This window comes from Colletotrichum fioriniae (assembly GCF_027942845.1).
Source record: "Colletotrichum fioriniae strain IMI 355084 chromosome Unknown scaffold_1, whole genome shotgun sequence".
NCBI lineage: Eukaryota > Fungi > Ascomycota > Sordariomycetes > Glomerellales > Glomerellaceae > Colletotrichum > Colletotrichum fioriniae.
In genome coordinates, this window is record NW_027076837.1 from 2,268,789 (window position 1) to 2,390,684 (window position 121,896).

General features: G+C 53.3%; 27 protein-coding genes and 1 non-coding gene across 28 annotated transcripts in view; 16 read left to right on the plus strand and 12 right to left on the minus strand.

The window, feature by feature from the left end:
• N0V96_000594 (uncharacterized protein) overlaps positions 1-257 on the plus strand; it is a gene marked incomplete at both ends in the record, with an annotated part of 2,395 nt that extends 2,138 nt beyond the window's left edge. Inside the window, one exon of the mRNA XM_065755984.1 lies at positions 1-257. This exon is cut by the window's left edge and continues 1,068 nt beyond it. Coding sequence (XP_065615224.1) covers positions 1-257 — 257 coding nt within the window.
• Positions 258-1,298: 1,041 nt separating this feature from the next.
• On the plus strand, positions 1,299-3,452 carry GUP1 (glycerol transporter; the record flags this gene model as incomplete). The annotated part of the gene is made up of 6 exons (XM_065755985.1): positions 1,299-1,557; positions 1,623-1,690; positions 1,763-2,341; positions 2,395-3,161; positions 3,224-3,255; positions 3,346-3,452. The coding sequence occupies 6 exons, from the start codon at positions 1,299-1,301 to the stop codon at positions 3,450-3,452; spliced, it is 1,812 nt and encodes a 603-aa protein (XP_065615225.1).
• Positions 3,453-3,859: 407 nt separating this feature from the next.
• N0V96_000596 (uncharacterized protein) lies at positions 3,860-4,929 on the minus strand (the record flags this gene model as incomplete). Its single annotated transcript, XM_053199231.1, has 3 exons — positions 3,860-4,477; positions 4,556-4,657; positions 4,822-4,929. 3 exons carry the CDS (start codon positions 4,927-4,929, stop codon positions 3,860-3,862), a joined length of 828 nt encoding a protein of 275 aa, XP_053043330.1.
• Positions 4,930-12,256: 7,327 nt separating this feature from the next.
• Positions 12,257-13,371, plus strand: N0V96_000597 (uncharacterized protein; the record flags this gene model as incomplete). Its single annotated transcript, XM_053199232.2, has 2 exons — positions 12,257-13,270; positions 13,327-13,371. The coding sequence occupies 2 exons, from the start codon at positions 12,257-12,259 to the stop codon at positions 13,369-13,371; spliced, it is 1,059 nt and encodes a 352-aa protein (XP_053043331.1).
• Positions 13,372-16,886: 3,515 nt separating this feature from the next.
• On the minus strand, positions 16,887-18,493 carry N0V96_000598 (uncharacterized protein; the record flags this gene model as incomplete). Its single annotated transcript, XM_053199234.2, has 2 exons — positions 16,887-18,035; positions 18,101-18,493. 2 exons carry the CDS (start codon positions 18,491-18,493, stop codon positions 16,887-16,889), a joined length of 1,542 nt encoding a protein of 513 aa, XP_053043333.2.
• A 663-nt stretch (positions 18,494-19,156) lies between these two features.
• Positions 19,157-20,603, plus strand: MTM1 (Carrier protein, mitochondrial; the record flags this gene model as incomplete). The annotated part of the gene is made up of 2 exons (XM_053199235.2): positions 19,157-19,397; positions 19,459-20,603. 2 exons carry the CDS (start codon positions 19,157-19,159, stop codon positions 20,601-20,603), a joined length of 1,386 nt encoding a protein of 461 aa, XP_053043334.2.
• Positions 20,604-21,507: 904 nt separating this feature from the next.
• On the plus strand, positions 21,508-22,706 carry UNG1 (uracil DNA glycosylase; the record flags this gene model as incomplete). The annotated part of the gene is made up of 2 exons (XM_065755986.1): positions 21,508-21,896; positions 21,998-22,706. The coding sequence occupies 2 exons, from the start codon at positions 21,508-21,510 to the stop codon at positions 22,704-22,706; spliced, it is 1,098 nt and encodes a 365-aa protein (XP_065615226.1).
• A 1,679-nt stretch (positions 22,707-24,385) lies between these two features.
• Positions 24,386-26,449, minus strand: N0V96_000601 (uncharacterized protein; the record flags this gene model as incomplete). The annotated part of the gene is made up of 8 exons (XM_053197699.2): positions 24,386-24,891; positions 24,958-25,270; positions 25,330-25,607; positions 25,662-25,672; positions 25,725-25,828; positions 25,888-26,028; positions 26,109-26,176; positions 26,236-26,449. The coding sequence occupies 8 exons, from the start codon at positions 26,447-26,449 to the stop codon at positions 24,386-24,388; spliced, it is 1,635 nt and encodes a 544-aa protein (XP_053044922.2).
• A 2,554-nt stretch (positions 26,450-29,003) lies between these two features.
• Positions 29,004-33,881, minus strand: VPS8 (Vacuolar protein sorting-associated protein 8; the record flags this gene model as incomplete). The annotated part of the gene is made up of 2 exons (XM_065755987.1): positions 29,004-33,530; positions 33,585-33,881. 2 exons carry the CDS (start codon positions 33,879-33,881, stop codon positions 29,004-29,006), a joined length of 4,824 nt encoding a protein of 1,607 aa, XP_065615227.1.
• A 685-nt stretch (positions 33,882-34,566) lies between these two features.
• On the plus strand, positions 34,567-35,631 carry N0V96_000603 (uncharacterized protein; the record flags this gene model as incomplete). The annotated part of the gene is made up of 1 exon (XM_053197697.2): positions 34,567-35,631. The coding sequence occupies one exon, from the start codon at positions 34,567-34,569 to the stop codon at positions 35,629-35,631; it is 1,065 nt and encodes a 354-aa protein (XP_053044920.2).
• Positions 35,632-36,269: 638 nt separating this feature from the next.
• N0V96_000604 (uncharacterized protein) lies at positions 36,270-37,753 on the minus strand (the record flags this gene model as incomplete). The annotated part of the gene is made up of 2 exons (XM_053197696.2): positions 36,270-37,410; positions 37,470-37,753. 2 exons carry the CDS (start codon positions 37,751-37,753, stop codon positions 36,270-36,272), a joined length of 1,425 nt encoding a protein of 474 aa, XP_053044919.2.
• A 9,774-nt stretch (positions 37,754-47,527) lies between these two features.
• On the plus strand, positions 47,528-49,189 carry CYP3 (Peptidyl-prolyl cis-trans isomerase H; the record flags this gene model as incomplete). The annotated part of the gene is made up of 5 exons (XM_053197695.1): positions 47,528-47,565; positions 47,963-47,988; positions 48,492-48,637; positions 48,763-48,900; positions 48,989-49,189. The coding sequence occupies 5 exons, from the start codon at positions 47,528-47,530 to the stop codon at positions 49,187-49,189; spliced, it is 549 nt and encodes a 182-aa protein (XP_053044918.1).
• Positions 49,190-51,799: 2,610 nt separating this feature from the next.
• N0V96_000606 (uncharacterized protein) lies at positions 51,800-53,065 on the minus strand (the record flags this gene model as incomplete). Its single annotated transcript, XM_053197694.2, has 1 exon — positions 51,800-53,065. The coding sequence occupies one exon, from the start codon at positions 53,063-53,065 to the stop codon at positions 51,800-51,802; it is 1,266 nt and encodes a 421-aa protein (XP_053044917.2).
• A 4,647-nt stretch (positions 53,066-57,712) lies between these two features.
• Positions 57,713-60,626, minus strand: N0V96_000607 (uncharacterized protein; the record flags this gene model as incomplete). Its single annotated transcript, XM_053197693.2, has 3 exons — positions 57,713-59,883; positions 59,934-60,137; positions 60,191-60,626. The coding sequence occupies 3 exons, from the start codon at positions 60,624-60,626 to the stop codon at positions 57,713-57,715; spliced, it is 2,811 nt and encodes a 936-aa protein (XP_053044916.2).
• A 2,836-nt stretch (positions 60,627-63,462) lies between these two features.
• Positions 63,463-66,292, minus strand: MRD1 (Multiple RNA-binding domain-containing protein 1; the record flags this gene model as incomplete). Its single annotated transcript, XM_053197692.2, has 3 exons — positions 63,463-64,965; positions 65,178-65,969; positions 66,032-66,292. The coding sequence occupies 3 exons, from the start codon at positions 66,290-66,292 to the stop codon at positions 63,463-63,465; spliced, it is 2,556 nt and encodes an 851-aa protein (XP_053044915.2).
• Positions 66,293-66,966: 674 nt separating this feature from the next.
• Positions 66,967-67,714, plus strand: DYN2 (Dynein light chain; the record flags this gene model as incomplete). The annotated part of the gene is made up of 7 exons (XM_053197691.1): positions 66,967-67,015; positions 67,102-67,124; positions 67,180-67,213; positions 67,282-67,316; positions 67,383-67,409; positions 67,477-67,546; positions 67,650-67,714. The coding sequence occupies 7 exons, from the start codon at positions 66,967-66,969 to the stop codon at positions 67,712-67,714; spliced, it is 303 nt and encodes a 100-aa protein (XP_053044914.1).
• A 13,365-nt stretch (positions 67,715-81,079) lies between these two features.
• On the plus strand, positions 81,080-83,488 carry N0V96_000610 (uncharacterized protein; the record flags this gene model as incomplete). The annotated part of the gene is made up of 3 exons (XM_053197690.2): positions 81,080-81,256; positions 81,492-81,766; positions 81,823-83,488. The coding sequence occupies 3 exons, from the start codon at positions 81,080-81,082 to the stop codon at positions 83,486-83,488; spliced, it is 2,118 nt and encodes a 705-aa protein (XP_053044913.1).
• A 2,969-nt stretch (positions 83,489-86,457) lies between these two features.
• N0V96_000611 (uncharacterized protein) lies at positions 86,458-87,366 on the plus strand (the record flags this gene model as incomplete). The annotated part of the gene is made up of 1 exon (XM_053197689.1): positions 86,458-87,366. The coding sequence occupies one exon, from the start codon at positions 86,458-86,460 to the stop codon at positions 87,364-87,366; it is 909 nt and encodes a 302-aa protein (XP_053044912.1).
• Positions 87,367-88,548: 1,182 nt separating this feature from the next.
• rrg1 (Protein-lysine N-methyltransferase rrg1) lies at positions 88,549-89,698 on the plus strand (the record flags this gene model as incomplete). Its single annotated transcript, XM_053197688.2, has 3 exons — positions 88,549-88,837; positions 88,899-89,350; positions 89,402-89,698. The coding sequence occupies 3 exons, from the start codon at positions 88,549-88,551 to the stop codon at positions 89,696-89,698; spliced, it is 1,038 nt and encodes a 345-aa protein (XP_053044911.1).
• A 538-nt stretch (positions 89,699-90,236) lies between these two features.
• N0V96_000613 (uncharacterized protein) lies at positions 90,237-91,937 on the plus strand (the record flags this gene model as incomplete). Its single annotated transcript, XM_065755988.1, has 3 exons — positions 90,237-90,415; positions 90,535-90,606; positions 90,665-91,937. The coding sequence occupies 3 exons, from the start codon at positions 90,237-90,239 to the stop codon at positions 91,935-91,937; spliced, it is 1,524 nt and encodes a 507-aa protein (XP_065615228.1).
• Positions 91,938-92,644: 707 nt separating this feature from the next.
• On the minus strand, positions 92,645-95,054 carry N0V96_000614 (uncharacterized protein; the record flags this gene model as incomplete). The annotated part of the gene is made up of 7 exons (XM_065755989.1): positions 92,645-93,692; positions 93,749-94,151; positions 94,205-94,361; positions 94,416-94,517; positions 94,574-94,672; positions 94,727-94,943; positions 95,002-95,054. 7 exons carry the CDS (start codon positions 95,052-95,054, stop codon positions 92,645-92,647), a joined length of 2,079 nt encoding a protein of 692 aa, XP_065615229.1.
• A 6,310-nt stretch (positions 95,055-101,364) lies between these two features.
• Positions 101,365-101,779, minus strand: RPB10 (DNA-directed RNA polymerase II subunit L; the record flags this gene model as incomplete). The annotated part of the gene is made up of 4 exons (XM_053197684.2): positions 101,365-101,413; positions 101,477-101,563; positions 101,626-101,684; positions 101,744-101,779. 4 exons carry the CDS (start codon positions 101,777-101,779, stop codon positions 101,365-101,367), a joined length of 231 nt encoding a protein of 76 aa, XP_053044907.1.
• Positions 101,780-102,312: 533 nt separating this feature from the next.
• On the plus strand, positions 102,313-105,299 carry NAN1 (NET1-associated nuclear protein 1; the record flags this gene model as incomplete). Its single annotated transcript, XM_053197683.2, has 3 exons — positions 102,313-102,647; positions 102,711-103,480; positions 103,537-105,299. The coding sequence occupies 3 exons, from the start codon at positions 102,313-102,315 to the stop codon at positions 105,297-105,299; spliced, it is 2,868 nt and encodes a 955-aa protein (XP_053044906.2).
• A 1,072-nt stretch (positions 105,300-106,371) lies between these two features.
• Positions 106,372-107,653, plus strand: N0V96_000617 (uncharacterized protein; the record flags this gene model as incomplete). The annotated part of the gene is made up of 2 exons (XM_053197682.2): positions 106,372-106,571; positions 106,657-107,653. 2 exons carry the CDS (start codon positions 106,372-106,374, stop codon positions 107,651-107,653), a joined length of 1,197 nt encoding a protein of 398 aa, XP_053044905.2.
• A 404-nt stretch (positions 107,654-108,057) lies between these two features.
• Positions 108,058-108,548, minus strand: N0V96_000618 (uncharacterized protein; the record flags this gene model as incomplete). The annotated part of the gene is made up of 4 exons (XM_053197681.1): positions 108,058-108,130; positions 108,222-108,292; positions 108,360-108,431; positions 108,540-108,548. 4 exons carry the CDS (start codon positions 108,546-108,548, stop codon positions 108,058-108,060), a joined length of 225 nt encoding a protein of 74 aa, XP_053044904.1.
• Positions 108,549-109,372: 824 nt separating this feature from the next.
• N0V96_000619 (uncharacterized protein) lies at positions 109,373-110,427 on the plus strand (the record flags this gene model as incomplete). Its single annotated transcript, XM_053197680.2, has 3 exons — positions 109,373-109,487; positions 109,565-109,697; positions 109,878-110,427. The coding sequence occupies 3 exons, from the start codon at positions 109,373-109,375 to the stop codon at positions 110,425-110,427; spliced, it is 798 nt and encodes a 265-aa protein (XP_053044903.2).
• A 603-nt stretch (positions 110,428-111,030) lies between these two features.
• On the plus strand, positions 111,031-112,580 carry N0V96_000620 (uncharacterized protein; the record flags this gene model as incomplete). Its single annotated transcript, XM_065755990.1, has 2 exons — positions 111,031-111,037; positions 111,148-112,580. The coding sequence occupies 2 exons, from the start codon at positions 111,031-111,033 to the stop codon at positions 112,578-112,580; spliced, it is 1,440 nt and encodes a 479-aa protein (XP_065615230.1).
• An 8,056-nt stretch (positions 112,581-120,636) lies between these two features.
• N0V96_000621 lies at positions 120,637-120,723 on the minus strand. The gene has a single exon. It is a non-coding gene; the product is annotated as a tRNA-Glu (tRNA).
• Positions 120,724-121,896: the final 1,173 nt, after the last annotated feature.

Here is a 121,896-nt window from a genome sequence, read left to right on the forward strand (position 1 = left end):
CGTACTCAGCGCCGGTCAAGTGGCCGCGCGGCGGGCCCGTGTATAACATGATTGCGGGGTTGATTACGCGGGAGAATATTGAGAATTTGGGCTTCATGGAGTGGGACAATGCAAAGAGGTGGCTTGAGGAAGGCTTCGGTGAGGATGCGAGCCCCAGAGCGTTCCGAAAGCTGATTTGTACCGCCTCCTGGGTCGTTCTCAGTCAACGGTTTGGGGTGAAGAGGGCGTCCATGGAACAGTGGTCAGCGACTGCGTGATCGGATGCTCCATGAGGAGTTTGGGGCTTTTAAAATTCCGTGGTATGAGATACTCTCAGGTACCTTGCCCCGAACCAGATACGATATACGATGAAGGAGTTTGGATTGGGAACGCACAACAAGTACTACAGAATAAGATTGGCTCTTGAAAAATAGTCCAGGACAATGTATTGATGCATTGAAAATCCTTGGCTGCATGTGTACGCTTTAGACCTGCTTCGTTGGGGTCCCTGTCTGGCCTCTGATCTGGAGACATCCGGACCGTTGGCAGATTGTCTCCAACAGCAACGTTGGCTTATTTTATCCTCTTGCTGCAACCAACCCATGAGATGCAAGCACTCTCAGCAATCGACGTATGCTACACGTATAACCGAGCTGGGTCGTCGTGTCGTCGGGTTCAGATTTGCAACGATTTGGTACCATTGGCCAGACTGGTCTGAAGCAAAACTGGCAAGGAACCGAGGCGCCCATCTCTCCCCCCCCAGGTGCCACAATAGGGGTTCTGTCGATCGGCTCCCCGGCCAATTGGGTGCGCAAGCTGAAGCTCCGTTGGGTCCAAAAGTGCCCCGAAGCCCCGGCTTTGCGGGCAGTGTCACCTAGCCGTTTTTACACGCGGGCGGGGGGTAAAGAGGTACCCATGTATCCACCGCAGGGAACGCGTGCCGCCGCCTGTCTGAAGCTTAGCCCTTCCAGGTTCCAATCCCTCTTAAGGCGGTTTTGCGTCACAAAAATAACACCCCAAACTAAAGGTCCCCGGTCTTGTCTGGACACATGGGACGGAAGTTGCGACCACGAGACTCGATCTCCAATTTCCCACAACCCCCAACCCTTTCCCGCTTACTCGAATCAACATTCCGAATTGTCGAAACTTGCAACTCGGCACAGCTCTCGAGAGCTTTTTCTTCTACTTACACTCATTGACGACATGTTCTAGAAACTCTCAAACCCGAAGCTCTCTCCCTTTCCGCCTCTTCGGCTTCTTCTACACGCACACGTGCGCAAAGCTCCTCGAGGAGCTTTGCATCCCCGAGCTAGCTCGCCATGGCTGCCATTCTCAAGTTCTTGAGGAGCATCTACGACCTCGACAACCTCGACACCCGCTTCACGAGCTCCTCTTCCGTTCCATACAAGACCATCGTCGAGGCCCGAACCGACCCCGCGCAGAGCAAGGAGCCGCCCAATAAGGTCCAGAGCCGCTCCCAACCGTCGAAATGGGGGACACCGGAATACCTCCTCTACATCTTTCTGCTTTCATTCATCGTGCCATACATGTTTTGGATCGCGTATGATGTATCAAGACGTACGTATGGTCCTCTCCCTCCGAAGTTGAAGCTTCCGCTGATGCTCAATGCTTCCATACTCTAGCTTCTGACCCTCGATACCACAACTACGAACGCTTCCTCCGCGATGGGTGGATACCGGGTCGCAAGATCGTAAGCTTCACATAATGCGCAAAAATTACCCACCTGCACGACTCCCGCTCACCCTCCGACTTCTCTTTCTAGGACGTATCCGATTCGCAATACCATACGTTCCGCGAGAACCTCCCGTTCATGGCCCTCCTCCTGGCCTTCCACCCCCTCCTCCGCAAGCTCTGGAACACAGTCTTCCCGATCCCCTCGGACCTGCACAAAAAGTCAGTCACCGAACAGGGCGACGCCCGCCTCGAGCAGCGCGCCTCCTTCGACTACCGCTTCGCCCTCGTCTTCCTCGTCGCCCTGCACGGCTTCTCCGCCCTGAAGGTGCTCGCGATCCTCCACATCAACTACCAGCTCGCGACCCGGCTCCCGCGTCGCTACGTCCCCGCTGCGACCTGGACGTTCAACATCTGCATGCTCTTCGCCAATGAGCTGTGCGAGGGATACCGCTTCGCCGCCATTGCGCGACACATCACCCCACCGCCCACGACGAAGAACTTGCTCGATGAAGACCCCTTTCTCGTGAGGTGGGGTACTTGGATGGACCGTCACGGCGGTCTCATGAGCCGCTGGGAGATTCTCTTCAATATCACCGTCCTGCGGCTCATCAGCTTCAACTTGGACTACTACTTTAGCCTTGATCAACGCAGCGGAAGTCCCCTAGAGGTAAGATCGAAGCTCTGTTATGCCATCCCCTCGACATCACTGACGTCCCCAAGAAGAAGCAACTCGACCCCTCCAACCTCTCCGAACGAGACCGCCTCGCCATCTCCGCCGCGCCCAAGGACTACTCCTTCCGCAACTACGTCGCCTACGCAATCTACGCGCCCCTCTACCTCGTCGGCCCCATCATGTGCTACAACGACTTCATCTCCCAGCTCCGCCACCGCCCGGCCTCGATCGAGACCCCGCGCACGATCCGCTACGCCGTCCGCTTCCTCCTCGGCCTCCTCGCCATGGAGGTCGTCCTGCACTACGACTACGTCTGTGCAATCTCCCACGCGGGGCCCGACTGGTCCACCTACACGCCCGCCCAGCTCTCCCTCCTTTCCTTCTTCAACCTCCACATCATCTGGCTCAAGCTCCTCCTCCCCTGGCGCCTCTTCCGCCTCTGGGCCCTCATCGACGGCGTCGACGCCCCCGAGAACATGCTCCGTTGCGTCTCCAACAACTGGTCCCCCAAATCCTTTTGGAAGGCCTGGCATCGCTCCTACAACCGCTGGCTCATCCGGTACATCTACATCCCCCTCGGCGGCGCAAACTTCCGCTCCTGGGCCACCACCGTCCGCTCCATCGCCACGTACCTGCTGGTCTTTACCTTTGTCGCCCTCTGGCACGATATCCGTCTGCGCCTGCTCATCTGGGGCTGGCTCATTGTGCTCTTCCTCCTCCCCGAGTTCTCGCGCAGCTCCTGTTTCCCGCGCGCAAGTGGGAGGGCAGGCCGGATACGTACCGGCGCATCTGCGCTGTGGGAGCTGTTGCGAATGTGCTCATGATGATGATTGCCAACCTTGTTGGTTTCGCTGTGGGACTCGATGGTTTGCAGAGCATTCTCTCTGGTATTCTGCATGACTGGTCAGGTAAGTTCAATAATAACAAACCCACTCCCGAGGGATTCAGCTCTATCCCCTTGTCCATGAGAGCGCACATGCTAATCCTGATCTTCTTAGGTGCACTGTTCTTTTTGAGTGCGTTTGCCTCTTTGTACATGGGTGTTCAGGTCATGTTTGAAATCAGAGAGGCCGAGATGCGAAGAGGCATTTCATTAAAGTGTTGACGGGTGTTCACCGTCGTTGTCACCAAAACGTTTGTAGCAAAATTACCTGTTTGAATAGCGATCTAGATGTTGGGTATTATGATACTAGACAATTATTGTGCTGTACTATTACTTGATGCAAATCGCTCTCTCTTCCCTCTTTGCGCCTCTCAACGTTGTGATGCTATTCTTGGCAAGGAGGGGACAAAAATTAGTTGAGGTCCCTCCGGGGTATAATAACAATGCAGTGCCTGCTCCCAAATCCGTGTCCAGACTCCTTCTCCTCCTCTCTCTCCCTCCTTATACATACATATATACATACATATACGTCTCCATGTTTGCGTGTTCCGTCGATTAAAATGGGTGAGCGCTTAGGCTCCTTTTATCCTCCTCCCTTTCGCTCCCTCTTCCCGACTTTATTCTCGCTCTCAGTGCTTGGAGGTGATGGTGCCCAGCTCCGTATCGTAGTTGCGGAAGCGCTGCTGGGCAAACTTGCCGTCCATGCCCAACTTCTTCTCCGTGATCCACTCCCTCAACCAGATGAGGCCCTTTGCAATGAGATAAAATACGATACCGGCCACCGCGATACCGATGATGTACGCGGCCACCTTGCCGCTGCCGTTCTTGTCGATATTGAGGAAGTCGTAGGTGTAGAAGCCCTGGGTGTAGTAGGTGACGTAGGCAAGCGCGAGGTACAGGGCGAGAACGATGATGAGCCACAGCATGTGCACCCACTCGAGCTGGGCGGCGCTGGTGCGCGGGATGACGATCTCAAAGAGGGCGAAAGCCGAGTTGAGGCCGTGCTGGGAGATGTTGCTAAAGGCCTCGAACTGTTCGGTGTACCAGGGGGCGGAGTAGATGATGGCCCAGTAGACGATGGTGACAATGAAGGGGTAGGTGACGATGGTGCTATAGTAGAAGGCGTGCAGGGCCTGAAGGGGTCGCGGGAAGCGGTCGAGCAGTGGGGTTCCAGAGTGCGCGTACGTGAAGGTGTGGATGGCCGAGATGAGGAAGTAAAATGCGAGTCCCCAGTAGGTCAGAACAGTCTACAGTGAGGTTTCTTGAAGTCAGTCTTGCTACCCGTTCACCATGTTGGTGCACAATGATATTCGAGGTTTGCTTACGAAGTAGGAAAAGCTCTGGCCGACGACCTTGCACCCGCCATCTTCAGCGTGTGTACAGGTCCAACCGATGACGAAGAAGCGGACGACAAAGATGTACAAACTCTGCGAGAAAAAAAAGCGTGTTAGTTCCTATAAGCAATTCACTGTTTGGTGGTGATTAAATGGGCAATTGCGCGTTGAGAGGATGGTGACGACATTGACAGACACCCCAATGCACGAAGGATCTTCGAGCGCAACATAGGACAGTAGAGGAAGACAAGACTCACAATCAGCGCTCGGCACGCGGCCAACAGATAGGGAGAAAGTAGCCATGAGGTCTCGAAGCGGTGAGAAGGATCCCAAAGATCCCTCCCGAAGCGGAATGCAGCGAACATCGTGATCTGCCGGGGGGTGATTGATGCCGGCTGGGATTGAGGGGGGGAAAGGGGGAGTGGTGAAGCCCTCTACCCTCTCAATTTTCCTTCACGATGATGAAGTTTTGGAGTTGAGCTAGAAGGACGGGGCAATTGCTCGAGGACCCAAGAGGATTTTGAACGTGGGCCTTGGCTTTCGGCGCGGGTCGTTGGTTCGCAAGGATGGTCTCCGCTGGCTGAGAAATCGCAATTACTTTTTGCTGCTGGGGGAACCTGGCCCTTGGTGGCAGAGCGCGCCGAGTCTCACGGGATGTCGCGTGCCGGATGTTGATGCGGGAGACCGTACGGATATGGATACAGAGTAACAACTGTTGATGATATTCGCGGCAGTGAACGGCTGGATGCTATCTGCCGTATCTTCTGTTCTTGTTGTTGTTGTTCTTCCTGTCGATGCCACATTACGACCTCACCCAAAGAAGGATGAACTGATTCGACCACCTGTACTGTGTAGCAGTCGTAAGCTATGTCGCGAGGCCCAATGTGTAAGCTGGGCCGCGGAATGCGACCATAAAGGTCCACCAAGGCTGTACACAGGTACCAACGGCTCCACGATAGGTATGGCCGATGCCGACACCTCTTTTTTTGGTTCTTCTATCCGCTTTTTGTGGCCTAAGAACCTGGTCACCAAAGAGGGTCTTGACCGTTGCTGCAGCTAGCCGGAGATGATGTGGGGGGTTCATGTACGATGTCAACGGGAGCATAAGGGGGGAAACCATGGGTTTTCATGAATTTTTCGAGTTCGGCCGAGAGCGTCAGAAAAGAAGATTTCGCCCGCGACATGGTCACGTCTTCTCACAAGCGTCTCCCTTCCCAAACTTGGGGTTCGACTGTAGCGAGTAAGACCGTCAGCCGAGAATAGCTGACCCGTATTTGCTGAGCAGACACGTCAAGAATGCCACCGTGTGTTTGGGTTATGTTGTGTGGCTGACGCCAAGTTAGCTGATCTAATATGATGGTGCTCTACTAAGAAATGGCTCTTCATCATCAGCCATAATTGATGATAGCAGGAGCCTTCATTAGTGAGTATGTATCCGGACGGGCGCAAACTCCTCCTCCCGCCAAATCAGTGAGCGGGAATCCTTGAATAATCAGCTGAGAGAGAGCCCATAGCCCACTGTGGCTCGGCTGGCGCGACTGCTTCTTGGTTTGTGACCACTGCGTGTCCGTAGTTCTCACCCCGTTCCTATTGTCGTTCCCCTGGTACAAGATGCATGCTGCGGGGTGAGGCTCATGCAGAGCAGAAGTAGATGCTTCTCAACTTTGGTAAGCAGATTGTAGATCGATCTCCAGATGAACCGACCGTCGATCGACAAGTGTCCCAGACTTCCAGAGCCGAAGGTGGCACAAGGGGCACCACATGAACGGAGGTATGACGGGATCGAAACCAGGACATGCCTTGCAGCCGCGCTTGTCGTGCGAGATGGGCTGAATCGTGGATGCCCGTCATTTCCGCGCTTGCGTTGCGAAGGAGAAGCGCGATGCAAATACGGCCGCCACTTTCCGACCCTTGAGGGAGCCACTGCGAAGCCAATATTTGTCCATGGTGAAATTTTACCGCGAGGGGTTGAGATGGAGAGGAGATCGATGGCTCAATCCCACAGGAGCCACAATGGTTATCGTGACGTGAGTGACCCCTTGGCGACGGTAATACGGAAAGAAACTTGTCAAAGTCCCACATGAGCCCCCCGGAAGGTTGTGGCTAATCACATCGTCATGCCCGTCATCTATCGAACTCTCCGTCGTCTGCCCTGTAGGCCCTCAGGATGGCCACACGGTCGTATCCCCATTGCTAAGGTAGAGGTGGGTTGGCAATGTTCGCCAAAACCAATACTTCGCCAAACCGACTTGAACCGTTACCAATTGTAGTCGTATAAGCCACCGAGCGAGATGTGGTAATCTGGTTCGTCCCGTATCATTGGGTCAGGAGAAGTCGTCAGCGGGCCGTTTTGGGCTTTTATTGGAGTTGGGTAGGCCACAACGGACCGCATGGCATCAGCCGTTGGGTCGTGTCTGTAAAATAACCGGACCAAGACGCGTTGGAGTAGGATCGATAGTCAATATTAACATTGAACGTCGCGTTTCTTTGGGCCGAGGCCTTCGGCCTAGGATAGCCCCCCATCATCCACTCCGTCGTCACTCCATTAGAAGCGCAGTGGTTGCTCGCACAGACTAGCTCTGTAGTCAGCGTCAGGGGCTTTTGGGCCGAACCCGATGAGGCTTCTCGGTTCATCTCGTCTTTTCTTGTCCCTCGTCTCTTCTCGCCTTCCCCTGTTCCAGCCATGTCAAGGGTGTCGCAACTAATCTTGAACAGCGGTCAGTGACTGGGGAAATTCAAGTCAAGGACCCCAAATGAACGTTGCAAATCAGGTCAAATATTCCAGTCGATCGATAAAGAGGTTGCCAGGAAGAGCCAAGGGCTGCAAGCGGGCTCCATGGTCGGGAGACGAGGCCGATCGATCGGCTCAGTGAGCCTATGTCCACAGATGGAGATGAGGCCGGAGAGGCGAGCCGTTGATACAACCTCGTGTCAAGCAACAGCCACAAGATGGTGGGTGTCAAGTGTCGACACGGTCGGCGGTTTGAGACTCAGGTCTAGCTTTCGCCGCTTCAAGCATCGTAGGCCGTGCGATCAAAGACCAACTAGGAGCTGATGCCCGCGACAGGCGTTAGAGGAATAACGAGTGTGAGAGCAGAGTGCACCGTAAGTATTTAGGGCATCGACATAGCACACAACGTTTTGCGAATCGTGCCACCATTGACAGACAACACTGACACCAAATCTGCAATGCTTCTCGGATGCCGGCCCATGATATATCATGAGTGGCGAACTCAATGATTTTTGCCGTCTACGCCGTGGACGCAACCTTCAGACAATGGCACACCTCATGTCAACTTGAACGGAGGCTGCTGGCATCTGTACCGCAGTAGACTATACTTGTCGCGCTGTTTTTGGTATTTGCCTGGCGGATATGACCTGGGCTTGGCTAAAAACAGGCGAAGCAAATAATTGCATCGCCAGGACTTCTTCAGGCCCTGTTGTCGTTGACAAAAGAACCAAGAGGCACCTTTGGATGGCAAGGTTGCAGTACGAAGTGCCATAACCATTGAATGTGGGCCCTCAATGGCGCGTCAAATGGAACATGTAACGGCACTTGAGCAGTGGGAGGGCGGCCTTCGCAGGCTGTGTCCCCAAAGTGTACAGATACCCCCTCTCCTATGAATCAATTTCATCGTGCGAATGCGAGTTATTAATTGGCGGGCCGGAGGATGACTTCTGGAATGGGCTGGATAACGGGTGACGACGACCAACTTACCCAAAGCATCCGTATTCGGCCATGAAAGGAAGTTGTGTCAGCAGTCGAACAATACCGTGGTAAGACGACGTCCCAGGCTGGCTGTCAAGAGCAGGGGGTTGGATCCCAATCGAGACTCGGTCCTGCATCGTGGAGATAGTCTCGTAGCCCTAGGACAAGGCACCTTGTCTCCCGTTGGTTGTCGGTAGAAAGGTGTGAGTTGGATTTGATTGATAGTTTGGAAAAGCATCGTGTACTGTATGTACTAGGCAGTGCGAGGTGCCAGTCAGCGCAGGCCGCAGGCCGCAGACAGTAAAAGTTTGGCTGGTACTTTCTGCCGTGTTTGGTGGCTGACGAAACATCTGCCCGCTTGCCTTGGCGTGCATATACTAGCCGCAATGACTGCGTCGGTGGATGGCGGCTGATTTGTTTCTTTTGGGGGATGAATGCTGGGACGGCCAATCTTGTCAGCAGTCTGGAGGGGATGATTTGACTCTGATGCTACAGAAGCAAGCAGAAGATGCTTTCGACGGGCATGCTATCGTCATCGGCTGCAGTGTTAGCATCAGTGTGTCGAGTGCGTCCCGGTCCTAGACCATACGTAAGGTAGGGGGCGGAAAGGGAAGTGGGTGAAGACATCTGCTCGGTAGGAGGGCACCTATTATCAGACCGACAGTCAATCAATCAACGCGCAGGTGGACACCATCGAATAATGTCCAAGCGACGGAGTCGGTCACAGCTCCCGTAATCTGGCAACCCAGTCAGTAAGTCTAGTGGCGTCAAAGCAAAATGGACCTACTCTCTGCACAAGGAAGAAGAGCAATGAGACTGTGCTTCCCTCTTCATCGAGTGCCACACCTAAGATTTCTGTTGGTATCATGGAGATGCGCCTCACCATCCGTACAGATTATCCGTACTTGGTACTGGAGTTTAGAGGGCCAGAGGTCGAGAGCCGGAGACCGCTTTTCGCCGGAAGAGAGGGGTGGCAGTTGGGAGTATTGGAGGATTGAGGGGTGGAGAGAGAAAGGCTAGGTACGGATACTGCGTAGGTTGAAGGCAGGGTCCGGGGTGAGTGGGGGCTGTACTATCTCCCCTGAGCCCGAGCGGGCAGCGCAAAGACGATTTCGAATTCAAGCAGCGAGAGCTCTGGGTGCCAAGGTTAGTCTGAGCCTGGGTTCGGGTTCAGGCTAAGGTCTTGGTGAGTACATGCTTCATAGGGAACATGGTGCCTTTGAGATGGTGGTGATGGTGGTGGTGAGCATGGTGAAATCTTCCATGGTGAGGTTGGGGTTGAGATGTGTGCTCCGTAAGGTAAGTAAGGTACGGAGTACGTATTTGGTAGTCCACGGGTTCGTACTCCGTAGGGGACCCTGCGAGTGAGTCCCTGTCTTGGGAGGAGCCTCGGGTGGTTCTGGGCCCTTTCCCTTTTGCAGCTTGCCATGTTCTTCCCCGTTTTGCTCAGGGGTTCGAGGAAAGAAGCAGTGCTAAGGCAGAAAAGAGCAAGGGCGGCAGGGGTCCATGGGAAACGATTCAACTTTCAAGGGGGAGGAAGGAGGGACGGGCGGGTACTGCTGGGTCCTTCCTTTCTTCCTTCTGCTGGGGCCGACCTGAGGCGTCCTTTTTTTTCTTCCTTTTTTTTTTCCTCTCAAAATGACCTGGAGCAATGTGATGGCTGCGGAGAGAGGAGGGCGGGGAGCAAAGCAATAGAACGATTCGATTGATTGCTTGGAATGACTAAGTACAATGAATCTCGGAAGAGGCGATGAAGAATCGGACGAGGGTCTCCGGCTAGGTACTCGAAGACTTTTTTTTGGTGAGTAATACTCCGTACCTAGGTAATGGAAGAGATTTCATCAAAGGAGAAGAAAGCAAAAGTGGCATTCCACAAGAACCAAAGTCGAGTGTCATAACTGCAAGGGCGAAGAAGCACCGCCGCTTGTAGACACGAGACTCGAATGAGAGGAAAAGGGAGAAAGAGAGAGTACGAAATACACGTACGAGTACTTTACCTTGGGGCAAGGAATATACTTGGATTGAAGTATCTTCTCTCAGAGCTCCCCCCATGGTTCAGGTACTCCGTAATGGTCCCATGGCAGCGGCGGTCGCAGGTGTCAGTTAAGCCTGCCCGATTCCACGTCCTTGTCAATGTCAAAGGACTGTCACTGGATGTCAAGGTCAATGTGTCAGTGCTGTTCAACCAACAGCAACAGCATCTGCTTTCTTTTCTCACTCGATCCTGGAGCCCTGCCAGAAACAATACAGATGTACGGAGTACTGCGGGAGACACACGCGCACGCACACGCACTCGCACTCGCCCCAAGCTGCAGTTTTGTTTCTGGGCGAGGTACACAAGGTAGCCTTACGGTCGAGAACTCAAAGTATCTTTTCCTACCTTACCGAGGTACGGATACCTCACAGACATCTTCTCGGAGCATACATCTAAAATACCATTTCGACTAGAGGTACAGGCAGAGGCAGGAGACTACTTGGAGATACTTGCCTTACCTAAGATAATATGCCCTGGGCTCACCCTTTCCCCTGCCAAAAAAGGCACTGGCACCATCTTGCATCTGCACCTCACGCCGCGCGCCGCGTACCTTGCCTTGCACCACTCGCTCAGTTTTGGACCACAAAGTAGCAGCAAATGTACCTCAAGTACGAAGCAAGAGGTATCTACAAGATGGTGGTGAAAAAAAGGAGCAGGGCGACCACCACCCACCTTGCCCGCCTGCTTGGTCTTGCCTTTCCTTGCGTTAGCGTAGTCGCCGGCATTCGAGCCACTCATCCCTCCACCTTCGTTCAATCAATTCAATTTAGTGGAGGGTGGGTGGATGGATGTACGTCTGTCCAGGTCCAGGTCCAGGTCCAGGTTCAGGCCCAGGGCACCCCCATCTCATCCCATCCCATCCCACACCATCCCATCTCATGGTCAATCGCCGCGCAAGTCACTCCCTCTCACACACACCACACTCTCTCTCACTCGCGAACTGCATTTCCGGGCTTTCTTTACCATCCCAGCGTGAGGCGCATTACATCCCTACTACCAACAGAGCTTCTTTGCCCTTTTCCCTCCTCTCTCGACTTCTTCCTCCATCCCGTTACTCTTTCCGAGGCCACGAAGTAGACTTGAGATCCAACTATCTATCTGTCTGTGCCACTCACTAAGGTACCTTACTCCGTACACTTGAGCCTGCCTCAACCGTCCAGTCCCTCCTCTTCAGACTTCAAACTCACCCTCGCCTCATCCATCTCCGCCCTGGAATGCTATCCTCTGCCCCTCTCGCCATTCTTGTACGAATACACGACTGTGCATACGACGGGAGCCTTGACTCTTGAGCCTTCTTCCCGGCCCCGATCCCGCCGTCATCGCTTGGCCTTCCCGGTTCTTCTTTTTCGCTTCTCGTTGTCCTGAGCCTAACCCTTTTACTCATAATCCTAATATTATCCCACTTCACACTATAATCTATACCTTACCCTGTCTGGCCTTACCTTGCCTCCGACATCCCTCCTTGCTCGCCCGCTCGCCCTTTTTCATCATTGCGACAACCCCGGATCTATTCTTGCTCGCTCCTCTCTTTCTCAACCCCCCCTCCCTCACCTTCCAGGGGCTGTCCTGCCTGTCATGTCAATCTGCGACTGCTAAACACGTCCTTTTTCTCCCCTTCGACGCGGCTGCTTGTTGCAACATCTCGACTCTTTGCCATTCTCATCCAACCAGCGCCAGCCATTGGCACACCCAACACTTCGTACAACAACAACCACCACTACCACCAACACTTGTGAGACCAGCAGTGACAGTTGTGGTCTCCCGCTCAGCGCCCGTGTCGCACAGCGTCCTACGTTATATCTCCGACTCTGCTATTCGACCTCCCACATCACACGACTCCGACCGAACCACCAGACCCGTACTGTCGAGCGGCTGTGGCAGTTGTCGCACGCCAATGGTCTCTGCCGCTCGCCTATAGCCTCTCCAGACACAGCTTCTTCTATACGCCATGGCTACATCAACAGGCTTCCCACGCATGTCCTTCGGGGCCAACAACAACCTCGACTTGAGCTTGGACCTTCCGATTGTTCTCTTTCCCCCGTCAGACGACCTGCCTTCTCCCATTTATGAAAGTGACGATGAGGATGCTCAGCGAACACCAACTACGGCTACCGTGCCCCAGATCCCAGACCGCAGCATACGCCGAACAAATAACGAGTCACCGACACTGGGCAGCCCCAAGGTCCCTCGCCATCCCATCCCCTCAATGCAGGCCGCCTTCGCCGAGTCGTTCCTCGAAGTCGCCGATGGCAATCCTACCCAGAAACCGAAACTTAAAACTGCTGATGCAAAGATTCGTCGCGAGGAGCTCATTAGCCAAGAACGCGAAGATGACCTACCCGATATGTTCTGGCGCTTTCGCCCCGGCCAGCAGCAGCACGAGCTCCTGAAGCTCATGGCGCAGATATCATTTGGCGTTTACTTGCTACTCCACGGCATGGCCAACAGCGCCGCCCAGGTCGTCAGTATCCTGCAGGGACACATCGATGAGGTGGACGAGTTTCTCGAGGTGGTCATGGAGGACTTTGAGCAGGCGACCAACGATTTGAAGGAGAGGATCGACTACCTTCGTTTGCCCATGGAGAACCTCGAAGTCTTTGAGAAGCTGCTCGAGGACCGCAATTTCCGCCTCGAGATCGTCCAAGGCAACGAAAAAATTGAGCATATCGTAGCTCGCACCAACATCCAGCTCGAACAGTACGACAAAGATGTGCAGCATGGCCTCGCTGCAACAAAGGAGTTTGCTGTTTATCTGGCTCACCAAAACGCGGGCAGTTGGCGTCAAGATCGTCCAGACGTGGTGGACATCTACGCCGCAATGAAGGGCAATACTGAGGGCTGGTACAATGCATTCGTGGAGTTGCAAGCTCAAGGCAAGGAGTTGAATACCTTGGTCGTTAAGCTGGGAAAGATGGTGGCTGAAATGAGCAAAAAGGCCGGTGAAGTGAGTCGAAGAACTTGGGTAAGTCGGACCAATCGCCCTCTGGTATGTCCAGAACTAATGCTTCTACAGGCCAGCATTCCGCCGTTCAGCCTACCGCTGCAAGGCGCCCGAGTAGATGATGCCCCGTCGAATTCACCACCAGCTTCACCTCCCAGAGACCCGAGGCGCTCCACGCTGCGCGCGAACAGTGTGAGCGGCTCTGTCTCCACTGGAGGGAGGTCGAGTTCCAATTTGGCCTATTTTGACATCCCAATGCAGATACCGTCGCCAGTAGCTTCCCCTGATCAGCGATCGGTCAAAACCCATAGAACATCGCACTCAAACAACACCATGCAGTCTTTCCACACCTCTCACTCCCACAACACGATTCACTCACAAACGACCACCAAGTCTCATAAAACCACACTCTCTCATAACACCAATCACTCTCACGAGACGGCTCGTACAAGCCATACCACCCGCACAAATCAGAGCTCGCATTCTATCGCGCCGAAGCTCACTCTGGAGACTCCCGACGGCCCAATAACTGAGCCAGTCAGCGCTGAGGAGGAGGTGGAGGTGACTCTGGACGACGGACCGCTATATATACTCCAGCCAAGGACGTACACCCCACAGCCACCAGAGGAACGCATGCCTTCACCCGCCCCGACCGAATCATCAAGCAGATATCAGCCCCAGCGCGAGGCGCCTCTCCCAACGAAAAAGACTTCGCTTCGCCAGAGAGTCTCTTTGAAGACGACTCCTCCAGAGTCAATCCAAATTCCACCCCCGTCATCGGACCTTCATCACACTGCGCGAGAGTCTCCTCGGGAGCGCCAGGCTCCAGATTCCGCCTATGGTTCTGACTATGACCAGCGGCAGCGTTACCATGCAGCGAACGAGCTCTCACCGCCTGTACAGCAGCCGCCGGTGCTACCTTCCCCAAGGTCGGAGCACCAATATTACCGCCCGGTGCAAGCGAGTCCACACTCCCCACTACAGCAAAGGCCGCTCACTGCTGGTGCGCAGCCCAGATCTCCTTATGGTCACCAGTCTGGGTACTATCCCACCCATCAGAGGAACGCACCGTCCCGACTAGGAGGCGCAAGCATGTTGAGCAACGTCACAACCATGACCTACGACTCTCAGATGACGGCAAGCGGAGAAAAACGATTGAAGAAAAAACGCAGCGCTTTTGGCTGGCTGAAAAAGGCATTTTCGCTCGATGAAGAAGAGCAACGAGCATACGAAGCGCGGAGGCAGCAGCAAACGCCCAATATGTACTACGACGGCAGAAGCCCCAAGTTCTTAGACGGCAAAAGAGTGGCACCGCCACGTACTGCAGACAGCGTCTATCGCCAAGGAGGCAGCGTATATCGTCAACAATAAGTCGGTGGTGTCAAAGAAGGTTGTCATCGGCCGAAGCCCCGAAAAGACATACATGTGGCCCGTCGTCTGTAAGACTGAGAACCATGCCGAGGATGGAGCACTGTTCAAGTTCGCCAATTTGCGACTCACGCCCAGTATTAGGCAGAAAAAGTGCGATATGATACCCTCGGGCGACCATTTCTTGATATTACATCATTGTAATCATGCTACTCAACAACCACTGTTGATACATGCTTTGCGATGTACATTTTTGGCTTACGGGGTTTCCGTGAGCACATAACCATCTCCTCGTTATTTTATGTTATTTGGAACAGATACTCGCAACCTTGCGAAGGGAGGAAATTAGCATTAGTGCCCTGCCAGGCGTCGAGGCGTTTTAGTCATTCATGTAGCGACTTACCATTTTCCCGATGCATTTTCAAGCCAAACTTATTTTTATACGCCCGATGGAGGGCAGTAATATACGATTCTACGAGGATCCAAGACGAAATAGCGGGCCAAACCTCAACCCAACTCTAAATGAAAGCATCACCCCGCAATGTTGTGGCATGCCACACCTGTTTACTGCGGTCTACGCCCTTGTGTACGCCCTATGCCATAAGGCTAACATCCTTGTACGATTGGCCAAGTGCTTTCTAGGTCGGTTTCTCGTGGGTAGAGCTCTGATCGATCCGCAGATCCTAGATTGCTCGTTTTCGTTAACTTCGTACGACGGTTTCTGTACAGCCAAGACTGGGTGGGATCCGGTTTATGTCCTTGTATCAAATAGTATAGAGAGCCACGACGAGGTCCTAAGAGACTAAGGAATATGCTAGCCCTGGTCTTTGACATCTCTTGAACTGTTAGTCTATCTACTTACCCTCAATCTCATCATCATCATCACCCTCCTGCTTTTGCTCGTCTACAAACAGCAAACAAGAAAGAAGAATCGGTAGATTCCCCACCCGCCATGACAACGCCATCATCTAAAACATGGTTCATCACGGGCTGCACGAGCGGTTTCGGCGAGGCCCTCGTGCGGAAGCTGCTGGCGGAGGGGGATAATGTCATTGCCACGGGCCGTGGCGGGGCGGAGGCTAGGCTTGCGCATCTGCGAGATACGACGACGACGACGACAGGAACGGAAACGGGAAAGGGAGCGGGAGAGGCAGCGGTGTCTGAGGCGGAGATTCGGGCTAAAGCGGCTAAGGCGTGGGGGTATTTTAAGGGAGGGGTCGATGTTGTTGTGAATAATGCTGGGTATATCGTCTCTGGGCTTGTGGAGGAGTTGACGTGAGCTTCACCTACCCCTTTAATATCCCCCTATACACGTTTCGTTTTTTTCTTCTCTCTCTCTAGAGTCGCTGGTAATATGGACGAACGAGGGTAGACAACAGGACATGGAAGCGAGCTTCAGGACAAACTTTCACGGTCCGCTCAACATTACGCGCGCATTCCTGCCGATGATGAGGGAGAAGGGAACGGGTACGCTGGTTTATATCAGTTCGTAGGCGGCGTGGCACGTTGAAGTTGGTGCCGGGGCGTATAGCGCCAGTAAATTTGCGCTCGAAGGTTTGTCTTTTGACAGCTCCCTCACTTACACCGTGTACACTTTGAACAGCAGTCTGTTTTTTCTTGAGCTTGGTATCGTCTATGATGTCTTCTTCTTCTTCTGCTCCTCCTTCTCCTTAAAACAGGAAAACGAAGAAGAGCAAAGGGAAAAACTAACACTACAAAAAGGCGCCGTTGAGACTCTCTCCAAGGAACTATCCATCCTCGCTCCAAACATAAAACTCACCATCATCGAACCGGGGTTCTTCCGCACAAAGGTTTTCAACAAGATATCCAACGTGCCCGCCCGTATTCCCGAGTTTGCGGGATTGAACGCTGCGATCAGAGGGGGCGCCGAGGCGCTTCCGGGGACGGAGCCGGGGGACCCGGAGAAGGCTGTTGCGAGGATCGCGGAGCTGGTGCGGGGTGACGGGATGGTGAAGGACGGAAACGGGGTCGGTGGTGGTAGTAGTAGTAGAGAGGTGCCGTTGAGGGTCGTGTTGGGGAGCGACGGATGGGAGAGGATTCGGGATAAGTGAGTGTGTGGGTGTTTTGGAGGGGTTAAGGGCTTGGGAGGATATTGCGAGGAGCATGGATTTGTCAAGAACATCACTGGCGGTCTTTCAGTAGAAAGGAGTTTGGTGCCCACAAGGAAAGTACATGGGAAGACCGGGAATTCGGCCTTTAGGATTCTATTCCTCTTGTCTATTCAAGGCCCGGGAAAATGCAAAAGACGTCACTCCCCGACGCCGTAGCTCTTTACTCTACTAAAGAAGAAGGGCTTGTCGTTCTTCAACGCAAACTCGCCCAAGTCGTCCGTCAGCTTGTTGTAGCTGTAAAAGCCCTTCCAGACGAGCTTGGTGTTGCGCGCGCCGCCCTTGCCGGCGTTGCGCATCTCTAGATACATCCTGTACGTGTACTTTGCCCCGACCCCCTCCGTCTCGACGGCCACGTCGCCCTCGATTTCGCCGAGGGGCCTGTCCGGGTGATCGAGCGCCGAGGACAGCCGCCACCGCCCGCGGAGGCCGTGCTGCATGACGACGGACGGCAGATGCGCCGTGCCGCCGCCGCTGTTGCGCCGGTGTAGCTCGAGCAGGTCCTTTGTCATGTAGTGCACGACGTGGGCGGGCTCGTCGGTGGTAAGCAGGCTGATGGCGGTGCCGTCGCGGAAGAAGCGGAGGTAGCGGTAGTAGGTCACAATGTGGACGGGGCTGTTCCAGGTGATTTGGTTAGCGTTGGCCTGGCCCGGTCGGATGTAGTTCACGGTGCTGATGTAGCATCCGTTGAAGCGGATCCGCGGCCTGTGGCGGAACATTTTCCGCCAGGACGAGTCGTAGAGTTCCGGGAGGAGGGCGAGGGTTGTGGTCTCGCCCTCTTCCCTGCGGCGCCGCGCGAGCTCCTCCATGGTTACGTAGTCGAGGTCGCCGCTATTGTCTTCCTCTTCCTCCAGCGGTTCCCAGGAGACGCCGCGTTGCCAGTGGTAGTGCATGCCAGCGAAGCCGAATTCTGGGCCGAGGGCGACACGGCGCCAGATCTGCTGCTCCGTGGCGACGACGTAGGCGAAGCGTTTGCAGATGAGGGACAGCCGTACAAAGTCACCGACGTCGAGGACGGCCACGTCTTTGAAGATGTGGACGAGGATCTCCTCGGGCATGCCGGCAATGGGGCAGGGCGGCGCCGGGTCACCTTCCACCGGCGGGGGCGCGGCCGATACGGCGAGACCTGAGAAGCCGGCAATCAGCTCGCTCATGGTCTGCGTCTCTACTGGCTTGCTTGCTGTGGTTGTGGCGGCGGCGGCAGGGCCAGATGCTGAGGGCTGTGGCGCTTTCGCGGCACCGGCGGGGAAGTGCTTCTTCCGGTACGCCAGGTCGACTCTATTATCCATCTACAAAGGAAGCTTCAGCATGATGATAGTGGAAGAGACGTATTAGGAAAGCACTGGCTGCTCACTCTGAATGCCTTGCGATACAACTTGAGACTGTCCCCTAAGCTGCCGATTGCCTCCTTTTCCACAGCTTCTTCAAAGTGATCCAGGGCAGATACCAGTTCTCTGGCCTTGTTGGGATCAGACTGGCCATCCAGGGTCGGACCGGAAGCGGGCGGTGCTGGTTCATCGAAAACGAGAGATTGTGCGTATTCCTCATCCTCTTCTATTTGAGACCTCTTGGCAACTATGCTTTTGGGAATCTCTGTAGGTACCGATTGCTTGGATGACGAAGATGCCTCCCTTTTCGACTGAGGTGCTCGAGCTTCCGGGACTACTTTTTTGTGCTTCAGCTCAGTCTGCCATTGCTGCCGAAAAGACTCCAGCTCGGAATCGAGCTGTGGAGGTTCGCCTGCCATGTCTGATAGCTATGATGCTCAAAAATTATGAGCCTGCGAAGCTGGGGAAGTGCTATGACAGTGACATTGATTATTTCTTTGACAATCGAGGTGAGTGATGGCGTTGTTTGGTGATTTCAAAATTCCGAATATCTTAAAGGATCGAAGCTGCAGTATGAGATGTAGTTAAAGTCGACCACTCATCATCGACAATGCTGCTGTAAGCAGGCACGGAAAGCACGCCGAACTGGAGTCAGACGGCGTGTGAGGTGCCACCTGAGGTCCACCGTGCCTGGTGCTTATCGGTGACATTTTGTGGCGCACCGATGGATCCACCAGAGTTCCAACCAATTGGGTCAGAGGGTCGGTCCGTGACATCACCTTAAACGGTTTGGGCTCGGCTCGGCCAGCAAGGTGCCCCGGCGCCACCCATTTCATTATCTCCGGCAAATTTTTGGGGGGAGAAATGGAAGGGACCAGAGTCGGAGCGCGCACCCGATTTCGCAGTCATGACGAGGCGACTCTCCCGGTCTAGCGAACGGGGTAAGGCTAATTAATTCTCACCCTGCCTCTTTTTTCGACTTCGTGAAAGCTTATACCCTTTCCTCACCCCCTCATCCGTCGAACCGTTCGTCATCTTCCACTTTGGCCAGCTTCTTACTGCACCGCATTCCTACCGACCGGATGACCGCACCATCTTTCCCAAGCTCCGACTTCCCCGACGATGCAAGCTGGTCCGCAATGACTACCATCCACCAGGCCAACCGAGGCCAGGACCACGATAGATTCGACCCCGATGACTCCTTCCCGATGGCGCGAATAGCTCAGCCCCCGACCAACGGTAGCGGAGGAAGCGACGATGATATTACGGCGCCGCAGAAGATGATCTCGGCCATGTCGGGCAGTCTTTTGACATCGCTTCTCGGTAAGCCAACTATGGCGCGAAATGAGATATGAGCTTCCCATACGCTGACATGCATGTGCAGTGACGCCCCTCGACGTTGTCCGAATCCGATGGCAGTCGCAAAATGTCACTCCGCCGACGGTAGACTTCTCACGGTTGGCCATGACGACCGACACACTCAAGACTTTCAACACATCAAACCTCGGAGTCACCGCATGCTGCCGGGAGGTCTTCTTCATGAACAACAACTCCGAACTATGTCTCGCGATGCCGAGAGCGGCAGAGGGCGCGGGAGCATCTGCTGCTGCTGCATGCTCTGTCGAGGAGGTTGAGCGCAAGACAATCAGCTCTACCATGGACGGTCTGAAGAAGATTGCGCGAAATGAAGGATTCACTAGTCTATGGAGGGGTTTGTCTCCGACATTGCTAATGACGATCCCGGGAAACATCATCTACTTTACTGGCTACGACTGGATGAGATACAACAGAAAGAGTCCAATCGCGCAAAGGCTCAACGACGACACCGCCCCGTTGATTGCCGGTTCCGCGGCTCGCGTTCTGGCCGCAGCTGCCGTCAGCCCGATCGAGCTCTTCCGTACAAGAATGCAAGCGTCGGCCGGCAACTCTACGACTGGCCATCTCGCAAACACGTTCCGCGACATCAAGGATATGGTCCACAGCAGCGGGTATACTTCTCTGTGGAGGGGCCTGACCTTGACACTGTGGAGGGATGTGCCCTTCTCAGGCCTGTACTGGTGGGGATACGAGACGATCCGGGGTAGATTGACAGATTTTCGAGAGACCCGCCGCGGCCGGACTTTGGATACTAGAGGCTCACGAACGCAATCGCGCCGCCGGTCTCAGAGCCACGAAAACCACACGGAAACCATGACGGACAGCTTCATTGCCGGTGCCGTCTCTGGCGGATTCGCATCGATAGTGACGATGCCGTTTGACGTGGGCAAGACCAGGACGCAAGTGTACAGAGAAGCGCCCCGTCAAGCAGGCGAGGCCAACGCGGCCAAGGCCGCTGCCGCTGAACAGGGCTCTATGGTGCGCCTGCTCTGGCATATTTTCACGACGGAGGGCATTGGCGGCCTATGGAAAGGATGGATCCCCAGAACGCTCAAGGTGGCACCGGCGTGCGCCATCATGATCAGCAGTTACGAAGTCGGAAAGCGGGTATTCAGGGGCGTGAACGAGAAGTCTAGGAGGGACGCGGACTAATATTGGAGCATCATCACTACTCATTCCATTTCCAGCATTATTGGGCGTTCAGCGGGCTGCTATCTATTGACGACGGGAAGGAAAAGAACCCGGGCCTGGAGTTTGCATGCCGAGCGGCATACGTCGCGGTTGGTTTAGACATTGGGGAAAACAAAAAATCGTGTAATTCTAGTTGAAGTGTAATGATACCTCGTCCACAAGGTGGTTTTACTTTCATGTCATACTTCAGTCATGGCTGATCCCAACCTCGTGGTGACAGGATGAATTGCCCAATAATGGACTGGTATTAACCTTGAGGTAAGGTAAGGTACCTACCTACCTACCTTAAGGTAAGCCAAAGAGATCTTGATGAAGTCACCACTTCGTCCCAAATAGCCGACGGGAGCTCTCAGGGGCAGTTGGAACCGCTAAGCAGCCGGGGCCGCTGCAGGGCTGCAGCTCCCAGGCAGCTCCCCGGCCCCTACCAGCCACTAAAAGCCTTCAGGACGCGCCAGAACAGCGGGTCAATCAACTCGCGTTAATGACTTTTTCCAATTGGTAGCGCGTCACCACGCGACGGTTCGCAGACTGGGTGTTCGAGCTTTAAGGCCAATGGAGGGCTAAGAGAAATCTCATTCTTGACTACACTCCATATTCAGTCTCTCTTCTTCCCCCACTCCAAACCTCTTTGTTAGCCCATTGTATTACACCCATTTAACGTGAACAAGATCGACCCAAATCTGAATTTTGTACCAGCTTGATGACGATTTGAATTTTCTTGTCTGATCCACAACTCCCCATCACAATTGATCCTCTACGCCTCGCCAGGGCAGCAACCTACGCCGTTCTACGTCCGCGGCCAGGTCAACGGCCTGCCAACGTCATCGTCTCCCTCTCGTACAGCCTGCCCTCTCCACACGCCAGCATGTCCACACTCAAGCGCAAGGCCGGCACGCTGTCCGCCTCCGACAGCAAGAAGCCCAAGCAAGATGGGAGCATTATGTCCTTCTTTGGGGCCCCGAAGCCGGCGGCCGGCAATAAGGGAGCTGGTTCCACCGCAGCAGGTGCCGCCGGTGCTGCAGCCGGTCCCGAGGCGCCTGCGGTCAAGTTCGACAAGGCCAAGTGGGTTGCCGGACTGACGGCCGAGCAGAAGGAGCTGCTGCAGCTCGAGATCAGCTCGCTTCACGAGAGCTGGCTGGCCCTTCTCAAGGACGAGGTCACCAGCAAGGAGTTTCTGGACCTCAAGCGCTTCCTGAACAGGGAGTCGGATGCCGGGAAGAAGTGGTTCCCCCCCAAAGAGGATGTGTACTCTTGGTATGTCCCACTCTGATTCTTGCATCGTGAACCCTCAGCAAAAGTCATCCTTTTCTAACCGTAAGCTTTTACCAGGTCCCGTCACACCCCTTTCAACACAGTCAAGGTCGTCATCCTCGGCCAAGACCCCTACCACAACGTAAACCAAGCCCACGGCCTCGCCTTCTCCGTCCGCCCGCCCACCCCGGCGCCCCCTCCCTCAAGAACATGTACATCGCCCTAAAGAAGGACTACCCTTCCTTCTCCCCGCCCCCGAACAAGGGCGGCCTCTTGACCCCCTGGGCCGACCGCGGCGTCCTCCTCCTCAACACGTGCCTGACGGTGCGGGCCCACGAGGCAAACTCCCACGCCAATCGCGGCTGGGAGCGCTTCACGCAAAAGGTTATCGACCTCGTCGCCGCCAAGCGCTCGCGCGGCGTCGTCTTCATGGCCTGGGGCACTCCCGCCGGCAAACGCGTCGTCAAGGTCGACGCCAAGAAGCACCTTGTCCTCAAGAGCGTGCACCCGAGCCCGCTCAGCGCGTCGAGGGGGTTCTTTGACTGCGGGCACTTCAAAAAGGCAAACGAGTGGCTCGTCACCCGGTACGGCGCTGGCGCCGAGATCGACTGGGACTTGAGCGGGGCGACGAAGAAGGTCGAGGCCAAGGTTGTTGCGCCGCCGGAGACCAAGGCCACCAAGACGATTGACGTTGACGAGGACGAAGAGGCCGAGATGGCCATGGCTGCGGCTGCGGCTGAGGCTGAGGCTGAGAAGGAGAATGAGAAGGCCAAGGCTTCGTCCAAGGATGATACCGAGGAAGATGAGGAGTAATGTGGATCTACGAGACGGATGGAACAAACGACACGGGGTCACAGGCTACGTAACGGGCAAGGCGGGCGTTTGGTAAAATCACGGTTTGGAATGAAAACGAGAAAAACGCCCCTTGCCTTTCGAGCCTATCTTCTAGGAAAAGGGTTTGAACGATTTGATGAAACTTTGTACACCAGGGCACTAGATGATACAGCCTGATACAGGTACATGAGGGACCCACGCTTTAGATGCGAACACGCTGGGTCAGATGATGGAATTAGCTACTTGGGACTCGTTGATGCAACATGTATTTAATGCAGACGATGGAAAAATGAGAGGTCCTTCTGAAGTGTGCATGTTTTTTTCTAGACCTGTGAAAAGGTGACCGGTTCTCGAAAGCACACTGTTGACAGAACGAGGTCGAGATTGTCAGGAAAAATAAATGAGCTTCAACAGAATCCTTGTGGTTTCTGACATGGCGTGTAATTGTCTCTTGGAATTGAAAGCTTTCATAGCCCGATGCTCGAGCATTTCAGCAATCGGGACTTGGTTCTCGTTCAAGTCCAACGTGGACCACGACAGACGTACGACCGACGTTAAGCTGTCTAGGTTCCTTTGGCTTGACGCCTCCAAGTTGTGCAAAAAAAAGAAAGAGAGAGAGAGAGTGAACGGGTTTCCGTACGGAAACATGTTTATGTTCGAAAACATGAAAACATGTCAAGAAAACATGTAGTTAAGCACAAAAACATACAACAAAGCATGGAAACATACCAACAAAACACCAAGCAAAGCATGAAAACACATGTCAGAAACCAATTTTAAACAACCTATACAGCATTTCCATACTCAAGAGAACAGTGAAGAAAACGTGTTTTCGTACGAGAACATGAGAACAAGTCAAGAAAAAGGGTGTTTTCGTACGGAAACGTGAGAACATATCGAGGAAACATGCCTCCAAATACACAAAACATAGCAAAGCAACATGAACACATCTAAGGAAATATCGAGACACCCAAGAAAACAGCCAACAAAACATGCAAACACATTTCAAAAGCATGTTCTCGTACGGAAACATGGGCTCGCGTGAAGAAAACATGCCTCTAAGCAAGAAAGCATGCAGTAAAGCATAAAAACATCCTTGAAACCATAAAAACACGCAAGAAAACCAGCCAAGGAATCATGGAAACATCAAATACAACAAGTCAAACAAGGAAACATGAAAACATGCTAGCATTGCAAGAGGGCGGATTGCAGGCCCTTGGCCACACTCTCACTTACACACATGTACCAGACCGGTTCGGTATTGGCAAATTCCTTCACCGCAAACTACTCACTCCCATGCATCTTTTTCTTGAACGAAAATCGAGCCGGGTAGTTAAGCACCACGGTGTAAGTGTATGTTGCGATATGACCCTTTGATGCAATTGGAAAATAATGACGGGCTCTCCATGGCAAAAAGCAGAAAGCGCTTGAACAATCAATAGTGACTCTGATCCATGCTCAAAGGCTCTGTCTTTTTTGGCTTATATACGGTATTTGTATGTACAATGAATTGCAAAAGATATGTTCAAGAAATAATGGCATAGAAGACGAAGAGTGGCAGCAAAGCGCCGAGCCATGATGCACAAAGCCCAAAGCGTTGTCAGGCCTTCAATAATCCATCTTGTCAATCAGCTGCCAGGGTTGGCCGTCCTACTCCCTTAAGCCAGAAGCTCAAGGGCGTCAAAGCTGACACCGGGGCTAAGGTACTTCTCGCCGGAGCTGCCGCTGATGATGTTGATGGTGAGGATCTGCCACTCGCTCGTGCTCTGGATCCAGGCGGACTGCGGCACAGCGAAGGTAAGCTTGACGTTGTTGCCGCGGTACGTGCCGACGGTCAGCGAGCGGGTGCTGGCCTGGTTGGTGGCCGCGGGCAGGGCCGAGGCCCACGAGTTGACGTTGATGGCCGGGCGGCCGCCGATGTAGCCCTCCGTGATGCCGATGCGGACGGTGTGGCCGGCCGCGAGCTGGGCGGTGGTGAGCTTGAAGTAGATGAGGTAGCCGCTGTTGACCTCCTTCCACATGTAACCGGGGAAGCGGTTGGCGCTGTGGGTGCCGACGATGAAGTTTCCGGCGTTCCAGGTGGAGATGCGGGTGTCGGAGGGGTGCATGTAAGTGGGCTTCATGGGGGTATCCTCAAAGTTCAGGAAGCCCTTGGGGGTTCCATCTATGCCACAAGTCAGCGTTTGTGTTCTTCATGTCTTGAAATGTTATGATAGGAGATCAAACTGACCCCACTCGCCGATGCGCCAAATGACAGCGTCATCCTGAGGATCAACACAGGTGATGGTGTTGACGGCAGTCCCGGCGCCAGCCTTGATGGTGACGGAGGAGGTGGCGACCTCGAGCTCATCCTTGTAGACGGTCAGGGTGTAGGTGCCGGGGATGATCTTGGTGATGGACCAGACGCCACCAGAGCCGGCGGTGCCCCAGTACTGGGCGGCGGAGTTGGACAGCCCGACGACGTATGTCTTGCCGGACTTCATGTTGGAGAGGCCGACACCGGAAGCGTAGCCGCGACCAGAGGCGGGCACCCAGCCATCGAGCTAAATTTGAGTTAGATTGAGTATGCTACGTGGCTGTTAAATAGGGATTGTCTGCTTACGCCGAGGTCATCGAACCAGGACCAGTCGGCCTTGCGAGCGAAGAGGTTGCTGTTGGGGTCCTCGCCGGCGGTGAAAGCCAGGACGGAGGGGCCCTGGAGACCGGTGCGCATGGGGTCGGTGTGGCCCATGTTGTAGTAGTAGATGTCGTACAAGTCCTCACCAGTCGGGTCCGCACGACGGACGAGAGAGCGGAAGAAGGGACCGCCGCTGGCCTTTTCGTGGTTGCTTCTGATCATGAACAGACCGACGCCAGTCTTCTTGCGGCCAACGTAGTCGACTGCTAGGGGTCAGTCTTATTACACACAAAGTTTGAATTGGGGTGAACGCATACAGTCCATGACTCTGCTACTTGTCAGTCAAGTTCCTTTGAGAAAAGTGTATTCTTGTAACTTACCGGCCGTAATTGGAGCCTTGGTAGTGCTTGCTCTTGGTCAAGCCGGCGCTGTTGACATTGATGTCCTGGGCCTCGATGATGGTGCTGCTGGCATCATAGAAGTCCTTTTTCGTACTTTGTCAGCTGACCATCATGGAAATTCAATCGTTTTGAGAGCACATACACTCTCGGCAGAGTCATGGGAGAAGATTCCTCCTGGGATGCGAACGATGTAGCGCATGGCCGAGACGGAGTCGTCTGCCTTGTTCGTGAAGAGGTAGACATTGTTGTTTCCGTAGCGGACAAAGATCCAGTGCTTGAGAGTCTGTGGATGTTTGTGAGTATACGATGCTTCGAGGTTATAGTGGGAAGGACCCAAAAGGGGTATGAGGAGGGAAGACGTACGCCGTGGACGACCGAGACCTTGATGACGTTGCTATAGCTCGTGATGCTGACCGTGCTGGTACCGAGTCCTTTTCTCATGTTAGCCCTGTTAAATGCCGTTAGAAGAAGGCGGAATCCGTAAACCAACCTGATTCAACGTGGGTGTTCTTGCCGCCCCAGCCGTTGTACTCGACGCCCTTGTAGTTGAGCGAAGATATATCACCGCAGCATTTAGTCACCTTGATGACGAGGTCAGAGCCGCTGTCAATGACATACTCGGAGCCATTGTCCGTCCAGCCAAAGGCCGCCAAAACGACCGCCGGCAGGAAGAAGAGCGAGCACAGAAGCGAAACGAACAACATGGTTGCTGTTGGTCACCCGGTGTTACAGAAAACTCGCAGCAGCAGTGCGAGTCTTGGCAGTAAAAAGGAGTGACAGAGGGAAACGGAGAGGACGGCAGATGCGTAGCTTCCCTTTCCTCTTCCCAGAGAGGGCGGAAACTTGGGAGACCATCTCATTATATTGGCGAACCTGACGTCCGCCCTGCCTGCCATCCTTCTCCTTTCTTTCCGCTCCGCTCCCAAGACTAACGTCCACACGGTCAACAAGCCTAAAAGGAACTTAGACATTCCCGTCCCGGCCGACAAACCGTGCTGCGGAACTGCCCTTGACAAACCTTCCCCCTCTCTCAAGCAGCAAGCTTAATCACTTGAAGAAACCTCTATGGTGGGAATAGATTGAGGGTTGCGATGTAAGCGGAGGAGGGTGCGTGCTCAAGCTGGTACCCCCATGCCGCCCATCCAGGACCATGGGCCGCTCGGCGCTCATGGCCCTACCGGGTGCTTCGTCCGTGATCCTTGGGTCCCACTCCTTATATCCGGGCATTGAACCCCCCGGCCGGACAGGAATCCTCCGGTTAGGAACTTGGGAAAGAAGAAGGTTCTTCTTTTCTGCCCACCGTCCACGTAAGTCCCCTCCCACGTGCGGCGTGCCTCCTGCTTGTCTGCTCCTTTTTTCGTTCGAAGGGGTTGAATCGTGGAACAATATCGGCCGGGGTATTCCACTGGGCAGTTCCCACGGCCCACGGGCTAGTGCCACTGGTGGAAATGCGCGTAAAAGCACCGCTGCGAAAAGCCCCCCCCCCGCCATCGGAATAGTCGGCCCTCTCAGGACCCTGGTTGACTCGCTCGAGGTGACATTCGCGATATTGCTTTATTGGCATGGCCTTTTCCATAACCCGCACCGCAATCTTCTTTGGCTTTGCGCTTCTTTGCACCGCCTTACGATAGTCGTTGGCTCATGGGCACATCATACATGGGAGCTGGAACATACCATTGACTGCATCGGGCTGCATGTTGCATTCACATGCCGATCCCAAAGGCTTGACTTGGAGCTGCCGGCTTTCATACCCTCGCTGACAAGCGCCCTCTCGCGGCATACGCCGTTGATCGCGTTGGCAGTCAGCAGCCTGATTAACAGGGATGTCATACACGCACGCTTCGCAACACTGCAATCAACCCTTTCTTGGGGTCCTACCATAATCCGTCAGCTCCTCTCCCCTATCCAAGGCAAGAAAAGGACGACCTGAATATCAAACATTGTACCCATCTGGTCAACAAGCGCTTGACACTGCCTAAGGGAGCCGGAGCTGCCCGCCAGAGAAATGCAAAGTCAGGAAAGACCATCACAAAAGCACCGAGAACGAGAGACTTCCGTGTGCGATACTGCAAGAGGAAAGTCCGGATCGGCGCAAGGGTCTTGGTGGGCCTCTAACGACTCACGAGGAACACATGGTGACATGGTAAATGGTGCCCGCTCCGCTATCCTGCTTCCAAGTCCCGAAAGGAGAACCACGAGATGGGCAGGTTATTGCGGCAATTCTTGTACGCCGCCCACTAAAATCTTCATGGCTATTAAATGGGGTCTCGCCAGAGCGGTTTTACCCAGTCTTTAAACTCGGTATAACAGAACGCTCGCTATTGACGTGTCCTCGATTAATTAGACGACCTTTCTTCTGTGAGAGCTGGAGCTATTCGAAGCAATTGAGTCCTCCCATTTTCACAACAATGATACCAGAATACCTACTAGGTAATTATCAAACAGACTCATGCCTGGTAGTCAAGAAGATGAACCGTCGCAAACTCCAATTGCGCCATAACAGACCAATCGATAGACATGCCTTCATAATTACACCACGATGCATAACCTGCTTGAATAGGAAAGGCCTGTGTTTCAAAAGCAAACAACACGGTCCGGTCCTCATAAGACGCTCTGGAGCGCCCGCTCCGCGAGCGCGGGATCAAGACACCTAGGTACTTGCATTTCGAGTAAACGTTGTGGACTGCAGTTCTCTTCAACCAGGAGATTTACAGAGTGAGCATTCTGTAAATGAGAGCAAGGTGGCGGGAGAGTCAAGGGTCCGAACAATAGCTCAAAGCGCCGGCGCCCCTCTTTCCGCCCCGATCAGTCCCGGAAGCCCGCCCGCCGCCTTTAGTACGGATCCCACCGGCCCCGCACCTCCGCCAACAATATCTTCCGGAATATTGTAGTCGGCTTGGCCTGTGCATGGAAGACTATCACGAACGACTTGATTTACTCGTTATGAAAGACAGGCATCCCCCCCTGAGAGCCTACATTGACACATAGTCAAGGGTGCGCTGCTACCGAGACGTCTAATAAGCGATGCAGTGCCCTGAAGCGCTCATACTTTGGAACTAGTCTCGGCACTGCCTTGTCGTCACGATGTACAGTGCAGAGTTCGCCAGCTTCTCGAAACCATGAACTTGCGATCCTGTTAGACCGATAACGGCCACGCGTTGGCGGTATTACCCAGGCCTCGCTATAGTTCGCCCATCAAAAGTCTCATTCATTCATCAAATATGTACATGCCTAGTGCACAGAAGATACACCTCAAGTCTATCCATCAATCGGACACCTGTACTCCCTCGCGTGAGTCTCCGCCCGGGTTTTCCCCTCAACCTCTGGCCGGGACTGGTAGGCGTCCAAGCAGCTCTGATGGTAAATATGCCTGCAAGCCAGTACGACTAAAGGTCCCAGCGGCTGCTCTCTCGGTTTCGCCACAGCTTCGCTTTGTCCCTCAGCGCCTTCCTCCGGCGCTGCCTCGTCCGCCTCCACATGGGAATCTGATGCCACAGGCGCGGCCCTACCCTTCCCTTTAGAGTCTGATACGGCCTGTGATACGTCGCTGCCGCTTCCGGCCTTCCCCTTGTCTCCAGCAACGACCAAGGCTTTCTTTTCTGCTTTCCACTCTTCTTCTCGCGCTTGCTTCTCCTCCCAAGCCTCAAAGACATTTCCCGAAACACCCGGGCCCCAGATCCGGCGACCACAAGCTTCGCAAGTCGAGCCCCTAGGTCGCCAGCCTCGTTGACGAAGGTCTACAGCTTGCTTGACATTTACAAACAGGCTTCGCTCAAGAAGTCGGTTGGAAAGCCGAAGTATTGATTCTTCGTAGGCATAGGCAGAGAAGATCGATGCCAGGACGGAGCGCAAATCTGCGAGGTTAGGTGACGAGGCCGCGGCTCGAGTGAGGAATGCTCGTAGGATGCGGAGGAATGACAAATTGCTCCCGGCATTCGTGAGAAGTCTCCCCCCACCTTGACCTCCTGCTGGGCTAGAAGTTGTTGTCAGGAGAGCCGTGAAGGTGTGTTGGACGAGGGATCGCAAAAGAGCCAAAAGCTTATCCTTATCTAGATCGTCAAGTCCATCGTGAATGTCATGAGATAGAGTGTCATTCTCAGTGGTTCCCGTAGTCTCAATGGTGGACGATATCTGCCGGGTTGTCTGCACTGCTGCATCGATCAGGTTGAGCCAAAGCTCTTCATCAGGTGACAAGACCTCTGAAGTTGATGACTTTGTCTTCTTTTGAACGCCATTCGCCTTTCTCGAAGACTTGGTCTGACCTTGACAAAGCCAGATGCCTACATGCACGTACTTCTGCAGTGCCCGCAAGATTTCTTCAGCCCCTGACTGCAAGTCTCCAGCTTTGTCGTTGTTTTGAGCGCCTGTCAGAACACCTTGCAGGGCAGACTCGAGCGTACCAAGGTGCTTAACAAGTCTGTCCATAGCATCCTTGATCTGCCCCTCTCGAGCCATGAGCACAACGGCAGCGTCGATGACACCAGTCTCTTCCATAGTTGGAAGCAAGGCATCAAGTCGAAGGTTAACAGATTGAACCAAGCCAATATAGTCAGACACATGAGCTGAGTCAAATCTACACATGAGTTGCACATAGCGTTCAATCAGAGCTCGGTCGGGGTTCGCTGGGGATTCCCCGTCGCGCTTTTCTGGCTCGAGCAACGTTCGGAGATAAAAGAATTGCAGCCCCAACGAGTCGGTAGAATCCAGAACATGCCGGTGGATGTCTGCGGGCTGTCCTGATAGAGACTTCGCAGCTTCGACAGGATTGGTCTCGATAAGTGCCCTGGCATTGTTCCTGATTGCGTCAAGGACTTCCTGAACCTGGCGGCGGTTCAGACCACTCTGTGGCCGTAGACAGTCCCCGATACATTCAAAGACGGCGTCCCGGTCAGCGGGGTCTTCGAAATAAGTCTGGACAAGCTTGCCATACTGTTTATCAACCTTGTATTGCCTCTTCAAAATCCGGTAGAAACCGGCCTTCTTGAACATCGGTATGAGCGTGTTCGCATCAGGCGGTTGATAAATCGATAGGAGGTACTCGGCGCTGAGCTGTGCATCTTCGGCAAGATCTGATCCGGGGTAGTTGCACAGTCCGGTTAGAACCTTCGTGAGAGTTGAACCCGGGAAGAGCAAGTATTGAGGGAACTTTGGCAGGTTCCGAGCGATGAACATATCGAGATAGATCGTGTCCTCGGCTGCGAAGTCCGCCGGATTCATAATCTCCAGAAGTATGGATACGATGTATTGACGGTCGACCGTACGGCCAAAGATCTGCTCTTCTGGCACGTCGCCCCTGATGCCACCGTTAACTTGCTTGTCCGGCGAATCGTTCAAAAACGAATCCTCAAAGGCCTCGTTCACCGCACTCAAGAAACTCGGGGCATCAAACTTCAGTATCAGTCTGAGATAAGGGAAGGACGGCTCTGTATGCTGATCAGGCCGTGTAAGGAAGCGTCGGTCGCTGCCTTTGGGCCATGTGACACTGTTTCCTGAGAATAGAAACCAGTAAATCTCAGCCTTAGCCTTCGAGGCAGTGGCGTCATCCATAATCTCGCCGGTAGGATACACTCTGCCCGTCAATGTGTAGGAGAGGTAGGGGAACATCTTCAACGCGTTCACGCCGTATATCTCGTCCTCCATGTTTCCGGAAGACATGTAGTCACCATTGCTCATGAGAGGTACCAGCAACGTTAGTAGGTCGATCAGCGGTGTGATGTAATCGTTCAATGCCTGGTTCCAGACATATATCAGCGCGTCGTAGAGGCTGTGCTGCTTGCACAGCAGTGTGATCTGGTCCAGGTCCAGCGTCATAGTGTCCATGTGGACGATGATCTCCTCGAGTCGACTCTCCCATCCTTTGGTGACGTAATATGTCACCACAGCCTTCACAACAGCAGGTGGTACGATGGTAATGTTCTTCTCGAGGATATAAGGTTCCATGGTTTCGAAGAAGATGCCCTCCACGCCAGCGTCCTCATACCACTCGTACATCTCTTCGAAAAGGAAATCAACATCGCTCACATTGTGACAGGCAGTGAAACACGTCTCGCAAAGCTCCCGCACATGGTTGTCGTCGGCTGCTGTTTTGTCCTTTTGGCGCTGGGTGAAGGCGTATTTGAGCGACGCTTTCATGATTTCCATAAGCTTGTCGCGGACCATTGAGTGCCGTAGCGAGGTGTCTTCAGGCAACCCAATTGTAAGCTTGTCTGCGTCACCGGTGTAGTACGATGTGCCAAGCTGTATCGCACCGACATAGTCACCGTTCTCCATAAGAGCAATGATTCGATCAGCCCAGTTTGATAGTGACCCAATGGACACATCGTTGAATCCAAGCAAGAAAATTTTGCCCTTGTACGTCTTCAAACTCATGTAAAATGCGTCAGCTACAACACCATGCATAGACGTATCGTCCTCGTCTAATTGCTCCACTAGAGTGTGTAGCTGTTTCGAGAAGAGATCGGCATGATAAATAAACTTGTTGATCAAGTCGAAGCCTTCTGTCTGCCGCATTGTTCGGTCCTCGAGCACAATCAAGCGCTGTGAGATTGTCAGAACGGTGAGCACCGATCGACTAAGCCACTGCACTGCGACGATGGCTTCTTCGCACTTCCACCTACTCCGTGCCTTAAACTTGAGCGTCGGTGGTTTGTCCTTGTTCTCGGCCAGGATCTCGTCAACGTCTAGGACAGTCAAGACATTGGACCAGCAGTACACCAATTTGACTTTGGAAATATCGCTTCCTGTGACAGGATCCGGAACCTTAAGCTTCACGGCAGGGAACCACGCCAGGCATCCGGTCATGGCGCTATGGTGAGCAACATCCTTGGGCCTCGCCGACTTGTGCTGGGTTTGTGCAACGGGTGTCGTGGACACGATGACCAGTAAATAAGGCGTCAGCATTGCGGTAAGGCCCATAGTGTCCGTCGCACGCTCCGTGTTGCCAAGGGGCAAGGGGCTGAATGCTAGGACCGTACTAGGCTTGAGAGGCTTGCCGGCTGGAGGGGCAGCGTTCGGATACCTTCCTAGTATCCTCGTCGTCTTCACGGTCCGGCCGAGGGATCCTGTACCTCTTGTTGCCAGGTGCGAGAAAGCCATGCCGCGGTCGTCCGCTGACACGAGCGCAGTGTGTCTTGTTCCGAGGAAGCCGAGATGGGTCACAGCAACCCCTGGCAGGTGTCCATCAACAGTCCGGTTTTGCAGTTGCGGCTGTTCAAGGTGCGGTATGGAAAGGAACGGCCTAGATGCTCGGTTTGCCTCCCAGGTGAATATGTTTCCGTTCGCATGGCCTCCGGCAATCGTGGTATGGTCTGCCGAAACTGCGATGGCGGTGATGGCACCAGACTCGACCGCCTTGGTCCCGGGACCGATGATGGTCTTCAAGACCTGATTGTAATCAAACATTAATATTATACCCTTCGTAGTTCCCAGCACAATCGAAGCTGAGACAGCAATGCATGTAGGGGCGCCAAAGTTGCGCTTGCCAGCCTCGGAGAAGGCCTGGCTGTTGAGTTTCTTCAACCTCGTCCATCGTACAACTTCCCATGGTGGAGATGGGGTGTCGGTGTCGTCGCGGTCTAGCAGGTTTGAGCTGAGGGAAGCGGAGCGGCTGTGGCCGGTGAGAAAGCCGGGGGAGGAGGATCGCGGGCTGTGAATGAAGCTTGCGGATGAGATGCGGGATTGGAAGCGACGGTCGAAGGGTCGGAATGAGGGGGTGGGACTGCTGAGGCCGGGTCGGGAGGCCACAGAGGGGAGAACACTACTGCTCGGAGACGAGATCACAGAGCCCTGAACTCACAAGGTTAGTTAGAGCGTATTGGGATACTGCGAAGCTGGACTTGCCTGAACCGAAGGGGAATCATCAGGAACCGACATCAGGGAATCAATCGGGCTCCCGACCCGCTTGGGAACGGCATCCACGGAGCCTTCGTCGGATACATTGTCGGCTTGCTCGCGCAAAATCTCCCTGTATCGGTTCGGAAGTGCGCCACTCTCAGTCGCTGGTGGTGTGCTGCTGGACGTCTGGGTTTCATCATCCAAAAGGCCGACGATGCCGTCTTCCTCCCTCTCGGCCTTTACGGTCTCTTCATCACTGGAAGCTTGTATGTCCTCGGAGGACCGGTCGTCTTGATCTGCCATTGTGTCTCCAGGTCCATCATCTCTCTCCTTCGACGGTGGGGTCATCAATGGCGGTTCATCAGGCACATTGCTTGCGGTCGCAGATTGGGAAAGTTCGTTTTGGATTCGGAAGTTTGATAAGTGCTTTGAGGAAGGGAGGACTCGTAGAAGAAGCCAGCTCAATCAGGTAATGAACTGAAGATGATAAGATCTTATGAATGAATTGTGTTCTCTGGCGATGCGATGCCACTATGCCAACTCCTATCAGACGAAGGAGAGCTGTTGATCAATGGTTGTCTAGTTGTCTTCTGAAAGAGGCGCATTACGCAGCTTGGACACCACAGCCCACACTAACTGGGCACCTTACAGTTCCAGGTTCTAGGTTCCTGCCGCCTACTAACCTGGAGCTCCAACGCGGACCGGGGTTTCTCCGGCGGGCCGCAAACCGCGCTATCAGCTATCTAGGTAGGTGGTAGGTACCTGAGGTACCTCATGCTCGCCGTACCGTGGTGGATCTTCAAAGTTACATCACAGCGCAGGTTCGCTCTGCTCCTTGCATCCACTTCCCCAGACTCTCATTGCGACGACTTGTTTACTACTAACACAACCCATCTGAAAGAAGAGCCGCGAGCCCAAAGCTTCAGGACTTCCCACACTTCCAGCGTGAAGACAGAAATCCCTCACCATGTCTTCAATTGGTCCACAAATGCCACCGCATCTCACAAAGAGAAAGCGCACTCCGGATGACCAAGGCGCAAACTCACCACCACCAAAGCACACCCGCAACAACACTGACGAAATCGACCTTGACGACGATGACGACTCCGACGACGATGCTTACGGACCGACCGCGCCGAGCGCATCAGCCGCAGCAGCACCCAAGAATCCCACCCCATCATCGAAGCCCTCGGTCGGGCCAACCCTCCCACCATCAAACACAATAAACTCGAGCGAAATCCCTCTCGATGATTCAGACTCCGAAGACGGCTACGGCCCAACAGCACCTCGCGCATCGGCACCAGCTCAAGAAGCCCCCAAGACCAAGCCCTCAATAGGCCCGACTCTTCCCCCGAAACAAGCCATAGGTCCCGCCATGCCACCGCCAGACCACCGCCCCTCCGCCGCAGACTCGGACTCGGACTCGGAGGACGACTACGGCCCGGCCCTCCCCTCCTCAACAACATCCATCCAACGAGCCCAAGCCGCCGCTGCAGCAGCAGCAGCGACGGCATCCCAAGGCCCCGCGGCACCGCAGCGCGACGACTGGATGCTCGCGCCGCCCACACAGTCAGGCTACCAGGAACGCGACCCAACAAAACTAAAGAACCGCAAATTCGCCAGCGGGAAATCCTCCGCCGCCGCCGCGGGAGGAGGTGGAGGAGGCATCAGCAGCATATGGACCGAGACCCCAGAACAGAAGCGCAAACGCCTCGAGGACGCTGTCCTTGGCCGCGGCGATCCGACGGCCGCGGGCAACGAAAGGAATCAGCAGCCGCGCCGGACAAAGGAGGAGGTGGAGCGGGAGAGACGCATCAGCGAGAATATCGCGAGCGCGCGTGGCAAAAGCATGTACGAGGAGCACCAGGCAAACAAGAAGCACGGCGGGAAGCCTGGGAGGGATGAGGACGAAGAAGATGACCCCAGCAAAAGGGCTTTTGACAAGGAGAAGGACATGTCCCTGGGAGGCAAGATTGGGACAGCGCAGAGGAGAGAGTTGCTCAATAAAGCAAAGGACTTTGGTGGCCGGTTCCAGAAGGGATCATATCTTTAATTGTGGTGGTTCTTTAGCATATAACAGTTGTAGGAGAATCCATATCAGGGTTTGTGGTTGACTATTTTGTATGGGCAGGCAGAAGGGGGGCCTCAGTACCACAAGGCTTCTTAAACACCCTTTTGGGAGCGAAGCAGGTATCACCATTGAAGGGTCCACAGCATCCGTCGTGGTTTCAATGTTGTGTTAGTGCACACCACGGGGCTTGAATCATAAAATAACATTCACAATCGCAACTGAACAGGGGTCAATCAATGAGTTGGTACGTTAACTTTGATTGTCATTATTCCGTGACGAGTGATGCCTTAATCGCCGCAACTCCGCCGCTCCCCTTGTAATTCCAGAGAAACCAAACCAAAACAGGTCACCCTGTACCTGTGATGCAAACCTGCCTCTGCCGCAGCGCGGCCTGATCCACCCTCCTCCTCCGTTGGCCCATGTGGCCTAATCCCGCTCCGTCTGTATGTAAAGTATGGGTATGAAAAGCGGCGTCGTGTTGCATATATAATGCAGTAAACATCGCAGATCTATGCTGAGATCTGCAAATTGGTCTCGGGGGTATGATGTACACGAGTAGCACAACAACAAAAACAAAATCGCGTTCGCCTTAATAGGTGATACAATCATCAAAAAGACGGTCACCGCGCCTCAGTCATCGCAGTAGCGGTGCCTGCGGTTGGTGCGGTCTGCGTACCAGCCTCCAACTGGGACGGTGTGACATTAGCACCATTTGCCGTCGGGGATGGCGTTTGTTGATCGCCTCGTCGGAGGGGGTTGCGGAAGGCAGGCAGTCGAATATTGGAGAGGAGACCACGAGATTCCTGGTTCTCCGCAGTAGTCGGCGAGGCCTGTGATGTGTTTTGGTTGGAGGCAGGCGCAGCCTGTTGACGAGTACGAGGACGACGGTCCGATCGGTTGTTGCCCCGGCGGTTGCCGTTGTTTCGTCCTCCCAGACCAAATCGTGCACCACTCAGGTTATACCACGCAGCTGGGGGAGCGTTAGGCATGTTGGTACGGGACGCCGTGCGAGCCATATCGCCTGTGGCGTTGGGGTCTCCTTCGCCAGGGGTTGGTCGTGGTTTGGGAGTGTAGTAGTCGGCCTTGCACAGGGGGCAGCACGCCCTTCTGCTGGTGAGCCAAGGATCGACACAGACAGCGTGGAAAGCGTGACCACATGTGAGTCCGCGAATATCATCATCGTCCTCAAGCGTGTCAATGCAGATAGCACAAGTATCACCGCTGGTAGCCATCAGCTCAGGCGGGACAGCAGCATTGATGTGTTCGTCGTCTTCCTCGTCCTCCTCGCTGTGGACACGCTGAAGATGAGTGGCAGAAGTCGGAGTGGTCTGAGTGACATCGGTGTTGGCATTCGTAGTCGAGGTGTCTCCGTCCTTCTTCGCCGCATCTTCGACAGGTTTCTCGGCGATGTCTTTGTTTCCGGCGGCGGTAGCGGGGCGGTCTTCAATCGACTCGCGCTCCTTCGAGGGCAGCTCAGGCACAATTCCATCAACGGATCGGAGACTGTTCGCCCGACTGGGAGGAGCAGAAACACCTCCGGCGGTAGGCAGGCCCTCTCGCGCACGCTCAGATACCCATGTCTTGTACTTGGTCATGGGGAATTTGTCATTGACCTCATCCATCGTCATCAACTTCTTTTCGCGGCGCCTACGGTGCGGGCGAGGCATGTTCTCGAGGTTGATGGGCTCGCCATCCTCATTGAGACGCATAGCACGATTACGAGCATTGTACCGGAAGCAGTACTTGACGCCAACGATGATCCTGGAGACAGAGTTAGATGATTGTTTGGACAAGGAGAGTCAAGTCTTAAGCAGGCTAACCATAAGTTCGTAAAGACTACTCCAAAGCCCAGAGCAACGAAGAAGAGCAGAGGAGAGCTCGTAGAACCGCCACCGCCGCCGCCTCCTCCATTGCCTGAGTTGCCGGTAGGCGTCGGGTTGTCGGTGGTCGTTTGAATTGCACTCGTGGCATCGTTGAGGGTCGACGTAGGGTCGGCGCCGAGTGATGCAGACGGCGTGGCGGAGAAGGTTCCCGAGACCGACGAAGAGAATTGCCGCACCACGAGGTGGGAGACCTCGACGAAGACCTGATCGATGGCAGGCATTTTGGCGGCGATCTAGAAGTCGAGATCCACGTCGTGACAGTTGAAAAGTCGAACACCGTTGGGAGGTGATGCCGAAAGAAAACTCACGGTCGGGAGAGAGGCGAGTTCATGGGGTTGAGAGATGGGTGTGGCTAGGTTGAGTAACTGCCTTGATTTGAAACCGGAAAGCCGAAAACAGCGACTACGGACGGAAATGGTCGACCTGAACCCCCGTTCGCATTCGGCGTGCAATCGATACAATCCGATGGAATAACGAAGGAAATTGCCTCTCGTAGAAATACGTTTTTCCGTCTGTATACGAGTCGTGATCCCAATCTACTCTCAAGCCGTGGGAGGCGTGGTGAGTAGAGCGAATTGAAACAAGAGAAGAATCACGACACGATGTCGGATGGTGGTTGGGGAAGGTTGACAAAAGCAGGCAAGAGAGTGCGGAGGGAGGGAAAGTGCAGGTGGAGTGGGATAAGTATGGAACAGGACATGGAACTCTGACGGACAGTAAGAGCGTAACACAGCCCGGTCGCAGTAAAAAAGTGGGAACCACAAGGCGATGGGCGGGTAAGTGCGAACCTAGGAGGAGGAAGAGGAGTGGAGGAGGAAGGACCACCCAGCCCAGACCAGACACATCAGACACCCAAGGGCCACCAAACCAAACCGAGCAAAGTGTGGCAGAGACGTACCCAAGTACCCAAGTATCAGCCGGAAAGGTGCAAGAAGGCACCACGGCACGAAGGAAACAGAGGCACAGAGGCACAGAGCGAGAGGAAAGACTGGGGAAGAGCGATGGAACGGAGAAGCGGCCTGCAAGATGGGATTGGGCGGGCAGGGTATGAGTTAGCCCGCGCCAGGGTTGTATGCAAGGAGGTGGAGGTGCTAGGAAACCGGGTCTTCTTTGTGAGGTGGTGTTGGTAACCTGGCACTCCTGGCACGCCGCACGCCGGCCTGGAAGAAATGGATGTTGGCTGCCCTCACACTGTGCCACTGCGATGCCTCAGACAATTAGCATTTCCAACCTGTGCTGGTGCACACACCTTCAAGCTAGGTAGGGGCACGAAAGGGTGTCATGGAGACGGGCAACCAAACTGAGCATACCTTGGTACGGATAGTGCCTAGTGATACCTACTGCCTCGTAGATACCGAGACAGCACAGACAATCAACCATGGATGGAAGCGCTGCCATTTAAAAGTACCTTAGTTGACTGCGTAGATAGGTATGTGGAAATCCAAGGCATGCGTCTCGTAGGTGACTGAGATGGACGCTCACGGGTCTGAGCGAGCAGTCAGAGGGACTGGGGGCCGTCAATTGTTGCAAGTCACCTCGTTTGCACCTTTACCCAGCTCGTAGGACGCCCCGATCTAGTCTGTTTCGGGAAACAAAGCGCCACGCCAGAGACAATGTGAGTGATGGGACTCGACCCTCGGACAAACCACCATACTTCTTCAGGATTAGCGTCATATCTCGTTCAAGTGCTCACATAGTAAGTGGATTGCTCTCATAAAATGTCATGGTTAAACGGGTCCTTGACTGGGGAACCGGCAAAGAACCGGCGGGGAAATCGAGAAAATAGCCTTCTAAGTCGTTGGATAATTCAAACACAAGTGTATTGTTCTCAAGGCACGCAATGTAAAAGCAGGTGTCCATAACTAAAGTTGGCCGGGGGCCTACTGTAGATTTCCTACTGCTTTTGACGCATACAGTGACTTGAGTCTGACTCCGGGCTCCCGCCATGATGCTTAGGTTGGCTTTAGCGTCGCTGGTCTTTTTCCCCCTCCTAACGGAGCATCTGAGGTACCTTACACAAAATCAAAGCTCAAGCGCCGCTTCCCGTGATGAACAATCCGATTCTCCTATTGATCTCGGCCAACCCGTTAGTTCTTTGTCGTCGTTACCGCTGCCGTCATGAGGCTGATACTGCAAATCGCACCCTATCGGATTCCATCTACCCCTATCCCAGGTAGAGAAATCTCGCATCGAATCAAGGGGCCCAGCATGATGCTGATCTGACACACAAAGTACACTATACCACTGCCGAACTGCCTGACGTTACTCTAGCAGAAGGTAGTGCCTACCTGCCATCAAGGCGCCTGAAATTCCAAAGAGTCTGCCAGTCGCGCCCGCACGACCTGCACCGCAACACCACCTCAAGTCACGAACACCAACACCGTTCGGGCCTGCTGACACTGCTTCCAAAGAAGAAGGGGCTTCTTTCCCTTGCTGATATCACGTCGGATAAATCATCCGTGCCCTCAGCTTCCATTTCGCCCACTTTCCCGTTCATGATTTGAGTTCCAAGTTCAACTTCCTCCAAAGCCTCGGCAAATCATCATTTCTCGGTCCCCAAAAGGCATGGGTAATGAACAGCCGACCATGCAAGATGCCGTCTTCTTTGTTTCCCTTTGTCTTTGCAATCAAGCCTAATCCCGCACCGCTACGGCCGGGCACTAGGCTACCGGTCACCTTAGCCCGCGGTGCGCATCGTCAACGCCGTCCGCCCTCCGACGGCCCAGGTCGATGCTCTGGCGATGCCTCCAAAAGAAAGCAGGGAATGCTGTGGGGATGCGGTGCCGGATGGTGGAAGGGAAAGGCCGCGACACCATGCGGCGATAACCCAACGGAGAATTGCTGCAGCAGAAGCAAGCACCCAGCGGCTTACGCCAGAAGCAAAGCCGACAAGGGTCAGAGTAGAATACGACTGCTCGGTTGTTTCGTCTCTCGCCAAACGATCGCCCGAGTCCAGCTGTCTGGAGCCGCGTGTCTGAGAGTTTGATGTCCCTTTCACGATCATACCTCCTGGAACCCAACTGCCAACATCTTCGCTCATGCCTGACATTGAAACGAAAAGGTATGCGAATAGCAGGCACCTAGATGGACATCCCCAATGATCAATGCAACCTACAATTATTAGCCGCTTGTACGGAGTACCTATGGCCGGAGCAACCAACATCTGCCTATTGAATTTGCTATGCTTTCTTTTTGAAGCCATGGCGCATTACTGCGTTGCTTAATCCTTGTCCTCACGAACGGTCTTCTTCCAACTTAGAGTGCCTTGGTTTTCCCAGCCCTGGACATCGCGCACATGGATCCATGTCACCGAGTCAAGCCAGTGTCAGACGAGCCATCGGATTGTACAAACTCGGAGGTGAGCGCTGGGCTGTGCCTTGCAGATGGGAGCAACTGAGCACGCCATCACTAATCCGTATGTATCTCGTTTCTGCCGTTCTTCTATGAATTAGTGTGTAGGGAACGCGGCACCGATTCGAGGTACGGCTACCCCGGCCCGGGAGAAGCAACATACCTACCAAGCAAGCCTTCAAATCTTCAACACCAACATCGACGACCAACCCCTGGCATATCCAGCATAGGTACATGCGAGGAAGAAAGAGAGAAAAAAAAAGAAGCACAACACGCACGTATCCGTCCAATACGACGAAAAGCAATAATTCAATCTTCTAGCACGGAATACGACGTCCTTACTGTGCCTCGTCTGGAATACGTCTCAATATCTCAGACATGATCATTAATAGAACCTGCATCTCAGCGCAGCGCTCCGACGAGATGGACGGTCTGAAGGTCGCGAGAAAAATTAATAATAGCCACGAACTATTGTTCATGGCGAGTAACAACATGCTGGCTGGCTACCGCTTCACGCGCTGCAGCCACTCGAAAATTCAGATGGTCAGCTTCGGAACGCTAGGGCCGACGTGCAATTGATTTCACCCCATCTTCTCAATGTTTCAGCATCACGGACAAAGACGACGCTTTTTTGCCACGACGACTCTATCGGCAGTGTGGGCTTGCTTGATTCAAGCGTTTGTCAATGTGTCGTCTTCCTTACACAGTCGAATTGACTCCTCGGACCCTACCGCCAGCATTTCGAGAAGATGCACTCACTTGGCCGCGTCTAATCGTTGTCAGTGCCACCTCAACCAGTCCGAGCACTAGACCGCTGCTTTGGCAGTCGGTATTCCCCAGGGTGCCAGAGTCAAGATGTCAGACACGAAAGCGTAAGAGCACTACTACCAGAGTATATGTACGGAATACTGCTCTGGCAACATGACACATGTATGTCTCAAACATCTTATTATCAGATGCCACGACACGAACAACCTTACGATTTTTTGGCCAGTGAACGGCTCTCTTGGACGCTGCTGTGTCTTGCTCCGTCTCAAGACCCCAAGCCCCTGGAAACGCTCAGACGCCCACCTGGGAAACCTTGATCTCCTTTGGGACCATTGCTGTTCCTGGAGACGCCTGACGACGAAGTCAATGTCATGAAGACTTCCCTTAGTGCCTTACATGACTGCCATTAAAGCGTTGAATCGTGAAATCAAGCTCCCTGGCTTCACTAGTGATCAAATTATACTATCAGTACGACAACCAAACTACAACTTCCCTTCTTCGCAATTGTATCAAACTGTCGACTGGAGAAATACGCGCAAAGACGAGCCGATTGATCCGTGACTAACAGCACAACAGTACGAAGAAATAGTCTTTTCACAGTGCGTCTGGGGACACTGGCCCGCTCCAATGGGGGGCTACTTCGACTAATGACGCTGACCGAAGGTGAGTGCCGTCAAATCCGGACACACCAACTTATCCCCGCCATCGATGACAGCGACGAAAACGGCTTGGCTCCCGGCCTGACCAGAATATTCCCGGTCTTCGTCTGCAGAGTATTTGGATACCGACTTTGCTGGGCTTTAAGCCTCCCTCGTAAATCCAAGCGTACCATGCAGTACGGTCGCAGTCTATTCGAACATGTCTGCGCTCCAATTTGAACCAGAACGCCCGCTGTAAGCCCACGTATCTATGATTCACTGAAAAAGACCTCACAGCCAACTCTCCACGTCTATGAGGGGAAAAGTATCCTACCCTCGAGAGGCTCGAAAGCTGGGAGGCTGGTACGCGGGGCGGCTGTTAACAGAGGCGATGGGTGCAACTGGGATCATGCCATCGTAGCATCCGCGGCAGAACAGGGTCGATCAACTTCTATCGGACCCGGGGTGTTGCAGACGGATCAGTAGATGCACCTCGCCGTCGGAGTGAGATTCATCGGATTGCCCTGGCCGCCGGCAACAACCACGCCATAACATTATGCTTCCGGGTCTTGCAGATTTCGATGTTCAACCCCGGAGCCTTCCGGAGCCGCACATCTAGGTCTCTCTTTGGGAGCCATCTGACCTATTGTTCCTCGCCTTCCCGCGTTTCTTTGGCGCCAACAAGAACACTAGCTACTTCGTCGACCCTGTCTCGTTGCGAGGGGGGCGGAATGAGTTGTCTCGTAACTCGGTCGTCATTTCGTCAGACCACAAATTTCCCGGGGGCCAGATGCTTATCTTCGCCGCGCAGGAATGAGGATATCCTTTTGTCATCAACGCCATCATTGATTCGACTTTCAATCCCCGGAAAACAGCTGGTGCAGGGCTGTGCAGACACGCCATTGAACGTTGAAAGAAGGCTTGCCGATCCTAGATCGAATTCCACGCTTCCAATGTCGCCCAGTCGCCCCCCAACCACTACCGAACATCGGCATTTAAGGTACTTGGTGATCATGTGCGGTGTGCCTACGACGTACCTGGCTACAGGCTACAACTGCGGCCCTCTACTCATAAGCAACGCGATTTGGTTCCGTATGATAGACTCGTATCGTGGGCGACCTGTCAGCGGGCCATGCGTGGATCGGGTGGGGGGGAAACAAACGCGCCCGAAACAAAATATACAGGCCCCCAATGTGAGAGGCCCTCGGGAGTCTGAAGTCGAAAAGTCCTGTTTTCGCGAACCACGACGAGACTTGCGCCTGCTATTGGGTCGCCAGCAGTCCATGAGATCATTTTCTATGGAACGAACAGGCTTCTTTGTCATCCGAGCCCGGCCCCCTCTTCATCCGCTCCACCCTGCTCTGGTGCTGTCGATCTTCAACGCCGCGCCATCCGGGGGGAGTCTGGACCTTTTTTTTTTCACCCAAGAATTGGTTGGCTCGCGATAACGGCGATGCGGCAGACACACCACGGCAGCACGGCAAAGAGGAAAGCCGTCTTTGATGGGCTTGTTGCTAACGCCAGCCTGTCAGACGCTTCAATCCGCTCCCGTCGATCAGTTCGACTTCCGGCGAGCAATTCGTATTTCCCCAAACCGTCCGAGGCGAAAGCCCAAGTGCCTGGTAGCGTTCCGAGCATTCCAGACTCTCCGCGTGCTCGTCGTGATGCGGGATATGTGCGCGATGGCTGGCGCCGCGGGAAACTTGGAGAGGGGTAACGATTCTCCCCAATATCGTCGAAGTTGGTGTTCTCATCCACTCCCGCGGGCCCCCAGCCTCAGCCAAGAGAGGCTGGGCATTTGGCAAAAGTAGACTATTTTCTGTTAAACCCGAATTCCGTGACGCGGCCTTCTGCATTTGAGACCCTTGAAATACGGGTACGGGGGGCTTCTCCTCACTTTCAACCCCGGGCTTCAGCTGCAGCTGTAGCCAGAAGACGCGGGGTTCTCTGCGCGATGTTCGCTCCGGTTCGAGAGGATCTCTGGGCGTGGAGGGTTATGTAAGATGTGAGGTAAGGGCAGCAGAGAGGAGAAAACCACGCTACGGACGACAGATACACGGTTCGCGTGGGGCCGCGGCATTCATCCATGAGTTCAGGGTTCATCAGACTCGACAACAAAACAAGAGCCATTGGCCACAGCAAAGGGTACTTCACGAGCACGAGAAGGTCGTTGGTAGAGAATGGTTCGCAAACTTCCATCTCTCCCCCTTGACCGTTGAAAAACTGATTATCAGAGAAGCATGAAGGCTGAGCGCCCATGTAGCGCATTGTGGCTGATCTATTGTTTCAAGTACGACAACATCAAGCTTTCTCTCCCTATATTTCTTTTTAGTCGAAGAAGCTTAATATATTGCTGTTCTTTTTCTCCCTCTACTGCGTACCGAATATGCTTTCCAATATTAGTGCACGACCTCACGAGGAATTTTGTATGGCGAAGCGGTCCTTGTCTCGCGTGCCCTTGCCAGGTACGGATTTAATCCACGGCGGTCCTGAGTCAAGTTCCCTCCCGGGGGTCCCTGTCGCCCATCAATATTGTGGCTGCGCGGGTCTTTTTCTCCCTCTTTTTCCTTTTCCAATGTTTTGTTCCCCTTGTCAGACTGACACACTTTGACAGCCGTCAGCGGACAGCCCAGCCCGGGGGGAGGTACTATATCTTCGGCGACCCCCGGCCTCGGCACGGACCACGGCCGATCGGGAGACGGCCCATCCGAAGATTTCACCGGTCCGGGGTGTGTGTGTGTTTGCGTGGTCGGTTTGGAAAGAACCGTGAAGTTTGACATACTCCATATTCTTCCCCCCAAAGCCTTCCTTTTTTTTTTCGCTTTTCCTGAGTATCGATCGGAAGGGGAAGAGAGAACACTTGGCTCGTCTCGCTGCTTTCGCTTTCTCTGGATTGGAATGACCGCCGGTGTCGGGTCTGCTACATGTCGTACCGATATCTCTGTAGATGTACAGTGTACGGTGAGTTGGAGGATGAATCTCGACGGTTGTGGTGGTGGTGAATCCTACCGGATTTCGTTGCAAGGTCTTTTGTAGATGAATGCGGCCGACGTTCTAAGTTGAGCGTGATGGTGAGGGTTGTGGAGATTGCTGCAGATGAGGCTATATGGAGTTTAAACCGGCATGGCCTGCGACTCGAATGGAGGAGGATGTCCACTTCTCCGTTCTGAAGAGTTTTGGTCAAGTATACCTCCGACTCTGGGAGGCTTGATGCCTTGCTTCATGGGCTTTATCATCCTGGCGTGATGGTTCCGTGTCACTCTCTATGCCTCTATAGGGCGTATACGAGTGGTTTCGATATACCAGGCATCGAGCTTGAACTTTGTCACCGTTTGAAGCTGGTAGGTGTCAAGACAAGTAAGCCTTCGGTTCACCAAGCATTCTGCGGTCAGCTCGTCGATCACGAGAAAAGTCACACCTGCAGGATGGGCCTGAGCGGCGAGCGGCTGTGTTCATAAAACTCCCATCGTGCTTTGAGCTTTTGGCGTGATGCAGCAGACGAGTGGGACTCTTTGCGAGTTTCATCTTCTCCTATTGATCGTTTGATCATATATTCAGCATTGTTACTGGTAACTTGTTGATCACTATTCGTGATCATTGGTTTCTTTTGGAGTTCAACTCGAGATCTAGACAATGCCTACGATGTGACAGCTAACACGAGGCGGATAAAGTCTCCCGCGTGGCGGTAAGATAGTTTGCTCCGTGAGCAATATTACGCCCCCGCTCTTCCGGGGGATGTTGTAGGGTTTTATGGAGCACAGCCTATCTTTTGAACATTTTCTACTTGCTGTGATGAAAGCTCGCCAGTATCTCAGTAGGACTCGTGATCTCATTCACCGTCAACTGCTGGCATTGATTAGTTGGAGCTACGCATTCTCATTCTTAATAATTCCGGCCGTCACATCGCAGGAGCAAACAGAGCCTCGCGGTCGAGGAGGCTGTGCAGAATGGAGCCCATCCACTGAAAGGTAGGTTTACAGAGAATCAATTCGCAAAACAAAAAACCCTGCGCCGAGGAGTGCTTCCATGCCGAAGTATTTCTCAATTTGGGACCGGAGTGAAGAACATCCTTGGGGTTCTCGAGATACTCGGCCCTGACTTCTCCAACCTTGTCGTTTCTTCACTAACCAAGATCATCGATCGCCAGTAACCCCTGTGCTTCCCTGGAAATCGATCTTGCATAGAGAGGCCCTTGGCCTGCTGGTCTGACCAAATCTGGGACGCACGAAGGGTCCTCATACGGTGAATTGTTGGGGTGATTTACCAATCGAAGCCGGAGTGTACATATACAAACTTATCCACTGCTCATGCGGCAGAATTATTCTAGAATCGACAGAGTCAATGGAAGATGATACTTTTGAGACAGTCCAGCAGTTTGTTTCCATTGGATGAGAGCAACAAGAGAGTACATCCGTAGAGTACGTTGATAACATGCCGCTCAGTTTGTCCTGCACGTCGATTGAGGCACAGTCACTACCCTTCAAGGTTCCAGCAAGAAGGGACCTGGAAGCCGTAGTGACCTAATCACTGCATCTCCAAACAACACAATGAACCGAACGATACGCGTAAAGAACGTCCATGTGGTGGGGAGTTCGGATTCAGTGTGGCTTGCATGTCGCTGGGCTTGAGGCATTTTGCGTGCAACCCGATGCTCCGGGGAACCAGTAAAGCCTCGTTTTTGGCCCGTTTGGGTACGTCTCCTCCGCACCAGCGGGCTGGGGCCTGCATGTCGCTGACAATCCCCATCCAGTCGCCCGGGCGAGCTGGGCAGGAAAGCTGAAGTGCCAAGGTTGGCTGAAGGAGTACGGAGTACGGAGTTCCTAAGGTAGTGTAGCGTCGTCGTTGGCGGAGTTCTCCTCCAAAAGAATCGATGGGAGTTTTGTTTCTGCCCGGGTTCCGACAACTCGGCTCAGGTGCGTGCGATGCCCTCCGCACTTTTGGACGGGCTGGGCGGCCCCACATGGGTTGCAGGACAGCTGCGGGCCTACGAATCCTCGGCGTTGAATTGACAGAAGTTTCCCATAATCCATACCTTGGCTCTGGGATATCGAAACCTATCATCCACCGCTTGTCTCCCAACAACTCCCCCGCCTTTCAACGCAGCCCACCACCCCGCCGGCGCCCACGGAAGAGAAACAACTGCAGCTAGGGTCAAGTCTACTTTTTTTTCTCTTCGTTTGTTTCCTTATCCCGGTTCCGACCTACGGCTAGTTTACCACCCCCAAAACCCCGCCAGCCATGCCTCCCACGAAGCTCCCGGAATCCGGCAATCCGCTGTAAGTCTAATTCTATTCCTTTCTGTTGATCTCCAGGACCCTTACCGCGCGCGCGGCATTCTCGGTGGATATCCAAACCCGCTTCTCTATCTCTCATCCCACTCATGCCTCGCTGTATCATTCACCGCTTCCCATCAACACCCGGCCTAGAGATTCGGAGAGGGGAGGGGCTGCAGTCATCTCGAAGCGGTGGCGGTGGCTGAGCTCTCGGCGCCCACACCCTCCTTAACAGCCTCTTGAGCTTCCACGGTAGAGGTGGCAAAGCAACGCCCGGTATCCTGCTATGTGAACGGGGGTCGGTGGCAGTCCACTACCCCGAGAGTGTGATTTAATCTTTACCCTTTTTGATTTGAGTTGTACAGGAAGGTGAGCTAACACGGAAGTTCTGCGTCAATAGGGTCTTTTTCGACATCACACTTGGTGGTACGTATCAAGCCATTCACCATTGTGGCTCAACTTTTCCTCATGTCTTGGCCGGGTGCTTCGGGCAAACGTGTTTCATGGACTGGTCTATCGTCCTTGGCCCCTTGAAGTCTTGGGGCCTCGAAGCTATTCGCAGACCGTGTGCACGTGTGCATATGCCGAGAGAGACGGGTCCCCGCAAGGTTCCGCCCTACATGCTGGGCACTCTCGTCCACGAACGAGCTAGGTTGTCGTCGTCCAGTTGTATACAGGTTTTTGGAACTCTCCTTCCCCCCTGGCCACAAAGACACTACCATCGGCGGTTGAACATCGCGGCTCAGGCAATCCAGGCGCCGGGGCTCCGAGCTGCTGGTGTGCTTCGGCTCTTCGGTGTGACCCTGATCTCTCGGTCTGCGATGCTGTCCGGCTGCCATTTCCAAAGCCCCAAAGTCCTGGGGATATGTTTTTGCTGTCTATGATTTGATTACACCGTTTATCTGACGCTTCTTCGGTACCGCCCTTAGGTGAACCACTCGGCCGCATCACGTTCGAGCTCTTCAAGGATGTAGTCCCCAAGACGGCCGAGAACTTTCGCCAGTTCTGCACCGGCGAGTCCAAGGATGCCCGGGGTCGTCCGCAGGGCTACAAGGCCTCCAAGTTCCACCGTATCGTGAGTTCTCTCTGCCTTTACCAATACTAGCCATCTTACCCACTTCCCGGACTGAGTATCGAACGAGGAAGCTGGTGTGAAGATACTTGACAACGTTGACACGGCTGACGGACAGTGTCTTACAGATTCAAGGCTTCATGTGCCAGGGCGGCGACTTTCTAAACGGCGACGGCACCGGCTCAGTGTGCATTTACGGCACCTCCAAGTTCGCCGATGAGAACTTCAACCTGAAGCACGACCAGCCCGGTCTGCTCTCCATGGCTGTACGTCCCCAGTCACCTTCACAGTCTCGCAATAACCTGATCATCCTCATGTACTCGGACTAACATACTATTGCGACTCTCGTTATAGAACGCCGGACCCAACACAAACGGCTCCCAGTTCTTCATCACTACCGTCCCGACGCCCTTCCTGGACAACAAGCACGTCGTCTTTGGCAAGGTCGTCGACGGCATGGACATTGTCAAGATGATGGAGGCCACCAAGACGGGGTATCGCGGCAAGGACCAGCCGAACCAGGACGTTGTCATCGCGCAGTGCGGTGAGATGTGAGGTTGGCTACTGAGAGCTCGGGCCTTGAGGTGATGAGCAAGAGCAAAACATATTCGGACGGTCATATTGCTGTCTTTAAGGCTGGAGGATAAAGACACATTTCCTGACCCATGACACATGAGGTCTGCAGTGCAGTATTCAAGGCAGGATCGCAGGTGATTGTACTTTGAATTGCTCATTGGGTTCGCGATTTTGCGTAGCACGTCGACTTGATATAGGTCAAGGCACAAACCTCCGTAGTGAATGAGAGACGCCTACAATGCATACTTGCAAGCATATCCCTCATCATCACTTAGTTCTTGACCACTATAGACGACTAAATATCTACTCGTTTTCACGTCAATCAAGAAGAGGATGAGGGAGAGACCATATCAGCCGATGACTTTGTACTATCCGCGATTCCGACCGAGGACCACTAGACACGTTTCCTTTTGCCGTAGCCTGTCGCCGGTTGTTGTCAGAAGCCTTACTCTGTTGACGTCTGGTTCACTGGGCGTCTAGATACTCGAAAGCGATGGCAAGTCCTGTCATCGACTTCAGCGTACTGCAAGTGCGTCTTGAAAGAACAGGGGGGCCAAGTGAAGGCTGAGTGAGAGAAATAAGAGCGTGGCCAAGGCACCGAATCACAAATCACTATCTGCCGATTTTGATGATATCACAAGAAATGGTATACACCATCTTATACCCGCAGAACCTTGGCGACCATTCATAAGGCATCTGGCCATGTGTCTCTTAGGCCCACAATCTTTCAGGCTCGACCTCCTTGCAGGTGCGATACAAAACGAGGATTCTGCTGTAAGTAACGAAGAGGGAAAGCACGCAAAGATCCTTCACACAATAGATCAAATCTTGCATGGTCACCAGGTGTCAAACATGCCATCATCCTTCATCATACCCCAATACTCAAGTGATCCAAAAAGTCAAAAGAGTTCACCCCCCCGGTGCTGAACTGGGGGCTACATCTCTTGGTGCTCATGCTGGGAAATTTTGGGTGCTCATGCTGGGATTCGAACTCGGGTATGCGCTGAGCCTGTCGTCGAGTAGGCTGGTTGGTGTAGAAAATTGAAATGTTGACCATAAACCATTCCACCACCCACGCCACAGTTTGACCTGACCCCCGGCCTAGGGGGCGCCTGCTGTGCTGGTGACGAGAATGGAATTGAGATGCCCTATAGACCCTTGGTGGGTTGGTAGGCGGTGAGGGAGAGAGGAGTGAGTGTCTGTCCCGTCAAGGTATTGGATGAAGGCTTGTTGTTGTTGCGGTTGGACATGGACGGGAAGGTGCGATGGGTGGGTGGTGGCTGCCCGGGTAATAGTTGATGATTCTTGGGCAGCCTTGCCTGTACTTCAGCCTCGTGGACCACTCAGTCACTGTCAAAGCATATTCAGACTTTCCATGATGACTTTTGCTCTGCTGGAATACCTACAGTATTAACCAGCCCATGCTTGGCCACCCAGAAGATTCTAAGGATATTGATGTCATTTTCATATGAGAACGCTGCTCATGGCACAGAACGCCAATATCGAACATATACTTGGTGCTCCTACCCATGAAGAAGGGATGCCCAGCAATTATTGTTTTATCACACTGAAGATACTATGTGCGGACAAAAGTCTCTGGTTTTGAACATGAGCCCAGCCGATGAAAGTGACTGGTCCACATGCAGTGGGCGAGTGAGCTGAACAGCATCAAGGTTGGTCAAAGAGGTCGGTCGTACAAGTCCACATGATGGCCAGGCCGAACCTTCAAGTCATTTCACATGCGAGTCGCGAAGAAGTGAAACGAAGAAGAAGTGTGTGAACTGGCTTCCATAGTACTACCACCCTCCAGGCGAGCCCTATAGCCTCTGCGTTCCATGACTACTTGTTTTTGATGTGTTTGCCTCCCTTCCATAATCCAATCCATAACCCCATTCCTCCAATCCATATCATGTCTCTTAAGTGCAACGTCGAGCTGCCCAACCTGAAAGGGAGATGTGAAGTCCGAATGTCGAAACGAGTAGAAAAGGTGTAAAGCGAGGCCTCGAGAAAAGTGCGAACCATTTTGGAAGGCCTTTCATCCCATATACCCATGGGGGAGACTTGAAAACTCTCGGGAGACAAACCCTCCCTGATGACAAAGAAATGGCCTCAGAATATTGAGGCAACCGAAAGAAGAAAGAAGTTGGTATCATCCTTTATCCTCCAACGCCGACCGAAAATGCCATTCCGGTGATATGCCTGGGTCGTCAAGAAAGAAAGAAGAAAGAAATAAAAAAAAACCCTGCCCCATCCTGTTCACCTGGGGCGATGCTCATAAATCCGAAATGTCTACCGTGATACTCCTGTTCATGACCCTTTGTCCAATTCCCGTTGCCGTTGATGCCGTCAAGTTGAAGAGAACGTGATGTCTGTGACCGAATGTATGTACTGTATGACTTTGGCGATATCGAAAAGAGAGCCCAAACTCCAAGAGAGTGGTATGGGAATACTGGGTATTGTTGAAGAATAGCAATGGAAGAAAAGAAAGAAAGAAATTGTCGAACCAGAAAAAGTCGATCGTGTGGCGCACATTTGAGTAGACGGTGTAAGTCCCTCAAAATGCTTGCGCAATGTAGGAATCCCAACAGCTTAGTTGCCCTGGCCGAAGTTCCAAGAGTCTCTACCTCTGACATGACGGCCGTGGAGGAAGGGGGTGACGCTGGCCTCAGCAGACTGTTGACCGCTAGTGGGAGTCGGAACGGGAGTCTGGGCCTCGAGGGTGACTGTGAGGAACGAGTACAGAGTCATAGCAGGAGCTGAGACAGTGAGAACTCGAGCCTTGTTGGTACCCTGGGCGACTCCAGAAGGAACGGTGGGAGTCGGAGTGCGAGTAGCGACCGGAGTGCTGCTGTGAGTACCATTGCTGGGGGCTGAGTTGACAGGGGCAGCCTGGCCGTCGACGCTGACCTGGAAGGGATTGGCGAGCTGGTCCTTGATAGCGTTGAAGTTGAAGTCCGTCTTCTCGGGGAACGTGAACGCAGACAGATCGTTGGTAGCCTTGTTGGAGCTCGAGGAAGCCTTTGCACCGGACACAAGCTTCTCACCCTGAACCTTGATAACAGAGCAGCTAGAGTAGAGCTCAGGCGTCTCGATATCCTCAGAGGTGGCAGCGCGCTTGTCGTCCGTGAAGCCGACAGGGAAGTCGGCAAACTGGCCGTTCGTGGACTCGGCGACGACATCCGGCTTGAGAGTAGGCCAAGTCCAGACCCAGTAGACGGAGTACTCTGAGTTCTGGGCCAGATCCTCAGGGAGCTGGAAGGCCGTCTGGCACCAAATGTTGACGCCCATGGGTTGAAGAGCTTCATGCACAGCGGCATTCTGACGCTCCTGTGAGATGGGCGAATCGTTGACCTGGTAACACTGGCCATCGTCGTAGTTCCGGGTTGCCAGGAGGCGACCAGTGCCATCGCCACCCTTGCCGTCAGCAGTCCACTGGCGGTGAATGTCGAACACGCTAGGGTTAGACTTGGGCTGGGCGGTGCCGTAGATGAAGACAGTGCCACGGTTGAGGGGCTTGTTCTCGGGCGTGGTCGGCTTGGTGACATGGCCGTTCTCCTGGTAGCGAAGAGAAACGAAGTCGCCAGGAGCAGCAGTCAAGAACGGAAACTCGGGTGACTGATTACCAGGCATGGACTTCTCGCAGAGGTTGAAGCCCTTTCCGGGAATGCGCATAGTGTGGTCCTCGTCGTTGAAGCCATTGAGACGACCATACCAACTGTTGGAAAAGCCATCGGGACCAACGAGAGTACCGTTGGCAGCGACGCGGTTGAGCTGCTCGACCCAGGTATGAGACTCGACCATGGGGACACCGATGATGGCAGCGACAGCCACGGCGAAGGAGTTGACGCGAACCATGATGAATTCTTGGGAAGTGATTGCGAAGAGAAGGGAGTGAATATTCTTGTGAATGGGATACTCAAGTGATGAAGCTTTTGATACTCGCGGGGCGCAAAAGTAGGGAAAGATTTGGTGGAGTCGTGAGCGATTCCAAAGGGAAAGTGAGGAAAGTGAAGAGTGGTAAAGAATTTGATGAAATCTAAAAGGATTGAGTGTGTGTCTGGGTGAAAAAAAGATGAGTTAGGGTTTGCGTATGTACGAGCTGGAAGAAGGACGGGAGGAAAACGAACCAGGTGGGGCGGGCTGAGATATCTTTTGGCAGGAAGGAGCGCAGAGTTTTCGAGTCTTCCAGAAGAGTCGAAGGTGTAATGTTATGATTGATGTGAGTGTGTGTGATGTGAAATTCCTGAGATCGATGGCTGGGCCTCCTCGAGGGTGTTTTTATGTACGTGGATTCTCGGTGAATCAGGTTGTTGACTGGCGTGACAGGACTGAACGTGACCAAGAAGTTTGTTTGGTTACACACGTAAATTTTTATTCACAATTAAAGACGTCCGGCGCAGTCAGATACCAGCTGAGTCAAGAATAGAAGGCGAAAGAAAAAGAAGAATAACAAGGCCTTGTCGTGCTACATGCGGCGATGGTCGAGGCCAAAGATTGATATCTCGGGTAAAGTGGGGCGGCGTTGTAAGTTGTGAGGTGGTTGAAAGCCGAGGGAGGAGCGAACAGTCGACTCGGTCCGGGAGGAAGGAACGATAAAACGAATAAAGGAAGGTGCCTGCCTGCCTCAAGCGCGTACAATGAAATCCACGGAAATTAGTGTGGTCTGCAGAATAGGCCTCAAGGGAAGAAGGGAAACAATGCGATTGTTTCCACTTTCTTTTGCGAATCCCGTAGAGGATGGGCGTTTGGTGGATGAAGAGGTGAGGTGAGGTGAGGTGAAGACCACAAGGCCATTTCGGGATGCGAGGCCGAGCTGGTTTAATATCACGTCTGTCTGTCACCCATGGGCCCTTTCTGCCGCCTTTCTATGGCCTGGATATCCCTACACGCATCTAGACTCATGCTTTCCCTTCTAGCTGCTCAACCCGTGGACGAGGGTCGTGATCGACGCAAGATGGGTAGCCGAATGACAGGCAAACACCCATGCGGCGCATCGTGGGAGTCGCGATCTAAAACGATAACGGTGGAGGACGGGATGGGCACTCGGACAGGGGGATTCTGGGCATCTGGCCAAAGAGCGAACGATACCGGTCGTGTGCCGGGGCCGGCCATAGGGTCGGACGGGGCCTGGTATGGGACGAAGAAGAGCGCATGTTTCTGATGCGAGGTACTGGGCGCCAGTCGAGCACGATGCGCCAAAGTAGCCAAGGTTGATGTTTGACAAGGAACGGCGGAGGTTGAAGTGGAATTCTTGGCGCGCAGGTCTCAAGGTTGAAGGCAAGGCAAGGTAGTCACGGTAGTCACGGTAAGGCAGGCATGTATGTAGTGTGTATGGCATCCGCATCAAGGTCGGGGAGACGTCGGATCGGGCGGTGGGCACTTGACGGGAGATGGTCTGCGCTACGCTGCGTGCGAGTGGGGCTTCAGGTAAGGTAGGTACATTGGGTTGGGTACCTTTGGGAGTAGGTAAGGTATGGGACAACATTAGAAGTACCAATCGGCGCTGCTCTCCCGCTGTAAGGTACCGACGCTCGTGGGGTTGCACCGATCTTGGTTTAGGCGCCACGGTCCTTGTAGCCAGGGATGGGCAGCGAACGACGAAACATGTATCTCTGCAGGCCAAAACGTATGGCCGAGAGACTTTAGCCCCCATGCTTCACAGCAAAATCTGGAACAAGGGGCTCGCATTCCTCTTGCAGAGTCCAGAAGGTCCTGACCGTCCTGCGAGTCGCGATGCACCTCATCCAGTCAACCAGGCCCATGCGGCCCCTGCTCGAAGTAAGCGAGCTCCAGACGCAAGGGTCCACCACCACTTTGACTGGCAGCCAGCTCCTCTGCCGCTCTGCAACGTGCGGCGCCTACCAAAATTGGCACCCATTTCACCACTTGCTTCTCTCTGCTTGTTCCACCTTCAACGCGCCGAGGCCATTCCCGTCGACCATTTTCTCTCTGTTCCTTGCTTATTTCGCGTGTCGTCCAAGAATACATGGCCGGCCACCGTAAGATTGACTCAGCCTCTTTTCTCCTTTCCTCTTTGGCCTTGCCGCGCCGCCGCCGGACACAAGGGCCTGGTAATCTACTCGATTGGCTACCGTTGGCGCAGACTGCCGCCAGAAGGTCGACGAAGATGGATCCAGGAATGGAACAGGCAGGAAGTGAACAAAAAAAGCCAAGTTCCCACTGCCGTCTGTCCACGCAACTAAACTGACCAGTGTTCCAGGGCAGCTTACTTGATGCCAAATCAGAAATGCAAATGCTTCGCAAAATGTACTCCTTGCGCCAAGCACCCTGGTCTCTTTTGCCGCGGACGGAGTCGCGAATATACAAGATTCCAACCCACCTTGGAGCACCGACCTACTCCAAAATCCCACATCAGGGATCTTAATGAGCGATGGCAATAGCCAACAGTTAGGGGCATTGGACACAACAACCCCGGTCACCACCTTTCATTCCAGACGGACCAAAGTCCAGGCAAGCGCAATGGACCGCCGTCAACGGAGTACGGACGTCTGGGAAGCACAAGCTTGGACGTCTGGACGGCGTCTAGAAGAGCAAAATGCAACTCGACTCGAAACACGGGCCAGCGGCCCCTACACAGCACACAGCACGCGATGAATAACGAATACCAGACCAGGCTTTCGTTTTGACTCTTTTGCTCCGTCTTCGATGTTCGTGGCTCTCTCTGTTTGCCATGTCTCTTTGCTCTGGCAATCGGTGTTCAGAGAAACCGTTACAGTAAACTAAGACTAACAGCAAGCAAGAGTCGAAGATAGCACTGAGGTTGGAAAGTAAGTGTTGTTCAGGGTATTCCCAGTTCTGCTTTCTCATCCGCCTAGACCACCCCCATCTCAATTGTCGAGAGATTGTCACCTACGCCTCCGAGCTCAATGCCCCGGAGCCGTCCATCTGCAAGCCACACCCCGGCACATCAACAATTGGATCCTTCTCGCTGGTGGGAATTCACAAATCGTCTTGTCTCATCGTCTGTGCGCATCCCGGTCCTTTCTTTTTCTGCTCCACCGCTAGCAGCCCGCCCCGGGCGGCGGGCGCGAGATCTCGGCGAACGGCTTCAGTCCAGTCCAATCGTGGCTGAGTATACTGAGGCTCAACTTGACAGCGCTTGCTCAACCGCTGAGATTCTTGGTCACGCGATTGATGAATCTTTCGACTTCAACTCTTCCTCAAGACGGCAGCTCGAACGGACGATTATCTTGAGAACTTACCAGACTTACCAACCCCCTATTTCCCGTCTTTCGCCACCGTTCGCGATATCACACACCTTGGTCATCAACGTTCAGACATGCAGCGTTTCACCTGCGGCTGCCGTCCACGTTGTTCAGACCATGCACCCGCAAACCCTCGTCCGTCCCATCCTAAGAAAAGAAGAACCCTTGCGAACATCCTCCGCTCTTTTTTCCCACTGATCGCCCTCATCCTCTCTCTCTCTCTCTCGTTCCATATCCTGGTTTTGAGCGCTCACATCTTTTGCACCATGCGATGGATAGGTCTCCACGTGCACACCTCCACTCGCTTCTCCTGCTCCGCAATCTCGTTCTCTTGCTTGGAATGAAACATCAAACTCCCACGTCCCACTCGCGCTACTGAATCCTCCTGGCGAGGCCGGGGAAGGGGGAGTTATTATTATTATTATTACCGTAACGTCCGGGCGGCACTGGTGACGAGGACGGGGACGATGTTGACGACGACTGCGACTACGAATCCACACCGAGAGCTCCGTCGAGTTTTGCGACAAAAGGCAAACCGAAGAAACGGAGGAACCACAATTTGGCAGCGTCTCACAAAACATAAGTCTTGGCAACAGAGGATCATCTGATCTTTTTAAGCTTCCATCACCTCAAACGCTGATGAAAAAAGAAAAAAAGAAGTGGAAGAATACCTACCACAGGTGACCCCCCGAATGCGAACACCAGGCAGGCAGGCCACTTTTTTGAGCGTTTCATCTCATCACTCCAGCGCAGCTCTCTGAACCACTCGCTCGTCCCAACACCAACGTTTGGCGGGCATGAAGGATGACAGGAGAAACAATACGTCTCTTGTCGGACCAATGTAACCGTGATGTGGGAACCGAAGCAATTTTTGTTTTCACATTCTGCCGAGGACCAAGTGAGGGTAACAAGTTCGTTTCTTTCTCCTTACTAAACTCTGGTAATAACAAGACGTGATTATTGGTATCAAAAGTTGCTGTTTCTTTCTAGCATATTGCAACATGTTTTTTCTCTGCCCCCTATTCCATTCAAGAGGGCCTTTATAGGCGTTTCACACATGAGTCGGCCGTCAATCATTCCATCCCACCCAAAGTCAAGAACAAAAACTCCCGCGCAAAAGCACACCATCCTTTTTTTCACCTTGCTCAGATGCCGCTGCATGCGAGATTGCTCCTCTCCAGTTTTACAACGTACACGCAAGCAGGGCACACATCCCCCGGAAACATGCTGCATTCCGTTTCTCTTCCCCGTCTGTACAGCCCGGCCGAGTGAAGTTTCATTCCCAGTTGCGGTGTCCGTGACCACCAGCCTCATCCATCACAGCTGCCGGCGCTCGATGGTGCACCAGCTTCTGGATCGATGATGCAGGGTAGTTCTCCCTGTTCTCCATGTCGAGGCTGTTGGAGCGCGCTCTCTTCCTGCTACCAGCCAACGACTTGAGCGGGGTGAGTTGATCCAGCGAGGGCAGTCCGCTGCGCTGCTGGTCGACTGGTGACCATCCGGATCTGCCGTCTGTGCCGGCCACGGCAGCGACTGCCGAGACGGCCTGGGCCCACGGCTGCTGATTCCATGTGTGGTGATCCTTGCTCTCGGGCCAGATGTTGGAGTTGGCGGCCGCGCTGCGGTGGTTTTCGTTCTGCCACTGCTGCGTCTTTGGGTCTGACGCCGCCTCGCTCCAGCTGTTCCACTGATTGAGGTTGTGGAAGGATGAGGCCGCCGTGTCCCAGTCGTGGATGCCCTCGACCTCACCCTCGTCATAGACGCCGACAGGTACACCGCTTGAAACTTGGATGCCCGCAGTCGCCGAGAGGTACGGGTCGGGAGCAGCAGATGACATGTCGGCGACGATGGCCTGACTGTCCATGGAGCTAGTGCAGGCCGCGGCGGTAAACAAGTCAAGCTGGTGGTGGTGGTGGTGGTGGTGGTGGTGCGGTCCGCCAGCGAGCTCATGACTGCCATCATAGCTGCTTGCGTACGACGAGTTTAGGGAGGCAGTCGGCGGGGGCGTTGCTAGTCCGTGTGAGTAGCTTTCAATGAGTCCAAGTGTTCCGGTGGAAGCCAGGCTCGGCAGCTGACCAGGCATGGTGACCGACTCCCAGGCGTTACTCATGTTGTCGTTCATGACGGCAGCGAGATGGTGAGAATAGGGAGGTGTCGGTGCCATAAGCATGTCCCGGCTCGGGCCAGATGCCGGGTTGACGCAGACATTCTGCTGATGCGCCGAGGAGACGGGATCCAGGGCCGTGAGGAAGCGCCAGGTCGTGCCGGGAGGGTTGAAGACGCGCTTTGAGCGGCTTCCGCGTCGGGATGATGAGCTCTGGTCTTCGCCGTCCTCTTCGGCGGGCTTCCTGCCCTTCTGCGGCGCGGGCTTCTCAAAGATGGGGTTCCACTTGTCGTCGAAGGCGTGGATCGTGCGGAACTTCCAGAGAATGATGCCACGGCGCACCCAGTTGCGGCGGTCAGAGTTGTCGGGCGGGGCGGACCACAGCTCCTGGAACATGCCAACCTGCTGGATTAGCTCCGCCGTGGTACGCTCGGCCTCGAGGGCGGCGTCTTCCGCGGCCTTGGCTCTCTCTTCGTCGTCCTCGATTTTGTTCTTATTGTCGACGGGCTCGAGGTAGCCGGCGCACGTGCTCAGGATGCTAGCCCACTCGGCCGCGGGGAAGGGCACGCGGACGTCCTGTCTGGGACGGCTGCGGCAGTCGCACTCGAACTTGCTCTCCTGGCATCCGGGACGGTGAGTGTACTGTACGCCGACCTCGCTCGTCTGCTCAATGATGCAGGGCTCGTTCTCGGCTCGGCGGAGCTCTTCGGGCCGCGCCAGCTTGGTGACGCACTTCCAGCGATGGTTCTGGAGGGCGGGCTGGGAAATGCTCAACTCAACGAAACCGTTGAGCTCGGATCCGGCGGGGAAGTTGCTGCGGGGATGGATCTCGAGTGTGACTGTCATCTCCAAGATGTCAAGCCACTTGTTGTCCTGGATGGCATGCTCGAGTGACTTGTGCAAGGGAGGGAACTTTGCTTCCCACTCCTGAGACATTTCAGTGACAGCTGCGGATTCCTTTTGTGCCAATTCGCGGTTGTACTCGTGTAGGAGAACGCTCCCGTTGAGGCCTCTGGAAAGACCGTCTTCCTTGTGCATGTTCTTCTCCAAGTGGGGGTAGTAGTCAGGGTCGAGAGGTTTGCCGTGTTGGTCGTAGGCGTCTCCGTTCTCTTCCATCCTGACGTTGGAGGAAGCAACGAAGATCCAGGCAGTCTTGGGCCTCATGACGACAAGGGAGTCCATGGCAAGGATCTGGGCAAAGTACTCGTAGTTGGGACGCACGTCTGGAAGACGACCCTCGGCGAGGGCGACAAGCACTGGGTTGTCCTTGAAGGAGGCAATCTCCATGTTGTCCTTGAGGCGGGCCTCGCTTTTGTCTGGGTCCTTGACGAAGAAGAAGTGGTCTGAAATGTGTTAGCTCAAGTCTTGGTAGCATGTCGAAACTCAAACTTACAGCATCGGTGCTTCTCGAACATCTTCTTGACCACTTGAATGTGGCTGGAAACTTGTTTTCTCTTTCTTTCCTCTGCCTTCTGTCCTGGCTGCAAGCTGCAGCAGTACGCGATCCACAGGTACTCGCTGATGAGCATGTTACGCCCAAACTGCTTTCCCTGCATGCTGTACTTTTTTCTACCCATATGCGGGATGATGAGCAGTGCTAAGATGCCATGTCAGAAGGGACTTCAAGCTGCTCAAATGGATGGAACTCACAGTCGAGGAAGGCATCTTCCAACACACGAGGCCAGATCTGCTTCTCGTTGGGATCCTTCTGGTCCTGCTTGTCCCGGTAAGGCCGGAACTCAGGGGCATAGTAGATGGGGTTGATGTCATGTCGTGCCCTTCTGGCCATGTGGAGAGCATCTGGCCTTCTCAGGCTACTGCTGCTCCTGTAGGTAGAGCCAGCCTGGGATGGTACGATGGGTGGAGTGGGTATGCTCGTCAGGCTCGGTGAGAAGAGTCCAAGTGGACTATTACGGCACGACGATGCGAGGCTTCCCAAGTGAGAGCCGGCGGACTGAACATTGCCCGTCGACTCCCTCAATGGCTGTCGCCCAGTCGGCGTGCATCGTCTGCTATCGTAGCTGTAGACTGGGGAAGGGGAGTAGCGTTGAGAGGGAAGCACAGGACGCGGGTGCTCCATCATCATCTGGTCTGCTTCCTATGGAAGCAATCTTCTTTGTGTTTCTGGAGATAGTCCTTGCGGAGGACTGGTATGGGACCGGTTGATGCGTCGACCTTGGTCCGTTCTTTCTCTCTACCCCACGAGGATAGTAGAGACTTCAACTGGATTGTAAAAGGATTCCTTGACAAGCACGGAACCCCTGAGTGAAAGAATGGAGGATAGCTGAGAGGCAAAAGACGTAGGTGAAAGGAATGACTCTTCAGGAATTCCGTGACGGGGCGGGCATGGGTTTTGTTGCTAAGTGAAGGAGTGCAAAAGGGCGCTTGTTCTCCGTGTGATATGCTCCGGGGTCAAGATTCCTCGTGGTATGTCCTCGGGAGAAGGGCTGAAAGAGTGGGAGAGGAATGATGGCGAAGTGAGTGTAAACAGATGGTGTTTTCGATTAGGAAACAAACAGAAAAGTAAAATGAGCGTGTGTCTGAATTCCGCAGCTCGAGAAACTGGTTTGAGAAAGGCGGGCGAGCCACACGTGCTTTTCCTATGCTTGAGTGTTTGGATCAAGCAAAAGAAAAGTAAGGATGTTGGAAGATGGAGAGAAGGCTTGGGGAAGTTGAAAGGAATGACACTGGCATGGGACGTACGTCAATATAAGTTCCTGAAGCCAGGTACACCCGCTCCAAGGTCTGAAAAGAGAGGAGGCGAGGGAAGGTTCAATATCGTTCGACAGACACACCCTCAACACCGTAGACTACCGGGTGAGAGAGAGACGGTGATAGACGGGACTGACAGAGCAGGAGAGAGCTTTCGAATTTTCGTTTGGCACCCCGGGTTCCAGATCGACGGCCAACACACGCCCCCCTTTCTTAGCCCTCTGCTTCATCGTCCTCCTTGTCCATTCCCCGGGTATGCCTGTGGCCTCCTCCTAGTCTAAGGGCCCTGTCCTCCTTGGGACAGTAGATACAGAACATGTGCCTGTGAGCCCCGCTCGAGGCTCCAGACTTTCCCGACTCCTGCGTACTGGACCCTCTAAGCGGGGTGAAGGGAAGATCTCATTTGGGACGGCGCTGGTCAGCACTGCTGAAGCGGGAATGTGGTCTGGGTGAAGGAAGGGATGGCGGGGCAGTGAGAGAGAGAGGGAAGTCAATCTGAGCACGAGCTTCAGAGGGGACATGGAGAGGTGCAGACAGGAAGCTCCGGCAGACTAAGTCGGATCAGGGCTCCGAGGGAAGCTAGCCAGGGTGAGGGAAGCAGAGCGAAAGAGAAGGCCGGACGTTAGTGAGCAGTATGGTAGGAAGCACAGGGCTGGAGCCGTGCCTGTCAGAGGAGGATAAGGGAGGAGGGTGGTTCTATTGGCAAGTCCAGCGACGTTGTATGACCCGAATTTGACTGACATGACTTGACAGCTCGGAGGATCGCGAGGTTAGCTGTAGCTGAGCTAGGAAGCATCGGGGAGCCAGGCTTGTCGATATGGGGCCCGTTGAGGTTTTCCCTGTCGCCCTACGACTACGGTGCGGTACCAAGCGGATGTGAGTGTGCATATGATCGTCTGTCAGTCCGACCAGGGCCATCTCCACATGGCAAATCATGGGAAACTAACGAAGCTGGAGGGGTGGACACATTGAGGGCGATGGCATGCAAGGGGTTTGGTCCAAGGAACGTTGGCCTTCACGGGGGGGCCAACTTGGGACGAACTAAGTAGAGACCACGGTTCTGGATCTGCACGAACCACGCGCACCAAACCACACAGCACCACCACCACCACCGTCACTCATTCAGACCCGTCCAATTGAGAGTTCTCTTACTCTTTCTAGAGGCAGGGCTGGAAGAAGATAAGACGGATAGGCAACTTTTTCTTTGATTTGGGCGTGGGTGCTGATTTAGGGCATCCCCACCGTTCTGCTCTCATACAAAAAGTTGAAATATCCTTCGCAACACGAGAGGCAAAGGTAGCAACGAGTAAGAAAGACAAAACAAGAAGATAGAGTTAGAAACAGAGGCGAAGAAAGGGGATAGTGCACAGTGAAGCTGGTATGTAGCCAGATTAGAAAGAGACAAAAACACCGAGTGAAGGGGAAAGAGATGCATTCCTGCTGTGCGGGTCAAGGAGGCGAAGAGGGACAGACGAGTACGCAGCTCGAGGCAGGATAGGCAGAAGGAGGCGGAATGACAGATGAGAGAAAGATTTTTGGTGTGGGAGGATGATGTTCGTTCGCCTCTGCCTTTCCCCGCGTGTTTCCTCCTTCCACTCTCTTCCTCTCCATCCCTTCCCATCTGCGACGAAGATGGTTCTCTCGCGTATTGAAGCTATTGCCATTTGATGTTCTGGTGCACGGGGCAAGGTCCCAAATAGCACAGACAGTATTAGTCTGTAGTTGAGTTGCAGTTTCCGCCCTCTCCAGGACTCCACCGTTTGACAAAACAAACTCCTTTGGTTCCCGTCGTGGGCTTGACATGGGGAAAGGTGCCCCAATAGCGGGACGGTTTATTTTTTGCAGGAGGTGTTCTGTTCGGGGAAAAATTGATCGGAAGGGTGACAAGGGGGTGAGCAGGGGCCCAAATCGCGGGGCCAGGGATGGGTGAGACAGATTTGCATACAGAATTACAGATGTGGACTGCCACTGAAGTTAAAGAAAGTAACTACCAAAGGTCAATACCGTGCGGAGATACCTGAGCCAAACCTCTGTTTCTGAGTTGGTAGTATCGATTGTCACTTTGAGGGGGAAGACGAGAATGACGCGACGATAGTGCAGTTGGTCAGGGAAATGTTGTGAGACGATGGCGGCATAACACCGACACAAATTTGGATTCGCTTCTATCTTTTCCCTCTTGGGACCGTTGATGTTGATGTTCCTCCATACGCTCACATATCCATCTCGTCGGCATTGTCGTCTCCGATGGTGACCCTTTTCCTGTTCTGACCCATGAGCTGCGAGAGAGCAACCTTGTTGACTTGGCCCCCGATCTTGCGCTGCATCTTGGCAATCTCCTCCTCCGCGTCGACCGCCTCGGCCTCGGCGTAGTCGAGAACCAGCTTGCGGCCCAGTAAGTGGGTGTCTCGCAATGCGTTGAGAGCGTTTTCCGCCTCCCGGGGTGTGACAAACTCCGCAAAGGCAAAACCCCTGGTCGAATTGCCAAACTTCTTCGGCAGGCGCACCGCCCTGAGCTGGCCATAGGTACTGAACAGGGTGCGGATGTCCTTCTTGGTCGCTTCGAAGGGCAAGTTCTTGATGACGACCTTCGTCCGCTGCCCCGCTGCCTTGCGGGCCTTGTCCTCCCGGCGACGCTCCTCTGCGGCGTCTTGCCCCTTGTGGGAGGCCTTGACCGCAAGGGTATGACCTTCCAGCACAAACCCGTCCATGGACTTAAGGGCCGCCTGCGCCTGTTCTTTTGTCTTGAAGACGACAAAGCCGAAACCCATACTGAGCACTTGTCCAGGCTTTTTGGGATCCATCTTTGTCTTCACTCTGGCGGAGGCGAAGCCGTCCAACGGTTTAAACGTTTCTGCCAGCTTATCCGTCGTTGTGGAGAAGTTGAGGTTCCTGACAAACAGCGAGGTTGTTTCAACGTTGACCTCGCCTTGGTCGTCCCGTCCCAAAAGCTCTGTGACGCTCAACTTCTGAACACCGGTGGGCCGATCCTCCTTGCCCTGCGTCATGTTTACTGAGGCATCATTCTTGGACAGGTTCTTCGGGCCCTTCTCCAGAAACAGCACAGTGTCTTTAATACGCCTGTACGCCAGCTTGGCGAAGGCAGCCTTCGCATGTGTTGGCTGCGCGAATTCCACAATGGCAATGGTACCACTGGGTGGCATCAGCACCCTCAGGACTGTGCCGTGCTCCTCAAACATGGTTCTCAGCTCTTCCATCGTAGTCCCAAACGGGAAGTTCTTGACCAAAATGGTCGTGTCGCCCCGCTTTTGCGACTTGAGGGCATCGAGATCCACGCCGTTCGACACAAAGTACGACTTGGTCTCCTGGATGATCGACGTCTCGGCGATGGCCTGCTTGACACCGGCATCTGCCGAAGTGGGATCTAGCAGCTCTGATTTGGACACGCCCAGCCGGCTTGCCACGGAAGCATTGACTGCATCCTGGCTCATGTACAGAGAATTCCAGTTGAATGTGCTAGAGGCGGCATCGGCTTTCTTTCGGATCAGGTTCTGCTTTTTCAAGGGCAGCTTTGAGATTGCGAACTCGTCCAGCCCAGCATCGCGCTTTCCCTCAGCGGGCAAGACGTGCAAAAGACGCCCTTGAAAAGTCTGACCATCCGTCGACTGGAATGCAGCAACAGCTGACTCGGCACTCGTGAACTGGACCATTGCAAAGCCCTTGCTTGCGCCTCCAGCAGTGACTGGCAGATGTACCTGGTGGGAGATTAGCAATCTGTGCCCATGCTTGATGTTCATACGAAGAGCTGAGAAAGCAATCATTTTTCAGAAAGTCGAAGCATCTACTAAAATACCGATCCAAGGTTCGCATCAACCATCATTTGATGTAAGCTGTCCCTATCTGGATTCATCACATGATTGTATGGCACGGAGTGGCGTAAGGTTGATATGAAAAGCTCTCTGCTTACCTCTTGCAGCTCCCCAAATTGTTCAAAGTGTGCCCGTAAGTCCTCGTCTTTGGCACTAAATGGTAGGTTTCGAACGAAGAGTCTAGAGTTTCGCTTGATGGTGGCGAGGGTGGCATCTTCCTCGACCTCCTGGGAAACTGGGGCATCTTGAGCTACAGCTCCACCATCAGTCTCGGCCTTGGGCTTCTCGGCCGCCGGCTGCTTTTGCTGTTCCACGGGAGCACTTCCGACTGTCTCTCCACTGTCTTGCTGGACTGGAGGTCGGGGCACCTCGCCATCTTCAACTAGGTCAAGTAATCGATTTGTCCTCGAACGAAGCCAATCATCATCTGTGGCAGCAGCATTGGTTGGGGCAGACGTAGTCTCGTCCTGAGGCATAACTTCCGTCGGCTCAGAGACGGGGTCAGCGTCGGGCATTGCCTCGTCCTTTTCCGGCAAAGGCTCTGTACGACCATCTCCCTGTGGTGCCTCCCTCATCTGCCGTTTCTCAGGCCGAGACGGGATTGCCTCATACTCGTCGTCACTCTCATCGTCTTGAAGCAACTTCTTCTGCTCTTTAACAGCGGCAGATGCCATGACATCTGACATCTCGTTTGCAGAGCTTTGACCAGTGCCCATGACTTGCAAGAACTCGCGCAGCTTGGGATCCGACTCATCCAAATCCTCTCGCTTTCGCTTCTTCTTCGCATCCTTCTCGTCACTGGCAGGGGGAGGGGCAGCAGATGCTGACGGTGTTGCCACAGACATCTGGACGCTAGTGCCCTTTGCCTTTGCAGGGGCAAGATCTGCAATCTGGAAAGGTAACATGAGTACATGAACATTTGTTTGTTTACATGGTGATGGTGCCAACATACCGGTCTTGCAAGCTCAACGTTGATCCTTGACATACGGATGTATGATCTGTTGAAATACTTGACTGCTTTAGCAGCAACCTCGGGAGTCTTGAAACCGACATAGCCGATTCTCCGTTGAGGAATGACTTTGACGTCTGTGACTTCACGACCTCCAGCTGAGAAGTGCTGTCGGAAGTCCGCGTCTGTGATTTTGGGCGGAAGACCTCTCACGAAGATGCGAGAGGTCTCCAATGGAGTAACGTCAGCGGCGGTAGCAGCCATTGTGTGAAGGGGTATCTCAGAAAACAAAATAAAAGGCTCCAACAATAGTAAGAAGAGAAGATTATGAGCTCAACTGCTCGGGGGTTGTGGTGGCTATAAAAGCAGAGACATACTGTCGTGTAGTCGACAGAGGAAGACGGGAGAAGGCCTCGGTGATATTGAAGACGGAAACGGGACTTGCCTTGAAGTTTTTTTTTTTCTTCCGCCCCGTCGTTATCGCTATCACCATGTGACCTTCCGCCCCGCCTTGTCAACGCTAGCGCAGGTTACAGCCGTAGCCGTTTCCACCCCGGAAGGAAGACTGTGGCCCGTGCGCCCATGACAACCCAACTCGATCGAATGGACCCTTCCCTGTCGCGGGCACTTTGTCAGGCTTGCTCCAAACACGCGACAAACACTCTTGAAAGAAAGTCATAAACCAAGCCAATTCCTCGGTCTAAGAATTTTCATGTAAGTCGAAACCTCCACGCTTTGCGGCAAATCACTGACACTCTCGTCAGAACCTCTTTTCCTATAAGTGAGTTTCTTCGAACTAGACCAAGGCGCAGCAGCGGACGACGAGTTGGAAAAGGGGCTTGCGAGTTGTGCCGCGCAAACCGAACGAATCAGCTAGACCAAGGCTGACGACGAGATCACAAAACTCAGATACATTTGCAGCGCCACGACATCATACAATGGCCGACGCTAAGAGCACTTCGCCCGCTCCGCGCGAGAAGCTGGAAGGTACGTTGCGACAATAGAATGGGTCATCTGTACAGGAATTGGACGGGGATAAGGTTGAAGACGAGGCTGACGCAACTGAAAAACAGCCCAGGTCAAGAGCGCCGACATGGTGAGGAGCGCTGACGGACCGCTCAACTGCGACCCATGATACTGACGGTGTATAGACCGAGGATATGCAGCAGGAGTCCATTGAAGTCGGTATGTAACGTCATTCCTCGGAAAGCCCCTCCGTAGGACCCCGCTGTGTTCTGACGACCCCTCCACAGCTCAGGAAGCCATGGCCAAGTTCACTATTGAGAAGGTACGCGTCCCCAGCTCACTGAGAACATAGCGTACGACGTCATTTACTAACAAACATGATCTCCAGGACATTGCCCAGCACATCAAGCGAACCGTGAGCCTACCGCAATTCTTCTCATCGCCTGACTGAATACAGTTGCTAATACTTGTGGCGATTTCAGTTCGATGAGCGCAAGGGACCTACATGGCACTGCATTGTTGGCCGCAACTTTGGCAGCTTCGTGACCCACGGTACGTCTACGAGCAGCCCAACATCCGACTTCCAGCCGTAACAGGAGGAGAACACGAGGCATCAACCTAGACATACCCTGATCACATCTAACCTGGCATACAGAAACTAAGCATTTCATCTACTTCTACCTCGGCCACTGCGCGATCCTCCTCTTCAAGACCCAATAGACGGCCAAACGACCAAACCGAAGAACGAAAATTAACCGACAAATTACTGTCCAAAGACTTGGGACCCCGCCCAAAGACGACGCGTCGCAGATACGATGTACAGGACATAACTTCAAATAAGGAAAGGGCCCGCGACTTGACCGGCCTCATATGGGATAATGGGAATATGAACTTGTGGAAAAAGGCGTGTGTGGGAACTGCTTCTTTCTTGGAGGGGGAGAGATGACTGTCAACCAAAACGGGGGGGTTCAAAATGCTGCGTTGGGCGAGTAGATTTTTACCGTGATCTTCTGCCAGGCGGCGTTGGAGCCCATTCGTCAATCAAATATGCTTCAAACGTCATGGCTCGTAATAATTGCTGTCAGTAGGGGTTTGTAGGCTTCCTCGCGTCAGCCAGGCATTTGGCGCCTCCCGAAGCGCCGTTGCAATGCAGGGTGTACAATTATGGAGCAGCCCGCGGTTCCTCGGAGGCTGTTTACGATCGGCATATTCTCAAGCCGCAAGGCTCTTCTTGAGAACCAAGCCTCGATTCACTACAGGTGCTTCAATCTGACCTCTCCCGTGCCTTGCGGTGGATGACATGATGGTATGCTAATTGACGGAACACGAAATAATATGCGCCGTGCTCATCAAGTCGATTCCAAGACCACGGTGAGCAAGGTGGCAGTGATGATGTGTACAATTGAAGTGCTGCATTGAGCAATAGGAGAAATTGTCAGTTCTATCAAATGTTACCAAATATAATTCTCTTTCCAGGCCTTGACTGAACGAAACGCATTGAGAAATGAATGTCTAAGGTGCTCACGGCACTCCGGTCTTCATCGAGAATGGTATGAGGAGAGAAGCACACAGGTGTAATCTTCCATCTACATGGGCTCCCGTGCGAACGACGGACGCCCGTGGATGTCTGCTGTCACGGTATTCCAATTGTAACTCAACATTCAGGAGACAGTACGACCGCTCGAGAAAAACTCCGAGACAAACCACCACTATCAATTACCGTAACCTCTTTGGTAGAGAGACAGAGCGATCTTCTATCTCCACGCGAAGCACATCCGTGAACAGCTGTCTGTCAAGACATCATCAGAAGAAATAACCATCCATGTAATCACCTCCCTTCGGCACGTCAGACCCGAGCAACGGCGGCATCACGGGTCCAGACTCTCTCTCTCTCTCTCTCTCCTTGATGACAAAGGAAGGGAACCGCGGTCGAGAGCCTCGTTTCAGGCGACCCCTTCCTCTGACGAATCAGAACCTCCAAGGCCGTTATCCATGGGGATATCTCATCCGTCTGAGAGCTGTCTATCTACCCCATCCTTCTCTTTCTTACTCTCTCCGGATGTGAAGCCGACAGGACGACAGCTCGTGGGGCTTACAAGTGGGACATTGTTCTGTTCAATCCGTTTAGAGTGAGCATCTCATCTTCATCCTCATCCGTCTCGCCTCTTGCCTTGCAGTCTCCAGAGATCTCAAGTCGAGACCGGGTTCCAGGACGTAATAGAATAGTAAGGGAAGCAAGGCCTCACGACGTAAGGCCCAAGTACACATAATTGGCTTCTACTTCTGCTTCTGCTTCTGCTTCTGCTTCTGCTTCCCTTTCCATCTTACGAATCAATTTTACAAAAGGGGAACCGCTGCCGGACTGCAGATCAGGGCGCATGTCAAGCTTGTTCACCCAAATGTCTCCGTCTCGGGGCATTAAACGAAACCGAGGCCCATGCTCATTTTCGTCTCAAGTTTTCCCTAGTCTCGACGTCGTTGCCGTGGGATTAATTAAGTACGGATCGACGCAACCAAAGCAAAAGAAAGTTCTCCATTGAAAAAAGGGTTATTGTTTTTTGTAACAGTTTGACCCAGCACACTGGGTGACCTTTCCCCCTTCCTCGGCCGAGACACACACACACACACACACACACATGGAAAGGGGAGACCACTTTGCTGAAGTTGCTCTCTCGCTCTCTTGTTACAGAATGTTAATAAGGGGGGTTTGTTATGGGATGGGATCGACGTCGGCTTCCCGTGCCCACCTTTCCATCCACTCGTGTTATTCGAGCTACGAACCGGTCTCTGGGCGGAGTTGAGACTAGAATTGGATTCTGGGCCATCACCAACCGTAATGAGATACCACTTTCCAATTAAATCTCTTCTCAGGAAGGCAATTTGAGAATCGCAGCTTGTATGGGAGGCATCCGCAACGAGGCGGTGTCCGTCATTCGTTCTTCCGACCTTCAACGATACGTGCAGTGCAGCCCTGGCCGATGGGCACTTTTCGTTCCGTCAATTCTCCACAACGGGTGAGTTGGGAACTTGGGGTAACACTCAAAGTGGCACTTCCCTCGAGAGGCGCTGCCAGGCACCCAGCAATAGCAGGTTGGGGTTTCTGTCCATGTCCAGGTCCCTAGGTTCCTGGCCGGTACCTCCCTCCAACCCTGTGCACCTTACGAATAGCCAGCAAAAGAATTAGTACCCGTACGTATCTAACCATCAACAGGCGTAACCCAAGGAAGCGGGTCCTCTCACCTGACACCAGAAGCGGCTGGCCCTCCTCCTCCACCCAAGATGCCAAGGTGTATAGGTACAGTGGTAGGTACCTCCAGAGTCCCCGTTCCCCCCAAGGAGTCCCCTCCGCTCTGCGGCACCCGCGCCGAGCCAAGACACAGACACACGCTAGAGCCTGAGAGATCACACGCTAACGTCGACCGAACTAACAACTTGTTGTTCTACGGATGGATACTGACATTACTGCGCAGTCTTGCGCTTGGAGGGTTGGAGGGGAAGAAGAAGAGGGACTCGCAGGTGAGGGCAGGGAGGGGCAAGAGCGGAGGGCGACAGCCCGCTTTATTTCTTGGCGGCCGGTGGCTGGCTGCTGCCGGATCGACATTGATGAGCGGGCTGCGGGATGGGCAGACGAAATGCAACGGGGTTCCGTTGAACGCGTGCAGTGGGGAGAGAGACAGAGAGCGACATACCACGTTTTTCTGGAAAGAATGATCTGCAAAGGTGCGTATCCCCCTTTCGTAGCAGAGGGCCATGGGGTTCACTGCTGCGAACCACGGAGTACTTATTCAGAGGTGAGCTGAATCCGCAAACATCTGGACCAAGGGGAAATGGAACCGTAAGACGAAGCACGTTGGGACAACACACGACTCAGCTCCCACTTGGCAAATATCCCACAGAAATAGACAATGCCATTCAGCTCTCCCACAACGAAATGAATCAACATAACAAAGTCTGCTGGGGGTGCTTCCTCGACAGATCAAATCACCTTCCGCAAACTTTCTGATATATGGGCGCCCGCACCATGCTCTCCCGAGATGCAAAGCCCGAACCGCCAGTGCGTGGGCGATGAGATCTGAGAGCAGTTGCCATGGTGGGGGGAGGGATAGGAAAAAGAGAATTTCACTGCGATTTGCCGCTGCTCCCTTCCCCTGCCATACGCACGTTCGAATGGTCCTGGCGTTACTATGTATGTACATGATACACATGAGCCGAAAGTCATTGAAGGAATTGAGTGCTTTGAAGAAGCGGGGTAAAGACCAATGTGACCGAAGCCATCGGCGGAAACTTGAGCAATTCATCTTTTCGCCCAAACCTTTTGGTGTCGTTGCAGATTCTTTGGGGGGTTGGGTGATAGATTTCCGGCAACCGGTAACTGGTTTCGGACGTTGCGCGACGACATGGTTGGCGGGAACGGAGCGACCATAGGTACTATCGACGAGAGGCGAGACCCAGGTTGTCAGGCCAGACCACCACCATCCTATTCAGGGTCCTGGTGGCAGGGGACAATCTGCTGGACGATCAGGGCCCTGGTCGAAAGGGTAATTCGAGCGAAAAGCATCAGCCCTTCTCCGTGACGACATGGCAATCGTCTTCTTTGCAGTCCGCATTGCTTGTCGGCAAAAGGCGGATCTCTCTCTCTCTCTCTCGTATCGGAAGGAATGTAGGTTCCGCAGGTCTCCGGCAAGAACCCCAGGTATCCTGTTTGAGGCGTAGAGCTGAGCATCTCTTTCTTGTCGTTTCTCGGGTGAGTGGCCTTGACCAACGGAGCGGCTACGGAAAGCAGGCCGGAGTGCTGGCTGATCCATCATCCGCCTCTCCTTCCTACCTCACAAAATACCTTGGTAGGTACGAATACTTGGGTTCGCGACGCACAGGACAGCACCCGGTCCTACTTTGTCCGAACCATAGAAACCCATCTGTCTGGCTGGACCGGCTGGAAGGTTTCTCGGCTGCATTGGTGTCTGTCAGCCTTTCAGCACACACCATATCTATCAAATGCTGGTCGATGTACTGAGCGGTTCCTGTGTGTAGCCGTCCTGTAGGTAGATAGGCCCGGTAGGCTTCTCATCATCTTCGGATGGAGTAACCGTTTTGGTGATTTTGTGCTACCCATCCGTGTAGCATGTCTCACACTTTTTTTTTTCCTTGCTCCGGCTGGCTGGACTCCAAACTCCCGAACAGCTGGAATGGAACTCACTCTATGAGGGATCAAATATTTGCGTCGCTTAGCATGCCTGTAGTACTCTCCTTCAGCTTCGCCACATCGATTGTAGGCATTGTTCCGGGAGTTTCCTCTAAATCGTCGACGAAGAGGAAGAGGAATCGAGGGCTGGAATCAACCTGCAACGCACGGGTCTATCGACTTAGGTACGGCATCTAAGGCCCAAGTTGGGCAACGGGGCGGGGAACGATGCATGTATTGCGCGTGTACCTACACCCATTCGGCTTAATCGCCATCCGCCATCTCGACTCGGCAACGTCTCGATGGGTATCCGTACACCGGGCCAGTCCGGTCCTTGGAATGGGATGCAGCTAGAAGGCTGGCCCACACTTGAAGAAGAGGAGGAGGAAGCTCAGGCGCGGCATCGGGCCCAGCAGGTTGGAAGCACTGGGGTACAAGGTGGTGAGAAAATGCTATGAAGCAGGTTGACCCCATGAGGTCCTCGCCACTAGTGCGATGCTGGCCTCCGATATCAGCAGCCCGCCCGTGATAGTTGGCATCGGAAGAGCAACTGTGGACTGTGAGGTAGATGTAAAGATACCGGCTGGTAGGCCTGGGCATCTGAGCTCCGTTGCAGGCTCTCCACACGTGAGCTGAGATGATCCGCCAGGTGTCAGACACTCAGATCGGACAGATGGGTAAGAGAATTTTACAGGTGCCGCTGAAGGTAGAGACGGACGGCAGCTACTTTTGCGCGATCACAGGTATCTTATGCCATCCAGTAAGCTGACGTCTCGTTGCATTGTAGTATTGAACTTGGCTGTCCTGGTGCCGTATTGTCGACGGCCAGGCAGTTCCTGACAAAGAATCGACAGAAGTGTTGATTTCGTAGCCGTTGCCGGGATGGATTGCTTGGGCAGCGTCTGATCCTGTCCTTGTTTCGGGGGAAACACTTATGGCTCTCACTGACCACTAGTGGCCCGATTCGAGGCTTTCCTGTGCGTAGTCGGATTCGACTGACATGCGGCGCTCATTCACTGAACCCATGTGCAGCTTGCTACCGCTTCTCTGCCGCCGGTTGAGTTTGTATGAAGAAGACGCTGACCCATGTTCTCAGCAATGAGAGCCCGTTAGTGGCCAACGACCTCGGTATGTTTCTGTTTCCTCGTTACAGAACATGGATGGTCACGGCATCAGCGCGAAGGAGTGATTTTGACACTCAAAGCTTCAAACGTATTAGCTGCAGATAGATTAAAGCGTTGATGGAGGCATTGTCGGTATCCAATGATGAACCACTGGACAGAAGCAGAAATTAGACGTTTATGCTGTTTTCAGGATGCTACCTTGCGTTCTCCATCAACGTCTGAACTTTGACGGTGCCCAATGCTTTTAGAGGTGGGGTTCTTGTCTGCGATGGCCCTGGGGCTTTGGGGTCGGTTTTCGAAAGCAGGCGCCGAGTTGCGCGGAGAAGACTCTACGGATAGCTCCACAATAATAACGATGTGGTTGAGTTTGCTTGTGGTGGCTGTTGATTTAGTAACAGCCTTTTGATGTTAAGGAGTTCTGCAGTGCCACCTTCTCGCAAACGATCCTATACCCAGTCGAGGCGTACGTATACAAACAGACACAGGTACTCTTTTGAGTCGGTATTCCGCGTGTTGAAGGGATCTATGGGTGAGCTACCAGGGGCATGAACGTCGGGGGGCAGAGTAATTGACGAGATCTTACGCTGTATTCCGTGTAACCAGCAATCGTCGATGTTGCCGTCGTTCTGTGCTAGATTGTGCGGCACACAGCGAACTATGCTCAGGTATGGCATTGTCCGGCTGAAGCCCAGCAGTCCGTGCTGTCTGAAGCCACGAGTACTGGGCCATTGCAGTTTGTCGCAGTTGTCTGGCGTCTGCATCACATTTCGCCCACAAGCCGGGAGAGGGTCCCTGCTTTCTGCAAAAGTCGTTCGAGGTTCAATGGTCGGTAGATGGGACAATACGTGGTATGGCAGGCCGACTTTCTCGAACGCGATCTTGGACTGAGTAATGTTCCGGTGGGAGAGTTGCTGTATACCAGCGCCAGTATTGAACTCAATGGTAAAGAACGTGTAGGTACTGCTTGATGGCGCCAAAACAATGCACGAGGTATCCGTACCTGGCATGAAGCAAGTTTGGGTATCCGTCTTGGTCACACAGGAGCGTGGCAGGTGCTGTGGCCTTGTGTTCTTCCGCAACCCAAACGAGTGAATATTAGCGCAACATGTTCGCTACACCAAACGACACCGATCCGTCGAGCTTCCAAACACTACTGTACAGTCGAGATGGATGGGAGTCGGTTGGCTGCTGGCTGCCACGCTGCATGCCCTACCAACTGTGTACCTGCTGTACGTTCGCCATCGTCGAGTCAATGTGAAATGTACGCGTAGGTAGACCGAAATGTACCCGGTCGCGCTACCTACCATTGCTGGAGTATCCGTACCTTGACGTCCGTCGCCAGGGAAAACGGCAAAGACATGTTTCAGTCGAGATTTAGAGACAATGAGACGCACCGACCGAGACAAGCAAAGAACGGCTCTATCTGGCAGGCAAGCGAGACTTGCAGTTGAGATTCAGGCTCAAGCGGAATCTCCAGCTGCCATCTGCCGCCTCCCCTGACGTGGAGTACAAAATGCAAATCAAATCCAAATCAACCTGCATGTGTAGCAAGCCTGTCAGCGAGCGAGTTGCCCATATACGGAACGTACACTACTGCGTAGCGATCGACGCTGCCAATCGCGAGCATGGTTCGCCTTACGCCATGCTCTTGGTAGTGTAGGTACGACAAAGCTGACCACGAAAGCAACCAAGCCAGTCTGGAGCCTTGCTTGAGGAGGCCATACGATGGATGGTGAGTGTCATTGGGGGCTCGAGCTCGTACCCAGGCCGTGGCGCTGTTGGCTTCTGGCTTGACCCGTGATCGTGATGGCTGTAAGTAGGTACTGCGTCACCTCGGACGAGCGCCCGTACGCAGGCCCGAGATAGCTTGCAGGTTGGCGAAGCTTTGCATGCCGGCCCGCCAACATGGGCACATATTCCGAAAGTCGACGACTGTGGCCTGCCTGCCCTTGAAGAAGTGGAAACTGGGAAGTGACGTGACGGGAAAAGCCAGCGGATCCGAGGACACAAGCATGATCCATCATCCCGCACCAACCATCCCACGCCGTTTGAGTGTTCATATTGGCGGTTAAGGGAAACACTATTTCGGCGTTAGTCTGGGCCCAATGATGGATCCGATTAAAGTGCCTTCCCTTCCCGCGGGAACCCGGGTAGCCACAAAGTTGTGACTGATGTTCGCTGTGTGTCTATCTCTGAGTGGTACGGAATATGAAGAAATGATGGCAGAAATTGCAATTGTAAACGACGTCAAGAGTCGATGGCGGGCAGCGCGAGGTGAATGGCCGACAGGGGTCTTGGGCGGGCACGGCGGGATAGTATTCGTTTTTCTGACTTGTTCTTTTCTTTCTCGATCGCTGCGAGGAGTCGTCTGTAGCGTCGTTCACTGTCGACGATTTGGGGTTCTTTTTTCTTTTTCTTCATTCCGGGGAAACACCAGCTGGGTCTCAAGGCTCTGGAGGCTTCGGAGGCGTTGTCGAGGAAAGAGACATGGGCACGCCGCACTTGAGGTAGGTATCGATATTCGTACCTGCCGGTGTTCGTACCAGAGGAAGGTACGAAGGCCACATCAAGAGAATGGAAGGATCGACTGGGGTTCCCGAGGTACCTTCCCGACGCCTCCGTACTTGCACTTGCAACAACGCACAATTCCAGACGAGATCCACTCGGAGATACCCACAGTCAGGTACAGATACTGCAGCGGTACATGACCTCGTGGCTGCAACCAAAAGTTAGGTATGATTCTCCCACGTCTCTAGCAGCCCAGCAGACCTGCGCATCGTCACCCAAGGTGCCAATCCATCCACTTGGGCGCTGCTGCTTTACTGGTGCTTCAATGGCAGGTGCAGGTGGTAGACGGAGGTGTACCGCCGAGACTGAAGTGAGGGCAGGAACGAACAATTCGATAACCTCCTTCCGTTTCTCCCGTCTCTTCCATTGATCCTATTGTCCGCCTCAAATCACTCCGTACCTTGCGGAATAATTTTACCAATCCTCCCTCACCTTCTGTCCTCTCCCACGCGCGTCTTCGCTCTCATTGGTTTCCTTCAACACTAGCAATCATCTAGCCAGGATGTGGTTCTTGTCTCCCTTCAGCCAACCCAACTCTCAATTACGGAACTTGGATGCCGTCTGCCAGTTAACCATCCGGTCGCCGATACGAATTCCTCTTCTGCGACCTCGAATATGCCCGAGTGATGTCAGAGTCTCTTCGAAGAGCCTGGCAAAGAGATACAAACACCAGACGTGACTTTCTGTATGGAAGCACCAAGTAGACTAGCGGTAGACTGATGAATGGTCACAGTCACACCCCTCGACGATGGGACACTGCAGCAAACAGTCAAGTGACAGCGCAAGCTACTGGACCCATTGGGACCCTCATGAGACCCGCACCAGCTGCAGCATGGGAAGGTCAGGTACGGCCGTCCGTCCGTGATTCCATTTGAAGGAAGGCGAGGCGACCTGACAACCATACCTACCACAGTAGAACGTCTGGACAGCACATGGGCTTCCCCTCATCACACCTAGCCGCTGCATCTCAATGGCTGCTACGAACACAACCGCATCCCGCCATGACACCGAAGACGGCCCAGGTTAATCTGGATGAACATGGCTGAAGTCGAATAGGTCGGCTTGGTCGGAATTCCCTTACTTCTCTTCTCCCGGTCGTTGAACCATCAAGAACCGTTCAGCCGGCAGCGATCGCGCCGGCCAATTTGGACGGATGCGGACAAGGCATGGGTGGTGCCAGTGGTATGGCCCTCTTCACATTCCATCTAGAAGGGAGGGTGTTCCCACTCAGGCACAAGCACCAGTTGCAGCGCGGTCGACGTTGCGCGCAACGAATTCTATCGGTCACCAGCTGTTGGCCACGTTCCAGCCGCAAGAGGTCGAGCGAAGGAGAATACTGCCCCGGCGAAGCCAGCCAGCGGCACCACCATTGGCGGACAGGGTTTCAGCCCGCCTTACCTTACCATGCCATGCCAGCGAAGCAGAACAAGATGCAGAGAAGCCTTCTGGATACCCAGTCATGCCAGTCTGGCGTCGTCTTCCTGACTCGCCCATTTCCTGTAGTCAATTCTTACTTCTGACCGCCATGGAACAGCACGGTAACTGCTCAAAAGGCATATCCTGCGCTCAAAACTTCAAACCCATCCGACGGCTTCTTCCCCGGGACGTCGAGACCAGTAACCGTTGCCAATGGAATTCATCAAGCGAGCGACATTTGCCTCTACTCAAGGCCCGACAGGGGGGGGGAGGGTGCACTAGCCGCTACTAGCCCAGAGCGCTCACCATCACCATTGTCGCAACATGGAACCTGTGTATCCATCAAGTAAGGACAGGCCGCGTTCTGCAGTTGAGGTACAGGCTGGGTACTCAGCCCACCGAGGAGGAACTGCAGGGCAGCAGCACCACAACAGGACGAGACAGGAGACCATCTTTCACCCAAGGATAGCGCCGAATGGTAGCACGGGAGTGGATCGGTTTCGTCCCTACAAAAACAATTTACGGCGTTGTCAACCGTGGAGGCAAGTCACTCGACCAAAAGCACCAAGTTCGTCGTTCTGATTTCCAGTCACCGCGGGTGATGTATGAGCATGATGGTGTGGACTTTTTCGTCGCAATATCCAGCATTACCCGTTCGCGGACGCAAGTATATCCGTACCTTTCCAAAGGGGATGAGATGTCTTGCAGACAGATGCAGCAGCGCAAGGGCGATGGTCGGCGGCGGACCGAAAGTTGAGGTAGTGAACATGTAACAATATTACAGTTGAGACGGCGAGAGCTACGTTCGGGTGGCAGATCCACTAGCTACGGTCGAGCTGGGACTGGGCTGGACCGGACAAAGCGGTTTTGCCCTTGATTGCCCGCCAATCCAGTCCTTGTTAAGGTTCGCGGCCGTGTGTCAAGTTTGGACGGATTGTCCTTCGTTCAAACAATTTGAAGCCGAAGCAATACGTCGGGCTGTTATGATTGCAGAGAATAACTCGACGGGAGATGTGGTACCCACCTCCGGTCCCGAACAAGCGGACGGCTGCATCGCTGTTTCTTTTCCCTTCAGAAGAGAAACATGAAGCAAAGATATCGACGAGCAAGACAAGAACGGCATGGGCTGCTGGAAGCTATGGGACAAAAGCAAGCCACCACAGACGAGGTTTGCCACATGCTGCCTGCTCCCGTTTCCGTTTCCCGTTGAGCAGCCACCAGCGAGTGCCCCTTGGTTTTCTTCTCATCAATTCTATCATAACAGCAAAATGAAAGCGATGGAGTCATGGAGACAGAAGGAGAGGAAGAACAAGGGATAGCGACTGGGAATATGGAACTTTTCGCAAGAGTGGGAACAAGACGGAGAGGTGAGTGAGTCGACGGGCCCAATCACCGAATGACAGGGGAACGAACTATGGGATTCGAAAGGGAAAAGTCAAGGCCAAAAATATCCATGGAGATACCACCTCCCTACTCGGTGACAGCACTGACAAAAGTCAAGCCATCCTTTTCCGGTACGATGCGGACGAGAGGATGGTCCGGTTGCCTACTGTGCAGCGGATTTTCTGGTTGTTCGTCTCACCATTTGGGCTGATTGGATTATGTTTTACAGTTTCTTTTCATCTATTACGGTTTCTTCATGTCCTTTGCTCAAGTTGTCAATGTCATCCTGTCAAAGTGGAAGTGGGTGGGCCTGGACCCCGTGACTCGGAGAACAAGCATACCTTAGTAATTGGATGGTTAGGGATACGGATAGACAATAGACTATTCGTAAAGAGGGAGGAGGCAGGTAAAAAAGAGGCTCAGAGGGATACGGTGAAGGTTAAATGGATTATGGAACGAGGTGAGGGACCGCCCGCTATCGGATGCTATGCCGGGCTGGGCCCCCGGCCGGAAGTTGTCGTGTAAACCTCGCCCATGCCCAATGCTTTTCGAAATTCCCCATAGGTTATCACACAGTACGCGCGGGTCGGATTGGGTAACTTGGAGGAGTCTGGCGAATTATTGCCCACCTCGTCCTGACTACTCGCACTATCGCGCGCAAGTGGTGCTTTTGCCTCTGTGTTGTCTCGCGGCCACCGTTCGAATGTCTTCACCCTTTGGCTTCCTTCTGCCCCCATGTGGCACCATGGCTGCGTGACTGTGAGTGGTCCTGACTGGTCCAGTGCCAACGTACGAAGTACCGCGTACAATCACATCTCATTCTCATACGAAGCAGGACGCCAAGCACCGTCTTACGCAGTCGACTGTCTTACTCCATCAGGCCTCACCTCGGTCTTCCATTCTAAGTTTCCCCTCTGGTTTCCCCCTCCAGAGCTGGCTGAGGTGGGCTGGGCCGACATCAAGCGTCCATGTCTTTGGCGGTAAATGCGCAGAACAGAACAGAAACTGAACAGTACGACGACGCAGGGCAGCACAGACTCAATGATTTGGGGTTACGTCTTTTTCCTTGACCCTGCCACTTTCTACTTTTTTTTTTCTCATCTTGTCTGGCTCACTCTGCATCTCGATATGTGTTGCTTTCCTAAGATGAAGGCCTTCAGTCATCATGGCACGAATACTGCATACTGACTGGACTGGAGTGGTCGCCTTGGTTTTCTGACTTTCTGGAAGGATACTGCGTACACCTCAAGCCTCAAGGTACAGCAACACCGACGGTCTCCTTGGTTGATTTCGCACACCCCGACCACCCCTGTCGCTTCGGCCAAAAAGGTCAGAGGTACAAGAAGTACAGGCACCAGGCGTCCGCCAGAGTGACCAGACCCCCGGCCACGGTCGCTGGTTCAGCCAGTCAGAGCATCCGCTTGCCCTTGGGATCGTACCCATTGTGGGTCACCTTCTTCCTCTTCTGCTCAGTCACTCCCTCCCCCGTCCTCTCCCTCCTTCGCTCTGGAGACTGAGCCGATGAACTCAGCAAAGTACACGCCAAGTACCCGTTATTGGCCAGGCGTGACACCCTGTCTCGCATGGGGGTCGGTACACGTACAGGTACATGTTGCCGTACAAAGCCACAGCGGTCGCTACAGTAAACTCCGATGGCTCCAGCGGTCTCTAGTGGTCTCTTCAGCGAGCTTCCAGTTCAACCCACCATCGTTTCGAAAGTACCGCTTCTTGTATCTGCACTAATTACTACCGGTGGGTGGCCCTGCTGCGGTCCGGCCTGCCTGGGCTCTCTCTCTCCCACTCCTCAGTCCCTCTGCTCACTCCAAGTCCCACGCCCACGGCCCATTTGTCTTTTGGCTGGGGACCTGGGCTGGGCTGACTGGCTGTGCAGCCTGTGCTTCCTTTCCGCTACTCTCCTCTTGTCCCCGATCTCGACTTCCTTCCCTTCAACCCTCACCTTCACCTCTTCCTCACCCTGTTGTCTACAAGGCTTCTCTCTCGCTTGCTTACCTACTGCGGTGAATCATTCTTTATATTCTTCTTCAGACGAAAAGGAGGCAAACCTCGAGCCTCAAACCCCAACCCAACGCCCCGTCCTCGTCCATTCACTTCTCTCGAAGCCGGAAGAACCCACATTCAACCTCGCCATGGCAATGTGACGTCCTGCCGACCCGCCCCATAATCCGCCTGCGAGAATAATAGACGCAACTCAACCACCAAAACTCAACAACCGCCTCCTTTTGTCCCCCGATACCCCGACTCGACATTCGACTCTACACTTGTTCAACTCTTCGCTCTATTTGAAGTATTTGCTTGCAAGGCGAAAGCTGAGCCGGAGCATGCGAGGTGCAACCGACCGTCAACACAGCCGATTCGCGTGATCCGAGAGAGCGAGAGAGATATAGAACCAAGATGCCTTCTTCACTCAAGGTTCCGGAATCCGGCCTCATTCTTGAGAGCTCGGCCGCCTCGGGAAATCCTGTACCACCACAGGCTTTCTGCATCAACCTTTCTGACCATGTACTCGAGGACATGATCAAGTGTGTACAGGGTGGTGAGGACCTCCAATTGTCCTTGGGGAGCAGCCCGGTAAGTCCTACGCAACGCTCTTCTTTGCCCGTTTCCTTGAGCCCCCCTCGAACAATTCATTTGTCCTCCCGACGGGAAGAACTGGCACTTGTACCTGTATGCAAGGCGGGAAAAAGAGCATTGCACCGCTGCCCGTCTGGGACATCTGCTGCTGTCCGATGTCTACACAAACGAATCCCGCCCGCTAGCGGAAGCGCCGTTCGTTGACATATGCTAATGCTTCCTCGCTACCAAGACATTGCTTTACGGCTCCAGTTCCCACACCCTCTCTCCCATCTCCGCGACATTCTCACACGACCTCTTCCTCACGAAACCATTCGAATCGACGAAACGAGCTACACGACTACCACAAACATCCTCACTATGGAAGAAGCTACCCGGCTCCGAGGCTCCCAAGAAGGGCGAGCAGGCCAAGGCCAAGGGTGCACCTTCAACCTCGTCATCCGGGATGGACTCAGATATAGAGAATCTGCAGAACTCCATCGCAGCGGCGACGGCATCGAAGAAGCAGTATGTTGACAGCGGCTGGGTCATGGTGATCATGACACAACTAACAAAGGCAATAGATCAAAGGTCATGGATAGGCCGCTGCCGGGCACCAACAAGAAGGCCACGGGAAAGACAGCCAAGTCCAAGTTGCTGTCGAGCATGGCGTCATACGGCAATGGTGGCGGCAAGTCGTCGCCCTCAGGGTCACCGGCTCTGGTAGCCGTCAGCTCACCGTCGATAAATCCTGTATACGCTTCTTCGCAACAGATCGTCGAGAAGTCCAAGGAGCAAAGATCTATGATTGTACACGAACTAGCGGTGCAGGAGCGGCCGGCCGACTACCTGGAGAGCCTATGGGAAGGCAAAGACGAAGATTTCAAGCCTGCCCTGGAGAAGGTGGCCCAGTTCGAGCCGGACACGCAGATGTGGGCACTGAGAAAGAACTACTGGAGAGAGTTGGACGTGTGGAAGTACGAATATGATACCCAAGATACCCGACAGAAAGCGATCGACAACGCAATCCGTCAATTCGATAAGATGCGGCTGGCAACAACGGAAACTGAGTGGCAGAAGCTCTTGCCGCGGGAAGAGCGAGGAAAGGGCAAGATCCTCAGTAAGTTGCAGGCAAATATCGCCAAGGCCTCCGCCGCACCGCCTCCCAAGATCAAGGTCAGCGACGCAACAAGCGACAACGGCGACGAAGACGTCCTCAAGATGAAAGGCGGCGAGACAATGTCACGGTCATCATCGAATCCGTTACCGCCAAAACCGAAGAAGGCTGCCGACTCTCAGGTGAAGCGTCTCTTATCTACGAATAAGAAGCCCGCGACGCCCAAGGCTGCGCCGACGAAAGCAAAGGAGAAAGCAGCCCCAGCTAGCAAGAACGGCCGGGTTCTCTCTGCAGAGTTTGTCACCAACTCAGACTCGGATTCAGAGTCTTCGGAGGACAAGCCGATGGCGAGCATTGTGGCTTCCAAGCCCAGACCAGCGCCTGCAGCTGCACCTGCCCCCAAGAGAAGGGTCGAACATGCACTCCCGCCAAAGCCGAAGATTGCCGTGCCCAAGGCAAAAGCTAGGCCAGTTGAAAAGCCTGTAGAGCGGACGGTGGAGAGATCAATTGAGAGGCCCAAGGAAAAGTCGCCTCAACCTCCACGAGAGACTGTCAAGGCGGCCAAACCACAGCCTCCCAAGCGACAGAGGGAAGAGGAGGCAGACGACAGTAGCTCAAGTTCTGGCGCCCCATTGGCCAAGCGTGCTAAGCCCAAGGCGCCCATCAAGGCGCCCGTCAGCCTCAAGCAACGGCCTGCAGAAGTCTCACATGCATCATCCCGCAACTCATCTGGCGTCTCTCTCAAGAGCAAAAATACATCACCGGCCAAGTCGTCGCCTTTGGCTTCGTCACCGCCAACGAATGCGTCGGATCTTGAACACTCAGCACCACCCAAGAAGCGCAAGGCTATGGAATCTTCCGACTCCAACGAGAGCGCCCGGACCAAGCAAGCCCCTAAGCGTCAGCGCGGGCTCAGCCCCGACCTGGTCAGCAAAGCCGCGCGTTTCAAGGTGTTCTATGAAAAGTATGAGGCTCTGCACTGGGAGATTGCAGACATGCGCAACCCACCTGAGGACAAGATGGCGGATCTCCTCGACATGCGTCAGCGATTGAAAACTCTCAAGATTGAGATTTACAAGGAATGCCCGCCCCCAAACAGCGTCCCCAGCAGCGCTCCCATCGCGGTCGCTTAGGGAGGGACCAAGACGGACAATTGCAAACTGCTTGAACGGCCGCTTGCCAAGAGCAATGTATCGACGAAGAAGATGGCGAAAGAAGCCCCAGCCAAGAAGGCGAAGGCGCAGAAACGTGTTTTGGGATTTCTTTGGAAAAAGCGATAATTCTTCAGGACATCTCAAGAGAGTCCTCGACTGGACGGCCACTTGACAGCATCAGCAACAGCGAAATGATTTTCTCACCTTTTTTTTTCTTTTCTTTTCACTTGGGCTGGGATTGCATCACAGGGGACGGAACGGGCATTGGCGACCAGCATATAGGATTGCATGGACTCTGGAAAACCCCCCCAACTAACTGGTAAACCGTGGATGCGGGCCAGGAATTCTTCCTCTTGGAGATACTCACTTTCTTGTCTTCTTCATTTTGATTGATACCAGGTGGTAGTCAGCTACACAAAACAGAACAGTATCCAAATGAAAGTCATTTGAACGATTAAATTGCCTGACTCTGACTGATTGATTTGAATTGAAACAGCTGGGCCTGGCGATATCCCAACTTGAGTCGACAACAATCATGATGCTGCGTATCCTTACGAATGCTGAGAGACAAGGCGGCGTTTGTTCATGCACAGGGTATCAACGTCATGACGGACCCCCCCCCGCCCTCCTGGCTGCAGACTGCAAATCCTTGGCTGTTTGTTCTGTCGAAAACGGCCGTGCGCCTCCTCCTTCATCTCTCCTCCAATTGTTTTTAATTTTTTGGCTACCTCGATACGGGGCCAGGTACAGATACCTTTTGGGCACACGATGATTGCCAGGCCATGATCGAGATACAGTCGAGGAGGAATTGATCGCCCCCCTCCCATTTGGAGTCCCCGTTTGATCAACTTTCCCTGATCTGACCTGCTTTTGCTTGTATCGTGACATGAAGTACTTGTGCTTTCCCATCCGTTGTTCCGCAGGACCAGCGGGAGGGTTGCTTGGAAGGAGGGAGGTTGCGTACTCCACTAGAGCTCCCCGCAATTCATTACTGCGTAAAATGGGTATTGGGAAATTTGTTCTCGGGGGTGGGTAGGTGGGCAAAGCAAGAAAGAAGAAGAAGATACAAGATATGTCAGCGGAAGATGGATTGTTCTAGTATTTCTGCTTGTTTTCTTTTTTTGTTTTTTGTTTTTGAAATCAGGGTAAGAGGAAGGCAAGCGAGCGCTTTGGCGGCGGAGGGCCGTGACTTTTTGGTAGAGATTGCTGTTGCCTTTCCTTACGTGAGCATCAATATTCCCCATCGCTTCAACCCTCTAGAAAACACTCAAGTTTCTCCCGGGTAGGAGAACCTGTCAATACGCAACGGACGGGGTTTACGGGTTCTCAAGCCTCAATGCCACAAAATTTTGATTCAGACCTTGCTGAAGATGGGTGTGGGGAGGGGATCTTGCACATACATCCTCATGTCTCTCGATTTTGTCATCTTTTTTTCTTTCTTTCCTTCTTCTTTACCCGCTATCCAGATCTAGTCTTCCCTGCAGGCAAACAAGCAAAGTAGATGACAGATTGACTTTGGCCCACAAAGAGGTTAGTAGAAGATGAATCTATCTGCAAGGCACCTATGCAAACTTTTTTTGGTTTGCTTGCCCACCTACATCCTGTGATCCTGTCCTGCAGCAGCCACGGCCCCAATGAAGAAAGTGAAAACCTTTGGGAAAAAGCAAACCAACATCCGAAATGTACGCCACCATAGACATGAGTGGCTCTTTCCCCAAAGGAAGACGTTATCCGAGGTTTCTGTCCAGCAAAGAGAAGAAAAAGCTTGAATGGGGGGTGGGGGGTATTTTCTCTGTGATCCTCCGATGTGTTGGCAGATGAATCGCGAACTTTGCTTTCCTATCCGTATCTACCTTACTTACCTTACAAATCCATTTCTAGTGTACTCCGTAATAGCGGGGTGGACCGGAAGGTGTGGGAGGTGGAGGAAGGAGTCCCGGGTTTGCCAAGCTAGACCGACCAAGCTCCAGCCTCCAGAACCCCACACCTACGCCGGCTCCCGGCCCGCCCGCCGTTGGTTTTTATTTAGCCTTTCCCGGGGTCGGGGGAGGGGGGGTCTGTTTTGTTTGTTTGGAAGGTGTGGCGGTTGCCACCAGTGTCCGATGTTGCAATGTCACGAAAACTTTACTTGGGATATCCCACGTCATCCCCGTTGGCTATGCCGCTGCCGATGATATGCAATGCTCAAGCAAAGAAGGTAGATTTGTTGGGTAAGGTGGTCTATTGAAAGGGTAAGATAGGAAATCATGAAGGGTTAGGTGCGAATATGGAAGAGGCGATAATGATTTCTCGTATTGTTATATAAGTCGGCTCCAGCAAGACGGGTTTGTCCGTTTGTGAAGGAAAACGTCTTATCTTCTGCGTGATATGCGCTCAAGACAAAGCTGATTGTAGAGTCTCGACAAGAGCAAGATGCGCAAATCTCCCTAAGACAGATTTCCAAGAGGCTAGTTTTGCGTACCTTCTTCCTTCTTTGGGGGTGAGGTACTCTCAGGATGGAATAGCAAGTAGACAGATAATGACTCAGTACCTGAGCCATTTCAACAAAAAGAAGAGCAAACATGCAGTATTGCCCAAACAAAGACGAGTGAGAACTTACAAGATGAAGGAATGGCGCAGAGAGCGGTCTGTCTCTGTGTCTATTGCAGTGCCAAGCTGCAGAAAATCGACGTGCGGACTCCCGCTCCTTGACAGTTCCTTTCACATGATGGAAGTTCCAAGACGTGGTCATCAAGTCTGAGAAGACTTAGAGTCGTTCGCAGGACGGCAAGACGCCTTCAGCCATTCAAATATGACAGATGCCTGCTCCCAGATCACAGCTCCGAGCTAGAGACTCTTCAACCTCTGTAGCATCGAAAGGAAGCAATCTTAAGCTCCCTTTAGCTAACCAACATCACCAACCGGTTTGTCACAACGTACAACACTAGGTTCATCACTCCTTTGGGGCAATGTCTCGCAATCTGTACGATCCTCCTTTCCACTACAGTCCACGGAGGCCTTACCCAGCGCGATACGCGCCGCTGCCCTCGCCGCTTGAGATTGAGGCATATCTCGCGCCGTACTACTACGTGCGACCGCCGCACGAACGGGCATCCTCACCGACCGTGAGCCCCTTATCGAGCGGCCGACACCGGGAGAATACCGAGGCCAGGGAACGCGGGGACCGCCCAGGCGAAGCAAGCGAAGACGAGATTGAGCGCGTTCAGAAAGCCGTGGGACGCCTTTCGCTCGTTCAACAGGCTCCGCGAGACCCAGAAGCCTCTGCCCGCAGCCGCCAGTATCGCCTTATCCAGATCAGGTTATTGCTAGTTCAAGTCCATGACCAGCTTGAAATTGCACACGAGGTCTACGAAGCTGCGTTCAAAAAGTTCCTGGGGCAGGTGGAGAAAAACAAGGAGTCCAGCCCAGAGACGCGGAATCATATCTGGGTCGACATGCTGTCGAAAGACGCAGAGAAAGGCAAGAAGGCGGCGTACATGGAAAGATCACCACTACCGCTTAACTTCGATACGGCAATGGCGCAGGTAGAGACATGTTTGCAATCACTTGAAGGTGCTCAGATGAAGAACTCGCCGCTAGCCTCCGGCTTTGACGACAGATCACCAGACGCCGAGGGCCACTTCAAGGTGGTCATTGACGCTGTCAAGGAAGTAGTCGACCTGGCCGCAAAAGCCCCAGAAGATAATCTCGTTTGCGAAGATCTGGTGGCGCGCCTCGACAGAGCTCGGAGTCTGGCCGATACCACTTCCAATATTTGGAAAGCCGTGCTGCATAAGTTGCCGGCTAGAAGCTCGGGAACCACAAAGTCCAATGATCCAAGTTGGAACGGCAATGGCGAAGAACAGCCCGCATCTTAGAGCCTGTCGTGACCGATACGGTGGGCAATGGTCAAATTCTAATGGGTCGTCGATCACTTCTTGCTGAAATTGTACTGTACTGACTGACGTGGAAGATGGCGATTGGTGTTTGCGATATCTGTCGGTCAAGGTTGGAGTTGAGGCGAAGTAAGGGAGATATAGACTACAATGTTAGGGGGCATATTGTTCGTTAGTAGTATCCTTAGTCCACAAAGCCGAAATCACAGAAAAAGAGATGTATCTTACCTGAGAAGAAAAAAAGGTGAAGCACCGTCCTCAACAGAATGATCGGAATTGAATTGTCAAGAGCCTGGTCAGCCGAAGCCAGCCAGGATCCAGACGCTGCGTATCGCACTCAAGTGCTCTGCACAATCTTTTCGCAACGGCTCTCCCATAGGGACACCGAGTCCAGAGCTCATCTTTCCCCTCTTCCCAGAGGAAATCAGGGTATACATGAGAACGGCCCGGGCCCTGCTTTTCTGATGCCAATTGCAGACGTGAAGTCACGCCAGACCCTCGCGGGCAGACCCGTCATCCCGCACTAGGCAGGCGACATTGGGTGAGTGGTGTGAAGAAGTTACTCCGAATTTCTCATATGCCAGCTTGGTAGAATGAGAGACTTCCGCTAGCGCGTACATCTCTCCGTTTGTAGCATAGAAACGCAGCGTTGAAGAGGACGGTGCTTGAAGAAGGGAAAAAAGAAGAGGAGTCAGACTCTGCGCGGAAATTGGCGCTTTATATATGAATTTTTTGTGACGTGGGGTTGCAAGGGTCTTTGGCGGCAGCCTTGCAAATGAGGCTAACCAATCAGCGAGCTGGATTGGCAGGTACCTCCGGAAGGAAAGACCCCTCGAAGCAACCCCCCACCTGCCAGATCTGGACTCCACGTTTTATGGGTCCCGAAGCTTCACGATAAGAATCCTTATCGGCGTGCCGCTACGGTTCCTGCGTGAGGTCCCTTCCATGGTTTTGTATTGGCGATGGGGTCTTTGGTCAGGTCCAGACCGCCGCACAAAATTTCCGTGACGCTGAGGCACATGTCCCCTTTCTCATTTTGTCGTCGACTACGCACCTTTTCTTCTGGCCAACATTATTTCTTAATTTTCTTCTCCTTTAACGCGATTTCTACTAGATTCAGGTGATCGTAGTATACGATTGCACGTAGATTCTTAATCCGCAACCATGATACTCGAACCGAAAGACTTCCCGCAAATGTGGCAAAAGCCGTCAAGTGATGACTTACTCAGCACACTGAAGCAACTGGAACTTAGCCCTCCGGTATGGAGTCACAAGCGCAGGCGATCCGATATCATTCATGAGCAAGAGGCCACGGCATATTTTCGACGCGAAGTAACGATGTACCTGTCGTCCATTATCAAGAGTGGTCTCTCCTGGATCGAGGACGATGACAAGAAGGAGGAAGTATGGTCAGAGGCTAGCCGCAGGATGACGGAACGATGTGGAAGAACAGGTATGTGTTGAAGATGGCTCCTGCTTTTCCTGAACTGCGCAGCCTCTGATGCCGAATGTAGCCATGGGCGAGATTATCCGGCGATGGCCCTTCAGAGAAGAGGACCTCACGCCAACATTTGAGCTCATCATCCGGGAGCCGCCCCTGACCGGCGACTCACTTGGTCTTAAGACTTGGGGCTCTTCTTACGTTCTTGCCAAGCACTTGCCATCTATCGGTTCGACAGCTCTCTTCCGGCTTTTTGACGAATCTCTGGGCGAGCCGCGGCCATCAGTCTTAGAGTTAGGTTCTGGCACAGGCCTACTTGGACTTGCGGCGGCAGCTTTGTGGAAGGCCCATGTGATTCTGAGCGACTTGCCAGACATCATGTCGAATCTCTGCCATAACGTCGAGGCCAACCGTACAACGGTGGAGAAGCTGGGAGGTTCATTGAACGCTGGTGCGCTTACTTGGGGTGGCTCAGGGGATGATGAAGTTGACCAGGACCTCTTTGGAAAAAGAAACCAATTCAAGGTACCTGGCCATTGAAAGTTGCTACATAGAGACTGCTAATCTGGCCCATAGGTTGTCCTCGCTGCTGATCCCCTTTACGACGACTGTCATCCAGGGCTTCTAGCAGGTGCTTTCTCTGAGCAGCTATCAACCACAGACGAGGCCCGCGCAGTTGTAATGGTCCCACTACGAGACGAAACCACCAAAAAGCTTCTCAAGGCTTTCCGAGATGCTATGGGAAGCCAAGAAAACCCTCTACTATGTATCGAGGAAGGAACACTCGATGGCCAGGATGACTGGGGTGAGGACAAGGAGGGCACCGACGTGACTTGTTGGTGGGGAATCTTTGCACGCAAGCAGCAAGCTTGAATATTACAGGAGCAATCGGTGAAATGATGGAGCTTGGAGACTACTTAAGACATTAATTAGATGAAAGACGATGGCATAGGCGCGCGCCCGCAAATTAGATCTAGATCTAGACAAAACAGAATTCGATGATAGATGACTCGGATGCCTTGACATACGATAGTCAGGTGTAGCCAACTTCACCGTCCGTCCCAACGTATTGCCCTGCCGAGTGTCCAGCTCATGACGAGAGGCACCTTCCCCCGGGAGAACCTCCTTCCACCTTCCGTGTAAATCTGCAGCTCTGAATCACTGCCTTTTAAAGAATCCCCCGTCGTTCCCTCCTGCCTCGAGAAAAACCGTGTATCACTTCCTGCGGTCCTTTCTCCTCGCTTCCTCACTTCCAAACTTCTTCACTTTTTCACTTCACATTAACCTTCTTCCTCTTCTCACATACTGTCCCAAACAAATCAACCCAAACCATCCTATCCACAGACACACGACCTCTCGGTATGCACCTGATATACCTGCAATTACAGCGAACAAACGACTAACCTCCAGGATGGTTGGTCAAATCACCTATACCGAGGAAGAAATTATCTTCATTCTCCAGCACAGTCTCGCCAAGGACAAGGATCACAAAGACACCTTGCGCGAGTACGAGCAGCGATTCAGCAAGACTCTCACCATGGCCCAACTGAAATACGTCAGAGCCAAATATGGCCATGATCCTGAATTCGGGTAAGTTCTCTTCTTCAATGGGCCCTCTCACTACTTTTACTGGCCCATGCCTCCCTTACTCTCTCCTTCTTTGATTGAAAAAGAGTAAAGAGTGCCACTTTCTGACAATTCTTTGGCAGTACGGCAATGATCAATGGACAGGTCCCGGACAACGGCGGTAATAGAAAGACTGCGGTTCCATCTCCATGGCAGTAAGTCGGTTTCGCTTCTCAGGAGACGTGACAAAGTTACTAATTTCAATCAACTTAGGGAAGCAATGGCTGCGCCAATTCAGTACGAAAACGATCAAAACGATCAATCATTCACATCTTCTACAAACGAGGATGATTCAGTCTCTGAGGATCACACGCTGCAGGTCCTGGCAAGCTATGTGTACGACTCTCCCTCAGAGGCTCCCGAGAATCTGGCTTTGTCCTCTGAGAAGGTACAGCAGCAGGATGAGCAAGCGCGTGTCGACGCAGAGGAGTATGCTGCCGCACACGAAAAGATTCTGCAGATGTTCCAGGAAAATCCCGACCGCCCGTATGGTGTACAGCCTGTTCAGCAGTACTACGAGCAAATTCTCTTCCCTTCTACAGTGCAGAAGAGAAAGCGAGGTGAGCTTGAGGAAGCGGGTGAACAATCGATCACAGCCCCGGATTCAGGTTCATCTCCTTTAGTGCTTGAGGGACCTCAAGAGAGGATTCCGAAGCGTCTGAAGACCCAGCCGCAGAAGACATATTCCCAGGAGCTCCCCGCTCAGTATTTATCCCCGGTGCCAGACAACAACGCATCCCAGACGACAGGACATGATGATGAAGCGTTGAGCCAACTCAACGTCAATCTTCCCGAAGTCCCCGGAACCCCCAAGAATCTGAGAATGGGCGCAGATCATGTGCATGCGGAGAGGGATCCCAGTTTGTCACCCCTGACAAAGCTTCTCAATAGCATCGACAATGAGTATCCTCAAGGACCAACAACTGACAGCTCGCTTTTCACACAGCTCGATCGTCAGATGAACTCAGCTGGCTATAGCACCGTCAACTTCGAGAATATTATGTTCCAGGAACCAAATCTACCAGCTGCTCCCATGTGGACAGAGGCAGACCCAACAATGTTATCTGCGAGCCCCAGCCTCAACTTCTCCCAGTCCATGCAACATGCGCCATGGGAAGCACTCTACAACGAGGAAGAGAGCAACTTCTGGGGCATCCAATCAGACACCTGGCAGGGTATGACTGGTTATGATACCGCGCCGGGATTAGACTTCGATCCGCTCGTTTCACAGTATCCCCAAACCTCTGCACCTTATGGCTATGCTGAGATGATGGCCATCGCCGGCGGACGAACATACCAAGGCTCCGGAGCCTTGACTTCTACGCAGCAACAAACCGAAGGCCAGAACGTCGCTAGCTTCTCTGGCGGCATCAGCATCGACTGGAACAACGTGAGCAATGCCGATTGGGAAGAACTGTTCATGTCCAGTGCAGAGCCACAGGAACATGCCGACTATTCTCAGCAGTTTTTTGGTCCTCTCGAGTAGAGCTACGATCCGCACTTTTTCTTCTTGCATACCATCTCTGGGTTACGGTTCACACACAAAATTTCTTTCGCCTAAAACACAACGAAGCATCACAAAACACCTTTCCTACTTTCCAATACGATACCCCTCTTCTTCCCTTTTTCAGCAGATTCCTCTTTTTCGACAAAATCCGCTTCAACAATGAACTCACCATATTTGGACCTTCGATACGCAGGCACGGTAGCTTGCAAATAGATAGATAGGTAGTTGGTGGTCATTGCGACATAGGCTATAAGATGATTTCCTCCCAGGTTGGCCACAATATCCATTGTGACATGTAATGTAACGAACGACGCTCCCAGCCTCCATTGTTCTCATAACGGTATTGAAAAAGACACACGATTTTCTAGCCTCCCATTGTCCAAGCTCCCGGCGCCAAAATCCGTCCACGATGGGTATCTAGTGCAGTAGAAACGAACAGACGGGTGCTCTCCCCCAGATATGTTGTGTGTTTTGCATGTTGCTTGTGTGTTTGTGTGCGTTTGTTTGCGACTCTGACCTCCCCAAGCAGAACTTTCTTCGCAATAAACCTGCCCGCTTTGTTCTGCCTTATGAAGGTGGTGTAGTAAGCTGTAAAAGTAGTTTTCGTGGGGAAACCCCAAAGAACAATGCAGCTGAAGAAAACGAAAACAAGACAAATGCGACAAGATTTGAGGGGAAATAGACGTTCAGACCACTATGGTTGTTGATTTTCTCGACTCGCCCTCCTCTGGTGGGAAGCCAAACACGAGCCTATACAGGTCGCGCAAGAAGACATACTGGCTAGATCTTTGGCTCATGTAGTGGACGCTCTTGGCCAGGTCATGCGCCGAGATACGTTTGCCATGGGCCGGAAGCAACGAAGATCCCCTGAACGCCGAGTCGGCTTGCACAAGGTTCTTGTAGTGCTGTAAAAGTGTCGAGTGCGCAGGTAAAGACCCGAAGGAGCCCGTGGGCATATGCTTGACAAAGGCTTGAAGAGCTGACTTTTCAGCTTTACTGTCAAGAGCCGGGTCTCGAGCAAAGCCAACGTTCATGGCAGCCTTGATGACGAGGGCTTTGATGCGGTTGCTGTTGCTGTCCTCGCCTGCCGTAGTCGTTGTTGCCGTGCTGGATGTCTTGTTGCTGCTTTGCGAGTAGCTCGACAATTGCGAAGCGCTGCTCGACCATCGTCCCCCACGTCCGCTGTCAGATGTTGTGCCTAGAACAAGAATATTTGGCACTCGGGGTGAGGAGCTCTCTGGAGAGATCGGCGTGTCTTCAAATTCAGTCACGGGAGTTTCAGGAACTGGTGGCGGCTTTCGTGGCCGCTCCTCGGTCAGGCTTTTGTGACTTTCCCTCTTTGAGTATGACGATCGGTTTGACGCTCTGCTCTCACCTCGAGCAGGTTGATCATACTGCTGCTGATGGCCGAAGAAGCTCGTCTGGCTCGGTCGTGGGGTGTTTCGGTCTGGCCGCACTTGGGTCCACCCGTCTCTGAAGAGATCGCAAAGCTCCCAGCATGCCTGTACCGCTGAACACAGGAGCTCCTCGTCAGGAGCTCTTCCGTCACGCTTATTCTGTCTCAGACTGAAAAGCATCTCGGCAAGTGACCAACACGCCTTCAGCAAAGAGTCCGTCTCATCGGCCAATTCGCTTCGCTGTTTCATCAATCGATGGCAAAGAGTAATATAGAAATCTAGAGTACGCTCCCGGAAGGGTTCTGGGAGGTTCTGGATGTCCTGAGCGCTATAGAGACTGGATCATGGTTAGCTAATTTGTCCAACCCTTATGGATCTCTGGAATGGACTGACTGGTTATTCAGTTCAAAACTGACTCTCAAAACGGAATCAGCAACTTCATCCTTCCTCTGGCGGACGTCGAAAAGGGACTGGCAAAAGTCTCGGCAATGATCGAGATTCTCTCGGACGTGATGATCATAGTGTTCTTCGTCGCGGTTGTCATACAGGCGCTGGCAAAGCCTCCAGCACGCCATCCAAGCTTTTTCGTGAGCATCGGGAGTACCTGAGCTGTTGAACATCCGTGTTCGATGAATCGAGCTCAAATTCGCTAATGTGTTACACAAAGTCCAGCACTCTTGTAGAGCGGTTCGTAGAGCCCTGATTTCCGAATCCTCCTGAGGCAAGGCAGGGGTGGCGAAGGGCTCTTCATCGTAATTTTCGGTATCGGTCTCTACTTCTCTAGCCTCGTCGATTTCTGTTTCGCGTTAGACCTTTCAGTTGTAGGATGAGTGTGTGGAATATACAAACTTTCAAGGCTGCTTGTGCTGCTAGACCTTAGCCGGGACGACTCATTGAGCATGTCGTGGAGGTCTTGCGCGCGTGGTGTGGCGCTGTCTAGACTGTACCGAACGGGCCGAATATCTGTCGAGAGAGGAGGTGGCGTAGGTAGCCCAGGGGATCTCGACTGTTCTAGTTCAGTCCTTGAATGGCTTCAGGTGAAGGTTTTGGGCAGCTGTACCTTAATTGCATGGTCGGTGACGGATGGAAGACTCATTGTATCGGTCTTGGGTGATGATCTCGTGCTGCTTTGATCCGGCCTTACTGTCGGCTCCGTTGAGGCCTGTCTCAAGGTTAGTCTTTTGCCTGTTTGGGAAAGAGTTTCCCTGAGATGCTTACCCAGCTATGAAAGCTTTCCGGCGCATGTATGACTGATACGGCTTCTTCACTGCTACTTTGTCGCAGATGATCGGGGATGTTGGTCGAGAGCATCATGAGCTAGATATGGTCAGTCACGCTGCGCGCCTTTGGCATGGCATTGAAAAGACTAACCTGAGGGTGCGGTGCCGGATTGGTAACATTAGGCCGGGCCTGAACCTCCTCCGCCTCTTCGTCCTCGATTTCTGTTGTTTCAGTACCAGTTGAAGTGACTGGTGAAGGTCCAACAATATCGCTCGGGCTCATCAAGTTCAAATTTGTCGACGGAACTCTCTGAATGGAGTTGGGGCGCAGAGAATTGCGGCCGGAGTGATCTGAGGCGTTCGAAGACCTATGCTTATATGTAAGCTTGGGAACTACAACGACACCGTATGACCATGACTGCTTACATGCTGGCGAAAGGTGATTGAAAAGAACCGTTGTCGGGAGATGAGACAGACATGTCGTTGTGATGGGAATAACCAGATATTTGACTTCCGATAGACGACCGGAGGGGGGCTTCGAGTGCCATCGTCAGTCTATCGACTCGTTTGTATGCGATAACCTTTCGGCACTGACGCAGGTATTGATGGAAGTCGGCCGGGCTGTCCAGCAGACTGGTATCCGGCGGCTGTCAAAGTCGAGAATGCCTCGGGAGCCCCACGTAGTTTGCTTTCTGGTCGGCTGGGTCTACTCCTGGGCCGCACTGGTTAAATGGTGTTGGTCGTGATCCTAGAGGCCGTCGAGGCGAAGGAATAAAGCTGTGCTGGAAGGTCTCGTAGACGACGGCCCGGGGATCATCAAGCTTCCAGACTAGCAACAGCAGGCTCGAGAGTGAAGAAGCTCGAGAGCGAGAGGGTGGGGAGGGCAGTTTAAGAGGAGCTGTGCCTACTGCTACCTCAGTGCTGGGAAGAGTAACGGTACGGAGACCGGGGTGGCTCCAGGCCGACCCTAGCTGACCGTGTCTGTGCCTCGCTCACGCGAAATATCGACAGGACCAGGTTTGGTTTCGCTGCGTCGCGGCGGGTCTACTGTGGCAGCAGGGGTACCCAAATAGCGATCCTGACGATTGAAGGGTCATATATGGGGAAGGCAAGTTGGCTCGACCTGGGGGCAAAGCGACTACGGCCTTGCTGAGAGGAATTCGGAGAAATTTCAGAGAGCCAGATCAGGCTGAGAGCTGTACGTCTGTCTCTGCGACTAAGCTTAGGTAGGTATGCTGCAATATGCCCGTCTCTTGGGAAGGGCGGTTGAGAGAGAGCTGCGGCTAAGATTCGACCAAACGGGTGACTAGCACGGCTCCACCGACGGCTTCGTCGTCTATGCGGTCTCGGGCAGCCGGGAAGAGGAGCGAAAGTTGACAGAATGGAAGAATCAGGTAGACAGACAGAAGAAGAGCAGCCGACAGCTGATCTGAGACGGCGCGGTTGATGTGGATGTCAAACATCCACCGTACAGACACCCGGGCAGGTGGCACAGAGGCTGGCGGTTCGGTGGTACGGGTAAAGAAAGAGGCCAGCCCTTCAACGGAACGGCGAGAAAGTGTTATGATTTGCAGGGAAAGAAAACCAGCAGCAATAAGAATTGGCGTTCTCGGTGCTTCCCAAGAAGCAAGATAAGCTGAATTTGAGTTGTGGAGGAGAGTCAAGTCAGAAATGTCAGAAATTTGTGTGTTGTCTGAATGGTTGACCTAGTTCCGGTCCGCCCTATGGACAGGCACCTCACATGGGAATGAATCAGAAGGGGGAGACCAGGAATGGATCGTCGTAGCGTTCGCTGGCAGTTGAGCAGAGGAGAGTGATCCGACAGGACGAAGGGAAGAGGGCTAAGAAGTCAAGTCGTTGAAGTAGAGAGGGCCGAGGTGCCCAGGAAGACGAGAGGTCTACGGGGTGGGATCCAATCCGCGAGCTGGGTCGGCCGCACCTCAGTCGGAGACAACCACCGCGGTACCACCACCATCTTTTGCGCCATTCTTCCTTCCCAGGGTACACCATTCTCCACGAACTTGGCCCGGGTTAAGGCAGGCACCGGGCAGCATGTAGAAGGCGATGGATGAACCAGTCAGAGATGCAGCTGCGCGTCTTCTCCCATGGGCATAGCAGCGCACCTCCTAACGGGTTCAACCAGTCAGAGTTGGGCACAAGGTGGTGTCGGTGGATGAGAAGAGCGACGTCGAGCTGTGGGCTGCATGAAGCAGACAGGCGTCGGCGCTTAGCAAAGGTGGGTCTCGCTTCCGTCCAGTCGTGCCCGTGAACCACAACCGACCCCCTGCACTTGACGGTCCCCACTTGGGACGGAGGGGCTTGCCTTACACTTGGAGGGGTGATGAAAAGGCAAGGGGCACCCGGCCAAGAAGGAAAGATCCAGGGCCACCGCTGCACTAAAGGCAACAGCAGGGAAGAGAGAACCTTCCTCAGTCTGTATCTCAACCACCCCGCCGTCTCTTTCACGGATGGAGGTAATGGCTGTTTGCGGAAACTCAACGTCAGGTATAGAGTAGGGAGGTAAGGTAGGTGCGAAGGATCATATGGAAGGAACGCATTTGACCATGGGTACGGAGTACGAAAAACGGAGCAGCAAGACTGCCAATGACCTTAACCTGATGAAAGTGAATGTGGTGGCATTGAGGTATTGTCTGCCTAGGTACCTTACCTCACCGAAGATTTGCTTTCTTATACCTCAATTCGGCTCTGACGTTGGACAACTTTTACGATCATTTCTCCTCACCAATTCCAATCCTATCCATGTTATCAGAATCATCTGGACAGAGAAAAACCCTTTCCTCTGTGATCGGCCGAAACTGAGGCCGGCAGCGACATGTTGTTAAGACCGAGCCGGTATGCTGGGCCCAACGGTATCAACCGCGGCCTGCATGTCTGAATTGGGACTTTTGTCCCTCTTCTGATTGCGTGCAGTGTGCCTGCTCGCATATCGGGGATGGATGGGCGGATATCTCTCGCAACCTCCTCCAACGCCCTCTTGTCCCCCCATCAGAGAGATTCGCGGGCCAATCTGACAATGCCGTGTCATTGAAGACGCGGGAAACACAGTCACGCTACTTGGAGCTGCTTGTGTACTGTGCATTTGGGGGCCGTGACATGCGCGTGCGCCATTGTGAACGGCTCTGCCCGTCCGTTGTCGTGGACGTCTTCGTTACCAGTCTCGGTCCCTGTTTGCCGCCCTGGTGGGAGTGTGTGTGTGTGGATGTGTTCGAGGCGCGGGAGCTCCGTTGAGACTTGGGAGCAGACGCCCAGCACCTCTTCACTTCAAATTTCGACAGCGAAAGCTACGGTGGATCACAAGCTCATTTGCCGGCTCTAGCGCAATGGAACCGAACAAGACCTCGACCTCGACCTTTGACTTTCGACGAGGATTTAGAAAATTGCGATGCGAGTCGGTCGGCTGCGAAATAAACAAAGTCGCACCTCTTCCACGTGGTCCGAACCGACTTGAACCATGTGATTGGGACTACCTGCTCCGCGAGAACCTGCCTAATCAGGTCAGTAGACATCGGACCAAGTTCAACCCGTTCATCAGGTAAGACCCCAAGAGAGAGGTGGTTGGTGATGTACGCTCACACCAGTCTTTCCTTCACTATCGTGTGTACTTTCAACAGAGGGCTAATCGTTGTAGGAGGGTACAAGAACGAGATCCTCGCGAGCCCAACGTGTCTGCCACGCATAACACGTCCGCGTTACGACATTGGTGTGCTTCGTACTCGAATCCCCGTTTCTCTTTTCTATTCATGGCAACACGGATTCCGACAATCTGGAACGGCGTTTCCTCAGTACCTTACGGATATTGAAGGGGGGAAAAAGAAAGAGAAACTTGCAGCGGCACCATGCTGCGGTGAGGTGCACCGTTCGACACAGAGTGGGCCCTGATCGACCTTTATTCACACGCTAGGTCTGACAGGCCACACCCAAGCCTACCGTTTGTTAAAACCGTCTGTGGTAGGGATTGGATGGGGATTGGATGGGAGCCTGGGCCCGTTGCGGCTTCAAATCCTACCGGCGGGTACGTATCCCTCCTTCACCGTTGGTTGTGCGTTGGCTGTTGGTTCGAGTCTGTCTTCGACAACTTTGCTAGCCAGTCTCTGTCACCTGCCTAGGCAGCTGGGCAGCAGCCCATTTTATGGTTGCATTGAGTGCTTGGTAAGTTTGCTTGTGTAAGACAGAGAAGAAGATGCCTGACATTGAAAACCAGTGACTTAGTTCTTGCAACTCGGTGTTCATTCATGTAGCATGGACTAAAGGTACGCTTGCAACAAACCATCTTCGGACTTACCTTGGAGAACTATTCCTTGACACTGGCGTACAGAGTATCCGTAGGCTACACATTGCAAAAGTCAAACCCAAGTCACTTATCCTGGGCAATCGGTTCATAGAAACGGGTAACAAGATCCGGCCAAGCATCCCAACAATAATGTTGCTCGAGAAAACCCCGCCCCTGTCAGGGTCCCCGGCGACCCGTCGATGTCTCGCAGACAGACTCATCACCTGACAACAGCTCGCTTCGCAAACTTGACGACTTTGTACGTATGCTTGGTACGTTTTGCAAACTGCCCAGAACCTGGAAGGCATAACATTGCTGGTCCTCAACAAGAACCTTTCAACGTCCATTGAGACCGTCATCTTCTTGAAGAATTGCATCCCAGCCGTCGTTTTAGTACAGTGATAGCCCTGGCTATCATGTAGGTGCCCTCGACTGATCACAGCGCTAGCACGACTTTTGGTAAAAGCAAACCACCCCGACCCCAGCGACCCGGTGGGGTGTGCCAGCTCCAGCCTCCAGGACCCAGGAATTCGTGACTGGGCACCAGTTTGCTGATCGTCGATGGAGGGGCCGGACTATTCACCTTACCACCCCTCTACGCTTCGAAGGATCAGACACGATGTCAATATCGCCGACGCCTGCGGCAAACTCATTTTCCAGATATCAAGAACGAAAGGGAACCAACCACTAGCCAAGGGTGGTATGAAATCTTTTCCCTCTCCAGTCTCCATGAGCCCTCCCCTCCCGAACGCTGGCCTGCGACTAGCCGGGTCTCTGCTTGCGTCGTGGTATCCTTGACGCCACGACCGCATCACGCATGCAGTTCAACACGCGTAGGCGCCAACAAGCAGCTCTGTGGGCTCCCTACGGCTCAGGACTCCCCATCCGGTATGGCCTTCCTCTGTACGACATGTAGGAAGCTGGAGTTATGCTGCAATTTTGGACACAGGAGAGCCAGTCGCGGTAGCAGTTGCGCGCTAAAGTCGAATCCTTTCGCGGTTGCGCCAGTTCCTCGAGCTCAGGATCCCGAAGTAATTTTGTACTCATGCGAATACAACTCGATGCCATAGAGCTGTGGGTCCTTGTTACTAAGTTTTGCTTATCTGTGAGCGGTCTTCCGGTTCCGCATATGCGTCAGTCTAGTTCGGCCAGACGGACGTATCTCCAGACTCTGAACGCTGTGCAGCAAACCAAGGCTTGTTGGAGCTACCCTGTGTCCTGTGACAAATCACCACCTTCCGCGAAATGAAAGCTTCGGCGGATATGGTCCCGTTCAGGAAATCTTGTTGGTGCATCTCGCGGCAAAAACCACCACTGCGCCATTCCCAAACCCTCGGGTCTTCAAGTTAGCCACTGCCAGACGGCCAGCACAGCACTTTGCACCCGCTGCCTTGCTAAACCCATGTCTTCGTTGGTGCTTGGGGTATCACGCGAAAAGAAAAAAAAGAGGAAGAATGGGTCACCATCTACCAGCATTCAGCAATCAAAACAAGCACCAGGCAGAAATCGGCAGACTGGCTTGGGCTCTCCCGGGTCGTGTACCCGGACTGCCTGTTTCTCAGCAGAGCCCAGAACAATCGCGGAGGTTCAATCGGTGAACTCCGCCTTGCATATAATTCTGGCCCCCAAGGTCAGCCTGTTGTACAACGTCACTGACCGGAAAGATGCTGGAGGCTCTTTGGCCGGTACAGGCTGTGCTAGATGTGATATTCTTCGTCCATATAGCACCGTCTCACCACTCATCATATGCCGTTCCAACAAGGCGCATGTGGTCAGCGATTAGTGGCCAGGCGGACTGACATGAACGCTACTTTGCCTACTGGCTGCTACCTCTGCCTTGACCGCCAGATCGAAAATGATGCACTGCTTTCAAACTTAAGAGACAACCAGTGATTCTGCTAGAGCATTGAGACATTGTTGGTGTGTGGCACTGCTACACACATGCGGATGCCTGTTTCATAGGTCGCCCGATATAGCTGCGTTCTTTGTCGGAGGGATCTCTCGAAGAGCTGTCAATGTGGGAAACCAGACGGTCGTCCAGCAAATAAAATTAGTACTACCGACCAAAGGTCACACCCCATTGACTGGGACCCAACATGCTGGCTAATCACATGACGGGCGACGCGAAGACTGGTAGAGTCATCTTGAAGAATCGAGACCTTCCGAAGTAGCATTCCTGCGTACATTTCCAGCCACTGTCCATTTCCATGTGGCGGGGTTGCATCCGGACCCAAGACTGTCTCGATGCCAATCGGCATGCCTCTTGCCACCGCTTGCTGAGCTTGCTTTGAGGTGGCTGGTTCTCGCTACCCATGGAAGTCGGAGGCGGGAGCTTTCCATCTGTAACCAAGCACATGTTCGCTGACGCTCTGTCACGGCTCGAGTACAGCTTTTCTCCTCTTCGCGCAGCGTACTCTGCCTTCTTCGAGATTCCCTAACGCCTTGCAATGCCAATGTTTTCCAAAAAACTCCAATTCGTGAAATCCACCCCTGGCACTTTATGGGTTCAAGGACATCTTCTTCTCGTTGCGACCATCGGGGGTGTACCTGTAGGGGTTTGTAAGCTTCCGAAAGAACGATTAGGCACAAGCTGCTCCACGGTATGCGTACTTGAGAAGCTTCTCAATAAGGTCGACGTGGGTCATGACCATGCGGCGGCAGCAGTAGCGCTTCAGTCCAAGCTGGTCCATCGCGTCACTGTTGACGTGAACGTTAATTATCGTGTGTCGCTATCCAGCATCGCGATCGTGGTGACTCACCCATCCGTAATGCCGTCGTCGATGAGCTTGAGGTAGCGCTCCCACAGGTCTCCGGTGACCTGACAACACAAATTAGATACCAGGCGTCAATTGCATGCGATCATCTGTGCCGACTAACCTTGCCGCAAGAGAAGCAGCGAACGGGGATAATCATTGTGCCTGAGAAGGTCGGAAATGGAGCTGTGGCAATTTGACGTTCGTTCACTGGGAGACCGTCGCGGTTCCGGTACGTCGGTTCTCGAGGTGTTGCGTGGTTTGAGGTCCCGAGACTGTTGCCTTCCGAATCGTCGTCGCCGTCGTCAAAGAAAACTTCCGGGGCTTTCCTGTCGCAGTGGGAAGGCGCGCGACCAGACGGGCGAACAGAAAATTTGTCGGTCCGTGATTTCCTCCGCCCGTTATCTTATCGGTGTTGATTGTGGGGGAGCTCCACCAATTGCATGGCCGGGCGACTGAGCGGGTCCAAAATTTCTTTGGGAACTCTCGAACTTTTTTTTTTTTCTTAGCAGGAACGAAAGAAGGGTCGTGTGTGCGAAACAGAGCAGGATTGAAAGTCAGAGACTACCGAACGAAAGATAGTCTCCAGGCCGCAGCTTCCCTTCCTTGTCTCCTCGCCTCGAGATTCCACGACTCTCAATTGCCTGTGTTTAAAAGTCGTTATCAGCTTTCGCGCAATTTTATACCTACACCATGGCTGGCCCTTCGACCCCGAGAAGTCGGGAGGACCAAAAGAAGCGTAAGAGAGAGCAGAACGAGAGGGACGGGCAAGCGAAGCGCCTTCGGCAAAAGACCAAGACGGCGGGCAAAGCAAATGGCCAAAAGAACGGAAACACCGACGCCGACGACCTTCGCGACGGCGCCTTGAACGTGCTTTCGCAGCTCCAGAAGAACCTTACCGACGACCAAATCGAGACCGAGCTGGTCAAGCTCGGCGACACGGAGGCTCAGGAGGCGGGATGGCAAGTGTCTCTGCCAATGGGCGGCCGCATGGCTGACATTGATCCCATCTTTGCCGAGAACGAGAAGTAGGTGCCAATTCAACAGACGTTTCTTGGTCGACTTTTGGTGTCTAACATGAGGGGAACCAGGTACCTGATCGTCACTTACAACACATCCTTGCAAATCTACTCGGTGGCCGAGTCACTATTGATCCGAAGAATCGCCCTCCCGGTGGTCCAAAACACATACGCGGAGAAGTCGTCTGCCCCCACAATCGTGGCCACGCGCCAGTCGCAGCTCAAGCCCGACTTCCTCTGGGTAGCCTGCTCTGATGGCAGAGTCTGGCGGGTGAACTGGAAGAAGGGAACCGGTGTCTACGACGAGTTCAGGACCCAGTCGCAAACGGCGCTGGACCTGTCCGTTGCAACAATCGAGGGAGAGAAGAAGACGACCGAGGTTCTGTACGTCTCGGAGGGGAAGAAGCACGCCAAGGGCGAGATTGTTGCATACTCCGGCCCCGATTTCAAGCAGCCCACCGCAGAGGTTCTTTTTGCTACAAAGCAGGTTGATCAGGCGACCCATTTGCTGCGCTCTAGTCCCAATGGCAAGACCATTGTCGGAGCTACCAAGGATTGTCTCATTGTTGGAACACTGACGCCGGAGTCCGAGTGGGAGTTCTTCACATTCGATACGACCGATATTATCTGCGCCCTCGACATCCGAGTTACACATAGCAAGGACAACTCGCTCGCCCTCGACCTGATTGCGGGTGGTGCCCGAGGTGCCATCTACTTCTACGACGACATCCTCAGAAAACTGCAGAACCTCAATGGGCCAAAATCTAAGAGAGAGGCTCTCACGAGTCGCAAATTCCACTGGCACAGGAGGGCTGTCCACAGCGTGAAGTGGTCAAAGGATGGTGAGATTTTTCAGTCGCAAATTACTATCATTTGTAAACACTAACACGCGCCACAGGTCAATACATGATTTCCGGTGGTTCGGAAAATGTCCTCGTGCTTTGGCAGATGGATACCGGCAGGAAAGATTTCCTCCCTCACTTGTCGGGAAGTATCGAGAACATTGTTGTCTCTCCCACCGGAGCATCCTACGCTATCCACTTGGATGACAACTCTGCCATCGTCTTGTCCACGGCTGAGATGAAGCCATCGACGTACATCTCTGGTATTCAGTCAGCCGCCCGATTTACCTCCACGCCAAAGGACTTGCTCGTCAAGCGTGTCTGGTCTGTTACCGACGAGGTGCGGCATCCAGTCCCTGCGGCACTGAACCCCGCCGAGCCATCAAGACTGTATGTCTGCACAGGAACTGGTCAGCAGTCTATGTTGGCTGGCGAGATCCAGTCAGCACCCTTGTTGCAATCGTTCGATATGGAGTCGTTCCGGAGTGTCTCAAAGCAAGCTCTGGCAAGAACCCAGCCGACAGATGTTAATATCACGTCAAAGGGCAACCCCATCTCAGAGCCTCGCATAACCCATGTCGCATTCTCGCAAGACGGCAGGTGGTTGGCGACTGTTGATGACTGGCAACCTCCTAAACGTGATTTGGAGAAGGTGGCACCAGAGGCGCGTGAGCAGTTTGTGAGAGAGAGGCGCGAGATCTATCTCAAGTTCTGGTCTGCAACTGCTGGCGAAGAGCACTTTTCCCTGTCTTCCAGAATCAACAGCCCGCACGTCACAAGTCGGCCAGAGACGGTCCTGGCACTTGCGGCAGATCACACAACGAATAGATTCGCCACCCTCGGAGACGACGGTACGGCACGGATATGGCAGTCAAAAACAAGGCAACAGGATGGTATCGCATCCAAGGACAACGCCGGCGAGGTCTTGCACTCGTGGTCATGCACCGTGGCCGTGGGTCTCGGAGGCAACGTGGGAGCTGATGCATTGACCTCCACTGGAGAGACGACGGGAGAGCGTAGCGGCAGCCTATGCTTCTCCGAGGACGGCTCGACGCTTTTTGTTGCCTTTGGCCACTCAAATGACGGCGGCATCTATGTGATCGATACCAAGACTGGTGAGATTAGGTCGACACTGGAGAACATGTGGAAGGGCCACATTCGCCGGCTCCAGGTTCTCTCCCCATACATCATCACCCTCTCGGATGACCTGAGAGTGTTCGATGTGGTCGCCGACGAGCTGCAGTACGGCCTCCAGCTGCCGAGCGGCCGCAACGCCACAGCAGTCAAGGAGTTCAGCCACTTGGCTGTTGACCGCAAATCACGGACGTTTGCCGTCGTCGTACCTGGCGGTCAAGCTTCGCAGCTCGCAGTCTTCAAGCCGGAAGAGCCTGCGCTGTTGTGCGTGAGGCGCATCCCCCACCGTATCACCAGTCTCGTCTCAACCGGAAGCTCATCAGGCTTCGTGGCGGTCGACGACGCCGCGCAACTGTGGTCAGTCGCCGAGGCCTCGGATCCCGCAGCTGTCGCCCTCTCAAGGCCATTGGAGGACATGCAGCTGGACGGTGAGCCGGTTGCCGCCGACGTGATTCTGGATGACGCCAACGAGGACGAGGAGATGGCCAGCGACAATGAGCAGGAGACGGAGGCTGCGAACGGGGAAGAAATGGATTTGGATGATGACGACGCCCAACCGGCCGTCATCAACAGGCAAAAGCTCGCCGAGCTGTTTGATGCGGCGCCGGCTTTTGCCATGCCCTCGGTTGAGGACATGTTCTACAAGGTTACGGGGTTATTGGCGACGAAGCCTCTGGGATCATGAAACGGCTAAACAAAAGTTGTCAAAATATGTGCATTATACCCGATAATAGAAGAATGTAGTAAAAGCATTTGGATCTTCAAGGGTTTTTCTTGTGCAGATGTTCACACTTGACTTGGCCCGAGTGGTTGGCGGCTCCCTCCAGAAGGCTCCCCGCGAGATACTGACGTGCTGCTCATCGTAGCTGCGCTGGGTCTGTATACCTTGATGGACTGTCAGGCAGGCAGGCACGTACGTCCAGACCGCCTAGCTCGTACCTTCCCACACATGCCGCGAGAAGGGTATATAGATTCCCTCAATCCCATTCCTCTCACCAGCCAGGAGGCGCCCGTCTAGGTCGACGGGTCAGGTCAAACTGGCTGGGTGGTGGAGTGGTTAATGGTCGACAATCAAATTTCTAACGTCAACCAGCCTACTCGACGACAGGCTTAGCGAGTACCCGAGTTCGAATCCCAGCATGAGCACCAAGAGATGTAGCCACACCGGTGGTGAATTCTTTTTTTGGTGTGCTTAAGTGATTTCAGGTTGGTAGATATTAGGGGCCACTGGGGTTTACTTTGGCGAATGAATGTAAATATTAAGAATGATCAGCTATGATAGTATGGATCAGGATCGTGACTCCGTAGCTGATAGTATTTAGGCTGATGTTGTAACGCTTTCGCGTTTCGGGCGCCTAGGTCAGGTATGAGGTTTGGGCAGCGGTTACGTCGATGGAATGTGAATATGCGCCGGTTATTCGGTGACCCCGCCGCGCCGAACTGCGGGGCAAGCCGATCGGCGAGGTGCCCCGCCGCCCGCATTACGCCATCCCGTTGCCCAATTGCTCAAACGACGGCTTACTTGAACAGCGGCGCGTCAAATGCCGCGAGTCTGCATTCCTCTTATCCGAATCATACCACTGATATTTGGGTAATTGTTCAACACTACAGATATCGACTCATAAACGATATATTTAACTGCTTTTCCTAAGGTACCTTCTTGCTCGTGCAGCTGAGCCCTGTCTTTTATCTTTTGATCTCTCGACCGTTTTTGAATTCAGGTAGAGTATGAAACTGCAGCAGTGAGACACACAGCCATGTCTTTCACGTCCATTCCGATCCTCGACCTCGCCTTGGCGCAGGATCCAGAGACGAAACCACAGTTTCTCATCGATTTGCGCCATGCACTCATGGAAGTCGGGTTCTTGTACCTCAAGAACGTCGGTATCCCCGACGAGCTGTTCAAGAGGGTAATCAAAGAAGGCAAGGGCTTCTTTGATATACCCACCGAGGAAAAGTACAGTGTTCTTCTTAGCTTAGAGAAAATGAGGTTCAGCCTTGGTTTGGTATCGCCTGTAGGTATGCTAACATCCCCCGGCTAGACTAAAAATCGAGATGAAGAACGCCAAATCCTTCCTCGGCTACTCCCAGCTCTCAGCAGAAATTACAGCAGGCAAGATAGACCACCGCGAACAAATCGACCTCTCGACAGAACACCCTCTCCCGGGACCAAACGACCCGCTCTACTACAACCTCCTCGCCCCAAACCAGTGGCCTTCTGAATCCGCCCTCCCGGGCTTCCGCGCCACTTTCACGGAGTACATGGACCGCATGGGTCAAGTCTCCATCGCCTTCACCTCCCTCATCGCCGAGGCCATCAAGCTACCACCCAATGCCTTCAACAAGTATTTTGACGCCAACCAGCAGCACAAGCTCAAAATCGTAAAGTACCCAGACCTCCAAGAACTCGGCATCACGGATCCCAAGATCCAGGGGCAGGGTGTCGGTCCGCACAAGGATAGCATGCTGAGCAGCTACCTCTTACAAGCGAGCCACCACCGCGGCCTACAGGTCCAAAACGTCCGCGGGGAATGGATTGATGCGCCGCCCGTTGAGGGCACGTTGGTCGTGGCTATCGGGCAAGGACTCGAAGCGTTGACGCAGGGCGTCTGCGTGTCGACGACGCACCGCGTGCTCAGCCCGCCTGCCGGTGAGGGCGCGCGGTTCTCCATCCCGTTCTTTCAGGGCGTGAGAGGGGACGCCTATTTTGAGGACCTGGAGACCGTCGGGGTCGGGAGGGTACCCGAGGATATCCGGGAGCAGAGGCGGCTTGTGCTGGAGAGGAACGGGGGAACGAGGCTTGATGATGTCGAGTTTACGTTCCGGAAGGGCGGGGTCGCTAAGACGCTTGGGGAGGCGACGTTGAGGAATCGGGTCAAGAGTCATCCGGACGTGGGGGAGAGGTGGTATCCGGATATTCTGGCTGCTATTCGCGAGGAGCAAGCTAGAGCTGCTGCTGCTGCTGATGGTGCTGGTGGCGTGGAGAAGGATGTGAAGGGTGTTCCGGAGGTTTCATCGGTCCCTGTCCCGGCGCATTGAGGGCTCGTAAAGGAAACTGTATCTAAGATTCAAAAAAGTCCTCTCTCCTCGGGGCAGTAGTAACTACATAGATCCGTATCTGGATGAAATCGTCAGCTATGCCGGCGGAGACTCCAGCTTGCACTACAATGTCAGCAATCTCACACAGGGCATGAGAGCAAACAAACTCGACCACGACGGGCGTCTCAAGTCGTGAAGGTATGTGGACTCGTTTGATCGTATTTTTTCTTGATTTTCCGAAAATAAAGAGGGCAAGATTTCAAATTACGCCTTTCCGCTGCATGCCCCGGGCCAGATCTTGACCGACTCCGCCCATCATTTCTTCAACATCACGCCGTACCGCCATGCTCATCTCTTGAAACTCCTCACAACTCCAGTCTGTCCGTGAATCCTGTCTCTCAAAACTATGCGGCAACGAAGGCGGGGAAGCAGTCGGCGAGGCCTTTGCTGTGCTTGTTCTCGGCGTGCTCGGTGAGACTGTTGAAAAGGAACAATGTCAGTATATGCGCTGTATTTCAGACAAAAAAGTTGGTGTTATAAAGAAGGGGTCGAGAAGTTTGCGACTTACGCGGGAGCCTTGGTGGTCTTGAGGAAGGTGGACTTGCAGATCTGGCACTGGATGTCCTTGGCGGCGGCGTTCTGGTCGCAAAAATGTCAGTCGCCTGGACGTAAGGGAAGGTAACGATTCCAGATTAATTATACGTACCACCTTGAGCTGAGAGCCCTTGGGCTTCGCATCCTTGGCGTTGCGATCACGCTTCTGCTGAGCCTTTGCGCCCTGATCCCCCCAGAATGTCAGCATCAAATCTGCCCCTCATTTTCATGGTTTCCACCGGACCCTGATCAGCGGTGGGGTGAGGGGGAAGGTTTCGTCGGGTGTACATACGTTACCCATTTTGATGATATCTGTCGGAAGTGGAAGGACCTTGAAGTGTCGGCTTAGGGAGTCGAGTACAGAAAGTCGATGGCGGTAAGTGAAGAGTTCGTGAGAGTTCGAGGAGTGAGGAAGGAAAAGAGGCTCAGGCGGGCGCAGACCGACCTTTTTTTTTTTTTTTCCTGCTGCCCCTCGGACGACCCCGTAGCGCTTCTGCATGGATCGGCATTCCAGACTGTCTTTGGGCACGGTCCTTCCGGGCCAGTAGCGTACCAGTCGCACTCTCCACCTGGGGTCTTCACCGACGACACACTATGAGTGGGTCGTTTTTGCTGAGGAACGAGTCCGGGCCGGAAATTGTTTGTAGCGTTCCGGGAATGTCGCTACAGAAGCCGTTTCATCCAGTCTGGTCTTCCATCCTTTCACATGCCTGAATAACTGGCATTATCCGTACTCCGTTTGTCGTTCCTTTCGTTTCAACGGACCCATTTTTCCCAATAGAGTTACAGCTTCCACCCAGCTCCTTTGTGGCTTTCTGACCCTACCTCAACGACGAGCCTCGAACGAGTGGGATCGTACCCAGGCCTTACCTATTCATCTTTTGATACAGGGCACTTGGGTTGACACCACGCTCAGTGTGGGCTCTGGCTCACCTAACGTCGAGAGAAGTTACTATCCTCGCGATCTGATCCGCTTCTCTGCTGCTTTCAGTGGCGCGTAACGCTTTTTTCTGGGGAGCTTCATTTACACCCTACTCACGCCCTTGCTATACTTCTTGAACGTCTCTTTGCTCCGAGAACCCAGTTACTCGCGTTCCTAGACACGAACAAGGAACGTCGCGCACCATGGCGACCTGGACTCCCAAGATTATGTCACCCGACAAGCTATCTGCTAAAGAATTCAAGCATTTGCTTTCGGAATACGAACCTCTCATCGAATCCATTTCGTCCACCAAAGGCGGTATGTCGGCCCTCGATCGCGGCTCTTACCCGCAGTATCATTGGGCTTGCCAGCAGATTCCTAACTCTTCCACATAGCCAAGCCTGGCCAAAAGACACTGAAAGAACTGGACCATTTCCGATATGTCGAGGCCCCGACACAGTTTTCTGAGTTTGAGCCGAAGCGGGGGATGGACCATGACGACGTCAAACTCCTAGTGGAATGGAAGCTGTAAGTGCAAGCCTTTCTTGATCACGCGTTCCCCTACAACATGAGTATGCGGAGCTTCAGAAGGGGCTGCCGCTGCAGGTCCCCGTTTTCTAGATTTTCGTATAAGTGTGTGCATGTGTTGGGTCATGTGCGCCCCAGTTGCTGTAGTGGTTGGAAGGTGTTCTAATCCACTTATTGCAGCCGTCATGGGACATTCCGTCCAACGCTGATGAAGTTGGTATCGTCCAACGATTCTTCGACTGTTGCGAAGACTATCCAGGACGCCATTGCGAGCTATCAAAGTACTTCGGACCTTTCAGCGGCTTTGGGCATTTTGACCAAGTTGAAGGGTATCGGTCCCGCGACAGCTTCGCTCCTTCTTGCAGTACACTTTTCTGAGAAAGTCATGTTCTTCTCCGACGAGGGGTACTACTGGTTGTGCAACAAAAACCAGAAAATGTCACTCAAGTACAACATAAAGGAGTATACGTCTCTCAACATCCAATTAGAAAAGCTCACAAAGAGACTCGACGTGTCCGCCCTAGACGTAGAGAAAGTGGCCTACGTCATCTTCCACCAGGAAGGAGCTGACCCCAAGCTGGCGCTCAAACGCAGCCTGTCAAAGGCTGCGAAGACGGCCCCTCCGCAGACAAAAGCGGCAGCAGCTGCGGAAAAAAGAAAGAAGAGCCCCGAAGATGTAGTCGAGGACAAGATGCCAGTCAGAAGATCGAAACGCGGGAAGGCTGCGTGATAAGCTTGATATATTCAGTGTTCGGACGGTAAAACTGGGCCCGTTCGAGACACGGCAGATGGGAACGACAAGCCGGATGATATGATCCAATCCGAGTCGGTGGATCTGTTCGAGGTTGACACCCGATGCATGCGTCCACAGTCTGAAGGTGTGGTGAACGTTGCATCATGTGTCCCGGAGTTGGGCTGAACGGAGAGCCGGAGACTGGCCTTGAAAATAGGAACCAGAACACTTACCATGCGGCTACTTTTCACTTGTCAGTCAACTCTACCATTGGTCTAGTATCCAGGAACGAGGTTTATGAAATGAGCTTTCTGGCGGCAAAGCGGCCCGGTTGTAGCGTTGTCAGCGACTAGAAGTATCCCCCACCGTTGAGCCGCGGCGACCCGACCTTTTCCCGGCCCCGCGTGATCCTGACCCCGGAACCTTGTCGGCGGCGGGGCCCGATACCATCACTCTAGGAACATGCTCCAACTCGTCCAGACCACCAACAAATACAATACGGAGCTTCTGCAAGAACCACCCGGTACGTTGCAGCTATTCACGCTGCATCACGCTGCAACATGGAGGACGACATGTTCCCAAATGAATATGGGCAAGGCGATGACACGTCGCCACTGCCGGAGCTCGATTTCTCATCCATCTCAGACGATCTGCTTTCTCAGTTCCTCTCACCTTTTGATACCCCCAGTCTACTTTGGTCACAATCTTTTCCTATAGCTTTGGACAATCACCCACGAGGCTTTATGCGTGCCGACGAAATCTTCACCGAGAATGGCGGACCCATCCCGCTGCCACCGAGATTTGCTCAGATTAAACGAAGCCTGGTCGCCGGCAAGGAGCACGCCATAGTGCAATCATGGGAACGCTTATTAGTAGCTCTTCGGGCCGAGATCGCCGTCATTGGTGTCAGGAAATCAGACATCATCCCGACCATTGACTTTGCGGAGCTCCAAAACCATGCCCGCGTGTCCGAGTTCACCGCCAAGCTCCGGCGCCGAGGTGGTGCCATCATCCGCAACGTCGTACCGGCCTCCGAGGCCCATGCTTGGCGCGAAGAGACGGAGACGTATCTATCGGAGAACCCGCACACCAAGGGCTGGCCAACGCGCGACCCGCACTTGTTCGGAATCTACTGGTCCCCTTCACAGATCAAGGGTCGAGCTCATCCCAATGTTTTAGAGGCTCAGCGGTTCCTGATGCGGCTATGGCGCTCTCGGGACCCTAGCGCTCCTGTGGTGGCCGACCTACCAGTGGCATATGCCGATCGTCTACGAATTCGAACTCCAGGTGACGAAGCCTGGCATCTGAATGCTCATGTGGATGGCGGCAGCGTTGAGCGGTGGGAGAGTGATGGTTACGGGAACGCTGGGACGTACCAGCGCATATGGGATGGCAAATGGGAGGACTATGACCCCTGGGACAGCAGTACACGGCTCAGAGTCACGTCAGATCTCTACAACGGCGCGGGCTCATGTAGTATGTTCCGCATGTTCCAAGGCTGGCTGTCCATGTCCGACATCAACCCCGCCGACGGCACCCTCCTGCTCTGCCCCATGCTCCAGCTCGCCACCACCTACTTCCTTCTACGCCCCTTCTTCTCACCGCGCAACCCCTCGCCAACGTCTCCCAATTTCCTCGCGCGCGAGAACTGGGCGCTGGACTTTGCCCAGACGAGCATCATCCAGGGGGCCGTCCCTTCCTACACACAAGAGCTTAACTCGGCTCTCCACCCCCATCTCCAGCTCGACAAGTCCCTCGTGCGCATCCCGCCCGTACGGCCAGGCGACTACGTCGTGTGGCACCCGGACATGGTGTACGGCGTTGACAGGGTGCCGACGTCGTCCGCGCCCGCGACCATTATGTACATCCCGGCCTGTCCCCTGACACAGACCAACGCGCTGTACCTCGCCCGCCAGCGGAAGGCGTTCCTCCTCGGCCAGCCGAGCCCGGACTTTGGGGGCGGCAAGGGGGAGACGACGCACACGGGCCGGCCTGGCACGCAGGAGGTCAGCGACGCGGGCGGGGAGGACGGGCTTAGGGCTATGGGGCTGCTGCCGTGGGAGGATAAGGAGGGAAGGAGTCCGACGGAGAAAGCATTGGTTGGGATGGCGAATGCGATTCTGTTTCCTGAGAGTTATGATATGGTTTGAGCATTTTGCTTGGGAAATGGAGCGTGGGATCATGCATGGCGTTTGGGTCGATTCCTGGGTGCATATGGAAAGCGAGTTCAGTAAAGCAAAAGGTTTGGTAAAAAGGAAGTCAGCAGTACAATGATTTAGATTGTGAAAATGGCCTCTGAAACGACGAATCTCCTTATGAACCCCAAGTGCCGCCTCCATTTCCATGGTGGTCTTGATACTGCAAGCTATGTGAGGCTACGGTACAAATGACTGGGATCTTATGTTCCGAGCATCTGATATGCACGCACATTTGCGGCGTGTACCACGACAAGAATGCCTCGCTCATGTGGATGGGCTGCAGGTATGTGGCCGGCATCTCCCAGCGAGGGGCGAGATCCGCCCAAATTGTCATCACTGCGTGCGCCAAGATTACGACGTGGCTATGATCACTTAGGGCTGGATGTTTTTTATTGGAGGGGCATTCTCCCAAAACCGCCTTGCGCTGCAGGGCCTGCAGCAACGAAGGCACAGCCTGCTTAAATAGTGGCAGACTTCACGCCTCAAACGTGTCCAATCATACGATGGCAGTCTGCCCATGGCTGCCTAAAGACGAAGGGAGAAAACCGAATGAGATCTATTCACTGGTCACTTTGTCTCTTGGAAGTCTGGTTTCCGTACATGGGCTCATATCGGAAAGCGCGCTCAACATCGGCTTGAAGATCAAGATCAGGTTTCAGAAACTTGCTGCCACATTCACGCTGCTATCATGGCCGACCCCTTGAGCATTGCCGCAAGTATTGCGGCAATGCTCTCACTTGCGGACATTGTCTTTCTGCGCTTGTCCAAGTACATCAGGTCGGTCAAGAATGCCGAGAAAGAGATCAGCGATCTACGCGAAGAAGTCAATCTGGTTGGGGGAACTATCAACATGTTGTCGCGATTGGCAACCGCCCTAGAAGCGGAGGACGAATCTCCCATTGAGGGTTTTCGGATGCACCATATTGACGGTTGTGCAGCAATCCTATCCGAAATTGTTAACAAGACGAAGAAGCACGAGGATCAATCAGGAGGAAAACTCAAACGACTCATATGGCCGTACACGTCTTCGAAAACGAAGGAGATGCTTGCAGACCTCTCTCGACATAAGGAAAACATGAACCTTGCATTATCAGCCACTTCATTGGAGACGTTACTGCGTTGTCTCGCAAAGGAGGAAGAGAGAGACCGAACGACAGCTCAAATACAAGCCGATGTTCAGAAAACCAAAGAGATTGCTGTACGGATTCAAGAGGATATCCAGCGACGACGAATCCTGCAATTCTTCCTGAAATACAATCCGCAATCAAACTACGATATGAGTGTAAAGCTACGGCACCCAAGGACTGGCTTGTGGCTTGAACGTCATTCGTCCTTTCAGCAATGACTTAGAAATCAAGGGTCCCGACTTTGGCTGAGCGGCATTCCCGGCGCAGGCAAAACGGTGCTCGCAGGCTCAATCATTGGCCATGCCCTCGCGAGAAGCTCAGATACCGTTGCTGTAGGCTTTTTCTTCTGCGATTACAAGAATGAGGCGACGCAAAGCCCTGTCAGCATTCTTGGGGGTTTGGCAAATCAACTAGCGAGACAGAGTGAGGAAGCGTGTTCGACGCTCGAAGAGTATTACTCTGAACTCCACCCTGACAGAGGACTGCCTCGACCTGCCAACACCGAAGACCTAGAGCGGATTATCATAAAGATGTCTCAAGTCTTTGAACATACGTACCTGGTGGTTGACGGCCTCGATGAATGCGAAGATCATGCAGAGGAGATCGCGGAAGCGCTTTGCAGCATAGCAGGAAACTCGAACATGTCGATGGCGCTACTTAGTCGCGACGAGGACAACATCCAACGACACCTCCGAGACCCCGAGCACGATTTCCTCCATATAGAGATTGCAGCTCATACGGAGGACATCACTGAGTTTCTCACGTCGGAAATTGAACGGCGCATTCGCAACAGGAAGCTGGTATTCGAGGATCTCTCTCTCAAAGCAGAGGTTCTGGAAAGCCTCGTGGCCGGGGCACACGGAATGTAAGCATGATCAGCCTCAATATGGATAACACGAATGTTTGGCTCACTAGGATCTTATCTAGGTTTCGCTGGGTTGCTTGTCAATTGGATCACCTCGGATACTGCATGTCAGACGAGCAATGTCGAGAAGCCCTACGCAGCCTTCCACCCGACCTCCCAGAGACTTATATGCGCATCTTAAGGAGAGTTCCCAAAGCAAAACAAACATTCGTTCAGATGACACTGCATTTCATTGCTTACGCCAATCCAAAACTCGATACTACGCAATTGAGAGAGGTTCTTTCAATTCCATCAACTAGTCAACATCTAAGCCCATCTGGCATCATAAGGGAAGACGCAATTGCCAGGTATTGCGGCAGTCTGATTCGAAAGTCAAACGACGGAAACTTCTTTGAATTCGCTCATCTTTCGGTCCAGGAATTTTTGACGAGTAACATTTTGCAGTCATCCGATTTAGGGATGTTTTACATTACCAAATCCCATTGCAATAAACTCCTAGCAGTGCGATGCTTGGAATATCTTCAGCTCGACAATTTCAATCATCTGCCAACCGCAACAAGTGAGGAACTCGCCTACATGGAACAAAGAGATGATGAATATCGTCTCTACGCGTATGCTGCGACGTATTGGTTATGTTTCGCTAGAGAAGAATGGACACATCCCGAGTTACTAGCCGAGGCGAAACGGCTCTTCGATCCGCAGAAAACCACGCATTTCACGTCGTGGGTAGTGACTTTAGTCTTTGATATCTCGTGTCTTGATCCCACTCAGGAAAGCATCCACATGAAGGCAATTGATTCGATAGCAGAAATCATTCAGGACAGCTTCCGACCACTGCACTTCGCAGCGACTATGTCACTACCAGAGATCAGTTCATTCTTACTACAGACCTCGGACCAACACGAAACCAAATGCATGCTCGGAACTCCAATCAAGTGTGCTGTGAATTGTCTTTACGGGGCTCTCCAGCACTTAGAATACGAAGCCTACACATCTTCCGAGACGACGGAGTGGATTCAGCGCTACACAGGAACGGACAGTCTTGAATTGTATTACACTATCGAGACCGTGAAACTATTTTTGGGCATGAACCTCCAAGCACCTGAGGATCTTTTAGGTGCTTCCCTACGTGATGGAATCAACATACGCAATCTCTCGGTCGCTCAGCTACTCGTCGACAAAGGTCTTGTTCCCACTCAAAGTGACCTAGACTATTTCAAAAGAACCGCAAGCGTGATGATCGCTGATGGAGATATCTGTTGGGATGCAAAACATCTGTCATCACTGTGCAAGTTCTGCGAAGCGCTTAGCTCAAGAATTAACATTTTGTCTTTGCATCTTGAGCTGTGTCAGTCGGTTTGGGAATTTTGCCTGCAGTTAACTCCTACTCTCTCTGATATCAAAGGCTACAACATCAGTTCAAGGGTAACTGATGATGTACGTAGCCTGAAGACGTTGGCATTTGATGTGGTTCGCCGGAGCTTAGACATCGCTAAGTTGCAAGGAGTAGTTAATGATCAACGACTGGATGTTTCATCCATTCTAAGCCTTGGTCAGGAAGATGGGCTATTGCATGCACTGGTCCGAGTAGGGAATGATGAATTGGCACCTATAGTTTCAGGCTGGTTAGTCCGGGCTGAGAAAATCTTGGACCTTCTGTTGAGCGCCGGCTGTAGCCTTTCCAAGCGCAACAGCGATGGCCACACACCATTGACGCTTGCAATCAATTAGGGGACAATTGGACTCGCCAAAATCATCTTGGAGAGGTGCGAAAATGAACCGGCGGCTTGGGAGTGCCAGACTCCAATACTGTTATTGGTTGCAAAATCAGGTTCTGAGGAGATCTTAGACCTCCTCCGAAGTGTAGGTCTAAAAGTTCACCTGGCCGACTACAAACACAAAACTACGTTACATTGTTTGAATGTCAACGCGGAGTTGACCTTCGTTAAAAAAATGGAATCGCTGATTCCAGACGCAAGGCAATGTCGGAGCAATGCGAAGTTGCCATGGGAATGTTACACGGATACCATCTTAGCATTCCAAAGCTTGAAGTCGCCTGTGGATGTGCTGGAGTACCTCATCCAACCGCTCGTTGCTCACTCAAACCCTTTCGAAGCGTCGAAGGTGTGGGAGCACTACGCTTCAAGAAGTTTGCAGGGCAGGCGGTTTACATCCGAGGCTATCGATGCCGCAACCAGATGTCTAATACGTATTGGCGTATTTGACAGGTACGAGAAACACAGGTCGAAATCTGCGCTTCTACCGATCGCTGAAGCCTATTCGAATAAGTGGTTGGAAAAGCCTAGTAGCATCCAGTACTTTACTCTCACGGACGACACGCTGTGTTCCTTGTTGAAAGCTACAACCTACTGGAACAGCTTCCAAGAGTCACTTTGCGCCGTTGAACTTCTGAAAGTATCTTCCACTCAAAATCACAGCATGTCAGTAGATCAGCTGTTGACACGAGGCATTGGTGTCCATCGACGCTGCAAGGGGGTGTCCACCCTAGAACACGTTTGCGCGTTACCAGCGGCCCATGAAGACGACAATTCAAGGATAAGGCAGCTTCTTGAACACGCAGATCCCGTATGTTTGAACTATACAAACCCAAGTTCCGGCTTGGGGTTGATTCATCTCTCTAATGAGAAGGATGTACCGCAGTTCAGGCATGAGATTGTTGAGATGCTTCTAGGGTGTGGTGTTAGCCCAGATCTGCGGGTTAGTATCTGGTCACACCCACCGGCATTAGTTTACCACTTGGTTAACAAACATTTCGACTTGGCGGCTTCCCTCCTCCGTCAAGGAGCGGATCCCACAATCCCGTGCCGATCTGGATGGACGGCGGTTCATGCGGCGACTGCATGTGGTAGCGTGTCGTTCTTGTCCGAACTTCTTGAGTACAGAAATCCCAGTTGGAATATTGACTGGGAAGGTCAAAGTGTCTATTATCATGGGAATCAAATCTACAAAGGCATCAGACCGCTGCATTACGCGGCCATCTCATCCGTTGATTGCCTCCATTTCGTCCTCGAGGAAGTGGCTTCTATCAGCCTGGAAGCCCCGGCAGAGAATGGGTACACTGTTGTTCACTTCGCAGTCTTGGGCGGGGGCACCAGTGCGATTGAGCTTGTCCACGCTCGAGGTGCAAACATCAACGCGAGGTCAGTTGATGGCCAACTAGCCTTGCATCTTGCTGTCGATAGAGGCAATCTTGCGGCAGTCGAAAAACTTCTAGAACTGGGCAGTGAAATGACACCAGACTATCATGGAACGACGCCGCTGCTACTGGCGTACCAACGAAATGATCAAAACATCATTGACTGCCTTAGAGACCACGATAAGAGCCAACGCGGCGTGGTTTCGGCCGGTATGCGTTCTGCGGCTCTTGCCAAAGGGGTTTTTAGAGCTATCCAAGCTGGTAACCTCTCTTCTTGTCAGGAGATTCTTGCATCACTGCCGACAGTGGATATAGATATACCTACCATGGTTGGAGGCCTTACAGCTCTTGGAGTTGCGGTACGCTTGGGGAAACTGAACATAATGACTTGGCTTCTACAACAAGGTGCAAATGCAAATTACCCCTGCGGAAACGACAGTTCCATCATCCTATTGACGATTTTCCAACCCCTTCTGAATCCAGGATTACCTGCAATGCTCGAGAGATATATTGCAACCGGTGGTAGCGTTCTGAGGGAATCAGGATGTGTGGTAGCCACTGCTGTGAGGGCGAACAATGAAGAAGGGTTGTTAATACTTCTGGATCATCTGAAAGCAAATATGAAGCATCATGCGTAAGTTGACTTCTGAGGTTGACGAGGTTCAAGAACTCACATGGATGTAGCGCGCAAGTTGGTGCAGACTCGTCGGCATTGTTCGCGTTAGCTGTGAATAGAAAATGGCAGCATAAGACAGCCTTGCATTGGGCGGTAATAAAGAACAAAGTGTTCTTTGTTCAGCTCCTAGTCAACAATAGCGCCGATCTCGAGGCCAAAGACAATTGGGGTCGCACCCCCCTCCTCCTCGCCACGACGGCAACAGCTACGGTCGACATTTCAGCTGTTATTCGAACTTTACTCCAGGCTGGCAGCAACATCAACTGTCGCGACAACAATGGCACTACACCGATGGCCGAAGCATGTTTCAGGGGGAACTCTCTTGCCATTTCAGCTCTAATGGATCGGGATCCAGACATGTTGGTCAAAGATTACAGAGGGCGCAATGTGTTGCACCATCTCTTCTGCAGCAGAGAGACTAACGAAAGAGATAGCTGTAGGCCCGCCCTCTTCATCAAGCTAACTCAAATGGGTGTCAAGCCGAGCGAAGTCGACATTTTAGGCTGCTCTGTCCTTCATCTGAGTATACACAACAAATATATGACGGCCTTGTTGCTGAATGGAAATTTACAGATTCAGGACGAAAGGCCTATTCCGTGGTCGACTTTGTACTTAAGCCCGGATGATGCCAACGCAGCATGCCTGACAACGGCCTTTCGGCTGTACCGTCGAAAGCTATCACCTGAAAAGTTCCGTACGCTTCTGAACCTTGAGGGTGTCGGTCCCCGGAATCCTCTTTGCTTCGCTGCATCCAGAGGGCAAATACAAGCCATGGAAAACGTTTTGTCTTTGGGTAGTCTAATAGACTTCGAAGGCTGTGCAGAGGGCTCCGCGCTCATGGCAGCGTCGAGCGCAGGAGTTCTGGAATCCGTCATCTACCTTGTTCGCCACGGCGCAAGCATTTCTTTCCAAGGGAACACCGACTTCCGGTCTGCAGTGAAGCTCGCAGCTACGTCGCCACGGGTCCTTCGCTGGTTGATTGTCGATCGGTTCACCGATCAAAAGAAGCTCGACCAATTTTGCCACGAATCGACCGGTTACAAGCCATGGAGTGGGATCCAAAAAGCCGAAATGATCATATCAGGACGATGGGAGCGGCAGCCACATGAGTCGTCTCGGCATTACTGGGCACGTCTTTCAAGCATGACAGAAGAGTTCAGAGGCAAGTTCCTTCCTCCTAACAACGGGAAGACAACGCGGAGACAGTGCAAGCTGGTTCCAGCAGAATCTGTCAAGATTGCAGTCGGTGGGTATTTTGTTCCGTACGATGCCTCGTTAGGAGAACGCGTGACGAGGAAGAGCAAGTGGTCGGAGTTGAGCTTGGAGGTTCGGCAGTGTCTGGAGCGTTACTGCTTGTGATCTTGAGGGAAGTCGCACTGTTGCGTGGGAATGAGCTGAAGATTTTCTTGTGGAATTACGGCCCAGGCTGGCGTAAGATGAATCTATAGCTATCATGTTTTTCCAAGCTTCCATACTACTTTCTCGTCATCTTCCATACTGTTTAATCAAGCTATCAACACTTCCCAAGAACTCCTTACATGATGACATGAACCCAGTCGAGCAAGATCTTCTCAGGGGCGTAGAACACTGCCTCCCAATATTGTCAGCCCATGCTGCATGTCTCGAGAGTGACTGGGCTCACCCACGATCTCATGTTACAAGGCAGCCAGCTTTCCCTGGTACAGAGCCGCGAGTATCATCAGTTTTTGAGCACATGTCGACGAGACGAGATCCCCACTTCCTCTATGACCATCAATGAAGATACCCGCTCTTCCCTTCGGATCTACTTAACGAAACCCTTCACCGTACACAAGAGCTGCAAAACAAAAGGAAGAGAAAAAGTTATACATGCAACACCAGGCATTCGCCGGTCGTCTCCGACCCGACTACTACTCCGGCCCTCAGTGGTCTATCGATGGGAGAGCGGACGGGATCCCGAGTTCTCCAGTGGGTGTGGTCGCATGTGCTGTGTCGCAGTGGTGAGGGTGTTTATGTAGGAGCCGTCACCGAGAGATTGGTGGTGGTGGCTTCGTGTCAGGGGCAAGAAGAGGATCTTGAGATCGAGTCTCGGACGCAGTAAAAAGACAGATATTGGTTGTATTGATCAAAGTACGTCAAATATCTGCTCTGGCGGGAGACAAATACGTCAAAAGGGAAACTGGAATGCCTTTGACCAGCAAAAGTTCCGAAACCGAGAATCGAACTCGGGGCTATGCCTAACCTCTCATTGAGATGAGAGGGCATCATGTTGGCCACTACACCATATCGGATGTTGTTGAAAATCCTGAAGCGAAGTTTACTTGAGTATCTCTTACTCTGCGGGCACCCGCTAACAGCCTGTCACTCAAGCCTTAGCGCCTCTGGCAGACCCACAGCACCGGCCACAACCCCCGAACATCGGCGTGTCTGCCGACCGAACGTCTTCCGAGATACGACCTCGAGCGAGTCATGGCACGGCTCGCATCCCATGTCAGAAACCCGACCAGTTCGTCTCAGCCCCTAAGGAACTCGCAATCCCTGGGCGGTCACTTGTTTGGCGTTGCAGTCTTGGAATCCTTTGACTTTTCTTGAGTCCCGTCTAATACATTTAGTTCCATGGACTAGTCCGTCTTTCTTGCCTGCCGCGCTGGTCTAAAGAGTAGCTCGACTGAATGGCAGGCACCCAGGTCCACGGGCAGACATTACCCTGGTGTTGGGGATCTCAATCTGACCAGTGACCCCTCCCTCCTCGCCAACCACAGACACCACCGCCACCCATTACCGTGATCCGTCACCACGCTATCCACCGGCATTGGACCCCCGGAGAACCGGGAGTGGGATGGTGGGCATACAAGTGGGTGACAAAATAGGATGCTGGCCAACAAAAGATTACAATTCCTACTTACCTACTTATTGTTCCTAATATTCTTATCCTTTTTCTTTTTATTATCTCTACCATTACCTCTATCTCGTATATTCATTAAAGAACACTCTTTGAGAAAAGAACAGGAATAGAGATAATAAGAATAGGAATAAAGATAATAGGAATAAAAACAAAGATAGTAGGAATGGAAATAGGGACAGTAGGAATAGGAATAATAGGAGTAATAGGATAAGCGCTAGAGAGGGTACCTATAGAGCGGCAAACGATGGTGTCGCCCACCTGGCATGGTACTGTAGTGCCAATGTTTCGAGGAGGGTGTGGGTAAAGATGACGTTGATCGATCCTTTTGTAGTTCATCGACTCTTGGGAAGATGTTCTGCTGGGGGGAGACCCCCTGGGCATGTTTGGGGGCCTCGTTTGTAGCCTCAGAAGTAGACGGTACATCCGGCATTGCGAGACGTCCATGTACTCGATACATCTTGGTCTTGGCTGTCTGCTCGGGTACAGATTCCTCTTGCCCAACTATCTCTTCTTGAACTTGCGATTGTCCGTTCGCTCGTATGTGAGACAGGAAAATCGG